Genomic DNA, 107,446 nt, shown 5'->3' on the forward strand with positions numbered 1-107,446 from the left:
CACACACGCAGGCTTTGTACATTCTTCACATTGCAAACCCATCAACAAAAGGAGGAAGATCTGAGGGGAATGAGTGGTTTTTGCGGGTTTAGAGGATGGAGAATTTCTCTACATAAACAAGAAGGTTTGGATTGGAAGTCTGCTAAAAAAAATGTTACAGCTGACCACAGGGTTGTAAATCCAGACTGGAAGGAGGAAAAGAGAAACACTGCAAGCGAGTGAAGTGTGTGTGGCTGCAACGTTTGTGGCTTAGATGAGAAACAAGCGCTGAGTGAAACCGAGAAGGGGGGTGGCGGGTGTGATTTGTTTGGTGCGCGGAGCCAATAGAAATCCCAGACCGCGGTAATATCCCGGTGCAGCGCCGCGCCGAGTCAGAGCTGAAGTCTCGCGCCCGTGCACATCTGCGAGCCGCAGCCCAGCGCGCCCCGCGGAGCCGGCTGCCCGCGGCCCCCAGCCCCGCGCGCCTCCGCATGCGCGTCCGCGGCACTCCGGCCCCCGAAGGCGGCAGAGGGAGAGCCAGCGCGCGGCCGGCAGTGGACTATATAGCTCAGAGGAGAGGGACCCGAGGAGGAGGCTTCCATCACGTCATTGCAGGTATGCAGCTTGTCACGACTAATGTGGCACAGACAAGGTTTCTGGTTTCTACGTTCGCCGGGCACTTAAAAGTAATGGACATCGTTGGTTCCACTGCCGGTCAGAGTAGAAAGCACTGAGTGAGTGGCTCGCTTGATTCACCCTGGATAATCAAAGCTGTTAACATGTGTTTGGGGGCCACAGGGTGTATTCACCTATCGAATTATCCGTGAGTGTAAAACAAGGACCTTCAAACTTGACCGTCATCTCTTCCTTTAAAATAACATCAGTACCTGCATGTTGCCATGCTGCCCACTTCTGTATCTCGGTGACCTCCGTTATAACTGTGACCTACAGCAACTCAAACACTATCTGATTGTTAGAAAGCAGGCTTTGAGCGTTCCCACCTACCTATCAGGTTAATAGCCTCCCCAGAGGAACAGGAACCAGAGCGGACCTGAGCATGGTTTTGATCTTTAAAGCGAATGGCCAACGTGGACTAAGCTCTTGAGTGAAATATCTCTGTATCGCTTTGCTGTGGTTGAAGAAGAAGAGAGAAGGGAGAAAGGGATTTCTCAGTGTAATGGTCAGTGACTCTTCTTGTGTACCTGATTTATTTTTACATCGTCTTATGAGTGGAAAATGCATTTGTATTCTGCACCCTCAGGCAGGATGAGTTTCAAGACCTCATATATTACTCCATGAAAAAGTCGTGAATTGGAAATGTATTATAAATGTGATACTTGTAAGGAAATGCCCATTTTTGGTTTGATTTTATTTGATACTAAATTCGGTAGACATCTGGCCATTTCTTTTCCATTTTTTCTTCATCTTATTTTGAGACATGAGTTTTGTTTAAAAAAAAAATCTATTCCCTGGGTTTTTACCATGTTTGATTTCAAAATTTGAAGATGGTTATATAACTTTTTTTTTCCCTGTTGATTACTTGTGATTAAATTAATATTGCTTAATGAGTTCAGTCTTGCCCTTCGAAAAGCCAATAGAGATTGAATGAAGCCTGAGTTAAAAGATTAGTCTTGCTTTGGGCGATCCTCAAATAACTGGTGTATAACTGCTCTGAATGCCTGGAAAACCAGCTTTTCCTGCAGTGAAGAACATATTCGGATTGAGGCTCTAGTTCAACAAGAGAATGTCACTGCAGCAGGTGCAAGAGCAATAGAATACCTTATCTTACTAGCACTGTTCTCTGTGGATTCTTGGTGGAACATATTCAAACCATCCGTTGGTAATTCGCAATCAATTCCCCATTCTGTCATGGCTGGTTTTCAGGGCACTCCTTATCCAAGACATGTGCCTGCCCAAGGTAGATAAGGAAGTTATAAGAAAGGTATTTGTTTTACATATCACAATGGAGAATTTACACTGACCCTTTTTTTTTTTTTTTATCAGATGAACATGTTCTTTTGTCATTAAGGAAAATGCATGCATGTAGTCATGAAAAATGTCCATATTTTTGCCCATTGCCAAGTTTGAATGATTTAACAGGGTATTTTTGAAATCATGTCAGAGAATATACATGGCAAATGAATATTTTATTTAGGAGAGAGCATTTTTATTTTATAGATGAATACTTTTCTCTTTTTACATCACAAAGGAAACTGACTGTAAAGAATTCACCTGTTTAAATAAATATAATTAATTGACCCAACTAAATTCTATTTACAGTTAAAAGTGTAGTCTTGTGTCACTATAAACATTTTCAATCTATAAATATAATATCTGAAATAAATTGAGGCCCATTTCCCTCTTGCCATTCAAACTCTAAAGCAACTTTGGTCATGTTGGTGGCGACAAAGTAAATTTGAGACTGAATGTATATACACACTTTGTCTGAACTAAGAGACACGATGGCTTTTTGAAGATAAATGTAAACAATGCTTTGATTACTCATTGTTTTGTGCTATCATTCTTCACTGAGAGAAGTAATCAAAAGTTCATTCCCTGTGCATTTTAGTATAGCCAGCCAGAGCTTTAGATGCCCGCAAGTTACCCGTTTGGTAAAGTTTAAACAAGGTACATGCCTTTAAATCTCTTTAGAGTAAACACCTCTTCCTTAGCCCTCTTCTTCTAAAGCAAAGGAGTGGAATTAGGCTTCCAGTCTGGGCGCCCGAGTTCCTATTGATATGGAGAGGCCTGGCCGGCCTAGGTCAAGGACAAACATTGAGAGGCTGCGCAGTCACAGGCACACAACAGATTAGACCAGCCATGTTTGTACCCCAGGGTCGCTATAGCAATCATGCCAGATTGTAAGCATTTTCTCAGTATCAGGGTCCTTTAAGTATTTAGGAGAAAGTAATGAATTATTGCAACCAAACGTGCCAAGTATTGGGCTTAAAACAAGTCACACAAAGGACCAGCCCAAATAAGACAAATTGTTTCGAAGGGGAAAACATGCAATTATAAATTCGGCCTCCGGTGCCATCTATTCCTGTGTTCACTTAGCTGTTTCTCTTCCTACGACAGAGTACTCCTTTATATGAATTGGACGTGCTGACTAAGAATGCATAGAATTACTCTTGATCACATGTCAGCCTGCAGTATGGTCCTCAAACCACTAATCTAAATACAGATATTTCCCATGGCCACCACTTTTAGTTGGGAAGATGTCGTTGGCCAGGACATCCATAGGACCCAGCTCATGTGGAACACTGATTTGCAGAGCAGAGCCCCACATGGCAGTAAGAGGACGAATAAGGAGAGGGTCAAAGCACTAGGGTATGAGAGAAGATGGCATAAAGATTGGCATCCTTAAATACGAATCCAAGAGTCAAAGCAATAATGAGTTTATGTCCTCAAATAAGCTTCAAGTATAAAATTTAGTGAGATTTTCTGAGTATTCTAAACAGTCTCATGTGTACACAGGTACCTTGCACACAGGTATGGGATGAAAATCGATACACTTGATGAGCTGTTAACACTCCTGTATACACAGGCCAGGAGAGGGCAGCATACAAACTCTGAAAAGTGTTGCCTCCTCTTGACCAGGGGGAGACTCCAATCTCCAAATAGCTGAACCTGTCTCCCTAATTGTCTGCACCTTCCTTCTTTTGGAAAGCAGAGTCTAGGGCCTTACTTAACAAGGGATACCACATTCAGAAAGGTTTGTTTCCACCTTTGCCTCCAGACTTGGTGCCGCCTGGCAAAATAAGGAAAGCAACATAGTTAAGAGAGAACTCAATTTCTCTTGCTTTGAATTAACTTCACTCTTTGAAGCTATTCAGTCTTTATCTTTGCTCTGCCCACAGGTGGGTGGGGAAAAGGGAAGTAGAATGCAGAGAATAAAAGATAAAAAAAGAATAAGGTTTCTTGAGGTGGTTCTCCAGGGGAAAGGCTTATGCGCTGCTTTAGCCATAAACCTAGCCTTTACATGAAGCATGTGTCAAAGGCAGGTTCAAGGCCACAAGAATACATTTTATGTGCTGGCAATCAATAGTGTGTCTAGAATCCTCGCGAATTTGGTTTCAAAACAGAAGGGCTGGAATAGCGTCTCTTAGTGTTCCAGAGTTTAAGACCATGTGCTAACAAATAAGAATTATGCATCCACCTCTTAGAATCTCAGAGATGGTCAAACCTAGTCCTTAGCACACCTGGTCCAGCCTTTTACAAACTCAAGGCTCATAAGCCTCGCACTGTTGTCTCTTTCACGGATCAGCCAAATCATGGGGGCAAAGTATAAATGTGCATAGGAGAGATAATCACTCTTAAAGTGGGAAGCCTGTAACTGGCAGTGGTAATTTCTGCACATTTCGTCTCAATTTAGCTAGGTCGGTGATTTTAGCTACAGGATACTTTTGTCTCTTTGCCCTCTTTAGTTCAAATGCCACACAACTTGCTGCTAAATATGAAGGCCCTAGGAAGCAGCTCAGGAGGGGGCTTTAAAACAAAGTCTGAGAGGCCCAGAAAAAAACATTCTCGGTGAAAAGCTGAGGTTCCTCCTGGGAGAAGAAGAGGCAGAAGGGACATTGGGCTGGGGACAGGCACAGGAGGGTGAGGGAAGCCATGACCTCTGTGTCAAGAAAGGATAATTCTGAGGCTAATTCAGGAAAGTGGATCCTGGGACCTTCAGGGGCTGCCCAGCAAGGCTCAATTTGTGTGTACGAATGAGGCCTTGGAGGCTCTGATCGCTGCTTCTCTCTGGTGCCACTCTACTCTGCTGGGAGGTATGGTGTCCTTGAATCAGAGAAAAAGGTTTTTTCAAGGACAAGGTAAAGATTTCTTGGTGTCTGGGAAGAAAGGGAGGTCACTGTGTGTCCTCCGCATTTGCAGTCAGATTAGCCTGTGTAGCACTCCCATGTACCGTCTGGAACTATGCAGTGCCCCAATGCTGAGAAAGCTTGGATGAAAGGGGAGGATTCATCCAGGGTCACCACAGAACCAAACACAATGCTTTAATAGTGGGGTGTTAGCAACAAGGGAGGAAGAGATAAATCCTAGAGGCTGAGAATCTCCACCGTGGCTTTTCAGTTATTGTATCGCTTCGAAGCTCCTTTCAGTCAGAGAAACTCTGGTTTCCATCTCTTTTTTTTTTAGATTACTTTGCAATAAAGGAATCCCATGGCTGAAGGAGAAATCTCTTTGAAGGTACTTACCTGTTTGAGAGGCAAAACAGGGTAAGTAAGATCATAGTGTTCTGGCAGATACAGGAACCCTCAGGAAAAGACATACTTGAGGGTATGTTACACTAAGAAAACATCTCTGAATTATGAATGCAAGGGAATTAGAAACAAAGGAAATACATGACTTAATGGAAAAATTCTCCTGAAATAGAGTTTTTGAAGGATATGATGCCAAGAGCACAAATATTCGCAAACATGACTTTCATGTTATGGATTAGTAGCAGTTCCAAACTAAAATTCTCCTCTCCTATAATTTATTTAAACAGCAAGAGAGCGGAAAAAGAGCCCACACTGCGCAGGCGAACACTTGACTAGCTCATGTGAAATGCTAAGCCAAGTTGACTTTGTCTAGTACAAATACTGTCTGCATTAAAAATCATTCCACCTGGTTCTATGACCATGATTCTAAAAGCTGGAGGAAGCTAATCTTATCACCTGTGGGAAACTTGCCACCTTCGCTCTGCTTTTATGCAATTACAACACAAACCCTGAGTAATGCGTTATATTTTCTAATTGCAGTAGCGGCATTTGGGGAAAGTTGATAAATGTGTGATATTGTACTTAGAGTTCATTTAAATCCAGCAGCTCTGCAATGAGATTTCATTGCCAACTGCTTTTTCTAGGAATCTAAGTTTCATCAAATTTTCAAGCTATCTTTAATTTGTCCTTATTAATCATTTTACAAGTTAAGATTCGGCTAACATTTCTTGAATGCTTAACACTTACCAGATTATACCAGACACGTTCCTGCATATTATGTGATTTAATCTTTACTACAACCTCGAGGATTTATCTTCTGCAAGTTTTATTGATTAAGGCGGTTGATGATAACCACAACATTTGATAGCTAAGAACGTGGTCATTATGCAAGCATTCATTCAACAAATAGCTCTTGAGCTTCTTGTTTGTATAGCAGTAACAACAGCAACAGTAATAAAATAGTATGGTTATTATCACCAGCATGACCCTTTATATTTCCACATACATTGTTGCATTTAATTCCTGTATAAGCCATTTACTCATACGGTTAAAAACAACAACAGCAAACTTCTTTCTATATCACCAACTCATCACTAAATGATTAAAATTACATATATGGAAATAATCTTGATTGACTGTGGCTTGATTTATATCTGTAGTCATAGGAGTGTCTCATTTGATAGACTATAAACAAATGAAAAATATTAATCCTCAAGCCTAGTATCTGAGAGAAAAATAGATAGGTGTCAATTTTAACACTTTTGCTAAGGATGTGCTCGTGTCTCAGGGCCACATCCTCTAGCCTGCAGAGAGCATGCCTCATTGTTCCTCATTAAATATTTGTAGCAATAGAAATGCTTCAGGGCTATATATCCAAGACTTCAACTTGACAAATAATATGGGAAAGGTACTTAAGGTATCTCACTTTTATGAATTCAGAGAATGTAAACTTTGGAGTAAACAGACAATAACATTACTTTGTTTTAGAGAACCAAATGGTATTAAGACTCTTTTGACCTAGAAGAGTGTTATCTGGTTATTATTAAAACTTACTAAGCTGGGAAGCTCAGGAGAACTGGGATTTCACCTGTTCCTGTTTTTCACACTGGAAGTATGGCCTTAGGGACAACCTACAATCTCTTGAGTTCACTCTTTAAAAGGAGAAAGTGGAAGTGGGTCATCATATTTCATTCCAGCTCTGAGCATCAGTTCTACATGCTTCCTTCTGTGACGATAGCTGACATTCCTTGAAGGATGATTGTTTGTTAAACAGTTTATAGGTATCGTATAATCTATACCAAAATCCTAGTATTCTTGTTATTATCCCCGTTTTACAGGTGAGATGACTAAGGTTTAGAGAGAGATTAAGAGCTTTCAAATTTAACACAGCCAAGCAAATTGCAGAACTGGGTTTCAAACCCCTGTCCTCCACCTTTCGCATAGTATGTTACACCTTCATTCACTTATTTATATTATGTGTGGAGAGGATACCATGTGGGAGGTGCTTCAAGGTTATATGGGATAATTGTGAAGAGCTCAAACAAGTGGGAAAGACAAAGAATATCCTAGTAATAATAATGGTGTTTACATAGTATTATAATACAGGATGCCTTGAAAGTCTATGGTATCATTTTGCCTTGTTAACAAAACCATTTGATTGACAATATAAGTCTACTGATTATTATCTTTTCTTTACATTATTTGGCTATTTCTTCCCCTCCAATAAATGATGGTTTTAGTCTCCCTTGTATAATTGTTTTTGTCATATGTTTACATCTTTCAATAAATTTTAGGTTCCCTTGTGGACAGAAGCCATTTCTTATTCATCTTTTTATTTCCCAGAGCAGAATTGGTGCTTAATTAATTGCACCTCTGTTGAGATCCAATTATATCTAGTTTATGGCTAGGATCAGAGACTCCTGCTTATTATCTGTTGAAAGGTGCAGTCTTCAAAAACCTGTAAATACACACATGTAGCATAGGCCAAAAAAATGACAAATCCAGTCATCTTGGGAAAAAACTTTTTCATTTTTTGCTTTGTGTTACTGATGCCTTGTGTTACACGTTTGTTTAAAATGATCATTTCAGTAAGAAAATCAACTGTCATTAAAAGTCAATTACTCCTCTTTTTAAAAAAGTATTGCTTTGACTTTAAAATGCTTAATAACCATTTTGACAGACTTTTCTCCTGTGAGAGACAACTTCATTATGAGAGGGTGCCAGTGCAAGTTTATCCTTCATCCCTTTGGGGTTTTGTGGGCTAGTTGTGACACACTGGGATACTTGCTGACTTTCTGGTCTCAGTGCTTTAATTAGGAATTAGCAAACTATCTCATACAGACAAAGTGATAAGGTTACTGAAGAATATGGAAACAATGTCAGTTTTTGAATTGGAGGGCTTAATTTAGGAGAAGCAGGAGAGTTCAAGAGGACTTATTTGCTCTCTGTGGTTGCAAGGAACAGTTTTTTAAAAATCTCTGTGAAAGAATTCTTTACTGTGGGGTAGTCTATGAGAACTCAGGGGAGTCTGTGAATTTGGGTGGAAAAAAAACTGCATCCTTGTTTCCACTACCCTGTGATTGTAATTTCCCATTTCTTTTAGTTATGAATGTGAGCAACAAACCACAGTAGTGTTAGCAGAACCATCACTTTGTCACCAATAGAGATCAGAGCTATTTTTTTTTAACGTTTATTTATTTTTGAGACAGAGAGAGACACAGCATGAACGGGGGAGGGGCAGAGAGAGAGGGAGACACAGAATCGGAAGCAGGCTCCAGGCTCTGAGCCATCAGCCCAGAGCCCGACGTGGGGCTCGAACTCACGGACCGCGAGATCGTGACCTGAGCTGAAGTCGGCCGCTTAACCAACTGAGCCACCCAGGCGCCCCCAGAGCTATTTTCATATCACATTACAGTTGATACAGATGTCTCAAAATATCACACATATCACTACTTCAAAATTATGGTAATTATTATACCTATTTCTAGATCTTATTATTAATAGGTTATAAAAAAGACCACATGAATCTATATCACACTTTGTTTTTAATATATGTTGTTATATTTTATTATATTACACACACACACAGTTTTCTATTAAGAGTATACATTTCTGAACTTAGAAACATTATCCTGAAAAGGAGATTCATCAGACCCAAAGGAAGTCCATGGGGGACAAAAATGTAAGACACCTCACTCTATAGGATGGTAAATTTGGCTTATTTGATGGCAGACTTTCTATCAGCTGAAGTTGCTTCAACTGGAATGAGCCACCCTGTGAGCCAAGGAAGCTTTGCTGGCAGGCGGCAGTGAGGGGGGCACTGGATTGAGTTCAGTTGAGGGGAGTCATACATCAGATATGGAGTTGGCCCTTGATGCTTCCACATAACACTGAGGCTACATGGTCAAGACCAAAAAACAAAGACGTTGCTTTATTCAATTTGGATTTGCAAGGGTTTGAGCCAACCAGCTTCTATAAAGAGAGAAGAGTCCTGAAAGTCATGTCTCATACCACATATCTTTGCGAGTGTTTCTAGGCTAGTCTCAAACATCAGGAAGGACTTGTTGGATGAGTGAATTGGATGGCTGAAGGCCACAGTTGCTGATCAGGTCTGGTGAGTGCCCTAAAGAGTCAGAGACTCTTTGCATGGCTTTCCCAGTCAGTCATAGATAGCTCTATGCTGCATTCTAACTGTCTTTTCATTTCTTTTCTCCTCTACTGTCCTGTGAGATATCTAAGGGGCCATGCATTTTCATCTTTACATCTCTAGTCCAAGATACTTAATGTTTGGCAAATGAATCGATGAATACCCCTGTAGAGGTCACTGTTGTTGCAGAACCAGTGGCCGCATTTTTAAAAAATAAATTAAGGAGGAACATATGAGAAAGGATACTTGTGATTTTACTCAATATAAGTATCATTGTGAGATTGGCTCATGGAGAACATAGTTCTGGACCACGAAGTACTCAAATAAGACCCAAAAAAGAATCCTGTATATGGCAGGATGAGCAACTTCCATTCAACTCAATGGAAGTGTTGATAGCAAATGGCTTTCAGGATGGCTGGAGCCTTGGTGGCTTCCGGTAACTTCTAGGGAGGTAAAGCATTTTTTATTGTTACAGACTTTGTTTGCGAAGGCAGTGCCTATGCTGAAAGGCAGATTCGGGAGGGGGACAAAGAAGGACATATCGAGCACATACTATGCATTTCAGGTATTTCAACATACAATATCTCATTGAATTTTTTATAAAAACTATTGAGATAAGTGCTATTGTCCACATTTTACTGACAAAGAACTGAAGCTTATTAAGCTTCAGTAAATTTCCTAACATTGTGAAGCCATCAGGGGGCTAAGTAAGCGTTAAATTAAGAACGCCAAATAAAATTCACTGCCTTTTCACTACAACAAAGCTCTTACATACTGCCTTTTTCTTCAATAATTTTAGCTGTATTGCCTCACACTGATGTAGGGTTCCTACTAAAGACTCACAGAGACAACAGTCTAGGTGGGTTGTGTTGGGTGGATAATCAAACACAGAGGGAGCATGCACTGGTAAGCATGAACTTTGGAATCAGATAAACCAGGCTCCATTCCTGTCTGAGTGGCACTATGACTTAGTAGCTACTTAGTAGCAGTATTCCTCATTTAAAATTCCATAGTGTTGTTTTAAGAATTATATAAGATAATATGTTCAACCCAGGCACAAAGATGTAACTCTTGTTTTTATGTATGTATGTATGTATGTATGTATGTATGTATGTATGTATTTAGCAGGCTTTTGGTATTAGTGCATTGGGGCAAAAAAGCAAAGGTTCTCAGAATGAGTACCTGTGAATGTTTACTAAAAGAACAACTCATTTCTGTGAATACTTTAGAATTGAGAGTTCAAATCCAATTTTATAAACTGAGATCAATGTTTGAGTCTTAATTTTATCTTTCAAATGTAATAATTTGTAGAAGAATTAAAGTTAATTAAAGAATTAAACATTAAATCCGAACCATTGATTCTTTGGACGATTATTTATGGATCCAGAGCTAGAAATGGCAGAATATCAGACGATGGACTATATTTTCAAGGAACTTATAGCTGATGGGGAAGATAGAACATATATTTCAATAATAAAAACACAAGATGAAAACTGGATATAATTGGTAAGGATGTGGGCAGATAAGGTGCCAGGGGGGTTGGAGGATTGAGATGTCACTTCCATTGAAGAATTTTTGATGCTTAAGGCCTGGGCAAATCATACCGTGCGCCGTTTTTCATGATTACCTTTCTGTTTTCTCCACCCTATGACCCGTGTTATGTATTAGTCTTCTAACTTCCAGTTTTAGAGATACAAAGAAACAATTCATTTGATCTTCTCATTTTACAGATAAGGAACTGATAGCTCAGAAAGTCATGTGATTTTTAAGACTGCTAACTGGGGGCCTCCGGGTGGCTCAATGGGTTAAGCGTCTGACTTCAGCTCAGGTCATGATCTCACAGTTTGTGGGTTTGAGCCCCACATTGGGCTCTGTGCTGACAACTCAGAGTCTGCTTTGGATTCTGTGTCTCCCTCTCTCTCTGCCCCTCTGTCTCTTGCACTTTCTCTCTCTTTCTCTCAAAAATAAATAAACCTTTTTCAAAAAAAAAATTTTTTTAAAAGACAGTTAACTAGCTTTTTGCAGAACTGGTAGTAGAACCCATGTTCCCTATCTCCCTGTCTATTCCTCTTTCTACTACACCGCGTTCCCCAGTGGACCTCCACCACTACGCTAAGCCTAAATCAACAGTACATGAAGTGCTGTAGGAGATTTCACAAAGGTCCAAGGTGCAGCCTTCAGGATGTGTGCCAAAGTGGGGGAGAAATCACTGTGCTTTGGGGACAGTAGAAGGATTTTGTATAAATGCAGTGGAGTTTGTTGTTGTTTAATTTGGATGAACTTTTCTCCTGCTCTCTGTAATACTAAATAATCCCAGAGCTTGAACTCTCCAAGGCTGAGGTCCATTGAAATAGTCCCAGTCATTTTTAGAAGTCCAACAGTGTCTTCAGTGCAAGTGATGAACAGATAGAAAATGGAATAAAGTAGTAGGAGGAGTAAAGTAGCCTTAAATTCTTCTTCTCAGGTCTCCAAGTGTCATAGTACATTTTGGCTTACTGAAATAATGGCAATGACTTTCCTTTCCTTCTGTTTGGATCAAGGATGGATCTTTCTTATGATATATGTAGTCAGGTTTTTCCTCATCCCCAACAACTAGTGTCTTCTCTGGTTCAAATGCCCTGGTTAGACTGGTTTGCTTGGTCATACTTAGAATTACTTTCACCAACAAATGCAACCTCTGGACAGGATTTGGGAAAAGAAAAGAGTTGGTGTCAGAGTCCATCCAGAACCTTCTCCCTCTTGTTTGTCAGAGGAAGGTCACTCTCAGGAGGAAAACATTCTGCTCTTCCTTAGCCAAGTCATGTTGGCACAGTGCTTTTTTTCCTTCCTCTTTCCTTTTATTTCTGGAACCAGACATGCACAACCAGACGTCCACCTGGGACAGATCCCCCGATAAATAGTGGGCACCTCCCTCCTTTACTCTCTATTGAATGAATGAATGAGGCTCAGCAGTCCTTACTGTGGTGCCCCCAGATTACCATGAGAGTTGGCAACAGATGGACTGTTCAATGTGGGAGAAGCATTATCCTTTGCAAAGTGAGGAAGATGTTTTACTCCAGGAGAGGAAGCAGCAGGAAACGGCATAGATGAAGCAGGGTCTGTTCAAGGCAGGAAAGCCATACTCCTTGGCTACTTCATTCATGTTTGCTTCCCTACTCCAGTTGAGTTTACATGCCATTGACCTCAAGTAATTGGGCTGTGGAAGATGAAACAGCTAACTCTTCATAAAATTTCTTTTTATCCATATTTGGAGCAAAAATTGTGAACTCTATTCTTGGGGTTGAATTAGACAGTATTGCTGATGACTGATGTCTGAATAGGCACCATATGGATTTGTACAAAGGGAAGAAAATAATCCTCAGTTGTAAAAATATCTTTGGTCTTCACGAGGGTGATATGCACCCACATGTTTCTGTCAGGTGGTTTTGCTATAAACGATTATTCTTGGACTAATAGGAAAATTTCCTTTTATAGTGATTGTACATTTTCCCAGATTATCAGTGTAGCATGCAAAATCCCACAACTTTGGAAACTCAAAAGATCAAAGGCAGAGAGGCCGTTGGAGTCTTTAGACTCACCACACACCAGAACAATAGTTTGGCTACCAGAAAGCCCTTTTAATGACAACAAGAAAGTGTACTCTCATAATGGCCACACTGCACTGTGAAAATTGATATGCATTCCTAATTCCTGAATTAGATATTCCTGTTGTTTCTCAATGGCAGTAAAATTCAGATTGTCTCCATATGATTAAAACATTGGCCAATTGAGGTTTGGAGCTGTTTAGTCAATAGTAACTGCTGTGGTGTTGAACTGATTTTCTGTTTCAAATGACAGCCAAGACTATCAAATAAACCCAAAAATATTTATTAGGGAGGCTTCTGAATATATAGACTGTGGCTCATGACACAGACTCAATAATCTCATTAAAGGAGGGGAAAAGACTTTTTCCATCTGTGTAAACCCCTTCAGTAGCTGGCCTGAAGGGTAGGTGCATTGAAGATGTTTTTAGGGTGCGTGAAAAAACGAGTAACTTCGAGCGTGTGGAGTTGAAAGTAAGGATCTATAACTGTTTAAATGTAGAAAAAGTCACAGGTAATATTAGCAAGTTGGCCATCAGTTTAGAACTTCTGCCCTGTTTCGCCAGGGTTCTGATTTACACACATACGATCAACACACATTATTGAGTGTTTACAGTGTGCCAGGCACGAGGAATATAAAAAAAGGACTAAGCCGTGCTCCGGGCCTCCTGCAGCACCCGGTCCAGCAGGGGAGACACACGCTAACCAGGTAACAGCAGCATTCAATAGGGAGGGCTACCTCTGAGCTAAGTGAAGTGGGAACGGGGCAAAAGGGGCAAATGTGAATCACTAGTTTTGCTTTGTAGAGACTAGGAAGCACACATTGTGCGGGAGGAGAGCGTGCGCCTGGTATGCTAAGCAGTTTACAACTCCCACACATCATCTGCTTAGCAGTTTCGTTTTTGTTGTTGCTCTGCTTTTGTGAGAGTACAATAGATGTGCTGTGCAACTTTTTCCTAGTTCTTTGAACTAAGAGTAAATGCAGACAGTCCGTGGCATCTAAAATGTCCTGCTGGTCTGCCTGCCCGTGGCTCAGGAGGCTCCCTCGGCACTCTGCTCTCGGAACGCTCTGGCTTCTGGGTTTTGCTGCACACCAGAGACAGCGGTCTCGTTACTGGCTTTTTCCGAAAGGATCGTAACCACGATCATAAAAAAGGATTATTGGAATCCCAGCAAGTCACATTCAGGTGTAGCTCTTCGGAAAAACATGATCCGAGGAAGGCAATGTGCCTCAGTAGAGTAGTAATGCTCCTTGTTTCTGGTTTCATATCTGGCGTTGGCTGGATTTTAGTTCATGACGAAGAATGGCACAGCAGGCTTGTAGTTTCCAGCCTTTATTTACTTGTCCACTGGCCAGAACGCAGGATGGAGAAAGTGAATATCAAAAGGTCAGATCCTTTTCTTTTTTTTCTTTTTTTCCCCCCTCTCCCCCAAGTACGCACAAGGAGATAACCAAATGTTTGTTTTTCTGTCAGAGCATAAGTTTGGGTACATCTACGTGACTAGAGGCAGCTGACCTGGAATCCTGTTTCATAACAGCGGCTTACCTGGAGTGCTCTAAACTGCTCTCCGCAGCCCAAGATGGCATTAAAGATAGATCCAGTCACCTTGTCATATCGGGTGGGTGCATGCAAATGACTGTGGTAAGTGGTGATGGGGGACAGAAAATAACAAGTGATCTGTATGTACTTTTGCATTTCCTTAGCTTCTCCCTGGAAAAACATAATGGATTTCAAACACTGACTAAGTTGCCCCTACATAAGAAATGTTATTATATAAAATGATTGATTAGATTCAGGGTTCTACCTTATGTTGAAATAAGGAAGATATCCATCTCTCAAACGAATTCAGAAATGCCAAAGATTTGATAATAATAATGACAAGAAAAATAATCTCTATCACCCATCGGGCCCGTCCATAGTAGAGCAATCTAATTATAACTGTTATTATAATAGCCACACCTCATTTAGGACTTACTATGTTTCAAGGACTGGAGTCAGTCTTTTTTACGTGCACTTAAGCCTTAATAACCATCCTGAGAAAAGCACTACTATCTCTGTGCTTCAGAAGCATGGGTGTCAAGTTATTTCCCCTTAAGCAAAAGTTAAGCCTTCTGTCTATCTACTTCCAAAGCTCTAACTCATAACCTTCAGCAAGATTACAACCTACACACGTATTATTAGGTGTTTTACAAAGACAATCCCATTTAATTTTCAAAGCAACCTTAGAGTCACGTCTTATTGTTATTCCTTTCACACAAATGAAGACCCAAAGCCACACTTCCAGTAGCAAGGAGCCAGAATTCAGACCCAACTCGGCCGAACTCCAAAGCCCATGCTTTCCATCCACTCAATATGCTGCCTCCAGACGTGTTCCAGGATGCTATCCTCATCCTCAGATTGCCTTTCCTCCCAGTGGGTTTTCTGGTGCCTGAAATTCCCTTAATAGGAAATAACACCTTCCATTCCATAATTTGGAAAGTGACTTGGAAAGAAAAACACTGCTGGGGTATTTGAAGATTGACCAAAGAACTCTGGATTGCCAAGGCCAGTATACAGGTGCACAGGGGGAGAGAGACACAGGAAACAGGGTACACAGGGAGGGGATGGGGGCCTAGTGCTGAGAGAGCAAAATAAGTTAAGAAAAGGAACCTGAGGATTAATGAGGAAGCAAGTACTGCACCATTTTCCTGAGGGCTAGGCCAGTGAATCACACTGCCTAGAATCAAAAAACAAACAAGCAAACACCCAGAAAGCTCTGAACTAAGTTTTTTCTTTAAATTTCATAGTAGTATTCCCTGAAAATATTATTCATAAGTAGATCTGAGGCCAAACATATATATAAGCGTATATACCCTTAACTTGGGTTTTTCTTTGGTCTTGCCCTTATATCTCATTATGGATTTATTATTAAATGCTCTCATGTTCTGCCCAGGTAGGGTGATGCCACTTCTAATTCTAAATGGCAGAAAGAGTTTCCCAGTCCAATATTCCTAGCTTCCTAGACTCATATCCTGTATTCACCCTATTTTATTTCCCCCCCAAAAAGGAAAATAATGACTCAATTTTCATCCATTTATTTTTATCATCTATTTATTGAATATTTCCTCTGTAGGAAGGACTTTAGCTCCAGAAAGCAACTGATTGACTGTTCCCCACAATGTCAAATGTAGTATGTGTTCTGTACATCAAGGAACTTAGTTTCTGGGAATAAAGCTGATGAGATGCCACTCAAAACTAGGTGACCATAAAATTTATTGTCCAAACCAGACATTTTTCAGAGGTTAAGTGGGTGCTGTTAATAAATATTCTGGGACAACAGGCAGAAGGCAGGCCATTACAGGCAAACAAGGGCATGGAAGAAGAGTGGTCTGGCCCCTCGGGGAGTGTAAGCCCTTCAGGAAAACACAGTCCTGGAAAATCACATGTGACACTGAAGGCAACCACATATATTCATTGACAAGTACTAAGAACCTCCTGTGTGCCAGGGTGGGGCTGGGCACTATTAAGAAATCACTATTGGGGCACCTGGGGGGCTCAGTCAGTTTAGCATCCGACTTCGGCTCAGGTCATGATCTTGCGATCCGGGAGTTTGAGCCCCGCGTCGGGCTGTGTGCTGACAGCTTGGAGCCCGGAGCCTGCTTCGGATTCTGTGTCTCCCTCTCTCTCTGCCCCTCCCCCGCTCATGCTCTGTCTTTCTCTCTGTCTCTGTCAAAAATAAATAAACATTAAACAAAATTAAAAAAAAAAAGAAATCACTGTTGACACTCACAATCTAGTGAAAAAAGATACATGCATGACTTATGTTAGTAATAGTAACAGTGCCAGCCAGCATTCCCTGAGAACTGTCCATATGACGCCCTCTCTGTTAATTGATTTTTTGTTCATTATCCCGTGTAATTCTCACTCAGTCCTATAAACTAAGTAGTATATTTATGCTGGCCTTTCAAACTGGGATACTGAGACTCAGCAAGGAGAACATGTCCAAGGTCTGTCAACATACAACCGGTGGAAACAGGTTACAAGCCTCGATGTGTGCATAGCCTCTGCTCATAGCCGCCATGCTTTTCTGCTTCCCAGTGGAGGACACTAAGACAGAGGTCATGGTGGACGTAGATGCCCAGTGATGGTGGAGCACAAAGAAGCCTCCCGTTGCCTGTGGTGCGTGTGGAGCATGCGGGGAGGGGAAGCATCACCAAGGAGGTAGCATTTGCGATGGGCCTTGAAGAAATCCTGGAATATCATCAGGGAGTAGAAGAGTGGGATGGGGACATTCCAGGCAAAGGGCCAGCCAGGGAAGCAAATTTCTCCCGTTCAGCATCATGGTGTAAGGGGCAGTGACAGGACCTGTGTCTTCAGAGTGCTTGTCTCTGTGGTGGAGAGCAGAAGGCCCAAAGTTGACAGCATTTTGAAGGTGCATAAGCATATGATTTTCGGCAGTTTTCTGTAAGTTCTGTCAGATCACTGTTAAGGCCAGAGATGGATGCAGAAGCTCGGTCCCCACTGCACCTCGAGCATTTCCTTTCACATGACAAAGTGACTCCAAGGATACTGCTGTCACTAGAAAGTAGTTTCTGTCACATCTCAGAATTGTGACAGACTCCATGTTACACAGTAAATCAAGGAATAAATCAAGAACAGAAAGACTTCGGAAAACCCTATCTGTCAGATGACATCAGGTGTTGGACTTCCACCCTATGTGAGTTTTGAAAGTAATCACAATGTACCACTCTAACTGCTATTTTTTTTAAGTTTAAATGTTTTGTTTTCCCTGATGGAAATATTTTCAAAATTGTTTATTTTCCTGCCCTATTAAACATAATGTACTAAAAGTGATAAAACCCTCCTTTGTAAAATCATTATCATCCTAGAGAACATCAATTGTGCCGTAGGCCCTCATGTTTTATTAAGCACACATTTATTTATATTAATTTAATAAGTATCTGTAGTGTGCTCGCTATGTGCCAGGTACTGTTCCAAATGCTTTATAACTAAGTCCTGTCATCTTTATGAGACTGAGACATTTCTCATCAGTATGCTGTGTACTGAATCACATAAGAACTCTATTCCTTTTCCTCCTTCCAATCTGTGGTTTCTTTTTCCTTACTTTCAACCATGGTGAATTTGTTTCATTAGCAACAGAAAGCCAAATAACAGAGCTTAGTAAAATTAAGTATTAAATAAAAGTACACAAGCTTGTGGAAGACGGTCTTCTAAAAAAATGGAGAAGATTTTGTGCATGAATTTTGCACCACGTATTTTTGCTATTCAGAGATCATTTTAACTTGGTTTCCGGTTCTTGACTGCATTCAAAGATGTGAGATAAATAATATTTACATATACGAGGAGCCACTTTAATCATACAGCTCCAGGAAATACAAACTTTTACCTTCTATTCGAGCCATGGATACTTACCTACAACATAACTTCGGGCAATTCATATACATATGTTCCTTGGGTTATTCTAACGTTGAAATGTTGAGAATGAGTTGTGTTATGTTCGTGGAGGTACAGCAAGAAATCATGTGCTTGAAGGGAAGAAATTCCACATGATAAACAAAGGTAGGGCTTCCCTTCAAATATCAAAACTGCCACTATTGTGATGATATCTCATTGTGCCCATTTATTGGCACGATAAAAATAATTATAAAACAAGTAGTTCCTTTCCACGTGAACTCAGTTTAGGAATAAACTGTGTCTGACAGTTCTGATTGCCTTTCACTCTAGAGATCATTGGGCGTGTTAATTAATGTTCTTTCATTCAGCCTCCAGGTGAAACTTAATTTTAGAAGTAGTCTTAAATCAGGCCTACCAACCTTTATACATTGATTCTTTAGTTTGATGCATTTTTTTACTCGAAAGCCAGGAAGAAGTGTCTCTCAGCTGTAGCCTCAGCTTTATGATTCTTCCAGTTGTAGCCTGGAGTAGAGGCTCCAATCACAGATTTTTATATCCTTGAAACAAGACTGTAAAATTTTATAGCCAATTGTAGGACCATGGTCTGAAAAACCTATTCAAACATTTCAAATATGAACTTCATCATACAGTGGAATTAAGAGTCATTTATTTTCTATCAAAAGCATCATAAACAGCTCCGTACCTCATAGTAAATCAGGAAACCAGATTGCCCGGGAAGGTACTGGGTCTACTAGTTTGGATGCTGGAGCTGTTTCAAAAGCTGCTGGATGACCTCCAAAGGCCCCCTCCACTTCAAAAAACTCCCTTTCTTTTCAGCAAGTCATGACTTATGACCAGGTCTTGGGCAACTCAATCGATGGCCATCTGCAAGAGAGCAATCCATTTCCAGATCATTAGGAAAATTACCAAGCCTAGCACTTAGTTGAAATAATGGCCAGAAAATGCTGGAGGTGGGAAATGTGGGGAAGAAGGAACAAATGTAGTGAAAGGAAATTCCACCTAGAAACGATGCATCAGCTAGCAAGGAAATCCAAAACTGTATGATATTCTACACACTTGAGCCAGTATGTTTCAGAGACCTTGATACAAACCTCCATAATCAGATGCTGAATAACTTATTTAGAGATATCTCAAAGCAGTGTAATGTCTTTCAGTTTTCTAACAATATTAATCCTACTTCATTCAATTTATTCATTCAACAATTTTTTTTTTTAGATTCTTGTATGTGTTAGTCACCCTGCCGAGCTCTGGGGATGCCCTGAAAGACCGTGACTATAGGATCCGTGCCCTCACGAGCCAATTACAGTGGCAGAGAGGGTACAACAAACAAATCATAAATAATTTTGTTAGTTTCTATGTAGAAAATTGCACAAATGTTACTTTAGATTGGGTGGGCAAGGGGATTTTCTTTGAAAAAATGTCAGTTAAGAAGAAGCCAGCGCAGAATTGGAGGAAGATGGTCAGAAGGTATAAACCTGTGGTACAAGACAAGTAAGCACCAGGATGTGACATGCACCACGGTGACGACAGCTGACACTGCTACAGGATGTATAGGAAAGTTGTGAAGAAAGTAGATCCTAAGACTTCTCATCACAGGGAAAAATGTCTCTTTTTTTTCTTTCTCTTTTTATTGTTTCTATATAGATGACGGATGCTCACTAAACTTACTGTGGTAACTACTTCACTATATATGTAGGTCACACCATTATGCTGTATACCTTAAATTTATGCAATGATCTATGTCAGTCATACCTCAATAAAACTTGGGGGGTGGGGGAAGGAAGCCAGTGGAGGCTGGAAGGAGGAGCAGTGTGGAATCCCTGGGCCAGAGATGACCAGAAGGAACTTCCAGGAACTTCTAGAAGCAAATGTGCTCAGAGCTAAGTGTACCAATGGCAGTGGCGCGATTTGAGGTGGAGAGCAGGCAAAGCCAGATACTATACAGTGTCAGAGTCATGGCAAAAGACTCTGATGTTATTCTGTGTGAACTTTATTCTATAGCAAAAAGATGACTGAGTACAACACAGTAGCATTTAATAAAAAAAAAAAACTGTGTCTTCAGATAAATATTCTTGAAATACACACTAAGTAAGACACTTCCTTGCTCACAGATCTGCTGCTCACCAAATAAAATGATACCCCCCAGGCACTAAGAGTAGAGTCCTTCGGCATGTAATGTTAAACACGTCTCTCCCATCTCTGACGATGTGCTCTGTGAACCCGTTACCCCACTCCACTTGACGTTCCCTGAACACATATTTCATTTTTCTTTGCTCATGCTGCTCTTTTCTCCTTGCCCCTCCCCACCCTGACATCCGCCTGTTGAAATCCTACCCATCCTTCCAAGTCCAGCTTAAAGGCCACCTGTTCCATCAAGCCTTCCCTGCTCCCTCTGCCAGAATTTATCTTTCCTTCCTCTGTCCTCCCAAAGGACTTTCCACCTCTCTTAGAGTGCTTACCGCACACTGCCTTGAACTATAACTATGCACATCACTGTCCCCCCTTGAGTCCAACCTACTAAGGTTCAGCTAAATGGCACTTAGGAGTTTATGACCCCATAGAGTGCATGGCAGAGACAGTTTACCCTTAGGTGACAAAGGAAGTGAGAGAGGTGCTGCAGACGTAACATAAAGAGGATGGGAAGCGGAGATTATGATCAGGAATAAAGCAAATAACTATGCTTTTAAAATACTCTGAATAGACTATACATTTCAAGGTTGAGACTTCATAAAAGATATTCAGGCAACAGATCCATCCCAAGCTAACCTCACTTTTGAAACACAACTGCTACTTAGTAAAGATACGATTGTCTAATAAGAAAACAGATCCTCTGGTAACTAGCTGCATGACCTTGTACAAAATATTCTTAACCTCAGAGTCTACAGTTTTTCAATATGAAAAATAAACGTGGCCTTCACTGCTTTGCTTTTCTGTGAATACATCAAATGCTATACGGATGTGCAGTGAGGAGAGTATTCCTGTCTGGTGACTGGGTGAATTCCTACATTACTTCTGCAACAACACAGAGGTGGTGCCTTCAGCACCCTCCTGGTGAAGAGACCATAACAGGTGTCTGAGTTTGGGTAATCCCAGAAGCAGACCCTGGGCCAAGGATTCAAGTGCAAGCAGTATATTGGGAAGTGCACAGACGTGACCAGGGAGAGCAAGGCAGTCAGTAAGGAGTGCATTTTAAACCAGCAACCATGGTGAGCAGTTGGCTCTGAATCCTGTGGGACAACACCGAAGTACAGTGCAAAATTCAACCTCAGAATTATCTTTGCCCAGAAGTGAAAGAGCTGAGATATTAATACATCTACATCTGTCAGTCAGTTACTGGTTGAGGGTTGCCCCAGGGAGACCATGGACTCCCAGGCACTGCCAGCTGCCTGTGCATGCAGGCACAGTGAGCTCGGTGTGGCGGTGTGATGGCAGTCTTCCATCAAAGAGGAAGGCGCTAGTTCCTGAGAACCAGGTTGGAGTGCACAGAAGTGGTAAGGAGACTGAGGGAACATGGTGGGGCTCTGGCAGGCTTTACTCTTGTGGCTTGCACATCAGGTCAAAGATTAGAGATTACACCACATAAGTGAGTTCCTAGTAAAGACCATATCTAACATAGGGTATTTTTTCATAATTAAAAAAAAAAAAAAAGAAAACCAAGCATTTGTGGTCTATCTGGACTAATGAGGATGCCATTCATTATAGTATATTTCAGTCTAATCTAAATTTAGCATTCATAACTTCCATGATATCTACACAGTGGAACACAATTCAGTGGGTAAGAATAATGTATGAAAGCTTATTTATTTACATGAAAAATGCTCATTAAAGTGACAACACAAGTTAAACATTTTTGGACATAAGCATATGTATATAAGTATGCATAAAAGTCTGGAAGGAAATATTTATACACAGTGTACATTTTAGCAGAGGTTATTTTTGGGTGGCAGTTTTCTCAGGGATTTTATTTTCCATTTATCTCTGCCTTTTTGTTTTTCTCTGACATATTGCTTAGAACAATTTGACTTTAGAATAGCAAAATTAATCATACCCAAGAGTAGGTCAAACAATCAGATTAGAGAGTAAAATCAATTTAATCCAGAAATATCTACAATATATGTCATATCTATTTCCAGAATTCTCCACTGACTGCTTTAATGACTGATATGTATTCAGCCCTTTTCTGCAGTCTCTGATTTTGTCCAATTTAATTCACTTTCAGTAGAAGAGTGGGTTGCATGGAACCCTGGAAGGATATTTTCAAACATGTTTCTTTGCCTGAAGCATCTTTACAGATTGAGTAAATCCCTGAAATCAACACTTTTGAACTTCATTCTTTAAAAGCCATCTTATTTATAGTGAGGTAAATGCTTTTTCAGCTCTCTTTGAAGGAAGCAACATATGAAGGTTGAAGGCTGCCTAACTCTGTATTTTCTGGGAAATCACCTTGAATGTGTAGGGTTTAGTTATTATTTTCCTTTGGGATTGGGGGCCTGGATTGTGGGTCTTTCCTGGGCCTTTCTCCCCAGGCCCCCCTCCTTCCTTACATGCCAGCCATTGGGCACTAGATATCTTTTATGCTAATAATCATAGCCCTGGACAATTTTCTGCACTTGGAGAACTCACTGAACATAGGGTATGATAAAGAGAGAGATAACTATGCTGTAAGGTTACTCGGCGAGAACTGTAAAGATCTACTTGTTCTTTACAGAGAAGGGAGTCAGCATCCATTTCTGCTAAGCAGCAATCAGGAGAAAGTCAAATTAGATTAATTACCTAGAATAAAAATGGACTTGTACTTTTGCTAGTAATGGATTCCTAGTCCAGAGAACTTTGCAAGTATTAATAGCATGCTAGTTCTTGGCACATGATAATCATTAGTGAGCAAGGAACTCTATCCTCCTGAGATGATTTAGCTTTGTCACTATGTAGTAATCTTTGTCTTAATGTTATGTTGAGGCAGGGAGAAATTTCCCTTCAATCTGCTTGTGAAGCATAACAGTTTCTAGGATAAGTCAGAGAGAAGGCTTCCTGCTCTAATTATGTGTGGGTTTTGTTTGTTTTTAATGTGGGTTCTGAATTAAATATAGTAAAATTCTTCTAAATTCTTTTCTTTGAGGACCCAAGTGGGAAAATTGTTCTGAGAAGGCGCTCAGTCAATGCAAATTCTTTTTAAAAGTGCAAGCTTCCTCCCTGCTAGTACTCTTAAATCAGTGTTCTTGAAACCCAGGATTAGCTTTATTCGTGGGTAGAGTATGTTGCCATGTATCCATTGCGAATTTTTGAGGGGTCTTTCACCAGCTAGGAGCTTTATTTCTTTTTCTTTAATCCCCAAACTGTTGTCTCTGTTAATTACATCCCCCCTGGGGAAAAGAATAGTGTTTAATCTATTTAATGCCAGTTTTTCATTCTGATTTTAACCCCTTAATCACAGCTGAGTTGCATGTGACAACAACAGTTAAGGGTGGAAAATTGCAGGCAGCCTTCACACTCTGCGTTGGCACAACCCTGAGAGTGAGCACCTCCCTAAATGTTGCACCCAGGCAATTCACCTGCTTTACCCTAGTCCCAGCCCTGTTATGTAGGTTATGCTTACATAGCATACAAAGAAACTGACCTGGATTATCTAATTTGATTCTCACTACTATCTCATGAAATCAAACAAATATGATAAGGAACCTAAATTTGTAGGTAAAGGTATTGCAGTTAATGGATACACTGGAGCCTACAGCTTCATTTTAATGCCACACTGTGTGTACTAAACCACACTCTTTTTTCCAAATGCAAAGGAAACTACAAAAATGGGAGGGTGGCAGCAATGACCAACTCTGCAGTACTCCTTGCACATTCTTGTTCAGGCACCAGGAAGGGAAGGAGATAGCCGTGTGTCTAGAAGATTCAGGTTCAAAACTAGATGTGATGCAGAATCAAATGGACAAAAACAGGATGAGGGAAGAAAGCAGGAAGAAGAGGATAGAAGAAGGTGATTTAGAAGTCTGAATTCATGTAGAGCATATTTTGGTCATCAGAGCAAAATTATAGAAGGCAATTCAAGCCCTGTTGTTTGAATGGAGCACTTGCCTCAAAAAAAGGCACTGGCTTCAGGCATATTTGGTGCAGCACCTGCAAGGAAAGTTCCTGGTATGAATGTTTGGTGAAATAGGAAAATTGGCAACTTCTTATTAGCTATTTGTCACATCTTTTTATTTTTCCTAAATGACATCTGTATTTTTTGTGGTTGGATACCTCTGATGTTTACACAGGCTTGAACATATTCTTATCCTCTTTTGCCCCTTTATCCTCCATGAAATTAATGCATATTATGCTGAATAAGCAACATTTTCTGCAATTAAGGATTATTTCCAAAGTGTCACATTCCAGAAATTGTATTTTCAGGTGGTAATTCAACGTAACTATAGATTATAAGACAATGTACAGGTAGATTCAAGGAAATATTTTTTTTAGGGTTTAGGCAAAGAAAAATCCTAAAATCCCATAAAGGGAGATTGTCATTATCACTAAAATAAAGTATGGTGAGGAGGAGAAATAAAATACAAAGAGGTCTTAGTAGAGCATATCTAAAGTGGAAAAAAAAATGTCAGCAATGGAATCCAGAAATCGTTTTCCAAGAAACAGATTTTCCTAGATTTTATTTACTCTTTGAATTCAAGAACAAATATATAGATAAGTTGAATCACTATGTTGTGCACCTGAAACTAATGTAACATTGTGTGTCAACTGTACTCAAAGAAAAAAAAATCTAAAGAGAAAAAAAAAAAGAAAGACAAAAGAAAAACATACAAATAATTGGTCCTTGGTTCAAAGAAGAGAAAAATAATATAACAGATTTCTTAATAAAGTTTTGTTCATATGAGACAATAAGAATCCAACCTTTTTAATTCTTGTAATGAATTATAGCAGTGGTTTTCAAAGTGTGGTTCTCTGACCAGCATCATCAGTATCACCTGAAAACTTGTTATAAAGGCAATTCTCACCTCCACCCAGACCTCCTGAATCAGAGATCTGGGGATAAAGCCCAGAAATCAGTGCTTTAATGAGCCTTCACATGATTCTGAAGTTTGAGGACCACTTTATTACAGAATCTCCTTACAGGTTCCAAATAGATCTCTATTGAAGAGTTTACTTGAATTATTAATATTAATGCTTTACTTTGGTGAACGACCATAATCAATTATATATTCATATTAGCTTATTTTGTAATTAATATCTTTTTAAAAATTAAAGGCAGAAATCTTTGTATTGAAAATTTGATGTCAGAACCCTTATTTAGTCAATAGCTATTTATATATGTAAATTAACAGGCATAGAAATGCTCAATTCGAAGTTTAATTCTTTATCTAGAAAATATTTCATGCCCAAAAATGCTTCTGGAAATCTAAAGCAGTACAATTGAGAAAGAGAATTCATTTTTAATAAAATATCAATTAATTATTATTTTATATACATATTATTTATTATATAATACATTAATATAATTATATAAATAATATGTAACACTTACATATATTTATGTTTATGTTTATATTGTTTATTTTCATTTATGTTATATTTATTATAATATCACTGTATATATTCACATTAGTGTAAAATATAATTATATAAATCACATATAATATATTATATATGTGTTATATATTACATTATTATAAGATGCATTACTTTTGTAAATAATAAAAATGTAAATTAAGTAAAATTATTAATTTTTATAACTTAGTTTAACTAAAATGTTCTTTGATTTAATATATTTTATTGACATTTTTATGAGGCTATAAAACTCTCTTTAAGCTTTTTGATAAGAGTAAATTTGATTTAAAATATTTGGACTTAATATTAGCTACAATCCATTCAGAATTTACTACATATAGGGTCCTCCTAGTCTTTATAGCAATTGTAAAAGATGAATACTATTAGCTGTATTTTGCATATGGTAACTGACAGCTAGAGGTTGAGTAACTGGCTTGAGATCAGAGGGCTACTGAAATCTCAGAGCTGTGTTAAAAACTCAGGCTGTCTGACTCCAAGTTCATGCTCCTTTTTTTTTTATGTTTATTTATTTATTTTGAGAAAGAGGGTACTAGCAGGGAAGGGGCAGAGAGAGAAGGAGAGAGAATCCCAAGCAGGCTCCATGCTGTCAGCATGGGGCCCAACGCAGGACTCAAACTCACAAACTATGATATCATGACCTGAGTCAAAATCGAGAGTCAGATGCTTAACCAACCAAATCACTCAGTTGTCCCAGAGTTCATGCTCTTAACTAGCTGGCTACCCCCTCCATTATTTCAGGTTTTTAAATGCAAATATTTATATAATATATACAATATCTTGAATATTTTACAACTAAATTTTGCATAGAAGATGAAGTATGTAGTAGTAATTAACAAGTTAAGACAAGTGTCTCCATAAACATTTTGTCAAAGAGAGTTATCAATTTTTTAAACAAGAACTATATATTGATTAAGCATGCCAACAAATGAAAATACTTGTTGATGATTAGTATGAAGAGAAAGCTTGTGAAAATTCAATTTTTATTTTCAATACGCTAAGAAGAGAAATTTAACAAAAGCCTAATTTATCTATTCATGTTCCACCCTTGCATACATATTACTGTGAACTATTTTAGCATTGACATGAACTTTTGATAATGTTTTACAGTTGCCCAAATTTCAAACATCTTGGAGAGAAACCTCCATTTTTAGAGACATACTGGCTTAGGTTTCTTTGAGTCTCATGAAGAGCAACAAGCATATATGGCTGACCCTAGCTACTCTCCTTTTATAGCTGCTCTCTGTACTGCCGCATGGAAGAGTATGGTCCCAAGGTAGGGACGGACTTAGAGGCAAAGTGTATCTTCTCCCAAGCACATCTTCCATCCTTGAAAGCCTACATTGTTCCTCGTGTCCTCTCTTTCTGAGAAATGCCCGTCTAGTTACTCGTCATTGGAGATCCTAACCACACTTCAAAGCCCAAATAATATGCCGTTATGCACTGCAACAAAACTTTCCATGTGATCCCAGACAAAATCCTTCAGAACTTTAGCATTTCATCCACTCCCATGGCATTCACACTATAGCTGCTCGTGTGGATGTCAACACCTTATGACACTGCGGTTACTCTGAGGGGGGAGAAAACATGTCTTCGACATCCTTGCATTCCTGTAACCTCTACTGCAGCATCTTGCACATGGGAAAAAGAATGCTTGCTCTGCATTAGAGTTTATTTTTAAGGTGCCTTCACCCCAGATACCACTTCATCCTCACATCTACCCTCTAAAGTAGGCATAATCATGATTCTCTTACAGTACATGATGAATCTGAGACTAATAGAAAGTATTTGGCTTAGTTGCACTCTGACTCTGTGCTCCTTCTAATGCACATCTGTCCTGAAATATTTGTTGAATGAACTGACAAATGTAAAAATAAATTAATCAATCCTGGGGTAGTTGGGATCCTCCTGTAAAGTTGATGTTACGGCCTTCCATTGCTTTCCCACAATCTGTAGACTTCTCTACAAATCTCTACGTTTCTCCACAGAGAGTAGTGGCAGAGAGAATTTGGTATGGATGTAATTGCTATGTGGAATCTGGCAGCTATGGCTTAGGGAATTCATCTCTCCTCCCTGAAGGTTTTCGAGAAATGCCCTCACAACAAGTGTCTGAACAGGAGGGAGAAGATCTTCTAGTCTCAAAAGTGCCAAATACCAGATGAATTCCTACCTGAGTGTGAAGATTGTTCCCTTTCAATCAATTTCCTTCTTATGAGACTCAATATATACTATTTATTGTATTCTGGATAAGTATCACTCCAGTAAACAATTGCCTACCATCCCTTCCAAATCATTTCAGTTGGGTATCTCAATGAGAACTGTAAACCAGGAGTCTAACCAGGGGAAGGAGGAAGCTGAGAGTAACAGCGAATGACAGCAGCACCCTGATTTCAGCTGATACTCAGCTCAAGCTTGTTCTCCATGCCCCGTTGTGTAAAGAAAGCCTGAGATATAAAATTCTCAAATAAGATTCACCAACTCCCTAATCTTGAGATTTTTTAAGAATGCAGATTTTCAATCTCTGCTCTAGGACTTCTGATTCATTAGTGTCTACCAAAGTCTTGTAATCTATGTTTTAACGTAATTCTAATAAAAGTGATTAGTAGATCACAATTTGGGAAACAAGGGAATATAATGTGCCCCTGTGAGTCCAGCATGTGGATTACTTGTGTGATCATTTTAACTTGCTGTTTCCTCCCAAGAGCCCTTCTTAGATGTTAATCTTATTAACCCTCATAAGCAGCCGTAAAGCTTGCCATGCATTTGGCTGAAACCCGTAAGAATTTATGGCGAAGCATCTGTTAAGAATTCCAATTTCATTTATTTTACCATCAGTGAATTTGAGATCTCAGAACCTGAGTGGAGGCAGGTTGGAAACAAATAAAAACAAAATAATTGGGAAATATGACATACAAACCAGAAGCATTGTTCAGAAGGCCTCTGTCAGGCTAAATAGTAGAGTAGCAAGTGCTTTTATACCCATTGTTTAGAAGAGCACACTGGAGAAAGAGAATTGCTTTGCCAAGGGTCATAGAGTGAGAAGCCAGAAAGAAAAGAATAAGCCAACACCCTACAGTCTTCAGACCACACACCTTCAGCTTCCTGCTCTTTGAATTTAATGCCACAGGTATACAAAGATTCATGACTTGCTCTCAAGAAATGATGGCCTCAAATTCTTGGATATTTTATTTTTAGAAAATAAGTTGTTTAGTCACCTCAATTATTCTAAAAAATGTAGATTTGCTTACATGGATTTGATTTGTACTTGATTAATATTCATTGTGAATTTTCCATAAACCTATAGCTAAAATCACAAAATATTTTATATAGAACATACACATAGGTAACCATAAGCTTATGATTTAGAAATTGCTAATATCATTAACCAGGTAATTTAATAATTTGTGAATTAATCAAACTATCTAAAAACTTGGCATTCAGACTAACATCCCAAACTATAATTTCTCAAAGAAATATGTTTCATGATGCTCTGGTTTTCAAGTTAGGACTAACACCCTATTTAAAAAAACATACGTGTAAATAAATAGTAGACCCACCTCTCATTATCATCCATGTATATAAACTTTATTTTTTAATGCTGTGTCCAAATGGTGGGAACCAAACATAAAAAAAGAAATTCCTTCAATACTCAAGAGTAGCACAACATATTTGTGTGTCGTTGTCGGAGAAAGTTATGTTTATAGTAGAGAAGAGGAATCTAAATTAGGAACACACTGAGTTTTCCTTTATTTCCAATTTTTTTCTTGTATGACACATGACAGAAGAAACATGTTTTTAATTTTAGAACTTCTCTTTGTTGAAATAAGTTGCGACAACATCACTTTTATAGCCGACTCAGTTCCATGTTAGTTTTCAGGAATGGAACTTCTATTTATTTTGATACTGACACTGCCAGGAATGTTTTTAAAACTCACTTAAAGAAGAGATCCTGGCTTTGCATGACTTTATAAAGGAAAATAAGAAAGACCCACTATAAGCCAAAGACGAATTTTGAAGCCTACTATAAATAGAGACAAAATAATTCATTTGGAAATTTTGTATAAATATTTCAAATATAAATCTGTTGATTTGTTTATTAGATGAGTACTGAGACTGAGCAAGGAAACCATGTAGCACTTTACTAAGAAATATACATCAGAAACAGAATAAAAAATATTGCCAAGTATTCTTACGTATTCTTTTCTGAAATATTGATTATGTGGTTATTTTAAAAATAAAATACTGGAAGCAAATGTAAAAAGAACTAGCAGAGCTCAATGAATCTCAGTTTATTGAGTGCAATATAGTTCCCATTGGGATACTTGAAATTTTTAGAAAAAAATGTTATAATTTCTGATATGTTCTTTATCACATCCAAATGCTTAGTTGTTTTTACTCTAAAGAGTTCAGTTTAAAATTTTTGAAAGCCTTCTGAATATTTTAATTAGAGTTGTATTCTTTAAGTTTCACCCCTCCCATTTCCACTACAGTACTAAGTCAACCAGGGATGCTTGGAAGCCTTTGGGACTATGGACTCGTGTGGTTTCACGGGTTCTTAAAAAATATTTTGTAACCAAACCAAACCAAAGCTATGATTCTCCAGAATTTGTGGCTTGCCTGATATCTGAACAGAAAATGTGGAAGGGTGGTGCTAGTAATGTGACCAGCTGTCACAAATGCTGCATTACATTCCCTAGAAGAAAGCAGGAAGCTCAGTCAAGAAAGGGAAGGCAGATCCATTTACAAGATTGGAAAAACACTACATTTGGGGGGGGGGAGGAGCTAAACCAAGGTGCAGAGAGAACATAGCCAATTCCATTGCTGGCCCCAGTAATTCAAAGTGAGTAATCTATGAATTCAGACTTCTAGTTCAGCTTTCATGCTTGCCTTTATGGATTAGCTGGTGTACATCATTGAGCTCATAGGTTTTCTTTCTTCATTGTCTGTTTTCTCCAGAGAATTCATTTCTATAAGATATGCGGTTGTTTGCCATGAGGAGTTGGAAGAAATGTTTTTAAAAGTTACTTCCATAGGACACATAGCAGTTTGATTAATTTTGCTTCTTACTTTGGGAAAATAGCCTTTCTTTCTTGGGTTTACCATTGATAATGCTCTATGATTTTACAGAAGTGATTTTGTTCTTTCCTCTTTTTTTCCCAGTATAGCATGTATCACCCAAACTCTGATATTGTTATTCATTCTCCTTCTGTATAATCTTTTTTTTTTTTAATGAACAATCTTGCTGTGATGGTACTTGGAATGAACAACATGTTAATAATATAAATGCAACAACACACTAAATGGAAGAGTTACCCTTTAGGAAAATTTCCTAAATGAAAAATGAAATGTTATTGAAAACTAAGTTTCAGTTAAGTAAATCTTAGGTTCATATTCTCTTCCACCATGTAATCTTAGATTTGTTCCCATTGGACTATGATCTTGTGGTCTTATTTTTTGTGAAAAAATTAGAATAACTCTCACCACACTTACCACAAAGAGTCTTCCAAAACTGTCCACCTCTTTGCCCTCTCCTTCCACATTCTCACCACCCCCATCTGCCCACCAATAGTTCCACTGTTCTACTTCACTGACTTCCAAGCTGGCTGTCTGGAGCAACTTTAACTTTACTAGTTCTACCTGCAAATATCTGATATTCCTCTTCTGTTCTGCAAGTAAGCATTTTCCCTTATTTTTAGCCATTGACATCTTCTGTCCTATCTCAGAGGAAAGCACCCCTTCCTCTTCCAAGGGCTTACTTTTGTGTACCAGAGCTCTTGCTTGCATGAAATAAATGCACAGGTGAGGTAACATCAGAAAAGCACCAGGACTATGTTAGAGAAGTTATTGTTTCATCCTTAGGCTATATAAAACTAGATTCTTCTCTGAGAAATTACTCCTTAGATGTTACCATTTTGCATTACCAGTTCCTTTTTTTTTTTTTTTTTGTCTTTTTAGGGTTGAATCCTGTCCAATAACAATAACAAAAAAAATGTAAAGATTCCTCTAACATGAGATAATTGGCTCTTAACTCATTCCTGTATCCCTGTCAAAGTTCAATCTCATCTCTGAGATTGTTAGCTCTGGATTTACTATCCCAGTCTGGAAAGAAACAAAGCTGGTTTCTCCAGAGCTGTTAGACTGCACAGCCACTTTAGGAAGTATTAGACCACAGTCCTCAACAGAAGGCCTGATGAGGCTTAATGTTGAATCCAGACTTCACCACTTATTGACTGTGTGACCTTGGAATATCAATCCCTGACCTTGTGCATTGAGGTAGAAATCCAGGGCTGGTACAAGGGCAAGACAAGAATACCTCTGGTACAACATTCAAGAGGGTGCCAAAAAACCTAAGTAATCAAGATAAATAATATTTTAATGCAATATTTTAAATAATCAAAATTAGTGCAAAAAAATCCATGATGAACAAAATATCAAAGTTTTAAATATAGATGGTGTCAGCAATGATACTGTGTGAAGTTATATATACTAATCTCAAACCACAAGGGATAAAAATCCAAATAATAGTGATCTTATCTTTATTAAAATTTTGATATTTTTACTCATCATGGATAGTTTTGCATGGACTTGGTGTTTGGCTTGGTTTTGGGTTTTCTTTTTAGCATCTTTTAAAAATGTTGTTTCTCAGGGCGCCTGGGTGGCTCAGTCGGTTGGGCGTCCGACTTCAGCTCAGGTCACGATCTCGCGGTCCACGATTTCGAGCCCCACGTCGGGCTCTGGGCTGGTGGCTCAGAGCCTGGAGCCTGCTTCTGATTCTGTGTCTCCCTCTCTCTCTGCCCCTCCCCCGTTCATGCTGTGTTTCTCTCTGTCTCAAAAATAAATAAACGTTAAAAAAAATTTTTTAAAAAATGTTGTTTATCTTAATTACTGAGTTTTTTTGCTCCTACTTAAATTTTGATTTGAGGGAAGCACCTTACTTGCTTCACCCTAGTCCCAGCTCTGCCCACATGTTAGCACTATTTTGATAGATTCACTTCCAAAGGCAGGTGACTAACTCTAATACAAGATTAAAGACTCTATGATTCAAATGAAAGATACATCATTTTATTTTGCCAGTAAAGCAAGTTGAGAATTAGTGTCAGCTGTGTTATCACAACAAAACTCCTTTTTCATATCATTTCCCTCCTTATACCTCATGTGTGGTGCCAGTCTAGACACTTGGGTAAAACAAATGCTTAATTTAATGATTATGCAACTAGTCACCCTATTTGACTGCTTGCCTGAAATAGTTAGGGTTTTCAGTCAACATTTTTGAATTGATGATATCCCATATAACCAATCCACCAAGAAAAACAGGGCCTTATCTATATGAAACAAGACTTATGGGAGATTACTTCAAAACTGTAAGAAAATTGATTTTTAACTCTCTATAATCATTAGTCAAAGACAAAGTCCACCTGGGGATAAAATAAACCAGATGTTGTCAATGTCTCTCCTTTGTTGACATAGGGATGTAACTTGTCAGCTGCTGGAGAAGACTTAACTCTTTAAGGTAATTTGAGTTAATGGTGGTGTGTCTAATTATATAGAAAAATAAGGTTTAGAAAAGTCATTCTATGTCTCATCTGTCAAGTACTTTCGTTATTGCTCCAGTGCTACTGATTCATTCTATTACCTTATAGACAGTTAAAGCAATGGGAACACACCAGTGCGATAAATTCAATTTCCTCATTAGCTACTGCTTGAAATTCTTCTACAAACTATGTGCAATGTAAAAGATTTGTCTGGATACACCAGAACACAAATATCTTTTTAAATAATAAAATAAAAGACTCCTAATAAATTTATTGGAATATTCCAGCTGTACTTAAAACTAGAGAAGACAAGAGAAAGGGAAGAATAAGCTTATTTATCATTACTTCGGCATCAATTACATCTTGGATCAAAAGGTGCCAAAATTCTCATGGGGCCCTGTGGGTGTAATTAGACTCCCTCTTGGAATCAGCCAATTCTCACTGGTGATGCTGACGTAGATGCCTGATTCTGGCAGTCAGAATGTCTCAGGAACTAGAGGATTGATGATGAACCCAGCACTTGCATTTGGCTTCATTATTTCCTCAGTGCTCAAACACAGTAATTCAAATTCTTCAATTAGAAAACTGAGAAGTAATTGGTAGTGGAACTTGAGGACCCATGTAGCACCCCTAAAAAGTTCATTGCATGGCAGAGACTACCATAAATACCAGATATGAAACTGACCTGAATCCTTCTCTAAAGATATGTCCTAATCGGGTATGTAACACTGGGAGGGGTCTTGGAAATCAGTCAATTCAAACAGCTCTCATTCTACAGGTGATAAAACTTCTTCAAGGCTACCCACCTTTTAGAATAGAATACAGATTTATGGAATTTGTTATCCAATGTTCCTTCTACTAGTCAGTTCTGCTTGCTCATAAGGATTGCCAGTTTTAAGTTGAATATAATTAGAATATCATGGAGTAGAATCAATGTTTTTCACAAAGTAGAAAAATACATTCACGTGAAATTTCAGTTTAAAAAATCTGGATGTTTCTTTTATAGACATACTAGTTCTTTTTTTTTTTTAGATGTACTGGTTCTATATCAAAATTAATGATAACATTTTAAAGGTGTTCCAAATGTTGAAATATTATATGAATGAAATTGGTAATACACAGATGTTTAACCTGGATAGGCCAGGTCTCTCCTATATGCACTGTTTCCTACTTAAATCATAAGATTCACTAATTGTATGCCCATAGGGTATGGGGCACTTGGCTCAGAACAGTAATGATTAATATCAAAAGAGCAAGGAATTTAACATAGAATTATATGCAGATGATTACATCTTGTACATTTTACTAATATACTCACTCAAAAACAACGTGGCACATGACCTACAAATACATGATTACTTAGGTTACCCGTCACTGTCATTTTTGGAATGACTTTATTGGTGGTAATAAATGAAGAAGTGAAACTACAAAACAGAATTATCAGTACTACATTGACTTTTCCAGGAAGACACTTTGAAAATCCCTGATAGAGAACGCAATTCCATCAGTAGAGTATTGCTGTCTAGACAATAAGTGTTTCAGGCATTTTATTAAAATGAGGCATATTTGCCCTCCCCCGTTCATGCTCTGTCTCTCTCTGTCCCAAAAATAAATAAAATACGTTGAAAAAAAAATTAAAAAAAAAAAAAAAAAGGGGCGCCTGGGTGGCGCAGTCGGTTAAGCGTCCGACTTCAGCCAGGTCACAATCTCGCGGTCCGTGAGTTCGAGCCCCGCGTCAGGCTCTGGGCTGATGGCTCGGAGCCTGGAGCCTGTTTCCGATTCTGTGTCTCCCTCTCTCTCTGCCCCTCCCCCGTTCATGCTCTGTCTCTCTCTGTCCCAAAAATAAATAAAATACGTTGAAAAAAAAAATTAAAAAAAAAATGAGGCATATTTGTCCTTTACTAGAGCTTCCTCAACTTTCTGCAACTTATTCACAAAACCTTCATATCCTAATTAATTTAGCTTTAAAAAGGTAGTATCAGAGACCTAACAACACTAAGCCCAGGGAAAGTATTTCAATGCCTATGAAAATCAAACAAGCAATTCCATCTGTACATCTGCAACTTGAAGCTTCTGAAGAATACAAGAGATTTCCAACCAAATTGTAAGAACATAATGGATCAGAAGTCCACACGACCACCGGGAAACCAGCAGGAAGCAAACAACAGCCAATACAGAATTAACACACATTTTCAATTTCATTTTTAGAAAGCTTTAGTAAGGTATAATTGTACAACAAACTATGCTTAGTTAAAATGTAGGATTTTGACATATATCACCACCATCAGGACAGTGAGCTAGCCATCACCCTCAGAAGCTTCCTCTAGCCCTTTGGAATCCCTCTACCACCCAGTGCATTTTCTAGAGTTTTGTATAAATGGAAACATTAAGTGTGTCTGGCTTTTAACTTGGGTGATTGTTTTGATATTCATCTATGTTGTTGTATGTATCCTTTTGTTCAATGTATCCTTATGTTCAGTCTTTTTTTCCTCTGTTTGGCTCTACCACAATTTGTTTATCCATTTACTTTGTTGATGTGCATTTGAGTTGTTATAAATACAGCTACTACAAACATTTTTGTGCAAGTCTAGATACAGAAATACTTTCTTTTCACTTGGTTAAAGCCTAGAAATGGAAAGATTGTATCAAATGGTAGGTGCAGGTTTAACTTTTTTATTTTAACTGCCAAACTGTCTTTTAAAGTGGATGTACCATTTTACATTTGCACCAACGGTGAAATAGTTCCAGTTGCTAACATTTGATATGGTCACCCTTTTTAGCATTTTAACAAGTATGCAGCAGTATTATTATGACCTTAATTTGCATTTCCCTAATGACTAATGATGTTGAGTATCTTTTCATGTGCTTATTTGCCATCTGTATATCTTCTTTTTTCTTTTTTCTTTTTTTTTTTTTAACATTTATTTATTTTTGAGACAGAGAGAGACAGAGCATGAACGGAGGAGGGTCAGAGAGAGAGGGAAACACAGAATCCGAAACAGGCTCCAGGCTCTGAGCTGTCAGCACAGAGCCCGACGCGGGGCTTGAACTCACCAACCGCGAGATCATGACCTGAGCTGAAGTCGGACGCTTAACCGACTGAGCCACCCAGGCGCCCCTGTATATCTTCTTTAATGAAGTGATGACTCAGTTCTTTTGCCCATGTATTAGTTTATTTCCTTATTAATGAATTTGGAGACGTTAGGATATACTGAGTCTGGATACAAGTCCCTTATCTGATGTCTGTTCTACAAATATTGTTTCCAAGTCTGTGGCTCTTGTCTTCACTTTTTAAATAACATCTTTCACAGTTTATTTTGAAGAGCAGACATTTTAAATTTTGATGATAAAATCCAATTTATCAGGCTTTTTAAAAAATACATTTTACCTTGGGTGCCATAGCTAAGAAATATTTGCCTGGCCTACAGTCACAAAGATTTCTTCTGTTTTCTTAAAGGAGTTTTTATTTTAAGTTTTACATTTATATCTATCACAAATAAATTTATCACAAATAAATTTATATCTATCACAAATTTGTGATTTTATATGTGATTTTATATCTATCACAAAATTTTTGCATACAGTGCAAAAGTATGGATCAAAGTCCACTTTTTCAAATATGGATATTTGGTTGCTTCAGCACCATTTGCTGAATAGTTTGTCCTTTCTCCACTGAATTACCTTTACATGCTTGTCAAAAATCATGTGTGGATACATGTGTGGATCTATTTCTGGACAATCTATTCTTTTTCTTTGATTAATTTGTCTATCTTGATGCTACACCACACTATCTTTTTTTTAAAGTTCATTTATTTATTTTGACAGAGAGAGAGAGAGAAGGAGGGAAGGCAGAGCAGAGAGAGAGAGGGAGAGAATCCCAAGCAAGCTACATGCTGTCAGCACAGAGCTCAATGCGGGGCTTGATCTCACAAACCGTGAGATCATGACCCAAGTTGAAATCAAGAGTGGGATGCTTAACCAACTGAGCCACTCAGGCACCCCTACACTATCTTGATTACAATAAATTCATAAAAGGTTTCAATGTCAGGAAGTGTTCACCTACAAATATTGTTCTTCTTTTTCAAAATTGTTTTGGCTATTCCAGGTTCTTTTCATTTTCATTTGAACTTTAGACTGAGCTCAGTATCTACAAAAAATAGCCTGTTTGGGTTTTTATTGAAATTGAATTAAATCAGTAGATCTACTTAAGCATAGTTATCATCCTAACAATATTGAGCATTTTAACCCATAGACAAGATGTCTCTCCATTTACTTAAGTCTGCTTTAGTTTATGTCAGCAATGTTCTGTGGTGTATAGTGTACCTTTTGTTAGTTTTATTCCTAAATATTTCATATTTTTGTTATTATTATGATATCACTTTTTAATTTCAATTTACAAATGTTTGTTCCCACTATATAAAAGTAAAATTGATTTTATATATTAACCTTGTATTCTGTAATCTTTCTAAGCTCATGTGTTAGTTCTAGTACCTTTTAATAGATTCCATCATATTTTCTACATAGACAGTTATGTCATTTGAGAATAAAGACAATGCTACTCCTTCCTTTCCATCTGGAACCTTCTCTAGCTTTCTTTTGATTAGTGTTAGCATGGTGTACCATTTTTCACCCATTTACTTTTAATCTACTTTCTTATTTATTTTAATCTAACTTCATATTTAAGGGTCTTTATTATAGATATAGCTGCTTTTTCATCCAATCTGACAATATCTTCCTTTAATGGATTGTTTAAACCATTTACACTTAATGCAATTATTGATATCGTTAGGTTTAAGTCCGTCATCTAACAATTTATTTTATATCTGTTCTCCTTTACTTCTTTTTTGCCTTCTTTTGAAATAAGAAATTTTTATGAATATATCTTACATAACTGCTTTGTTGGCTTATATCTATAATTCTTTGTTGTTATTTTAGTGCTTGCTGTAACATTTTCTTTTAATAGTTTAAAGATGTTCCACTGTCTTCTCGCTTGCATTCTTTCAGAAGTGAAATCTCTTCTATCCTTACCTTTGTTTCTTTGTACATATGTCTCTTTTATATTGCTGCTTTTGTAATTTTTGTATTTCCTCACTGTTTTTGAGCAATTCAATTATGATGGTCCTTGACATAATTTTCTCATATTTCTTTGCTTGGTGTTCACTGAAATTCTCAGGTCCGTTGATTTATAGTTTTCACCAAATTTGGGAAATTTAGGCTATTTTTTTCAAATATTTTTTTCTATTTCAGCCCCTCCTTTGGGGATTTCAACTGTACATATATTAGACCAAATGAAGTTATGCCTCAGTTCACTGATGCTCTTTTCATTTTTTAAGTTCTTTTTTTAAGGTGACTCGGACAACACAAGTTTGAACGGCACAGGTCCACTTATATAGGGTTTTTTTTTAATATATAATAAACACAATACACTACTGTAATGTATTTTCTCTTCTTAATGATTTCCTTAACAGCATTTTCTTTTCTCTAGCTATGCTATAAGAATATAGTATATGATACATATAACATACACAATGTGTTTTGATCAACTGCTCATGTTATTGGTAAAGCTTCTGGTCAGCAGTAGGCTATTAGTAAAGTTTTTGAGGATCCAGAAGTTATGTGTGGATTTTCGACTACACAAAGGGTCAGCACCTTTAATTCCTGTGTTGTTCAAGTGTCAACTCTAGTTTCTATTGCTGTGTCTTCAAGTTCATTAATCTTTTATTCGGCAATATATAATCTTGCATTAATCCTTACCCAGTGTATTTTTAATCTCAGATATTGTAGTTTCCATTTCTAGAAGTTGTTTGGGTCTTTTTATATTTTTTGTGTCTCAACTTTCTGAACATATAGCTATAATATAATAACCTTTTAGTATAATTCTTTGCTAATTTTATCGTTTGTGTCCATTCTTAGTTGGTTTCAATTAATTGCTTTTCCTCTTCATTGTGGTTTATAGTTTCCCAATTCTTTGCATTCCTGGTAATCTTGGATTGGATGCCAGACATTGTGAATTTTACCTTGTTGGGCACTGGATAATTCTATAATGCTTTAAAAATTCTTGGGTTTTGTTCTGGGAAGTGGTCAAGTTACATGGAAGCAGTTTGATCCTTTTGGATCTCTAATCCATTTAGATAATTCTTTTCCTGGCCCTGGGTAGTTTCTTCACATGAATTCTCTGATCAGTACTCAGCTGAACGCTATAAGAGGACCCACGAAAGACATCTGAAATTCTCTCCCTGTGCTGTTCTTTCCACTTATAGACTCTCTTTTGAGAACTCTAGCTACCTTGATCTCCCCAGACTTTCAGCTTTATCTCTTCAATTCAGGAGGTCTATAGGGCTCCACCTGTGCTCCCTCTCCCTGCAGTGCAACCTAGAAACTCTCAAAGCAGTAAGCTGGGGCAATCATAAGGTTCACCTTTCTTGTTCTCCATCTCTCAAGGATCAGTGTCTTTTGTTTCCTTGGGTTCATTGTCTTGAAAACCACAGTTTCAAATATTTTGTCTGTTTTATTTGGGTTGATTTTGGTTTTGGGGTTTGGTTGTTTGAGGCAGGAGCACAAATTCAGTCCCCTCTTTTCTAACTTGGCCAGAAACAGAGATCCTCAATTTAATTTGTAACCTGTTATAAAACAAATCTACATTTTCTTTTGGAGGATGTTGTGTTTTTATATTTCTCAGAATCTTTAACTAATACTTTAAAGTTTGACGCTGAAATATCAAAGTAAAAAATGTCCCCCAGTTTCAAAGAAAAACACAAAAGCTCAAAGATTAAATGATTTAGTGTCCATCTGTGGCTTTGATGCAAAACACTGCAAATAAAAAATCTAACATGAGCATTCAGAGTTAAATATGACTATTCCCTACACTGTCAAATAATTCAGTGACATTAAGTTTATGGAGGAAACAATAAATAGGAATAACTTCAGGTAACCAACAGGTAAACGTTAGGTATGTACTGCCTAAAACATTGCTTTAATCGATGACACTCACTGCAATTAGTAAAAACATAGTAAAAACATATTTTACATATGAATATGTAAAATATTCATATCTCAAACCTTTCTCAAAAGTAAATACACTATGGCATTAGAACATATAGAGGCTATGCATAACCCTGAATAGAACACTGTCCTGAACTAAATTTTTTAAAGTGTAATAAGGATTCCACAATCATACGTTTAACAACTGGAAATCTTCTATCCATACAGAATAAAATATTAACATAAGGCAAACACCAAGAGACATATAAAAGAAAGTCAAGGGAAGATCCAGGTTTCGTGGGGCTTAAAAATTAATTTGAGGAACCTCTTCAAGGAACAGAATCTAAAATTACAAATATATAGCTCTGACGAAAAGAAAGTCAATGCACTATTCCTAAAAGGCATCAATTACTGGAAGTTCATTCACCCGTGTACAGGAGTGACTGTGAACCACATAAATGCATCCTACCAAACCCAGAATGAATATATTTCCAACTCTGCTTGTCCTAGAGGTGAAAAGTGCAAAGTGGGCCCCTGGCCATGCCGGTATTACCTGACGAGGGAAAGTATGCAGAAGGGCAGGTTGAAATGGAAAGATTTTCAGTATTAACCAATTGCAGCTAATATACCTTACCTTTGCAAATGTTACAAAACCATCTGACCATGTGAGTATATTGCTGGCCTCTAGGGGACCCTGAGGTTACACTTCATTAGCTTTATCCTAGATTCAGCTCAGAGAAGGAAGGGTAAGAGACAAGGCAGTAGTACATACTGATAATAGGGCTTAAAACTGTCACACCTTCACCTCTCTCCAAAGTAGTTTTAGACAATTCAACTCTGGGTGCTCCTATGGATCTTCTTTTTATATATCCCTAAACACTGAAAGTTCAAAAGCCATTGGGAACGAGTCTGTCTTATTTTTTTATTTGGCCAGGAACATAAAGTGGAAGGAAGGTTAATGGGAAAAAGTGGGTAAGGGATGGGAAGGTGGGCGAGGCAAGGCCATCTAGGTAATGTGGTCCTGCCAACACAGACATTTGCAAGATGCTGTGGGATTCCAGGTTGCCCTGGTCATGCTAGCAGTTGCTATGGAGACTGCCTAAGTTACACATGGGTCCCCTTGACTAACATCCTGGGAAACTCAGACAAAAGGTAGCAATCCTATCCCATACTTGGATTAATAGCTGGGCACAGAACATTTTTTTCCATCCTCAGCTATTTTGTTCTTGTCTAAATCAATTTGTTATGCCATTATACGACAGAATGTATCCATACAGGGAATTTTGCTAACTTGCCTCTTACTCTTTAATGTACAGCAACAAACAGAAGTTCATCCTCCCTGAATTTAGCCCAAGGAGCATTGTGTTCTCCAGACACAGGACTTCATGCTTTTGGGCATATGCAGTGGGTGTGTAAAGAGATGTTAAATTCAAAACAAATATGTTTCTGCATACAGACACTACAAAGTCTGTAGTTCTACAAACGTCTATATAGGAAATTCTAAAGGGAAAGCCCTACGTCAGATATAAATAATTTCCTCTAGAGACATTGGAAATCCCGGGACATTCTCCAGGATCCTGTCTCTTGGTGTCTTTCCCACAGAGAAATATTAAACTCATGGCATGGATTACACCTACAGTGAAAGGCGAAACTGAACACCAAGGCAGCCCCTGGAGGATTAGGCTCTGCTTTCTGACACACCACCTGTTAGCGTAGGAATCGTAATCCCTCAGAGCACAAAATGGCTGTGTCTCAGAGGCAGGGCTGCTTCTAAAGGTTACGGCAGCTCTGTCGTTTTTCAATTTCAGTTATTTCATCAGACTGACGAGGTAAAATGATGTAGTAGAAGGGCATCCAGTGCCACAACCGTAGATCTGTTGAGCTGGCGTCACATAGTTCACCAAAGGAATGGGACCTTGGGACCATCTGTTGATGTTTACAATCGCTTTGCCCTTCTGAGTCAGCAACAAGCAGGCGATTGCATCACCTGCCTCTAAGCAACTACCATCACCCCAAATGCACACCTCATCCAAAAAAGTTTATGTTTTTTTCTTTTGGTAGGGCATCTTTCAACTAGCAAGAAGAAGCATAGTATTGCATTTAGTAGGCACAGAGTAGCTTATAATATATTTAATTAGTCAATATTTCATCAGGCTATTTTACATCTTATTAAAACAAGAAATCCTTTTATGGGATAGAGAGAAAAGAACATGGGTTCAGACTATAGTGCCCAACACTGAACCCACACTTAGACATTCTGTGACTTTGGTCAAGTTTCTTACTCTTTCTAAGTGTCAGTGACTTTTTCTCTAAATGAAGATAAAAATACCTATTTTGAAGACGTGGTGGGAGGGCTAAATAAGTGATATCCACGTATCTGACAAATAATAAATATACAATAAATATTTCCATTTCACAGTTTCTATGGTGGTTTTTTTTTTTAAGTGCTGCATTATTTTGTGAGATTGATGACCAAATCTCAGTTTTAAGCAAGTGTCTCAAGGAAATTTTTTCAGTAAAAACCTTGTATCAGGACACAAAAATGACTGATTCTGTGAAAATTTTATCTTACTATTATTGAAAGAGCTATTTTATGTAAAGTAATCTATTTATAGAACCAAAAGACTTTATTCTTTTTAACTGCATTCTTCTTTTCCACTCTTGCCTGGGCCTATTATGGTGGACAAATAAAATATAATTAAAATCAATTGGAAAACTGGAATCTACCAACTTTACTTGGTTTTGCTGTGTTCAAACTTACCACATACAACCCTTCAAGTCTTTTAACTCCCTTGTGGATAATCTTTCTCCCAAATAGCAACCCTTGCTTTCTGCATTCAGTTAACCTACAAGTATTTATTGAAGACCTATAATAAGCCTGTATCTTATGGAGTCTGCAACACTATGCAACACTATGGAGTCTGCAAGAAAAATAAATGATGACAGATTACATAATAATTATTGGTTCACAAGCCACTCATTGAACTTGTCTCCTTCCTTCTTGGGCTCATCTTGAAAGAGATGATTTCCACACTTCAAGAGCTTGATGTCTAGGGAGATAAGATTAATACCCATGAATCAATTAGCAAGAAATTGACTGCTTACTTATAAAATCTTAAGTCATGTGATCTAAACCTAACCTAAATCATTGGCCAGGGATGGCATATGTCACTAGGGTCAGGTGACCAGGAAATACATCATAAAAATGTTTGGATTTTAGCCAGATATGAAAGACCAGGGAAAACGTAGAGAAGTTAGGAAATAGTAGAAGGATATTGCCTGTAGGGGGACAGAACAATCAGCTCTTGGAAAGAAACCAAGTAATTTATTAGGGATCAGGGAAAAGAAACTATAAAGGCATTGGTTTCAGCTGGATGGAGACGTCTTGGATGCAAGGCTTGGCGTAATGCTGATTTGTTCTATAGGCCAATATAGTGCCAGTTGGGAAGCAGTAGGAGAGGTGGAGGATGAGTGGAGGCCAAGGTTTAAGGAAAATAGTAAGCACTAATATCATACAGAAGTTTAAATTTGTTATTTGAGGGTCTGCCTCTTGTCACATTCTCCCATGAATTTACTATTTTCCACATAAATGTTGCATTCAACTATCTTCATTCAAGTCATTATATTTTTGACCATATATTATAGAAACAAAGAAGAGTAAGGATTAATCACCACTTTCCAGGAGCATACTATTTAGCCCAGAATGAGTCCCTGAAACAGTTTCTGGCAGTCCAAAAGGTCATAATAATACTAAGACATTATTGGTCTTTTTAACTGTGTTGACATTGGCAATTATGGTACAAAAGCAGTGGCGGCTAAAACTTAAAGTGTCTCAGCACCAGTCAGGGCAGTGTCTCCAAACTGTATCATAGTCGTATTTGACCATGCAATCACAGAAAAAAAAAAAAAAAAGAACCTGCCAGTTTCAGTTTCACCTAAGGACATTCTCAACAGAGTGGTAAACATTCCTAATTTTATTAAATATCAACCCTTGAGTGAGATGTCTTTTTAATACTGTATGTGGCAAATGAGAAGCACACAAAAAACATTCTTGCTGCACACTGAAACACCACGACTGTTTCAAGGCAAAGCACTTGTGTGACTGAGTTGAACACCATCGAGTACCAACAAACATCAGGAAAACTAGGGTTACTCCAACATGTATATCTGGAAGAATTTAACAAAACGGAACAAAATGAGTCTGTCACTTCAAGGAGAGCAACTGACAGTATTTATTGCCAATGGAAAACTCCGACCTTCCAAGAAAATATTAGAAGTTTGGAAAATTTTATCTGCCACAGTAGTTTGACAGCTTGTCAAAGACTTTCTTGATGAGACTGGCAGTGATATAATGGCTGATTTCTTTCATATTGTATAAGTGTGTCAGCATTTTCAGGATCTTTGCATTTCAGGAAGCCAGTGCATGATGTTGATAAAATCCTGCTTGAATACAAGATCCATTTGAAGTGAATGGTAGACGGATGAGTTTTAATGTAACAGAGTTCAGGAAGTTAATTGATATCATTTTAAATTCCACATTTCAACTAACCCTTAGAAACAATTTTATGTCAGGTTTTGGTGTACTACCAAAGAACATTCACAATAAGTATCTAGAAAGGGTACATAATTACATATCTTTGTAAGGCCAGATTTCCTTCATGTACTTCAACACAACAGTTTGAATGTAGAAGCAGATTATGAAAATCCAGCTGTTTTCTGTTAAGCCAGATATTAAAGAGATTTACAAAAGATCTAAAAGAATGTTATTCTTCTCCCTATTGACAAATATACTTTTCATAAAACATATAGTGAATCTATTATAATTATTTGTAAATGAAAATTAATTAATAAGTTAATTTAAAAATTTCTAAGTTTTAATTGCTAATATGATTAATATGATAGATGCAACCCACAGAAACAAAAGCTCTTCATGATTCTCAATAATTTTTTTAAGAGTAAAAAAGGTTCTAAGGCCAAGTTCAAGAATTGCTGGAGTAGCCAGTTGTGGAGTGTCCAAGGAAGACTTTACCCACTTTTCAGTTGTTCCCTTATCTTTTCAATTAGTAGAAATCAGTGTAGAAAAAAAGAAAAAGAAATCAAAGTACTTCACTAATTATCAGAGTTTAAATTATAATTCAGGACTTGCTGAACTTCTTCGATCTGCTTTTACTAGTTATGTATTTTCTTTCCATAGTTACTATTTTATTCATTTATTGGAATGCTTTATATACTTTTAGGCTTTGTTTCTTCTTGAGTTTATTTTTTTAATTCATCAAAGTTGCATTCTCACAGTTTGGAGGCAAATTTTTCTACAAAGCTTAATTAAGAAATCAGAAACCCCTCAGATGCTAGTCCATCACCAAATTTTCAACTTTTGAAAGGCAATTATTTCCAATGTTAACAGCTAATCTTTTTGGTATTTACCTCTATTTCTGTATATAACTTGCTTATATGTTGAGATCTTAATTTTTCAGCCGTTAGCATCCGTGGAAGATGAGGATTGAGATTTGTCACCTCATGGCACCAAAACCATCACTGCCATCTCCCAAATACACACACGTGTTCCCTAATACACATCCTCCTAATACTAGAGATTTGGTTAGGTAAAATATTAACTCCATATACCGTTATAAATATGTAAACACAATTCACTGTGGAGCTATGCGGTGCACTATTGTTAATTTCCCTTTCCTGCATCTTTTATTTTCCCTGAGTTAATAATTGGTTGTTATTTTTATATTCTTTCTATTTATTGCTTCTCCAGCCACAAACTTTCCATAGTTGCATCATCTCCTGTTGATATTTTAATCACATTAGCTGTTCTCTGATTTTCATCTTATTGAGGTAGTGTTTGTGAGTGCCCTCTGACCTGGTCCAGTCCGGAAGCTGCTCTGGGGCCAGCTGCACAGCAGCCATCTTTGGGATCTCTCACACCAGCACAGCTCACCAAATAATGCATCTGTTTCTGAGCCCATGTCTTCCCCTTTATTATGTTTCTCCTTAATCTGGTGTGGCACAGTCTGGTAACTTCATCAAAAAAGACACATGGAAGATTGAATTTCCTACAATGTGCATGCTTGAAAATACATGTATTACTTTAATTGTCAATGAAGAAATAAAAATAGGTTTATTAATTTGAAAGAGAATTGCAGTTTGAAAATCATTTTGCCTCAGAATTTTGAAACCCTTGTTCCATTATGCTCTGTTTTTTAGTAGAGCTGTTGAGAAGTCCAATGTTATTTTCATCCTTGGTTATTTATGTAAAAACTATTCTTGTTTTTTGTTGGTTTTCCTTTCTGGAAGAATTTGGGATTTTCACCTTGCCTCACTTTTGAAAATTCTTAACAATGTATTTAGGTATGCAGTTTTCATTCATTATGATAGATAATGGTGGAGTCTTCTATTGCTTGAACATTTTCTTCAATTATTTTCTTGATAATTTCTTCCCTTCTACTCCTTCTGAAATTCCTTTTATTCAGATAAATCTTGGACAGGTCCTTTAATTTTTTTTAATCATCTCTATCCTGTTTTCCATTTTTTATTGTTTTGTTTTCAGTTTGTAAGGATTCCCTCAACTTTATCTCCCCATTTTATTACGTTTTTCTAATCTTTTGCATTATTATTATTATTATTATTATTAATTATTTTGCTGTAGAATTCCTTAGCTTCCAAGAGCTCTCTTTTATTCCCTGAAGAGTCCTTTCTTGGTGGTGTTTTCTTTTTTCCCAAAGGTTCCGTTGAGGATGTCTTCCTTGAGGATGTCAAGATTTTTTCTCCCCGAATAGTTCTTTCCTCTGAATCGTTTCTGCTCATTGGTTGGCTGATTTGGGGCTTTCCTCAGATGCCTACCACACATCCTCGCAGTTTTTGGTACAAATTTAAAACTGAACTAAAAAACTGATTGGCAGTGCAGTACTGCTGAGTAGACTTGGTAATAGTAAAATGTACTATGAGTGATCTATGTTAGTTCTTTATTTGGGGAGACCCCAAAGGCAATATCACTAGGCCTTTTCCATCGCACATTGGGTTAACAGATTTCCCTGGGAAGGCTCTTCCTATCCTGTCTAGGAGATGGCTGCCAGAGTTCTGGTTGCTGAGTTAGGAGGATGTCTGGAGACTTCCTGTTCCAACATTCCCTCAGTCACCCTCTTTTTAACAAGTGTCCTCACTTTATAGCTGTCTTTTAGTCCAGAGACCTTCTGCTTTGACCATCTCCAAAGAATGAATGTACATGTGTGTATTCAAAAAATAAACATATACATCACACTCTGGGGCAAGATGATCTCTTTCTACATAGAGCAGTAGAGGTGCTAAAGTCTGACTCTGTCCTAAACAGACCTTAAACCAACTTTCCTGTTTTTAGCCCCCAATTCACCCCTATTTGTGAGATTCCTTGTGTACTTAATTACTTTTTGACTGCTTCCCTGCTGGCTTAGGGTGTTTAGAGAATTACCAACCCCATCCTTCCAGCCTCCAACATTTTGTTGCTATTGTCTGTTCTCCTGTTTGGATTTGTATGCATTTTGATTTATATCTCTTTTTTAACCTAATACCTTCATCCTTTTCTTTAAATTTTTTTTAATGTTTATTTATTTTGGGGAGAGAGAAACAGAATGCAAGCAGGATAGGACAGAGAGAGAGGGAGACACAGAATCTGAAGCAGGCTCCAGACGCTGAGTTGTCAGCACAGAGCCCAACGCAGGACTCAAAACTCACAAACTGTGGGATCATGACCTGAGCCAAAATTGGACATTTAACCGACTGAGCCACCCAGGTGCTCATCCTTCATCCTTTTCTTAATATCCTGTCATTTAAGCAGTTTTTTGGGGGAGGCATTGGCAGTTTTTGTATGTGTTCAACTTGGTACCTTTAAATAAAAGCCTACTTTGATTTTTATTACTTATTGTTCAGCAAAATTTCCCAAACTTGTCAGAGATTTTATATGCCAGGATTTGCAGAGACTAAGAAAATTTTAAAGATTTTGTTAAATTTTGAACTAATTTATAACACTAACTGAAGATTTATTCATTTTCAAACATCAAACGTAACTTAAATGAATATAGTATGTAAAGCCGCATACAGATACTGGAATCTGATGACAGAGAAAGCTGTAGCTCATTAATAAATGGTGACTAAAGTCAGTCTCTCAGCATTTGCAACAAGTATTTATTGAATAAACACTTTTAGGATATGTTCTACTAGAAACTCATATAAACTGTAAAGAGATGTCACAAAGCTAATTTTTGTCCCACCTTGGAAAAATAAATTTGACAGAGAAAAGAAAACCCAAGGACTATTAAATCAAAGGTGACTAAAATGTCCTGGCAACTAAAATCTATCTATTCTGTGGGAATTATGAATTGACTGGAGGTTTTGCATCTGTTTCAAATAACATTATTCTCCAAGGATAGCTGGGGTGAGTAGTTAATGAATAACATGCTTTGAATATCTTCCCAGTACAAATATCTTAAACTCAAATCATTGAAGATCTATTTTATACTCATCTCTTGATCTGCCGATAAATTACTCCTAAAAAGATCATCTGCAACCAAAATAAGGGTGACATCAACATTCCCTGAGGTATAGACACTCAATCCTACTTTATGTACAGCTTTCTCTTCCATCCTCAGAGACGGTAGGAGGGCACACCAAATACTGTCACAGTGTCATTTTGCATCATTCATTTCTGCTTGATCTTGGTACTAATCCTCTTTATTTTAAATGATATTTGAGTTATACACCCCACTTTAGAAACCAACATGTACTCATTTTCACATTGACAATAATCATAGCTATTTCCTCCTTTTTTAAAACTTTATTCATTTTGAAAGAGAGAGAGAGAATGGGAGAGAGAGAATCCCAAGCAGGCTCTGCGTTGCTAGTGCCGATCGAGGAGAGGCTTGATCTCATGAATCACGAGATCATGAACTGAGCCTAAATCAAGAGTAGGGCACTTAACCAAGCCAACCAGGATCCCCAATCGTAGCTATTTCTAATGCTTTTTAGGCTATGTTTTACACAAATAAACTGTATCCAGTCCTTATAATAACTCGTTATTATAAATGTAGAACCAAAGCACAGTGAGGCCTGAACTTGGATACAGATTCTGCATTATTTAACATGACAAAATATGGCCTCCTAGTTATGTGGCCATAATTCTTAAATTATGATTGATTCCTTTTTTAAAATTTTGTAATTCTATTTTAGGGGTGCCTGCGTGGCTCAGTCAGTTAGTGACTGACTCTCGATTTCAGTTCAGGTCATGATGGCACAGTTTGTGGGATTGAGCCCCACATTGGGCTCTGCACTGACAGCACGGAAGGAAGTGAGAGGGAGGGGACAAGATATGCCAACTCCAACTGTAACAGGGGAAAACATGCTGTGGTTATGGGAATGAGATAAAACTGTGAAGAATAAAGGAAATGCAGTGCACAAACGATGAAACTTAAATCCCGATTCTGTTTTCTGTGACCATGTGAAATTTTTATAACAATTTAGTAATCACTGCTGCTCTGCTTATGCAAACGTGTTTGTCCCATGTCAACATTTACTCGTGGACATCAGTGCTTACTTAGACAGCTGTGGTTAGGAGATATCACTACTGCAACCAAATACTATCGGCTCTATGGGAAAAAAAAAATCTCATACTGTACCTATGTTCCTGGTGGTACCATTCTGGAATAGATTTAAGCACTCTGAACGAATGCAACATTTGTGTATTTACCAGCTTTTCTGTCTAGGATTCCTGGGCTGAAGTCTGAAAATTTTTAGCATTATACCAAAAGGACTATCAGAATTAAATAAGTACAACTCAGGAACTATGTAGTATCTGAAAATTATACACCAGGAAACATTTCAGCTTATTCAGTTCTAACTTTTCTTTTGAAACTAATTAGGGATTTCTAAAATCTGAACTTTAAGTTTAGGTGCTGAAAGCTTCCAAATTAAAAAACACACTTTCTCTAGAAATTATAGGCTAACATCCCTGATGAATATAGATGTAAAAATCACCCACAAAACATTAGCACACCAAATTTAACCATACATTAAAAGGATCATACACCACAATTAAGTGAGTTTTACTCCTGGGATGCAAAGATGTTTCACCATACACAAATTAATACATGTGATACACCACATTCACGAAATGAAGCATAAAAATCACATGATCATCTCAGCCTAAGGGTTGGTCAGCAGATGAATGAATGAAGAAAATATGGTATCTATGTACACAGTGGAATATTATTCAACCCTTAAAAAGAAGGAAATGCTGCTATTTGCAACAACCTGGATGAACCTAGAGGGCATTATGTTAAGTGAAATGAGCCAGGCAAAGACAAAAAAAGTCAAATCTGTAGAAAGAAGAGTAGAATGGTGGTTGCCAGGAGCTGGAGAGTGAGGGAAATGGAGAAGTTGGTAAAAGGATACAAGCTTTCTGTGATAAGGTCTGAAACTGAATGTATAGCATGGTGACTACAGCTGATAACGCTGTATTGTGTAATTGACATTTGCTGAGAGCGTAGAACTTAAGTATTCTCATTTTAAAAAAGAAAATGAAAAAAATAAAGAAGGTAAATAAAAAAAAATTTCTGCCTTCTATTTGTTCTTGATCATTCTTCTGAACCAGAAGAAAACAAATTAAATTTCTTAAAAATATTCTATGGAGCTATAGTTATTGTAAATAATGTAAAGACAAATAAGACCCTGTTTCTGTTCTCAAAAGAACCTAAAATCAAGTGAAAGAAAAATAAAGTGGAGAATGGCTAAAACATGTTTATAAATTATTATAACAAGAAGCATGAGATGATCTACTTCAAATGAGATGGACAGTGCAAGAGAATCGCTTATGTGACTGGAGAGGAAGCAATTATCTCTAATTTCCATGGGCTACTCAGGGCAAATACTTTGCTATCCTGGCATTATTGGTCATCTATAGATTGTGTGTCATGAATCTATGAGCCATATATGCTTTGTTCTTTTTAGTAGTTCCAGTACCTGGAACATAGAAGATGTTCAAAAAATATGTTTGAATTTGCCAATTCATTCGTTTTTTTATTAATCCATTCAGTCTTTTGTATCTTCCCCACTGAGTCATTAAATTCTCATTTTTTAACGTCAAAGAATTATTTTTTTTAATTTTTTCTAATATTTCTGAGACAGAGAGAGACAGAGCATGAGTGGGGTAAGGGCAGAGAGAGAAGGAGACACAGAATCTGAAGCAGGCTCCAGGCTCCGAACTGTCAGCACAGAGCCCAACGCAGGGCTGGAACTCACAGACAGCGAGATCATGACCTGAGCCAAAGTCGGACGCTCAACCGACTGAATCACCCAGGCATCCCAAGGAATTATTTTTAAAAATCTAAATGTGCTACCAAAAAGGACACACTTAGCAGAAGGGAATGATCTACCCCAAAGGGACCTGGGCAGATTCATTTTTATTTGGAAAAGGGAAGGGAAGATGGCAGCAGAATCAGATAGGCATTCATGAGTTGGTTTATTTTTTGTCTGTTTATCAAAAGTTTAAGCTCCAAGGATTACTGCAGGCTGCAACTCTAGTTGTCCAATAAATTATATTTTTTTGAAAGGAGGCTTTTAGATAGTGACTTCAAAGAGAAAACACCTAAAAGACAGCTTCCCTAATGTATAATTTTACTTTAGATTATTTCCATATTTATGCATTTATTTCTAACTCTAACTTATATGTCAAGTGTCTTTGAAGACTCATGTTAGAGCAAAAAAAATTTTTTTTCATTTTCTACCTTCCTCATTTTCAAAGTGAAAATCAAACGAACACATTACTTTTTTCTCAATTTAATTTGAATTGAAATAAATGAATTTTTAAACTTCCAACTCACAACTCCATTTTACTGTGTTATGTGGCTTTCCTGAATGTGTAGGCAGAGTTAAAGGCAGTGATGGTCCTCTGCTCAAGAAGTTATTTCTCACTAGTTGCAAAGAACATCTCTTTCCTTCTTGGGTTATAAGTAGTATTTGAGAAAGAGGTGCTGACTCTAGAAACTGTTCCAAAAAACCTGGAAAGTGATAGATCATAGGTCACTGCTTTCTTCCAGGATAAAGAAGAAAGAAATGATGCAAAAAGGAAGACAAGACATTAATGCATTTAGCATCCAAGTCTGGAGTTGATGATTCAAGCAACTCTAGAGGCTGGGGACTTTCTAGACTCATGGGACACTGGCAAGCCCCTCAACCAGGGATGATTGTTCACTCTTGGAGAAGAGTTCATCCACCTATACCTGGAATTTGTTTTTCTTCACTTTTTTTCTCTAGGTCAGTGTATTCTAAAGCAGATTCACATTGTCTGTAAATCTGTGGAGTATTTTCCATGGAATTTTAGGAGAGGAATTAAGAAAACCAAACTCTGTAAGAGTTCAGATGTTATCTGTTGAGGAACTAAATTCTACTTAGATTATTTATAGACCTGTGCACAGCATTTCTTTATACTTCTCCATATACATCTCATTTAATTGCTCTCAAAAGTATTCATTGTGTAGATAAACGGTGGCAAGCTTGAGACCTCATACTGCCTTAAACATGAAGTGTTAACTGTTTAAAGTGTGTGAGCTCCTTTATGATTGTTAATTGGGAACGTGTGCCTAATTAAATGTGGAGTCCTGTCAGATTGTGTCAATGTCCATATTTCGTGTTGAATTTAGGGGATTTTTACACATCTGACAGATTGGCCAGTATGTAGAGAGCCCTAGTGAAGACATCAAAAGAAAACCGTGTAATTTAACTCCTAGGGAATGGGGAAATGACAATAAAAATTGCATGTGCCATTTGCCCTGCGGCCATGAAAGCTGCCACATACCAACTGCAAGAGAATTGAAACCTAGTTTAGCCTTCCACCCTCTGGCTAGATTCTCCTTTTAGGCCATATCATGGTCAAGATGGAAAGTACCTTTACTTTTACAATGTATAAGCTTAAGATGTACAACGTAATGTTTTATATGCATACATTATAAACTAATTATCACAATCAGTTAACACTCATCACCTCATCTAGTTACAATTTTTTCTGTGTGATAAGAATTTTTAATATACACTTACTTAGAAACTATCAAATATACAACACATTATTATTAATTATAATCATCATGTTGCACATTATCTCCCCATAAGTTAATTATCTAATTAGCATAAATTTGTGCCTTTTGCCCATCTTTACAAAATTCTTCCACCCCCTCACCCCTCCACCCCTTCCACCTCCACCTCTGGCAACCACAAGTCTGACCTTTGCTTCTAATGAATATGGTCTTTTTAGATTCTACAAATAAGTGAGATCATATAGCATTTGTCCTCTGTCTGACTTATGTCACTTAACATTTGCCTTCAAGGCCCATCCACATTGTCACAAGTGACAAGATTTTGATTCAGGGGTCACGTTAGCTCAGTGGTCAGGATACAGACACTTCAAAGCCTCTGTGATTTCCCGTAGACTTCTAATATTCTTTGGCATCTCAGCATGCTGAAATCAGGTTGCCATATTCTATTTCCCATACAGAGTCTCTTGCAGAAATACCACTGAATTTCTTTCTTATAAGATGTTTTCCAGGTACCTAGACAAGAATGCAGTTGATAGAAGAGAAATGTTTAAAATGCGATTGAGAATCTTCAAATATATAGAAAGTGGTCACCAACTACTCTTAATATCCATGGCATACTACATAAGAGAAGAGCTTAATAATTAGGAAAAGGTGTTATCAGTTTACATAGGCATTTTTCAAGAACTTTAAAATATAACATCTTATAAGATTCATCCCTACATCAAAGTGGGCTAGAAGAACTTTATCATTCTTCATTTACAGCCAATGAATATGAGCTCAAGAAGGCTGGATCTTGCATCACACAGCTTGTAGACAGCAGATCCATGGCAAGACCAAATCTACTGATGCCTGTCCTGGGGCTCTTTATGCTCCACCAAAAACTGTTTTCCTATGCACAAATACATTTTTTTTTTTAAATAAAGCCTACTGCCAAAGAAGACATACAAATGGCAAGTAAGCATATGAAAAGATGCTCCACATGATATATCATCAAGGAAATGCAAATTAAAACAATGATAAGATACCACACACCTATAAGAATGGCCACAACCCAGAGCACTGATAACACCAAATGCTGGAGAGGATGTGGAGCAACAGGAATGCTCATTCACTGCTGGTGGGAGTGCAACATGGCACAGCCACCTTGGAAACAAGTTTAGCAGTTTCTTACAAAACTTAACATACTGTTACCTTATGATCCAGCAATCATACTCCTTGGTATTTACCCAAAGGAATTGAAAAGTTATACCTATACAAAAACCTGCACAAGGATGTTTATAGTGGCTTTATTCTTAATTGCCAAAACTTGGGAGCAATTAAGATGTCATTTAATAGATTAATGGATAAATAAACTGTGATATATCTAAACAATAGAGTATTTTTCAGCACTGGAAAGAAATGAGCTAGCAGACCATTAAAAGACATAGAGGAATCTTAATGCACATTATGAAGTGATAAAAGCCAAACTAAAAAGGCTACATACTATGTGGTTACAACTATATGACATTCTGAAAAACACAAAGCCATGAAGACAATTAAAAAGATCAGTGGTTGCCAACAAGGGGTGGGGGTGGGGGGATAATCAGGCAGAACACAGAGGATTTTTAGGGCACTGAAAATACTCTGTATGATATTATAATGATAAGAGACACATCATTATACATTTCTCCAAACCCACATGATTTACATCACCAAGAGTGAACCTTATGGTAAACTATGGACTTTGGGTGATTATGATATGTTCATGTTGGTTCATCTTTAGCTAAAAAAAAAAGGTACCATTCTGGTGAGTGATGTTAATAATGGGAGAGGCTATGAGTGTGTGGGGTCAGGTGGTATATGGAAAATCTTTCTACCTTCCTCTCAAAAATTTTGTCAACCTAAAACTTCTCTAAAAATATAAAAATCTCTTTTAAAACTATGAAGACTACGAAAAACTGAAATCACTTTCAAAGATAACTATTAGAAATTATTTTAGTTGAATACTTTAAATGTAGCTGATTCCTATAGGGAGAGAAATAAATTACCCTAGAATCCTAATGCTATTGCTGCAAGAAAAATCTATACTCTCTATGGAAAGTTATCCAATTAATAAATTATTTGGGTTAAGAGAAACTTCTAAGAGGCAGCATGATGCAATGGAAAGTTAGCTAACTAAACTGAAAGTTCTGGTGGATTGTCCTGGATTATTCAGTAAATAGGTGTGTAAACCTAGACATATCATGTTATTTTTGAAGTCACAGTTTTCCTGATATACAAAATTCATAAGGAATGGTGACATAATCTGTAGGATCCTTTCTGGCTCCAAGAACCTCTGATTTTCTAAATGATTCTTCCTCCTGTCTCCATTAATTCAACAAAGATTTGTCTTCAATAGCCTCAACTAGTCTGAACTCAGCATTCAAGGAGGGAAAAAGAAAGAGAACACACATCTGATTTCTAAGTGTTTTTTTCATTCTTATTTGTGCTTAAACTTTGCACCTCATTCAACTGTTCATTTAAAAAAATGTTTAATGACAAGGAGGCCCCAATACTCAATATATGTATTCGTCACTGAACTCAGATCTCAACACGAATCAACCAGATTTTTTTTCAAATGTCAGGGACTTAAGATCCACAGTCATTTCATTTCAAAGAACCAGTGTTCCATCTAGCTTTGAATCCTTGTGGATGAGATCCAAATGCAAAGTCCCTTCCAATGTTAAAGAAGACTCTGTGCTTGGATCAGCTCCACTGAAAGCATGGGGAAGATGAGAAACCAGCCCAATTCAGAATACAACAGAATAAATCAAATGGAAGAACATTTTGCAATATTTAGCTCATTATAGAACACTTTTAGTAGGTTCTTTAGGCCATGGAAGATTTTTTTTTTTCAAAATCAGTATTTTAAATTCTAATTTTCCATTCTAATTGATCTTCATGGTCTTGTCATACTATTTGCAATATGTCCAGATATATGAAAGACCTAATTTAAAGAATATAGTCTGGGAATGTTTGAAAATGCCCATTTATTGCATACGTCAGCACAATATCTGCTTTTGATCAATCAAAACATTGCAATTTGCAATGAAAACCATTTTAATTAGCATATAACAAAAGTATCATTAAAATCTTTTCAGACTGACCAAAAAGGAAATGCCATTATAAAGCTAGAAAATTAAAGATTAGAAACTGGGTGTTGACAATGTTTAAAAGAATTCTATTTTCATCTTTCATTTTAACAGAAAGCAATCCTTTCTAGCTTTTGAGTTAATGCCATTTTTGGCCTTATTCCATCTCCTCTTACTCCCCAACCCCCCACACCAAATCTCACTGGGGCCTTTAATTATGCTGCCCCCCACATCCTGAGTCACATCCACATTCACTCAGTCTTCTGAGCATTGCTGGAGAAAGCAAAAAATTGTGCCATGAGTTTAAAACTTACTCATTTATAAGCTCATTATAAGGTCTTCATGGTTTAAATTTGCCCCTAATCCTGTTTTACCTTGCCTCCAGAGTCTTTTCTCACAGTTCTATCCTTCTCAAGGGCTAACTTGTTTCCATAAATGGAACTCTACCTTTCTTTTTATTCCTTGCCACCTCTGCACAACTCAGAGCCACATCTTTTTCACAGGCTCAAAGCATATATTCATAGCTTGCCGGACCATTTTATCTCAGAGAAAGAGCTGCATCTCCTCTTTTACAAGACTAGTCCCCCTCTAGTCATTCTGTACTATAAATTCCCATATCCTCTTGAACTTTCTGCTGCTCTGATGCACAGTATTTCCTGTTCCGTCTTTAATCTTTTACTCCTTATTGATTCTTTACCTTGTAAATCTGCTCAGACCTCCTAACACATAGGCACACCCTAACTTCTTTTTTAACCCTATGGTGACTTCTCTCTTTCTAAATTTGACTCAGTAATTAACATATTACCTTCAAGCTCCTTCCATTTTCTATCTCTACTTCTTGCTTTACTTCTTAAGTCTGATCTGACTTTGGTTGCTACTTTGCCTGGGTCTTCTTTTTTTTCAACAGTTAACAGTGACCTTTTAAATACCAAAACCAAAGATCTTTCTTTCAGTCATTATTCTCCTGGATTACTCTTATCTTCTTCTAAAATTCCTTCCCTCCTTTAGTTTCTGTGATTCCACATGGGCCTAGTTCTTATTTTACTTTAGAAATTTTCTTTTAAATGAAATTCACTGGCTTCATTTTTCTTCATTCCCTCCCTGAACATGGACATTCATTTTGTATAACCTTTTTCCTTTTCTCTCAGGAATCTCAACTGAATATTTTCATGGCTTAAAGGGACACTTTTGTCAAATCCTCACTCTTGAACTCTTTATCTTTGCCTATCGATTAGACACCCCTTACTAAAAGTCCTACAATTACTTCAAACTCTCAATATCTTAAACTAGACTCATGTATTTTTTTTTTGGCAAAACTAGTTATTCTTTATAAGTTATTGGAAACACTATTTTCTTATCAACCGAAACCCAAAGCTTTTAAGTCTTGTACTAAAATAATACAATATAGACCATAGTATAAGAGCTTTAAGAGAACTGCTTACAAAGTTCTAAGGACTAGGATGGAGAAATTAAATCTGAGCAATTGGGAAAGATTTGGAAGTTTCAAAAGAAAGTCTTAGATATTTTATGAGATTAAATAACCTAAATCCTCTTTCTATGTTTTTTTATATAAACATAAAAAAATCCATATAAATTCTTCCCTTTTTAAAAAAGCAAATGTTTATCACTAAATCTTATTGTCTTTCTTTACAGTAACTTAACATTCCCTTCTCTTTCTCCTATCACATATTTGTGATTCTCAAATCTATTTACTCATTTATTCAATAACTTGTCAGTCAGCATTTAAGGTGCCATAACCTGACTTCTTGGTTTTTTTTAATATAATAAGTAGATGATTATAATTTTCTCCCAAAGACTTCCTGTTCCCAGAATTTTCCTTTAAGTGCCATGTTAATCCTCCAAAAACAACTCTTAATTCATTGACTATTTTGTTAAAGATCTTTTCAGTTATCAAAACCAATCTAAATTTCTTTGGTATCTAACATTCTTAGTCTAATGCACCACTCTGTCTTCTTAGAGACACCTTCCTAACCTTCTTTCACATAAAAATACTCCTCTCCCATCTCTCCTTTGTAACCATGCTAAATGCATTCCAGCTTCCAAGGCATTTCTTCACATTTTTTTTGCCAAGAATACCTTTCATCATTCCCTGCCCTTTATTTTTTATTTAAGAAAATTTTTTAATGTTTATTTATTTTTGACAGAGAGAGAGAGACAGAGCATGAGGGGGAGGGGCAGAGAGAGAGGGAGACACAGAATCTGAAGCAGGCTCCAGGCTCTGAGTTGTCAGCACAGTGCCCGACACGGGGCTTGAACTCACAGACCATGAGATCATGGCTTGAGCTGAGGTAGGATGTTCAACTCACTGAGCCACCCAGGTGCCCCAATCCCCTCCCCTTTAAATCCCTTTCTTCCTTTTAAGGTCAGGCCAATTTTCACCTCCTTCATTAGGGCATTTACAGGGACCTTACTGTTCAGTGTCTTCTCTCTTGTGAACTGTGGTGTCACTATTTCCTTCCTTCCATTGGCATTTTCTACATGATAACCTATGTTGCTATGCATTTTTTGACATTGTGCGTGTGCATTTTACTTTCCTAATTGTATTTATTATAAACCCACAAAGGACAAGTTGCTTCTTTGTGTTGCCAGCATCTAAAATGGTACTTTAAAATATTAAACAGACAAGGCAGGTGATTAATATTAATGAGCTGACAACTACTTCTTTCAATTAAATACAAATCTTATTTTATCTCTCATTTCCAAAAGATACCATGGACAGTGCCAACACATTGCAGTACATTTTACTAATTTCTGAGAAGCCTACCTTTGAAGCACAGATGCAAGGAGTATTGTTTGCAAGCTTCTCTGTAGTGCATACCTCCATTGAATTTAGTGAGTTATGTGCAGAACTCTGTGATAGGTACTGTGGGAGGGCAAGATAAATGTGATGAGACACATGCGCATGTCCCTACCTTTTGGCTCTGGCAGTGAGCGGTTTTGTGAGACATACATAAAGTGGACAAATTATGAAGTGACAAATTCTTCCTAGAGAAATTGGAAACAACTGTGAAGAGATGGGGATAAGTTGGGAGTAGTTAGTTAGTTTTGTTTTAAACATTATTTATGGGGCACCTACCTGGCTGGCTCAGCCAGTAGGGCATGCAACTCTTAATTTTTTTTTAATATTTATTTTATTTTTGAGACAGAGGGAGACAGAGCGCAAGGTGGGGAGGGGAAGAGAGAGAGGGAGACACAGAATCTGAAACAGACTCCAGGCGCTGAGCTGTCAGCACAGAGTCCGATGTGGGGCTCGAACCCAGGAACTGTGAGATCATGAACTGAGCCGAAGTCGGACGCTTAACCGACTGAGCCACCCAGGCGCCCCTATAGGACATGCAACTCGTGATCTCAGGGTTGTGAGTTCAAGCTCCATGTTGGGCATAGAGATTACTTAAAAATAAAATCTTAAAAATAAATAATAACATATATTTTGACTTAAGTGATAACTAATTAATAAGTATTACTTGGTTAATTAAGCAACTGTCATTGGTTTTTTTTTGTATAGTTTTATGCAAAACTGTCTTTTGATTGTATTGTATTTTAGTGATCTGTAATATTCAATCTAATTTTGTCTATGAAATGAATTGGTGTGGGTAATATAAAGTCTTGAATTTTGAGAATTGTAAAACTTTTCATGGGCCAGAAGGATGAGAAGATTTAGAGTGGTCTGATAGTTTAGTTCTTTACAACACATACACAAATCATACATAAAACAACATTAGCAATTAAGATAAGAAAAGGAAAAGAGTATAGCATTCAGTATGCCAAAATCACATATTTCAAACTACAAAGATTATAAAACAAAATAAAAGAGATGTGTGAAAGGGCATAGATGAACTTGAAAATGCTTAAAAACATAGGAGTGGAATCATTTTTCTAATAATAATAGAAACCACATAGCTGTGATTGATACAAAGAGTTTTTCAAGTCACAGTTGGGGCATTTTGAATATGTGAACCTTAGTTCTATTCTTGGTTCCATAGCAAAGGATATAATATGCTTTTAAAATTATAATAGTCTCATATATAGTTTTTCTCTTAAAATGTCAAATTTCAGAAATAGTGCTAAGCCTATGTATCAACCCTTTTAAAATGTAATTATTTACTTATTGCTAGGAAAGATCAATGTCAAGGTAGGTTTACTATTATAGCAAGTTACCTTTGATGACATATTTTGTGTTTATGTCAAATATTTTTTAAAGGTGTACTCTGTTCCTAAAACTAACATGAAATATTTGTGATAATTTCTAGACTAATTATCTGACACATTTTACTGAGCACTTTCTCTGTTTACTCTGCTGGGTTGTAGAGTCATCCTAACGTGAAGCAAGCTTGGCCCCAACCTTAGGTAATTCATAATCTGATGGGGAGATAAAATTACAGACAAATAAACATGATATAGTGATCTAGAAAATTCAGCCTAGGACATTTAAGGATGCTTCACAAAGGAATTGATGTTTTAATGAGATCTTGAGAATGTGCTGGAAAGAAAGTAGGAGGCTTCAAAAAGAAGGTGATTTTTTTTGTGGGATTTTATAGAGTTTGTATAAATGGAAGGAACTTTTTCTTCCAGTTGGTGGTGAAAAATTTTATAACAACCTCTAATTTACTAGGAAAAAATCTAGATAAAAATCTACCAGGCATAAAAAAAAATATGACACCTTTATCCCAAATCAGAAGCATTAGCAAAGTTTTATAGCAGATTTGCTTGGTGTTAATTTCTTATGCCAAAGCTTCTTATGATTCCAGTTCCATTAAAACTGAGGGAAAAAATCCAAAGAGTTATCCAGCATTATAGAAAAAACGGATCAGCTCCTAAGAAAGTAAAATGCTGAATCAGTTGCCATAGAGTGACAAGAGATAGCTCTAAATTCCATCGCATCTGGAAAGATGTGAGAGAGCAGCAAATTGTCAGTTTAATTCATGATTTCTCATGAATTAAATTTCTTGATACTATTGACATCAGGGACAAGATAATTCTTTCTTGTGGAGGATGGTCCTGAGCACCGTAGGATGTTTAGCATTATCCCTGGAGCCTATCCTTCTAGATTCCAGTAACACTCCACTCCGCAGTAGTGACAACCAAAAATGACTCCAAACATTGACAGACATCCCCTGGGGAGCAAAGTCACGTCTGGCTAAAAACCACCAATCTAATCAATATCTAATTATCACTCCTAGAAATGGGACACAGAGATTACTCTATAATAAATGTAATAAATTACTCTGTAATAACTTACTCTGGATAAATGAGTGACAAAGCCCGCAGCAGCACTGTTCACTTCCAAGTGTGTAGCTGCCCAGCCCAAATTACCTACGCCTATCCTAGAGCCAGTGACCCAAGACACATCTGGGACCTTCACAACAATGGTGCCCTCAGACTTAGAAAGAGAAACTCAAGCTATTTCCTTGTTCTGCTAGGAAAAACACAGCATCAGTTCTTCAATTTACACCTAGTTTGAGGATTTATCAGTATATTTAATCCAGAAAAATATCTTTACCATGCACAATTTACGAAGACGCAAAAACAAACCCCCGAAAACAAAAATAAAAATAAACACTGAATTTTTGGTCCACTGAGAGTTACTTTAACCTCACTCAAAAGTAGATCAATCAAGGGAAACATAATGGAGACACAAGACAGCAGTAAAATGAAACCCACCATCATATCCTAGGAAACCAATAAGTCTTTGCTTATGGCAAATGGAAATACATGTAATGTTCCCAACAGAGGAGAGGTGGGAAGTCAGTTAACCAGCAGGCCTTAAGAATTTGGCTAAAGAGAATGCCTCACAGGAAAGGAGTTTCTAGGGCTCCCAGCCAGGACTAATGTTCCCATGGCCTTGGCCTGTTGACAACCAAAGGGGCAGCTGCAGCCCAGGAAGAGCCAGCCTTGCCCTTTGGCCTTTCAGTTCACTGTGGCCATCTATGAGCACCTCTCGTGCTCTTCTTCCTAGCCTTAAAGCCATACAATCTGTAAATATCAGTATTTGTTTTCATCTCTAGCTTTTAAGGATGGTGAAAATGCAGCCTGAGTTACTTAAGCTGATCCAACCCCTTTATCTACGAAAAAAAGTTTTCAAAATGGCTTATAGCTGAGACATTAAATTTCTCTTAGTGTTCACCACAAGAATGAGCCAAAGAGAAGCCAGGTTATTCCACACAAACCCATTTACTTTCAGTCTGAAAAGACAAACCGGGAAAATGTCAAGAAAGCAGAACAAAACAGAATTTTCATTATTGCTGGTGAGGTAGGAATTGACACTCATCAGAGTGTCATTTTCCTGCTTAGTGACTGTTTTCTCTTATGAAACACCTTTCTTCTTTGGGTTTATATATTGTTTAATGTGTTTTCTGATGTAGTGATTCCAGTCTTCCTAGATCACAGACTCCCAGATCAATTTTAAATCAGCATGTGCTCTAGGAAACAGTCCATTCAAGGGCAAATCTTCTGGTTCTGTTCTATTTGTTTTCTTGGTTCTATTCATGTCTTTCTCTCCTCTTTACTTGGCAGGAATTGAAGGACTAACGATGTCCCTTTCACTCCCACCCCCACTCCTTTAGAAAAGGAGCTTTTCAATGCAATAAGTTAGTCTAGACAAAGAAAATTAAGGTAATTAGTAGAAAGCTTGCAAATGTGCTGTGTAGGAGGCCCTGTCATTACAGACCCTCACCCAGGCTCCTGTGGTTTGGTGTGTGTACAGAATAATAGTTCTGGGTTTCCTCTCTGTAGAGAGGACTCAAATAATTCTGGCTTTCAATTAGAGACATAACTGCAGTTTAGTCAGGGGCATGGAACAGGGTAGCTGACTACTATGCCAAGCTAATGTCATAAGACACGAAATCCCAGCACATAGCAAGAGACCCTGAGGCATCTGAGTTACCACAGCCCTCATACACAATAAGACACCAAGACTAGCAATTAGGATGCAGACAGAACAAATATTTACATTTTGAGAAAACAGAAGAGGAGGCATCAACAACAGCCTGAATCAAAAGCCACAAGATCTCAGATGTGGGTAAGCAAAGTGTCGCTGTCAGTGTGAAGCAGGAAAGCAGAACTGGTTTCCAGTATTTGCAATTCAGAAATCTAGATTACTGGAAAATTTACAATAACATTGCAGTTTAAAATCTCCACTTCATCCGTGTTACACAGAGTTTAACATGACAAGTCAATTGCCCTTTTCCTCCTTCTACCCTCCAAAGCCTACTGTTAGCTCCAAGTCATTTCTTCATCATGTGTGTATGGATTATGTGTTCCAGCGAGTCTCACTACATTATTTCAGGAGGCCTTTCAAAGTCCTGGAAGTATTCAAGCACATTTTAAAACTGTGCATCAATTCACAAATGTATTTTGTTAAAGAGCCTGATGTGAAAGAGCGACCAGAGAATGTGGTCTAATAGAAGAAAATTAGGCCTTTGGATGGGAGTCCAGGAAAGGAGAGCGGTGTTTGACTTTTCCCTTCTCTAGAAGTATTAGAGTTTTGTTTTTTTTTTTTCTAAGTACTTTTAGATGGTTCACTCATGCACGCTTATCTGGAGAGGGGGAAAGATTCTGGCTTATCAGGCACATAGAGAGGAGACCTATCACCAACAGGAAGACCCTAAGTCAGCCTTTGTTGTAACTGGAGTGAGGCATTTAGTTTTGACTAATTCTGGATTCACTGGCTATTATAAGAAACCCAGAGGGGGTGGTAAATAAGGATGGAAGGAATGGGTCCTGCCTAGTGAGGAAATGCAGCTCAGTGCACATGGCTTGGCTTTCACGTGGCAAATGATGCTAACTTTTCCCTTCCAAATGTCTCTAATTCTGAAATTCTATAAGCATGAGATGGTGTCTCAGCCCCTTTTGATCTACATCAGCCCATAATGGATGTCTGCCATGTGCTTGGCATCGGTACTTGGGAAAATGACTTTGCTGCCAATTATCTGATACTGTTATTTCATTTCTAAAATGTAATATCTAAAAATTGTTCATTTGAGAGATGTTTCAAAGCATTTTTAGCCAGTGTGCCAAGTTTCAGATTCATTTTGGGAGAGACACATACACATAGTATTTCACTGAATTTAATATTTTATAAATAGGCAATATTAATTGAGTATATGCTGGCAGCCAAACTTTGTTCTAAAAAGTTCTTACATGTCCTTAATACAGACGTGGATGGAAGGATAATTTGATGATTCCATACTCTTGTAAACCTTTTCCCAGGTTATTGAAGTTAAGGAAGCTACTTTATGTTATTTCTACTTAAATGGGTTGACATTGTTAGGGGAATAATAAATCAAGAAAGAGCTAAGAAAAACCATTCTCAAGATGATTTTTAAAATATCTCTTTTAATTAAGACAGTCAAGACATAGGCACAGACCTTGGCATTTGGGGACACACTAAAGCTTAACCCCTGGACATTTTAAGTTAGTACAGAGGTAATAGGAGTAATTAAATTTAAAGCCCCTGTGGCCAAGAAATTTTACTTTCTAGACAATCTTATTTGACTTTTTCCTCTCTCTATTGACTTTTGTTAGTTTTAAATTCTAATGTTTCAAATATATGAAATCTTTTGAGGTTTAATGTTTCTTTAGTTTTAATAAGGCAGAACTCGGTCTTTTTATTGGAGGAAATGGAGTCTTTCAATCATTTCAGGGCTCAATGTCTGACACAAAGTTCCATAGGACATTATGGAAGTTATTGCGTAAGTCATGTGTATTTTTCAGAATTTATATTATTGATTTTTTTTTCATTTTTATAATAAAATGCTACAAGTAGAGGTTATCGAACTCTTTCTGTTGTTTCCTTGGGCATAATTATCTCCCTTCTTAATTTCCTGCAGTGCTATTTCCTTCATTTACCATGTTTTTGTTAGCTTTCATCCCATGTTCACAGTCATGTCAACCCAGTAGACAGCTTCACAGAATGGAGAGGCTACCAGACATGAATCTCCTCACCTAGAGAACTTACTTCCATCCACAAGTCACCATTCTTTTCTCCCTACTTTCCATCTTAGAGAATGCAATGTCCAATCTTGCCCAGTCTTTTCTCTATTTCCTCTATTTTCACACTCCATTTTTTGCTCTCAATTTAAAATATATTGAAATAGCTTTCACTTAAAATTGAAATTTAAAAAAGAGTAAAGAAAGAAAGGAGGAAGGAAGGAAGGAAGGAAGGAACCAGAAGAGAAGAAGGGAGGGAGGAAGGAAGGTTGTAATTTCTAAGGTCTGTTCTAGTCCTATATTTATTTTCTCTCCCACAGCATAAACAAAACTGCTTTAACTAAGGTACCTACTTTGTTAGGAGTTAACCGGTCATTTCCATCCTATCTTCTCTAACATGGTGTGGCAGTATGCTTTGTTCAGCACTCAGCTCTTTGGTACTCTTGCCTTTCTTGGATTCTGCGTGATGCTTCTTCCAAACTTCTCCATCTCCTTTGAAGGAATTTTATCCTCTGCTCGTCCCAGATATCATTTTTCTCCAAGGTTCAATGTTTACCTATTTTAAACCTCACATCACTCCTGGAAGATCTTATTCTCATGCACATAACAGATGGCTTCCAGATCTACAACCCATGCTGGAACTTTGTGTTACACATGAAACCCATATTTTCAATATTTCATACTAGGAAAAAATTGCCATACCCCCTCCTGGATTGAGAAAATTGAATGGTTCAGGCACAAGCATCAACTTCTCACTCCTCTTTATACAAATGTACCAATTTACTCTTCCATCATTACATATTTTCCCTGAAGTCAAAGGCAAACTACCCATTGATCATTTCAAGGTCAGCACATCTACCTGTGCATTTGGCTGAATGCCCCTTCATTCTCATTTCATTACAGATCTTGTTCCAGGATTCATTATAGTCTCTTACTATATGATTTGGCTATGACTATTGTAATTTAAACCTCTTGCTTCCTTCTACTTTTTCCCTTTCTGCTTTGAAAATACATGTACTTATAATCTAGCAAAATAAATTAATGGAAAATAATAAACTACCTCCTTTGGAGCTGCCTTTCTTTTAACCACTCTAGTTGAGTGCTGATCTTTTGCCTTCTCTCTCTCTCTTTCTCTCTCTTATGTTTTAAAGTCATTTTTTTATTTAAGGAATTTCACATGTGATTTCTTCCACTGTCAAATACCTTAGTTCCTCAAAAATCTGAGTCATAATCTTCAAGGTAGCACTTTCATTTTTTTAATGTTTATTTTGAGAGAGAGAGAAAGAGAGAGAACGAGAGAGAGAGAGAGAGAGAGCATGAGCAGGGAAGGGGCAGAGAGAGAGGGAGAGAGAGAATCCCAAGCAGCTTCTGCACTCTAAGTGCAGAGCCTGGTGTGGGGCTTCAAATCATGAACTGTTAGATCATAACATGAGCCAAGAACAATAGTAGGATACTTAATTGATGAGCCACCCAGACACCTCAAGATAGCTCATTTAAAAAGAACTCTTCAGGGGCGCCTGGGTGGCTCAGTCGGTTAAGGATCTGACTTCGGCTCAGGTCATGATCTCTCAGCCTGTGAGTTCGAGCCCCGCGTCAGGCTCTGTGCTGACAGCTCAGAGCCTGGAGCCTGTTTCAGATTCTGTGTCTCCCTCTCTCTGGCCCTCCCCCGTTCATGCTCTGTCTCTCTCTGTCTCAAAAATAAATAAACGTTAAAAAAAATTTTTTTTAAATAAAAAGAACTCTTCAGGGGCACCTGGGTGACTTGGCTAAGCATCCAACTTCAGCTCAGGTCATGATCTCATAATTTGTGGGTTTGAGCCCCAAGTCAGGCTCTATGCTCACAACTCAGAGCCTGGAGCCTGTTTCAGATTCTATGTCTCCTTCTCTCTGCCCCTCCCCTGCTTGTGCTCTGTCTCTGTCTCTCAACAATAAATAAATGTTAAAAGGTTTCTTTTAAGAATTTTTACTCAATCCCCAGTCGTCATCATTAGCCCAAAATTCCTTTGGTTTGTTTGGGCTTCTTTGATCTCTGCTTGAATATGGATATACTTCAAAAATTCTCTATCTGCAATCTTTAAGATCCAATTTCTTCAAGCAATTTACTTTAGGGCCATAGAAGGCAAATTGTAGGAAATACATTGATTGCTATTTTGGCAAATCATCTAAGATACATTATTCCTTAATAGTTTCTAATATTGAAAAGTCTAGTTGCATCCAGTCTTTACTCATGAACCTAGCAAAAATTGTTACGGGTCTTATTGTCACTGCTTTGATGGAAACATAACCTGTGTCTCAGTGTAGCCACTTTTGCCTTCCCTTCTTAATCACTTTTCTTGAAAGACTAGTCTGTACTGGCAGCCAGGCTAGGCACCAGCCCTACCCACCCTTGCACCATGGATGTGGCCTCAAAACAACAAATGCATGTATGCATCTCACACAGGGATGACGCTTGAGCCCTAGCTCTAGTAGTCAGAGGGAATTGTGCTTTGAGCTCCACATGATATCTCTTACAAACGGCCACTCCTTCGAGACTGGGAAAGTGAGTTGATTTACCTAATACAGAGAGTCAGGCAAAGTGAGGAGACAGAGGAATACATTCCAAACAAAAGAAAAAAAGAACAGAAAAAGACATTAGTGAAATTGGAATAAGCAAACTATCTGATTGAGTTCAAAGCAATGGCCATAAAGATGCTCACTAAACTCACAAGAAGAATGGATGAATACAGTGAAACAGAAAATATAAGAAAGATCCAAACAGAAGTTACAGAGCTGAAGAATAAAACAACTGAATTGAAAAATATAGTAGAGGGGTTCAACAACAGACTGGAAAATCTGAAGATCAGATTAGTGACCTGGAAAAACAAAGTAATAGAATTCACCCAGGTAGAGACACAAAAGGAAAAAAGAGTTTTAAAAATGAAGATAACTTAAAGGACTCTCTCGGACAACATCAAGTGGAATGACATTGGCATTATAGGGGTCCCAGAAAGAGAAAAGAAAGAGGAAAAAGCCAGAAAACTTACTTGAAGAAATAATGGCTGAAAAATTCCCTAATTCTGGAAAAGAAACAGACATACAGATCCAGGAAGCACAGAAAGTCTCATATAAAATGAACCCAAAGAGAGTCACACCAAGACACATTATAATTAAAAAGGTAAAAGTTAAAGATAAAGAGAGAATCTTAAAATCAGCAAGAGAAAAACAGCATAATACACAGAAGAAAAACCCTACAAGGCTAACAGTAGATTTCTCAGCAGAAATCTTTCTTTGCAAGACAGAGTGGCACAACATATGTAAAGTCCTGAAAGGAAAAAAAAAGTGCAACTAAGACTTCTACCCAGTAAGATTATCATTCATTATTGCAGGAAAGATTGAGTTTTTTTAGATAATCAAAAGCTAAGATAGTTCATGAACACTACATTGTCCTTATAAGAAATATTATAGGAACCTCTCTAAACTGAAATGACACTAATTAATAACAGAAAACATACAAAAGTAAAAATCTCACTGAAAAAGGTAAATGCATAGTAACGGTATGCACTTTTAAAGCAACTAGTTTAATCTTCATAGTAAAATAGTGAGAATCGTAAAAATAATTAAAAATGAAATAATTATTTAAAAGATGCATAAAATAAGAAAATTTGAAGTGTGACAACAAAAAGGCAAAACATGGATTCATCTATCAATAGACACTTGGGTTCCTTCCATATCTTGGTCATTGTAAATAATACTGCAATAAACATAGAGGTGCATATATTTTTTTAATTAGTGTTTTTATTTTCTTTAGTTAAATACCCAGTAGTGGAATTACTGGATCAGATGGTAATTCCATTTTTAATTTTTTGAGGAACTTCCATACTTTTTTCCACAGTGATTGTACAAATTTGCATTTCCATCAGCAGTGCAGGAGGGCTCCTGGTGGAATTTAAGAAACAAACAAACAAACAAAAAGAGGCAAACAACAACAAACAGACTGTTAAATACAGAGAACAAACATGGTTACCAGAGGAGAGGCAGGTGGAGGATGGGTACAATAGATAAGGAGGATTAAGAGTACACTTAATGAGCACCAACAAGTGTACAGAATTATTGAATCATTATATGGTACCCCTGAAACTAATGTAATACCGTATGTTAATTATACTTGAATTAAAAGATATAAAAATAAAAAATGCAAAATATTCAGGGAGAAAAAGAAATAAAGTGAATCAACATCAGAAAGGAAGGAGTTAAACTGTCACTATTTGCAGATGACAAATATAGAACCCAGAAGACTCCACCAAAAAACTGTTAGAACTAATAAATGAATTCAACAAAGTAACAGCATGCATAATCAACATACAGAAATCTGTGGCTTTCCATACACTAATAAACTGTCAGAAAGAGAAATTAAGGAAATAATTTCATTTAAAATTGCACCAAAAAGAATAAAATTCCTAGGAATAGATTTAATCAAAGAAGAGAAAGATCTGAAAATTATGACACTGATGAAAGGAATTGAAGAAGACATAAATAAATGGAAATATATTCTATGCTCAGGGACTGGAAGAATTAATATTATTAAAATTGTCCATAGTACCCAAAGCAATCTATAGATTTAATGCAATCTCTATCAAAATTCCAATGACATTTTTCAAAGAAGTAGAGCAAACAATTCCAAAATTTTTATGGAACCACAAAAGATCTTGAGGAGTCAAAGAAATCTTCAGAAAGGATAACAGACCTGGGGGTATCATGCTTCCTGATTTCAAACGATACTACAAAGCTATGGTAATCAAAACAGCATGATATTGGCATAAAAAAAGACACACATATCAGTGGAATAAAAATGAGAGCCCAGAGTTAAATCCACACATATATGGACAATTAATTTATGACAAAGGAACCCAGAACATCCAAAGTACAGTCTCTCAATAAAAGGTGATGGTGAAAGTGTGCAACCACATGCAAAAGAATGAAACCAGACCACTATCTTACAATATACACAAAAATTAACTCAAAATGTATTAAAGACTTGAATGTAAAACCTGAAACTGTAAAATTCCTAGAAGAAAATATAGGTAGTAATCTTTATATTGGTCTCAGCAATACTTTTATGGATATGACTACAAAGGCAAGGGATCATGCTTCCTCAAGCAAAGCAAACAAGGAGGATTGCATTAAACTAAAAAGCTTCTGCGCAGAAAGAAACCATTGTCAAAACAAAAGGAGACCTATTAAATGGGAAAAGTGTTTTGCAAATCATATACCTGAGAAGGGATCAATTCCAAAATACATGAACAATTCATACCAGTCAACAACAATAAAACACCCAATTAAAAATGAGCAAAAGATCTGAATAGACAGTTATTTTTCCAAAGACATACAGATGGCCATCAAGCACATGAAAAGATGCTCAGCACCACTAATTATGGAAATACCAAAATCAAAACCACGATGATATATCACCCCATAGCTGTTAGAACGGCTATATCAAAAGACAAGAAATAACAAGTATTGGAGAGGATATGGAGAAAAGGGAAACCTACACATCGTTGGTGAGAATGTAAATTGGTTAAGCCACTACGGAAAACAGTATGAAGATTCCTCAGAAAATTAAGAATAAAACTACCATATGACACAGCTATTTCACTTCTGGGTGTATTCCAAAGAATACAAAAATGCTAATTCAAAAAGATACATGCATTCCAATATTTATTGCAGCATTATTACAATGGCCAAGAAATGGAAAAATGGAAACAACCTTAAATAGCCATTGATGGATGAATGAATGATATAGATGTCACACACACACACACACACACACACACACACACACACACACACTGGAATATTACACAGTCACTAAAAAGAATGAAATCTTGTCATTTACAATATTGATGTACCTTGAAGATATGCTAAATTAAATATGTTAGTTGGAGAAAAACAAATACTGTATAGTCTTACTCATATGTAGAATCTAAAAAACAAATAAAACCAAACTTATGGATACAGAAAATAGATTGGTGGTTACCAGAAGGGAAGCGGGGTGGGGAATGGGTTAAACGGGTGAAGGGGTCAATTGTATGGTGATGAATGGTAGCTGGATTTTAAGACTGAACACTTGGTAGTGCATACAAATATTGGATAATAATATTTGACACCTGAAACTTCTATAATGTTATATACCAATTTTACCTAAAACGAAGAGCAAATAGTCTGCACTGTGCTGCCAAGTTCTCACATCCTTGTCAGTTTTCAGCCTTATGCAATTTGGTCACTGTGACACCTGCCACAGTAAAATTGCTCTGACAAATATCATTCATACCTTGCGTATCTCCAAATTCAAAGGATTCACTTGAATCCTTATCTTATTCCTCCTGGCCACAGCTAACATGGTATATCACTGCCTATTTCTTGATATTATCTTTCTGTTGGTTTATATGAAAGCCTTGGCTGAACTTTGCTTTCTATCTTTTTACCCAAAATTTGCTGTACAAATAATGCTTTTTCACATTTGTTCTTTAGACGTTGTCATTCTTGGCTCTTTGTTCTTTTTATGATCTCTTCTTTTTATAATCATCCCTCTTTACAAATTCAAAGAAGTGTTGTGGCTAAGAAAACAAACAAAACACTGGTTTTGAAGACAGAGACAAACCTGAGTTTGTAAGTGTCAGCTCTTACACTTAATTTCACTAACAGCATAACCCTGGATAAGTTACATTATCTTATCCATATTTCTCATCTCTATAAAAAGGATTCATATCCAGATGTTTACTTCCAAACTGTTATCAGGGTATTAATGGGGTAATGTATGCATCAATATAAAGTATACACTACTCAATTCCTGTACATAGTGATTAAAATTATAGTTTTATTAATATTATTTCCATTATAATAATTTTTAACTAATATCTATGCCTAATACACATTTGACACTGTTATTTGTTTATAATCTGTCCTCTTCTCAAATATATACGACCCAAGGTAAGCACACCATGTCTTATTTGGTATGTGGTAGGAACATTTACCTACCTGAATGAAACTTCACAGGCAACTCAAAAATATCATGTTCCAGACTAAACTGTGTGTCTCTTCAAGTCTTTCCTCCTTCTGCTGACTAGTTGCCTAAGAATAGAGCCAGCTACCATCCATTTTGTCAGCCAAACCAGAAATTTGGAGACACGGCCACTAGTATCTCCTTCTCTTCTACTTCCAATATCTGTTCCATCACCAAAATCCTTTCCATCCTGCTTCCCCGCCTCCACACATCACTCATATTCAACTGCTTCTCTATATTCCACCAGTTGAATCCTTTGAGTTTTGGGTGGGGGCTGCATATTGTGAAACGTTTTAAAATCTTCTTCCTACCTCTAGACACCCTCCATCCTACTCATGCCTTATCGCTGCTTCTGAAGAGACTTCCCTATTACATAAATATATTTAAAATTCTAGAGGGACTCTCTAATGTTTTCAGGATGGAGTTCCATACAGTCATAGAGTTTTATGGAGTCATCTCCCAGTATTTATCATACACACAGTGCCTCTCTATAACTGTGTATGATAAATACAGTTTTCAGAAAACGTGATACCCTCACAAACCCTTGAACTCATCTGTTCTCTTTGCCTGGAATGCCTTTCCCTTTCCTAGCCTTTTCAGCTAGCACATTTCTATTGGTTCTTAAAGTGCCAATTCAGATATCCCTCCACTTCTTGTTCTCTGAAGAACTGATTTTTATTTCCCTGATCTCTACTTTCAGGTACCATGCACACCTGTCTCATATATCTCATAGTACCTACTACATTTTATTTTAAACACAACCTTTCTTGCCCAACTCCTTAACAAAACTAGAACTCTTCCTACATAGGTTTAATGCTGTAGTCACCCCTGTATTGTAATATCAATCATAATGCCTATGGTATATAAGCACTCGAATGCTGCTGGTTGAATGAATGAATGCACCAATACAAATAAAGTTCAGAAAAGTTAAAAAGCTTGAAAAGTATGAGGGAACCAGTGTACAATTCAAAGCAGAATTCTAGGGGCAGTAAACTGCATTGGTTGTGAGCGTGACTTTAGAGGATAAAGAACCTGGGTTTGAATTCCACTTTGGCTAGTCACTAGCTATCTATTTTTGATAGGTACTTCAACTCTCAAAGCATTATTCCTTACCTGTAAAGTGGTAACAGTGAGGTTCTTGCACGGATCAATTCATGTAACTTCTATGATATGGTTATTACAGTACCTGACATAGATTCGCCCTTAATAAATGTCATTTACATTTTTATTACTTGTGTCTGGCAATTTGCTTTAAATTGTACTTTTTAATTTATTAGTCCTTTAATTAAAATTTGTTGTAAGAATGAAAATAAATTGTATAACTCTGGTTTATTTTGGAAAATTTTCTTTAAGTTCAAGACTCATAGATGTTTGGGATGGAAGGGACGATAAAGACCATTTAGCTCAAAACCCTCATTTTTTATAACAGGAAATAGGGGCTAAAAAAGATGAAGAACTAATAGATCACATGGCTTGTTAGAGGCTAGTTAGTGAAGATCCAGGACTAGAACCAAAGCATATATCAATGCCTATTATTCCCAGTTGTTTGGATTGATGAAATTTGTGACTATTAGATCTGAAGAACAATGAGAGCACCTTAAGATTCTTGAGTCAATGTCAGGGAGGAGAAAAATGTCAAAAGGGTGGAAAAGTGACTGGCCTTGCTGCATAACCACACACCAACTATACTATTCTGTTTCTTTATTTCCTTTGTTTGGGAGGGTTTTTTTTTTTCCAAAGAAAGGAAAAAGAGTTCTGTGGAAAATTATGAAATACTATTATATACAAGTCTGATTAAAACTCCAGTGACTATAAACCATGAGTTGAGATGGACACATTCCCCAGGGCTGGCACGCAGATCTGATCATGTTTAATCTCACCACTTCTGTCCAGCTCTAACTATGTTGCCTTCCCCTATTAACTTATCTCCCAGAAAAATCAAAATTTTAATTATACCATCAATTTGTTTGAGGTACTCCAGAAGGGTAGGGTAAAGAAAGAAAATCTCTATAAATGGAGGTTGAGAGAACATACAAGAAAAATATCAGTTTGTGCCAGAAAGAGAAAAAAAAATTGCTAAATAGCTGAGACTATTTCTTCCTCTTGTGGGAATCTAAACGGGAGCTTCTAAATGAGTCTTCCTTGGTTAAGCAAGTTTCTTAATCCCACAAACTTCTTGGGAATAAGTTCAGTTATCCAAATTATTTGTCAACAAATCTGATTGAGAACTCAATAGAATAAAATAAAGCCCTTAATAGCACAGGCTTCTACCTGTCTGTCTGCATTTCAAAGTTTACAGGATTGTCTATTTTTCTTCTGAAATTTCTTTAAAGCAGCAAAAGTTAGCTCTAGGAACAACTGTCTCTCCATCCAGCTTATTGGTTCACTGTGTACTATTGTTCACAAGCATTTGGTTGTTAGATAAAATGAATGATTCCCTCAAAGTGTGAGGTCCAATTTTTATAATTTATATGCAAGGAAAAATATGAGAGACATAACATTCAACTTGGAGTCCTTTATACATACATGTCCACTGCAGAAAGACTCTCTGGCTTTTTGGTAATAGCTGCTCTCCATAGAGCTTATCATTTCATTGCCTGGTATACATTGATCTTTTCATTTTTTAAAAGAGTGATTTCATTTAGTATTGTTCCATGTCAGAATGGTTAGTGATGATAACATTATTTAAAACTATGTGTAAAGTTCCCCTTGAATTGTGTGTTTTTTTATGCACTACAATTTCAAAATACCTTTCTTTTCATGGAAGCCACATGTGATCCTTTTGATCCTTACACTCTAAAGGAGTCATATATTTTAGAAAGGAATGTTGAGAGCTGGGCGTATAGGAAGTATCTGGAGAATAGCTTGGTTTTTCGTGTGAACCAAAGATTATCAGAGAATTTAGAGCAGGAAAAACTTTTAGAAATCATCTTGTCTGGAAGGTCCCAAAGTATGTCCCTAGCTTGTAACACTAGTCCGGTGAGATACTTCTCCAAAGTTTCCATTGTCTGAGAAGTCAGGAAATACTTCACACTATAACTCTCTTTTAGAGACTCACATATCACATTAGTCACATTTAAGTCTTTCAGCAAAGGAGGCTGTATAGCCATGTTAACCCTAGTCTCCATAATTCATTTGGTCACAGAACTCTATTATTCCATGGAATGAACATTCTGAGATTCATGTTTTAGGAAACATTGAACTACTCCCTTTTCTTAAGAAACTTGGGGCCCAATCACGTTGTCAGTGGTCAGTTATTATCTAAAACCAGAATCTTGGAACTGAAACATTAACTAGCATTTAGAGATAACCTATGTTCTAAGATTACTTTATCAAAGTCCTTGGGTAGTAAATGTAAGGACTTGCTTTGTGTTTGCTTATTAATAAAATACATTGTTTTCATCTAAGCAGCAACGGTATGGTCAGTGTCTTAGTGTCTGTGGAAATGAACCTGAGAAAGCCCAGCCTAAGGGGGATCAATAGTACACTGACCTCATTTGGGAAGTACATCACCAAAGCATCTACTCTCCAGGAGCTTAGGGAAATTTATACAACTCATATGCTCACTGCACTTCCATTTTTCTAAGTCATTAAATATATTCGGGACTTTTTGACAATCCTGGAATTTAGTGAATAAAACAGAGCTGTGAGCAGACTTAAGTTGTTTCTATTTTTTTGTTTTCCTTTGCTTTTTATTTATCTGATATATTCATTACTAACCATTTTGAATAATAGATATATCAGGTAGATATTTACACTAGCTTGCTTTAGGGTAGAAGCCCCGTGGGTTAGGCTGCTGGGAAGTCGTGTCAAGATGAGGCATGAGATCAGCAATTTGGGAGGATATGCCATTTTGCTAAATGAGCTGTCACTTTCCTGTGTTCATTCTGGTTCTGACTTTCTATGCCTTGTTGTCATTTCCTAAATTCTTTGACGTAAGCATGCTGTCACAAGCTTAACAAACTGTAAGAAAACCAAAGTCATAGGCAATTTTTAAGGAGAAGTCTATCCAGTGGCTCAAATGAGTCAATCAAAAAGGCACAATATAAATGACCATGCCATCTCCGGGACACGACTTTGTAAGAACCCATCCCTTTTGACTTCCCTCACCTCACAAGAAAGTCCTGCAGAAAAATGTCTTCCCCAACACCCTCACATACCTACTGAACTAAGGCTAAAAGTTTCTTGTCATCTTGAGTGGTCAGATAATAAAGGAAACTGAATCCAAACAGTTTTGGTCCTATTTCACCTTAGGGCAACTCTGGCTGCTGATATAGGGATTCATCAAATGCTCCCTTTAAAAAATCCCCAAGAGCCCTCTCACTGGGGTGTAAGAATCAGAGATGTAAAACAATTCAAGTTAAATGATTCTCCTTGATGTGGCTTTGGCAAAACTTGATGCTAAATCTAAAGCTCTACTTGGATATAAAGAGCTGTTCTAAGGCTAGAAAGTCATAAAACCCCAGCAGGCAGGCTGTTTATCATTTCCCTGGCAAGTCCCTGGGTAATGTTGGAACTGAGGAGCCAGAACACTTGGACATGCATGGAGGGGGCCTGTGAGATGTGTTTTCAAGTCAGACTTGTCTAAGGAACTCACTGAACATGTTGAGAATGGGTTTAGTACTAATTATTTATTTAATTAACTTTATGTAGTTGTTTTGTGGTTCTAGGTTGGTTTTTTTTTTGTTTTTTTTTTTGTTGTTGTTGTTGTTTTCTGTAAAGAAAACAATTCTTATCATTTCCAAAATATTTCTTTTTCAATCCAGATACAGCTTTCTCCTTACGGCCAATTATGTTTCTGAAATTTTAGGAATTGGAGGTAGATGAATAAAGAAAGAGTGAGTAGCCAGTGAGAATCATGGTTATTTGGGACTTAGAATTTACCAATTGAACATTGTTGAGCACCTACTTCCCTAAATTCACATAGTAGATCCAATATCAGAAATTTCAAAATCCCGTAGGAAATCTCATTATTTAAAAGGCAATTGTATCGTTCTGAGTAAAATTTAATATTCAAATAAATTTTTAAATAGAGTTCCAACTTCTAGGAGCCTCTGCTTCCCCAAATATAACAGAGGAGTAAGGAGCCTACTATGCCTCTAAAGGTCCCTGGAGGGACTAAATAAGATGTGTGTTCGTTACCCGGAACATACAATCAAGGATTCTATTGTAAGTGCATTTTTTAAATACCTATTTTTTTTGTATCTGTCTGAAAGTTATTTTTGGGCATTTCCACATGAACCCACTTTCTATAACTTCATATTCCTCTGCTAAGAAAGCAGAATCAGTCATGGGTGATTTCTATAATCTTACATATTGCATGATGGGATAAGCAAAGACAGAATTCAGACACTAGTGGATTTGCTTTTGTCTCCACATCTTAGTGGCTATGTGATCTTGGACAAGTAATTAAGGCCTTACTCTGTGTATCTATGAGGTTGGGAAAACAGTATCACATGTGATCTTGGACAAGTAATTAAGGCCTTACTCTGTGTATCTATGAGGTTGGGAAAACAATATCACCTGCATTAAGGATGAGAGATTATAAATATTTATTCCACCTGTACAATAAGCACTAACTAAATGACAGTTTGGTGCAGCTAGAGTCCTTCTCCTCTTCCTTTTCTGCCACACCTTACTCCTTTTTCTTTCACCTTCTAAATGGCTTTCCCAAACCCACCAACACACATATTCAAAACACTTCCTACTGTCAACAGCAGAAATGGCATTATAAAATATTTTTATTTTCTTTCTAGTTCTATTGGGTTGTCATAAACAAGGTATTTTCTGTAAAATCTGAGTATACCCTAAGAAGTTGGTCCAAAACCAAAAACACTAAAATTAATTCTAATGTTCTTTAATGATTTAAAACCGCTGCAATTATCTTTATTTTAAAGACTCTTAGTGACACCTATAAATGGCTTCAAGTTACAAATAGAGAGTGATCTATGAAGATAAACAACTGTACATATTGTTAAACCTATCAAGATAAAATTTCCCTTTCTTTAATAAAAATTAATGCCATTTCGTATATGGGCTCCTGAGACAGTGGTAGAAAATGCCAACAGACTTTGAACAAGATTAATCAACATGCCGTGGATACCAATGAATGTATTGAAGAAGTACCCTCTCCCCAGAGTTGACTTAATTCGGGCTTCCGGTTCACCAGCTCGCTTTCTGTTTCCCTTCCTTGACTTCTCAAACTGTCTTGTCAGTAGTCTGGGCTTTGAGGATCGCTGTTAGTGAGTACTGCTTAGCTAGTGGAACATCAGCTAATAGGGTTAAAAGGTAACAAGATAACTGACCCCATCCTAGGGGCTCAAGTTTCTCTCCAGCCAGTTGCACTTAGGCCATCTCTTCATAGGCCCAGAAAAACAGTTTAGAAATGCAATTTTTAACCTGGCAACATTAACTTTTTGTGCCGTGTGTCAATATTAAGAGACTTTCATTATAGTCCAGTTTTTTGGAAGCAATGAAAGAAGTGTGCATCTGCCCAATAGATGCTCTTAAAGACACGTTCATATAAGCATGGAAATTTGGAATTGCCAAAAAGATGGACGGGGGTCAGAAAGTGCCTGGTAGATCAGTAATAGAATATTTAAATCAAAGTACTTCTTGGGAGGGAGCCAAGTTAGAGAAGAAGGCCAAAGTAACCTGATCCAGGCCATGGCACGGATGATAGCCTGAGCAGCTGCACCCAGGGCCTTTCGGACTGCTTGCCTGGATGGCCAAGCAAGCCAGGGAGAACACGGGTTTAAATGCTTGCTGGATTAATGCTAGAGGCACAGAGGAGATTGAGTTGCTTTGATTTCTACAGAAACCAGCATATTAAAATCATGTGCTGGTTATACAAAGGGCCTTAATTTTGATAAATGCATCACCCCAAACGACCCAGCCAATGTATTTATCGTGATGACATAATTATAAAATATGATTCCCAATGTCTCATGGATGGTTTGCCCACCACCCAGATCGTGCACAGCATCCAGATCATGTTATAAAGGTCTGGTAGACCAAATAATGTCTTCTCAAGGGTGTGTACAACCTAATTTCTGGAACCTGTGACTATCTTACCTCACGTGGCAAAGGAGCTTTGCAGTGGTAATTAAGTTAATGATCTTGAGATGGGGAGATGATCTAGGTGGGCCCAAAATAAACACAAGGGTACTTAGAGGAGAACCCTTCCAGATTGGGTCAGAAGGATATGTGAGTACAAAACAATAGTCAAAGAGATGCAACCTTGCTGGCTTTCAAGATGGAGAAAGGGAACCATGAGCCAATGAACGTGGGCAGCCTCTGGAACCTGGAAAGGGCAGGAAGTGGATTCCTTCCTAGAGCCTCCCGAAAGGAACATATCCCCGTAGACACCTTTATTTCAGTCTACTGAATTCCATGTCTACAGAAGCGTAAGATAATAAATCTGTGTTGATTTAAGGCATCAAGTGTGTGGTAATTTGCTATGACAGTAGAAAATGAATACAGGAGGATTACAGGTTCCAGGGCAGGATCCTCCCCCTGTCCTTTCAGTCTCAAAAATTCCCCTGTAGCTCCAGGGTCACAGCCAGGAGAGCCTTAAGAAACATACTTGGGGCTTGCTGTTCATCTCTCCAAAGGAGGTACTTCGGAGAGAAGACAAGGAGCCATAGTCCTACCTACAACACTGCCTCTAAAAGGAGACTCAGCACCAGGGTACAGCTAAGTAATCTTGAGCCAAGAAATCATGACATTTCCTACTAAGTGTGTAATTGGAGAGGACATGGGGATATAGGAAGAAGCTTGTACAGAATCTGATGTTACAGGGAGAAGGGAGAGTAGGGGAATGAGCATCAGTCATTTAGCACCTACACCCTCTAGGCGCTTCACATGCCTTATAACATTTAATTCGGCTGAGGTTATGAGAAAGTGAAGACAACTAAGACTCAGAGCAGTTGTGTGAATTGCCCAAGGTTCTATAGAGTCTCTCCACAACAGGAACACAAGGTCAGAACCAGGTGTGCCTGGTCCAAAAGCCACGGACTCTCCACAGTCCTGAGCTGCTCCTGGTGTGGCTGTTAACGCCCAATGCTTCAACATCATTATCCTGAGGTCACTTGAGGCTTGTTCTAAAGGGGCTGAGGCCCTGCTGATATGTCTGTTTTGGTCTTGGAACTAGTTCAGAAAATTATGGTAGGAAAAAAGGGTACAAAAGAAAGGGCATCAAAAAGGAAATGTATTTCAACCTAGTATGTTTTGTTTGTTTGTTTGTTTTGTGATACTTGGGAACATCTTCTCTATACCTAGGTTATTAAAAAACACTTCTCTGGCTTCTTCTGATTCTTTACTCATTTAGTTAAATCTTTGATCCATGAGAATTTATACTGGTATAATGTAAGCTATTGACTCAACTTTATATTTCACACATGACTTTTCAGTGGTCCCAACACCATTTATTGCATAGCCTATTAATTCCTCACTTATTCAAAATACCAACATAATCACTTTCTAAATATCCATATGTATCTGAGTCTTTTTCCAAACCCTATATTCTGCCCTATAAGCCAATCAAAAAACAAAGAACTGGATAAAAAAAAATATTGCAATACATATCACAAAGAATGTATGTAAAGGATTTCTAAAAGTCAGTTACAATAAGTGAAGGATATGAACAGACATTCATAAAAGGGGATATATAAATAGATCTTCAAATAAATGAAAAGCTACTTAATCTCTCTCCTAATGTGGGAATGACAGTTAAAAGCACATTGGAACACCACTTTTTAACCTATGACATTGGCAAAAATCTAAATGTTAATAACACACTATGTTCGCAAAACAATCTCGTCACCAAGAATGTAAGTTGATTGGCCTCTAAAAGGGGCTGTTTAGAAATACCTATCAAAATTAAAAACACACATAACCTTTGACCCAGCAATTTATATTAAAGGTGAAATTACATATATTGAAATAATCCATGTGTGAAACTTTTCACTGGCATCCCGAATATATATGCACCCTGCATATAACGTTTCACTGGCACCTTTTTTTATATAAAAAAAATCTAAAGGAATATCAATAAGTTACTAGTTCAATAAATTCTCATAATGCATTTAATGAATTATGGTGTGGATCTCCCAAATAGTGAGACCTCTCTTTATGGAGAGTTACTGTTATAGAGGTTTTTTTAGGTATATTGTTAAATGTCTCCCCAAAGAACACTTGGGACTATCTGGGGGACATTTTTTGGTGTTGTGTCTGTGAGGGAGGGAAGGGCTGCAACTGGTATCCAGTGGGTAGAAGCCAAGGATGCTACTAAACATCCTACAATATACAGGATAACTTCCCCCCGCACAGAGTTATCCAGTCTAAAATGTCAATAGCGCCAAGAAGGAGAAATCCTGCTCTAGAATAACGATCAGAAACCGATGATATTATATGCCTATTAGGCTAAGAGAGGGACGGCAGAAACTCTCCACTCTGTTCCATTTTATTACATGCTTGTATACGTACTATTTATTTTAAAATAGTCATTGTTAAAAAAAAAAGTCATTGTTGGATCTCCAAAAAAAAATCTGTAGGGGGTGTGAAAAAGTTTTTGATTTTACTCATTTGGTGTTTTGTTCTTGAGTCCTCTTGTCCCTTGGAAAGTTTCAAGGACATATGTATTGATTGTTTCAACATAGATGGAATGTTCACTCCTGGAAAGGTACTTCAAACAATAGAGTAAAACAGGAGAATGAAGTTACAGTGTATTGTATCTGGCCAAACAGGCTTTGGTCTTAGCAAACACCAGAGAAAATTGTAACCTAAATTACTAGAAGTTACAAATGTGTAAGTCAATGTTTTCTCAGGGGCAAGGACAAACATTCCTATACAAGGGAACTGATAGGGCAGAGGTGCCTTTTGATTAGAACTCCTGACAATGGTGCCTTTAGAGGTTAAAGGACCTATAACATTTTCTCTGGAATCATTTCATAAATCTACCGTAAATTTTCATTAGTAGTCATTCCCGCTCCATGTCACTGCTAGATACTGACAGAAAGGTGTTAAAGTTGTATTTCCCATTAAAACTCTACCTTCCCATTTTAATTACTACTGTTCCAAAACTGCTTTATCAAAGTAAAGCATTCAACAGAGCCTTGAATGTGTCAGAAGCCAAATTCACTGTGATCAAGGTAAGACTCTGCCCAGAGTATTATTTATGGCTTTCCTTGACAAAGATGTTGCACAAGTCTGTGCTTTATGTTTACTTTTTATTTTAGTTTCAACACTTTCTCAATATCTCCCTCCCCACCTCAGGATTTTCTGTGACATTTCAATTATTGTTTTAGGATTAAAATTATATTTAAAAACACATATCACACACAAATATATATATCACTTATATGAACAACCCAAGGTATAATAAATATTACCAGTCTTATCAGTTTGTTTTCTGTATTTATGAGTCTATTTCTGGTTTTGTTGGTTTATTTGTTCAGAAGGGGTTAAGAGTTACAAACTTCCAGCTATACAATAAAGAAATCACAAAGATGAAAAGTATAGCCAATAATATTGGGATATAGGGGATATAGTCAATAATATTGTAAATATCTTTACATGGTGAAGATATGACTATACTTATTGTGGTGAGAATTTCATAATGTATAGAATTGTTGAATCAATAGTTGTACACCTGAAACTAAAATAATACTATATGCCAACTAAACTTCAATTTAAAAAATCCAGTCCTCCACTTTTATTTGTAGGAAACCTGATTGAATTGCAATATATATACTTCCTTAAGGATATACCTTCTATCCTTAAGGATAGAAAGAGTTGGCCATTGTAAGCATAATATGAGAGATCTAAAGAAAACTCTCCATTGTGAATAGATAATATTCTAACAGATGTCATTAATACATGATATCCTGTCATTTGTGCTTCCTTTGGGATGCTTCCTGTCTTTTTCTGTTTCATATTTAAAATATATAGAAATAAGAAATCCTAAGCAAAAGCATACTAATGACATTTATAAACTGCTTCCATCACTCACAAGACAGAGTCAGGAAAATATGAAGCCTTTGTAACTCAGAGCAGAGAAACCAGAAGAGACTAAGGGACTCAAAGACAGAACTTAGTGGGATCATAAACAAAGTTTACCCAAACTACAGTTATATTAGGAGTCTATTTTGGTACTTTATTCTACTTTTCCTGCTTTCCAAAAAAACATGAAAGACAGGATGCTGAAGCAGATTGTTGATTCTAAGCTAAATTGAAAAAAAAAAAAACCTCTTTTGTTCACTAATACAAAATATTATACAAAAAAACTTTTAAAAGAAATATATATGTGAAAAAATAATTCCTCCTCTCAATGAATTTAAAATCTAGATGGAAAAACAAAACAAACCACTTTCATGAAAGTGTTTTGTTTTCCATCTAAATATCCATCCATGAAATATCTGCTTCATGGCTGTACCTCGAAGCAGCTAATCTGCAAGCAGAGTGTGCATTTCACTCTGTCCCAGAGTCTCACCCAAGTGTCAACTGCTTTTGAAAACAAAGTCAAAAGCAAGGTAGGTATTCTGCAGCTTGGATTCCTGTGTCTGAAGAATGAACAAGAAGACCACTAGGACCCATTCCAGTTTTAAGACATGACACCTATACTCAAAGACTTTACGAGCAAATTAGGGAAACTGAACAAAAGGAAAATGCAGAAATGGTGACGAGATGAGTTGCACCCCCCCTCCAAAAAAAGAGAGTAGGAGAACCATGATCTTGGGATATACACAAAAAATGTTTTCAGAAGTAGGTGAGTTCGAGCGGCTTTTACAAATTAGAAAGCAACTTCTGACAACCTGTGGATGACCTTTTCATAAAACATTTTTAAGTCTTTTTCATTTTGCTTTAAATTTATTTTATGGGAAATTGGAAAAACTTCGATTATATCATCAAAAACAAGAAGCGTGCCTTTCTGTTTCCAGAACGTACTAGACAAACACTAGGATTAACTTTAGGAGACCAAGAGAAATTGAAAGGTAAAGGAAGAAAGACCAAATGTGGTTTCACTTTTTTTTAAGTGTCAAGTGAATACTATATACGCTAATACCCAGCTTATCTTGACCTAAAGTCCAAAAATAATGAAACTTAGTATGATTGGTTGGTTTACCAATGAGAACAAAGAAATTTTATTTTTGGAAATGGTGATCATAAAAGCTAGGTCCTATTATGAGGAAAAATAAGAAAGTGAGAAAATAAAGATGACAACTAAAATGAAAAGTAAAGAAAATAAAAAATGAAGAATCTAGAAGAGAGACATAATAGAAGAATCCATCCAGATAGTGACACAAGCAAAAAGCTATTATTTTGGTCAGGGAGAGAAAAAAATACCAATTACAATTATAGCCCCAACCTAAGAGCATTGAGTGTATGAGCAAATGACTTTATTCACATCACTAACTTTTGTTTTTCACATACTCCTAATATGTGAAATGTACATTTGGAAAACTTAAGGGGTGGTCCTTCAATTTCCAAAAATATCTGCTTTTTAAAAGAATGCATTGCAAGAGTCTTTCATGTAGTGATGAACTTTTAGCTTTAATACATTTAAAATGAATCAATTTCTAAAATGTGGTTTCGACCAAGACAATTATCTCTTGAAGCTGACAACCAGTTCTCTTCCTTCCCCAAACTCAGGAAACTTGAAAAAGCAAAACACCATCAACACCACCACTTTATTGCACTCCGAAAACCCACAACAACACTGGTCTTTAGAAGTAACTGACATTCTATCAAGAAATAAATTAATCAGGGGGGCACCTGGGTGGCTCAGTCAGTTGGGTGTCTGACTTTGGCTCAGGTCATGATCTCATAGTTGGTGAGTTCAAGCCCCGCATTGGGCTCTGTGCTGACCGCTCAGAACCTGGAGCCTGCTTCGGATCCTGTGTCTTTCCCCCCTTCTCTCTTTGTCCTTCCCCCACTTGTGCTCTCTCTCTCTCTCTCTCTCTCTCTCAAAAATAAATAAATAAATAAATAAATGTTAAAAAAAGGTAAATTAATCAAGAAATAAAAACATGCTGTCCTAACATAAAGACAGTCTCTACTTTGAGAGTTTTTATTTTCCAATTACCGTCCAGTAATGCTGTGCAATCCATGCAATTTTTTTTTTTTTAATCCAAAGCCTCTTTTGACCAAAAGCACAAATTTGGGGCAGGATCAGAGTGAAATATGTTGCTACACAGAAGGATGTTTCTCTTCATGAAGCGGATGTTTCTGAATGTGATATACTTCTTTGGTCAAAACATAATTTTTGAACAGAGCTAGTTCTTATAAATTCATCTAGTTAGCAATCTAGAAACTCTTACACTTCAATAGTTGACTTTGACCTTCAGACATGGGAAGAATTAATAGCTAAAAAGTGAAAAAAAGGAAAGGACACATTTCTCTCTACATAACATAGACCTTTCAGAATTGTTGCCGAACCTTTAGAGAAAAAGCAAGTACATCTAGCAAAATTATTGACATTTTTCACCATGAGTTAATTAGCCATGTCTCTTTGATGGCTGAATTTGACAGGTGATAATACTTCAAAACTGCAGTTTTCATTTCTTCAAGAGTATCTCTCTATTCCCTTGCCTTCCAAGAATGTATAGTTCTTTGAAAAGCACAAGTAAGTCAACTACAGCCTGAATTAACTGGGAAAAACTGACATCTTTAGATATGTGAAAAACAACTCTTTGGCTTATGTGAAAGGAGTTTAACAGGCATGTTTTGCAGGAATGATGATATTTTGTTCTCAACACTGTGAAAGGGAATAGAAAAAACATTGATGACAAAACCTGCTGTTTCATAAGGTATCACCTTCACTGTCTTGGCATCTCTGAAGTATCTTTGAATGATGCTACATAGGATTTGGGTTTTTTAAGGTACGGGTTTATGTAGTGGGTCTATGTCACAGGACTCTTATTTTCTGCTGGCACTAGGTATACTCCTAGCTATAATGTGGTATTTCAGGATTTAAATTGCTTTCAACAAATTCATAATTAAAAATAAATCAAAGAATTTATCTTGAAGAAACAGTTGCCATCCAGTGTTAACCAAGGGCACACAAATGGGCCCCAGCAGATTATAAATGTGCTGGAATAATCCCCTTGGAAATAGAGGGCAGCCAGGAGAGGCCTGGAGCAGACAGTTCCTGAATTCTCTGCCTCTAAGTGTGAACACTCAGAGAAAATTAAAAATATGGGTCTCCTTATACAAAATTTACTAAGAATTTCAAAATAGCACAATAATTTCCTTCCATTTTTAATATCATTTTGTGTTTTTTTATATCTAAATGATAGAATTAGAAGGACACGTTGTTAAACTATACATAGGTAAAGGAAATTTTCATTTTTTAGTAATTGTGGTATATTTGGAAAGAGCAAGGAACATTTTGTCAGACATAAATTTGAACCCTGGCTCTTAATAATGATGGAGTTTCAGTTTCCTTAGCTGATCATAGATGAACAAACTGTGGTACAAAGAGAGTTCAAAACTTGCTCAAGATTTTACCAATGGAAAGTGTTGGAAATGGCATTGCAACCCAGACAGCTTGGTTCCAGGACAACCATATCACTGCTTAACCATCATCTTCCCATATATGTTGCATAACTGGGTCATATTGGACACTTGATCATCATAAGAACAAAAATAAAACCCACAATTCAGGCCCAGATTTAAGGCTCAGTCACTATACGATGACTCTTTTATACCTACAGTTTTCTAGGTCTCTGACATTCAAACCTTGAAACTTTTGCATTTTTGGAAAATAATATAAACCAATTGTTTTTATTTTTATTGCTTAAATCTAGACATATGATTCCTAGAAGCAATTCAAGAAATAAATAAAATAAATAGATCAATCAATAAGCAAATCAAACAAATTAATCAACAAATCTTTTGAGACACAGTAGATAGTACTATATCTAATTGAAATCCTTATGAAAAATATTTTCTGCCAAGACGACCCCAAATGTATTTTTTCAGTTTCTTCATAGATGCTCTTCTGATGCCACCGTTTTAAAAAATAAAAACAAAAATCAAGTCCAATGAAATCCCTAAGGAAGATAAGTAAACTTAGGGAACAACAGTATAAAAATAAAATCACCACTATCCACTTAATGCCTCATTTTGATAATGAGAAAACGGACTAGATTTTCGTTATCAAACATATTGATTTATTATACAATTGCTGATAATTGTGAATTTGCAGATTTGACCTGGGAATACTTTGTAGCTCCCAAAGAATTGCTATTAAGAGTCAGGGTTGGAGAGAACTCAACGACCTTGATTCTAAAGCAAACTTCTCAGAAGTCCATGGAGCACACTGGGGGCAGCAGTGGGGAGACTGCATGGGAGGTCTACCATAAAGGCTTAGATCTTTCTCATTAGAAGAAAGATCCATGATTTCAGTGACTGAGATCTAGAAACCTTTAGGAGCCAGAAGAGTCATCACCTAGTAATTTAGCATCAACTCTGTGGTTTAGTGGTGGTCTTTTTCATGTTTAAGAGGGGGAATTGTTCAAACAATATAGTTGGTTTGAAATACATCCAGGACCAATGCAAACACCAAGTGGGCTGCCCAGAAACCACACATTGTTTCCTTCAGACAAAAGATAATGATGCACTAATGAGTTTTACCCTTTATTGCCCTCTCTGGAACACAGCCTCAGGAAGAAAACCCACAAAACAAAATTGTTAGTCCCAAAATTTACAATATTATGCAATGACCCCTATCCCTTTTTCTTTAAGTGCTAGTAGTTGTGTTGTTAAGTATTTGTGTTGTTTAACTCATAAATCCCAACCTCGTATAATCTCAAAAGTGCCCTCCCAGAGAGAGAAAGGAAATGAGTAAATGAGGAAAAATAATAAAAGCCTTGCTGATATAGAGTACCTCCAAGGGACTTAAAGCGCTTCTGAGATATTATCTTATACTAATGTCTTTTGACCTTATCAAAGGGGAGGTAACAAAAATTAATACTTTAAATTATTCAGGGGGAAAGTGAGGCAAAAAGACATTGGACTAATAGGTCCATTTAATAAAAAGCATTTAATAAATAATCAAAACTGTGAGTGAAGAAAAATTTAAAATTCAGTTGGTTGGACCTGAAGATTTATAGGATAAGTTGGAGCCATTCGTTGTTGTTTCAGTGAAGAACAAGCTTAATGGCATCACTGCACACGCATACTCTGAAACAATCCATAACCTTTCCATAACCTCATAATCTGCCCCCCCTCCCCATTCCAACTGCCATCTCCTTCCTATGTGCTCATGCACAGCAAAATTCCAAAAAGTGTTGTCTATAGCCACTGTTCCTACTTCCTCATCTCTCATTTTCTCCTCATCCCTGTGTAATGTGGCCTCCTTTTAAAGCATCTCCACTGAAATAGCTCTTGTTCAGTTGACAGTGGCCTCCATGTTGTCAAATCCATGGACCATTTGTTGTTGTTGTTGTTTTTCTTTTCACCTACTTGATTTCAGTAGCATTCCAAAGAGTTAACCACTCCCTCTTGAAACATCTTCTTCTCTTGGCTTATGTGACATTTACTCCTCATTTACTTTATTCACCTCTGGCTGCTCCATTTCAATCTTTTTTGCTGGTTTCTCCTTCTCTGCATACCTCTGTAAGGCGGGAAGGCCCCAGAGCCGTTCTTAGCACTCACTCTTCTCTGGTGTCTGCCTAAATATGCTTATCTGTGTGCCTGGCTTTAAACACCATCTCCCCTTCACTGTCACATCTCACCTTTAGACTCATTAACAACTTAACTGATCCTTTCCATTTGGTTGTCTACTAGACGTCTCACTTCACATGGCCAAAATCAAATCCTTGATTTCTGACCTAAAACCAGTTTTCCCTTAGTCTTTTTTATTTCAAGAAATTTGCTTCACTCTCAAATCTAGCCAAATATATGTTGTGTTGTTCCCATTCTCAAAACATGTCTCAAAACCATTTCCTTCTGTTTTTCTCTACCACCATTATTTCTCATCTAGATTATCCCAGTAGCCCCCCATATGGTCTCCAAATTGCTTTCTTACTCATGTACTCTCCTGTCTTCACAGAGCAGTTTTTAAGGCATGAAATTATAGCATACCACTTTGCTACTTTAAACCCTGTACTGGCTTCTCACTGAACATACAATAAAGTCCAAACATTCATTGTAGTCCAAAAGATCATACATGATCTGGTCCCACTTGCCTCTTCCCCATGTCTCGATACTGTCCCCAGCTCACTAATCACTAGCCACACTGGCATTTCTCTTGCAAGAGCATGACAAGCTGTCCTCACCCCAGGCTGTTCCCATGCTAGCTCTTCCCTCTTTCCAGAAATCAGAGTATCATTCCTTCTTGGGGTCAGGTTGTATGGCCTCCTCAGACAGGCCTTCCTTAACCACTCGATCTAAGGACACCACAGCCAAACCATTTTTCTCCCATCATTCTGGTGTTCATTCTTCATAGGACCTCCTGCTATCTGAAACTTAGTTTTCTGTCACTTACTGTGTCACTGGGCACTTACCTGTGCACCTTCACTAAATGTAACTTCCAGGAAAAGTGGAACTATGAAATAACAAATGAACTATGAATTTTTAGATGCGCACTTTAGTGAGTATTTTACGAAGTATTTCAGATGAAAACTTTATATGGAATGATTAAGACACTTTATTTTTTTACATTCTTTTCACGTTTATTCACTTTTTGAAAGAGTGAGTGGGGGAGGGGCAGGGAGAGAGGGAGACACAGAATCTGAAGCAGGCTCCGGGCTCTGAACTGACAGCACAGAGCCCGACGCGGGGCTCGAACTCACAGACCGTGAGATCATGACCTGAGCCGAAGTCAGACGCTTAACCGACTGAGCCACCCAAGCACCCCAAGACACTTTATATACAGTACTTGCATTGCTTTTTAAATCAGTGTGTCAGGTAAGAAATGTAGTGCCATTAGTAAGGAGCAAAGTAATTGCAATTGTTAGAAATTCTTATTATTAAAGCCATCTACCTATAAGTTTCGTAATAGAAAGCTTATGTACAAAAAAACCAGAATCATCAGTAAGGCTTGTTAAAAGGTGGATTATTGGACCCCAAAACATCCCATCTCCTCCCCCAGAGTTTCTGAATCAATAGATCTGGGGGATGGAAGTGAGGGACAAGTTCTAGAACATCCCCAGGTGATATAAATGTTGCTAATCAGGGAACCGCATTTTATGAAACTCTGATCAAAATGTATCTGTAATTAATTGTGAAAAGAGGAAAAGGGCCCTAAGGAAGAAAATAGGAAATTTTATCCATAATTTCCAGAATGCTTCTACTAACCTATTATTGAGTTACCCAGAGAAATCATTTTTAAAATATTTTACATTTATTTTAATATAAAAGGATATTGTCCCATTTGATGTCAAGACTCCTCCTTTTATTTTTTATTATTTTTTAGTTTTAGTTTTGAGAGAGAAAGAGCGAGAGAACATGAGCAGGGGAGAAGAAGAGAGAGGGAGAGAGAGACTCTTAAGCAGGCTCCATGCAGAGCCTGCCACAGGACTCGATCGCATAGCCCTGGGATCATGACCTCAGCTGAAATCTAGTCAGATGCTCAACTAAGCCACCCAGGCACCCCAAGACCCCTCCTTTTATTACTAGATATTTACTGAGCACACATATAGACACTTCATACTGATACTCTGTTCACATGTTTCCTTTATTCTTCACCAGCAAAGTCTTCTCCTATATTTATTTGAAGAGAACCTCCCCCAAATAATGTTTGCTTCTCACTGTTCTCCTGTGTAGGATCTTCAAAAATTTCTATTATATTTAAAAATCTTTGACATGGTAAATTGAGAAGATAGTAAGTCTATCAAAGGTCATTCCTTCTATCAAAGGCCATTCCTCTGCTTCTGCTCAGCCCCTGTCACTTCTGTGGGCTCTTTCACTGGTCAGGAGTTCTGAACTATTGGTTTCCACACTCATTCTTATCAAGGCCTGCAGCAGCTACCTCAACCATCTGTCCCTGGACCAAGACACTTGATTTCCTAAATAAATGCTCAAACCCGTTAAATTTTAGAGTCCAGAGATCTCTGTGTGATACTCCAAAATTCACATACACAGGGTAAATACTTATAGCAGTAATACTTATAAAGTTGAAAATGGGACACAATCTAAACGGAAGAATAATTAAGTACACTGAACACATATCTATTAGAAAATTCTATAGTCATTGAAATTTATTTGTATTTCTCTTTAATGTTTTCTGAATTATCCAAATTTTCTAGAAGTATAAAACAGAATTTTTGCCACCATATGAAAATATTATTTTAAAGACAAAAACATTGTTTAAAAAGAAAAGCAAATTAACGTGGGTTATACATAATGCTATTTTTCAACCAAGGCAGACATCTCTTTTATAATGTCCTTGAAGGGCAATCATGGAACTTTTATTTACGTATGTTCTCAGAGATAAAGTATTTAATGTGCTATAAACCTCTTCATGTACTTTTTTTTTTAAATGGTTGATTTTTACTGATTTAGATTTTAACTATAAATGGAATTTGTTGAAGACATTGTTTATTTTAATTTCTCTGCTATTTTTTTTAAATTAGGACAAAATTCACGTACTATAAAATTAACCATTTTAAAATGCACAAGTCGATGACATTTTAGTACATTCACGAAGTTGTGCCACCACAAGCTCAATCTAGTTTCAAAACATTTTCGTTACCCCGAAAAGAAATCTTGTTCCCATGAATTAATAGTCCCCCATTCCCCGTGCCACGTCCAGCCTCTGGAAACCTCCAATCTGTGCTCTGTCTCTGTGGATTTATGTATTCTGGACACCAGTTCACTTTTTAAAGAGCAGCCAGGAGCCCTCTAAATAGTGATGGTAGCTCGTAGGGATTCCTCTCCCTTAACACCCACCACTGCCATCGCCAATACCTCTGCCAAATACCTATGGTTTTCTAAATATTAAATGTACAGGTTTCCTTATGTGGCCCTTTTTACCATAGTTGATACCTGCTATGGATTCTCTTTAGCTTTTTAAGCTCCCACTCCATGTGTGTTACCTGAAAGGGACCCAAGCTTCATGGAAAAGTAGAAGAGAAGGGCAGGCAGGTCATGAGAATCAAATGAGTTGGTTCCTTTGCAGGCCTCTGCATGCATGTGAAAGCCAACATCCACCACATCTGAATTGCACTGGCCGGTCCCTGGTTCAGACCCTCTCACCTGGGCCCCGTGCAGGGATTTCTCCCAACATTAAGATCCATGGAGCTGCAGAGGCCACAGTACACAGGCGTGAGAGAAAGGCATCCTAAATGGAAACATACAGCACAATACTTGCAAATCGTCTCCCTCACATCTTCCTGTCACAAACCATTAAAGAAATCCTCTATTCTAAACATGGGGAAATTGCTCACAGAATGAAGAGATGTTAGATCTGAATTTCAATTAACTTTAACACTGATTGCTCCATATCACTGGATTAGTCTCTAGTCCTTATTAATGAAGATATAATTAACGAAGTTTGCCCTGGGCAATGGACCAGAACCTAGATAATTATATTTTAGACAAATAACTTAGGCTGTGTTTTTCAGAATATGGAATGCTTATTACAAATGCTATTTCTCAGATTCCAGCCCAAATCTTGAGAATCAGAACTCCTTCAGTATGAGGTCCTGGGATCTGCATTTTTAACAAGTTCCCAAGTGTGTCTCATTTATAGTGAAGTCTGAGGACCACTTATTAAAGAAAGAGAGTCCTATATTGAATCTGTATTGAATGCAAATAGTAGATATTGTTAATAGAACTTGCTCTATAGAAATATGTGCCAATACTTGTGTTTGGAAACAATACACTAGAAAAGATTCGATAAGCTTGACGTAAGGTATAACTGGCTTTATTTGACGTTAACGAGAAACATTCTCTAGAATTACTTCAAAAGTTGAGTAGAAGTCTTTTTATTTACATTATTTATAATTAGGGTGATCCAAGAAAAGATCTAAACAGAGAGTTATAAAAAGCAGAATGGACACCAAACATATCATGAGCACATGTGCACTCAGTAAATATTTGCTGCCTGAATGGTACACTTAAAGTTACTCTATTTCCTAAATAAAAGGCAAAGGACTGATTCCTAATCTCTCAGGCTTTCTTCTTTCTCAAATATCAGTTGTATTATGACTGTTTGAATATTAGCAATTATGACATCTGTAATTTCTCTAAAATATTACATATTTGTTCATTTAGTCAATAAATATTTATTGGTCATTTTCTATATGCCAGGACCCATGCTGAGTTCCAGAGATATGGTAGTGATCAAAACAGACTTGATATATATTCTGATGGAGTCTTCCATTGAAGAGGACTAGCAGCTTAGGTGTTTGGGGAGAAGATTATCTGAACATCAAGGAAACCTTAGGAAAAGTACCAGGAACCTCAATCACAGGCATCAGCTTGGCACTTGCCTCATTTTGTTCAGCTTTTCAGGTGATATTGGTTGGGTTGCTGATGTGGTTCAGAAAGTAATTTCTGTCTTTCCCAGTTGGTCCTTTTACTCCATTTGGAGTACACTGTTAAATATTTGGACGGTTAGATGAATTACTGCTTACCAACAACATTTCAATGTACAGAAACCAGAATCTATTACCTATTATCCTCACTGCAATCTTGCTCCCACCCTATCAAGTCTCTAAAACCCCTCCAGCCAAGACTGATGAAACATCGATCCAGTGAACACTTCTCAATCTTCTCTCATCTGACTTCTTAAAGCCTAGCTCTACCCTTCCTCTGCCTCCTTTGTAGGTTTCCTCTCCTCAGTGTCTGGAAAAGCTTATACCCCAGAGTTCCACCTGCAGCCCACTTCACGTCTTGCTCTACCCCTGAGCAAATGACATCATTTTTCCTTGAATTCATATGTCTTTCTAGTTTTCCCCATAGAATTTATCCTGTTATAACACGCTTTATGTTTAAAAGTCTTTTCTTTTCACATTGTCCTTCTTTTTCTGTGACCAAAAGGTATATATGCAAATTTTAATTCTCTTGTTGTAAGCTTTAAGTATTTAAATATTTCCTGCTGATTGTTTACTCATTAGAGTATAGAATAGTATTTGATCAAAATAGCATAATAAGTCACAAATTAGTAAACAAATTATTAAATACAAAAAGGTAAATTTTAATTATTTACCTCTGTTAAAAAGATGCCCCATACATGGAGACTTACTACTGTTATTTATAATTTCATGAATAAATACTAGTTATTGCCAGGAAGAAACAAGATTCAGCAAATCAGCAGAAAATTTCTACCATATAGTGTGTGTGTGTGTATGTATGTGTATGGTTATATTATGTGTACAATTTATGCTAAAGAAATATGTTCACAAGAAAAGGTTGTAATAGAAATGTGTTTTCTAATAACAATGTCTCAATTTCTTAAAACCTTTCAAACTTATTTACATGTAAAATACCATTTCAGCAAAAAATTATTTTTGGTGACAGATCACCCAACAATTTAGGTCTTCCTTCAGGGTTGATTTAAAGCAAATTATTGAAAACAATCTGACATGGAAAAGGATCTATGAAAATGACTTTTACTTTTTAGTGAGAGTACCAATATTTAGAATTGTCTTTTCACTTTGTACCCTGGAATCTTTGTTATACCCCAAGCAATACAACACAGTAGAAGCAGGGTGGATGAAAGCTGTCATTTCCTTTTGTCACGTGGGGGAAGGGACACTGATAGAGGCAGGAAGCAGCAGACTTGCCTGTCCCATTGCAGACACCTTCAGTGTAAAGACAACTTCTAGGGCAGATCTCTGAGAAGAGAAGGAACAAATGGAGGTTGAGAATTTGAAAATTGCTTCCTTCAAAGCCACCCTTGAACACATACCTCTTGGAAAGACTTTCTGTAACCCCCAGGACTGTACTTCTGCCAGTTGGAAGATGAGAGATGCCAAAAACATTAGGTCAGTGGCAGAAAATACAAAAAGAAGTGGGCAACAGCTTGAAATAAAAAGAGAATAAGGACCCAAAAAAATATAACTACTGAAATGTAAGCAACAGTTTATTAGATTGTAAAAAAAAAAATTATTCTACTTTAAAAAGTTATGTTGACTTCTGATTTTGATAGCCTAATATGCATTAAATCATCATGATTAGAGTCTTGCATAAAAAGGATCATTACTACTGAAAAGTTAACCCAGTTTCAAGTTCTTCTTTATAGTTTTTGAAAATAGGGGCACCTTGGGGCACCTGGGTGGCTCAGTCGGTTAAGCATCTGACTTCGGCTCAGGTAATGATCTTGTAGTTCTTGAGTTTGAGCCCCACGTCAGGTTCCATGCTGACAGCTCAGAGCCCGGAGCCTGCTTCAGATTCTGTGTCTCCCTCTCTCTCTGCCCCTCCCAAACTTGTTCTTTGTATTTGTCTCACTCTCTCTCAAAAAATGAATAAACATTAAACATTTTTTAAAAAGTAAGGACACGTCGGTGGCTCAGTTGGTTGAACATCCAACTCTTGATTTGGGCTCAGGTCCTGATCCCATGGATGGTGAGACTGAGTACCACGTCGAGCTCTAAGCTGACAGTGTGGAACCTGCTTGGAATTCTCTCTCTCCCTCTGTGTCTCTGCACCCCCCACCCTTTCTCTCTTTTTCAAAATAAATACACCAAAAAAAATCAAAATAAAAACATTCACATCTATACCAGTGTAGCTAAAACCTACAAAAGCATTCAATCTTTCATTCATTCATACATAAATAGGCATTTAAAACTATTCTGCAGACCCACCACAAGTCAGTATGGAAACAAAGATTAAATATCTTATCTTCCAATAACGTACACTCTAGTGAGGGAAAGTGTGCAGCAAATAGCCATCCAGTGCCCTGTGGTTGTAATGAGACAGGTATGATGGTGGCAGAAATGAAGAATACAGGAAACACAGATGGTGTCACAAAGGAAGTGGCATTTGAATGAAACTTAAATGCCCAGTGGTGGTCAGAGAAACAAAAGAAATAACTGTGCAAATGTTTGCAGGTGGAAAACAGCCTTGCATGTGGTAGGACACAGAGTTTTGTGTGTTTCAAGCATAAGGCCATATTGTGAGGGGATAATGTGATAAGACTGGAGGAGACAGAGATCACAGAAGTTGTATACACTGTGCCAAAGACTTTGAATTTGCACATGATGGGAAATCTGAAAAGGGTTTAACTGAAAGGGATAGACAGATCTTCATGTTAGGATGTTCATTCTGATAGGATTCTGGAAGGTATATGTGAGTGTGAAGGCAGGAGGCCAGTGAGGAGACTGGTGTAATATTCAGGTGATGAGCACCCAGACCAAGGTGGTAACAGCAAGGTTTAGCAGTGAGGCAAGAAAGACAATAAGGTCTTATTAATGGATTTAATATGGGAGAAGATAGGATACTCTCCATACCCAAATAAAAGTGATTTAAATACTAAAGAGTTTATTAACTAACAACATCGAAGTCCAGATAAGCAGCTCTAGGGATAATTAATTCAATGGCTTTCCAACATAATCAAGAATCCAGCAGCTTTCCATTTTGTGCTTTATATGGCAAAGGTTTGACGTTCACCCCATGCTGTATCTTCATGGTGGCTGCCGAAGCATCGGTTATCAGATCCTTGTGTCACCACAACCCAGACCAGAATAAGTTCTTCCAGCATGTCTCTTTTTCCTGGGGAGTAAAACTCTTTCCCAGGGGGTTGTTTCTCACATTTTGTTACTCATTGACTTAGACCTATCAACTCTGTGCTCCATGGTATGTGGCAGCGTCCATGAAGAACCTGGGCTCCAGCACCTGAACAGCATCGTGCCTCTGGCTCTCAGGCGGTAAATCAACGAGAGCCTGCCCTAACTCTCATCTCTCTGGCCTGGCTGAAAGGATAAGTGCTGTGCTCTTCACTGAGATAGTAACTTTGCGAAGAGATGAGTGAGAAAATAGGATGAGATTTGGAACACATAAAATTTGAGGTGCCTACAGAGCATCCAGGGAATATTTGGTGGAGTCTGGGAATCATAAGCAGATAGCAGCTGGTGGCTGAAATGGGCACAGATGAAACTCTTAGTAGGAATGTGAGGAAAGAGAAAACAGGAAAAACCCTTGGGGAACACTAACCTCTAAGAGGAAGCCAGAGAGAGAAAAATCAGTAAAACACATCAAAAGACTAAAGAGAAAGAATAAAAAGACTCTTGTCGTGAATTCCAGAGGAAGTGAGCAGGGGGTACACAGTTTCGTGAGGCTTCGGTATATGCTATGTCCCACTGTTATGCACTGTCACACTACAAGTGAAGCAAAGTAGCTAGAATTAGAGAGTGAACAAGAAAAGCTGATGGGGTGCTTGGGCAACATGCTTTTTATTTTGCTCAAAGCATTTTGGACAGGCCACTCTGTTTTTATGTGTACGCTGATGGAAAATCTTTACTCTGCTGTCGAAGACGTGGAAGCCTGTTGTTCTAGAAGCTCATCCTGAACACACAAGGCTGTCCCACAAGGGCTTGAGGAGTGCAGAATTACTGAAGTATGACGGATTCCTTGAACCACAGCCTAAAATCTTCATCTGAAAATGATAATAATAATAATAACAACTATGATGATGATGATGATGACGATGAAGGTTCTGCTTAACGGCTGCAGAGAATAATGTCACTGGCTATAAAATCTTTAATAGATTGCTCATAATTTCTTCCTTCCTTTCAAATAAAACTCATGGTCCTTTTCGTTCAGAGAGTTCTTGGACTATGACTGGATCTCAGTTCCACATTCCTCATAACAGAAACATGGAACGGGGGGTGGCAAGTGCCATTAACACCATTTTACAGGGGAGAACCCAGAGAAGCTTAGGAGTGAGTCACATAAGGTCATGAGATGGGCAGCCTCAGGCCCAGAAACCATGTTCTCACTCCCATCCCCAAGTGACTCTGCTCTAGAGAAAAGCAACCATGTGTGGATAAGCTTACAGCTTTCAAAGAGCTTTCCCATCCGTTTTCTTATTTAACTTAATGCTTTGCTGCCATGTTGCCTCAGTGTTACATTTCCCAGACTGAGTTCATCCCAACAATTTTTTCAAAGATTAAGAACCCTGATCACAAATTCCTAAATGATACACTTGCTATCCAGAAGTCAAAGTAAGTAATGATAGTATCATTTCTTCTTTGGTTGAAAACCTTTTTTAAAAACATAATATAATTTCTCCAGATGAAATTAAACTTCTCCTGGAACAAAATGATAGTCAGTGTTCCATTCAGGCACTTTCACTTGGAAAAGTAAATGATCCATTTGGATTTGAAACTTTTTCTTTTTAAGATTTTTTAATCTTTATTTATTTTTGAGAGAGAAAGTGACAGAGCGTAAGTGAGGGAGGGGCAGAGATAGAGAGAGACACAGAATCTGAAGAAGGCTCCAGGCTCTGAGCTGTCAGCACAGAACCCGATGCAGGACTCGAACTCACGGACTGTTGAGCCAAAGTCTGACGCTTAACTGACAAAGCCACCCAGGTGCCCCTGGATTTCAAACTTCTGAGTCATGTGGGTTTCCCTGATCATTCTGCTTTGAAATCCTAAGCCACTTCCTATTCTTCTCATGACAGTTCAGGTTTATTTGACAATAAGTTTCATATTAAAAAAATAAAAATAAATAAAAAATAAAAATTCAAAAGAAGATTTATAGTTACTACTTCTTATTTTTCCTTTCCTAAAATTTTAATTTTCCTCCTTTACTTAGAACAAGTTGCAATCACTCCCTTTCAGTGTACAACTAGAGTATTTGAGCTCGGTGATCAACTCCCTTATGGTTGGAAGAATGCAGCTTAAAATAATAATAAGACATCATTTCAAATTTTTCAGATAGGCAAAAGGAAATAAATCGTTAGCACCAGGTGTTAGCAAGTCTGTGTAGGAGCAGGGACTCACATATTACTCAGGGGAGAGAATACTAGTATCAGCACTTGAAAAGTAACTTAGCAAAACTTAGTCAAGCTCAAGTTGTACACATCCCATGACCCAGGATCTCCACTTCTCAGTGTCTCCTCTAGAAAAACTGTGACAGGTGGGCACAAATAAATACACACAAAACTGTTCAGTGCAGCATTGTTGGTCATACTGACAAAAGAGAAGCAACCTCATTGTCCTTCAATAAGGTGAATTTATCAATGTTATTTAAGATTCAGCAGTGGAGGTGAATAGAGTCCTCCTAAAAACGTCTACCTGTGTAAAATCTCAAACACCTATTGTTGAATTTAAAAGTTGCTCAGAAATTTTTAAAAATTAAAATAAAATAAAGTTGCTCAAGAAGAGTATAGCTATATATATGTGAAGTACATATATATATATATATACTTGATATGTGAAGGTCAAACGTGCACAAAAACATGCCCTCATACACAAAACATAACCCGTAAACATATTACTAGGAATGCTATAACCAACTTTAGGATGCTGGTCATTTCAATGAGTGTAGAAGGATAGGAGGACAACACTTCGGTATCACCCATATTGCTTTATTTCTTTCAAAATTGAAAGCGATAGCAAAATAAAGATGGGAAATATTAATATTGTTTTAACCTTGGTGGTGGGTAGAGAGAGTTTATTATATGTTCTGGCTTGCCCTATGTTTGAAATATTTCATAGTTAGAAATTTTAAAATTCGGAGCTACTTTTCTAGCAAAAGAGAGCAAAGATAAAAAGAAAGCAATGGCTGAACTGGGAGAGAAAACGTTTGGAACAGGATTTGGCAAAACTTTTCTGTGAAAGGCCAGGCAGTAAATATTTTGGACTGGTGGGCTCTTCCATCTCTGTTCCCACTGCTCACTCTGTTCTTGTGACACAAAAGCAGCCATAAAGAACATGCAGCTAATAGGCATGGGTGTATTCAACGTGACCTTGTTTACAAAAACAGACCTCAGGTTGGGGTAGGCCCACGGGCCATAGTGAGCGGCAGATTACGGTGGCTGAAAGCAAGTGGTTTTAGCAGACAAGCGGTCTAGGCTAGGAGGAGGAGGCCTGAGCCAAGGAATATCCACCACCAGTTGGAGAGCTCAAGCACAGCCTCCCAGCCCAAGAATCCATGTCGAGATGAAGTACATTTGGCTAGTAACACTCACAAAGATAATCTCTAAATGCTAACCCTGTTGGGGGTTTTGTTTGGAGTTTCCTGTTTGATTTGGATTCTGTTTTCACTTGGGCCATGGGAGCAACTTTGTCTCAGATGTGTGCGCTGATATTCAGCCTTGGGTGCTTCCCTTCAACCTTCCAAGGATATCCTAGAATTCTCAGGTCACAGAAAACGTTCGGGCCGCATCCTACCTTCCACTAATGCACAGCTCTGTACTGTCTTGACTCGACCTCTAAAACTCAAGAAGGTCACTCTGGGAGTGAGTTAATCAGCTTAACTGAACCCTTGGCCTCTGGTCACTTACATACACCTTTTGGCAGGGAGGATTCAGCACTGCCACGGCCTTTCCTAGAAATTAGGAAGCATTATTGCTCAAGCTCCTATTGTAGAACCCCTGGACACTTCTAGGAAAGGTTGACAGAAGGGGCCAGTTGTTCTTTAGCTGCCTACATACTACCCTGGTCTGTGTAGCCCCTGTTCTGATATCAACAAAGGCCAGGCCCGGGGGGTGTTACTTAAGAAGAAAGTGCTTCTGGGACGCCTGGGTGACTCAGTCGGTTAAATGTCCAACTTCAGCTCAAGTCATGATCTTGAGGTTTGTGAGTTCGAGCCCAGCGTCGGGCTCTGTGCTGACAGCTCAGAGCCTGAAGCCTGCTTCAGATTCTGTGTGTCTCCATCTCTCGGCCCCTCCCCTGCTCATACTCTGTGTCTCTCTGCCTCTCAATAATAAATAAACGTTAAAAAAATATTTTTAAAAAGTAAAAATAAAAAAAAGAAGAAGAAAGTGCTTTTGCTATCTCTCTCTCCCCACAGCCTACTTTGACCAACCCCGCTGCTTAGCATATCAACATTTATGGTCCTGGCACCCCTTGCAAATTTATAACTTTGTCAGGCCACAAGGATGGTTAATAAAACAAACAAGATTTATTTACGAGTTTCTTCTGAGACAAGCCAAAACACAAGATGTGAGGGTAAGATGAAAGATGTTCGATGCAAACAACGAAATGCAAATTGTATGCATTTCTCTGAGTAGCAAAGTGCTCCAAGGCAAAGCTGGACTCTGCAGTGCTAAATTCAGGTCCTGGTGGGGCCACCGACATGTGTGTGCAAGTGTGTGTGAGACAGTGAACTGAAGAAAGAGGCATGCCTGTTCTCTCCTGAGGAACCCCACACACTTCAGGGCCACTGTAGTATCTGCCATGAGCAAAACCTGGCTCAGAGCCTTTAGTGTGCCCTTGAACCCTTGAAGTGAAGAGGATACAGCCTAACAGTCGCTGCGGCAAATACCTCTTGCCTACTTACCTGTCCTGACACTGAGATTCCAGATCCTTGACAACCTTCCGGTTGCTATGTGTGAAGGAGTATAAAGATATGAGATGGAGGAAAGGAAAGAGAGGAGCTTGGGCTGATCCCAGTCACCTAGCTATCATCAGCCTCTTTTCTTGGTCTTGAGAATGGGAGATTTGCTTTTCTTCTTAGGTTCTTATGAGGCATAACTTCTAAGGGTGATTGCCAGATGTTTTGAAAATGTTTCCAAGTGTTCAAAGAATGCATGTTGTTAGTCATCACATCTAATACTGTGACTCTAAGGGGTTTTGCCCCAAATTGATCAGAACATGTTTTAGTTCTGTTCTCCCTGACAACAGCTAGGACCTGTTGAGTGAAAGCATGCATTTTTTTAGCCTATCAGAGATGCATGTGAAGCTGTTCCTGGAACTAGGTATGGAGGACCAGGGTGACTCTGTAAATCTTTCCTGGCTGGGACTTACAAACTTTTGGTTGTGTTTACTCAGAATGTTAATAATTTTGGAAGTTATTAAAATGGAACCAACATACTTTCTTTTTAAGAGACTATTGAGATCACAAATCATTCTGCAAATATAATAAGCTGTGTAAGTTGAATGAGTCCAATACTCAATTGCTTGCCATGAGTCTGCTAGAAGCATGGCCATTTTAATATGACAATTCGTGCTGGAACTAAGGAGGCATGAGGAAAGTCCTTTAAAAATTCGGCCTCATAATTTCAGTAATTGCATTGCACAAAATGTTTTTACAAAAAAAGAAAATCTTTCCCTTTTTCCCCGGTCTGCTCTAAGTGTTTTTACTTCCCTTGCCTCTTGTCATTACATTTATCTACCTCTGCACTCTTGTCAGTGTCACTGCCTGGGAGAACGTTATTTGGAATTTAAGCCACCCATTTACCTGTTACTTCCTGGGCATCTCCTGCTCCCTCTCCAGGAGGAACTGATGCTCTTTCCTTGTGCCCCTACGCCCTGGGGGCACTGGTGCCAATGGAAATCACCCAAAGCATTTTTTTTAAAATACAGATCTCAAACTCCACCTCAACTCTACTGATTCAGAATGTTTTGGGGTGGAGGTGAGGAATCTACATTCTAAAGCATCCCGGTGATTCAGATGTTCTCCGTCCCAGGATCACCACCATGGAAACCTACGCCATTGTGTCTCTAAAACTATAGCACCGTCAACTGCATGCCTTTCTCTAACTTCTAAATTGCAAGCTCAGGGGCGCCTGGGTGGCTCAGTCGGTTAAGCGTCTGACTTCAGCTCAGGTCACGATCTTGCGGTCCGTGAATTTGAGCCCCGCATCGGGATCTGGGCTGATGGCTCAGAGCCTGGAGCCTGCTTCCGATTCTGTGTCTCCCTCTCTCTCTGCCCCTCCCCCGTTCAAGCTCTGTCTCTCTCTGTCTCAAAAATAAATAAACGTTAAAAAAAATGTAAAAAAAAGAAATTGCAAGCTCATTGAAGGCAATGAAATGCATGGCATTCATGGTTCCTTCAGCACATATTTATTGAGTACCTATAATGTACCAGGCATTGTTCTGAATGCAAGACATAATAATGGAAAATAGGCGGTCCTTCCTTCTTGGACCTTAAATCGAGTTGGAAAAGTCAGACAATGCAAAAATCAGTAAGATTATTCAATTCTATAGGATGCTAAGTGCCACGGAGAAAACCAAGGCAGGGAAGAAGGAGACAATGAATGCCAGGGTTATGGTGAAGTTACCTATTAAGGCCTCACTGGGGAGGCGATAATTGAGCAAAGACTTGAAGACTGTAGAAGAAGGCCATGCAGATATCTGGGAGAAAGGAAAACATAAGGTTTTAGAGCAGAAAAAATGCCACATATGTTCTGGAAACAGAAAGGTGGCGAGTGTTGCTGGAGCAGAATGAGCAAGGGGGACAGTGTAGGTGACGAGGCCCGTGAGGTAACGATGGGGACAGCAGATCTTGTCAGGGCTCATCTGACACTGGAAGAATTTTAGCTTTGTCTCTGTGGGAGGTGCTGGAATTCACAAGGCTTATTAAAGTTTATTCCAGAATAAATACTCAACAAAACTTGATGAATGAAGGAATTCTCTGCTAGACGATTTGCAAAAGCCTCTTGTGGCTTACACTTAGACTAATAACAATGACAGAAAGAAATATTTTAGCATAGATATTTTAACACCAATATTTTTAACAATGAGATAGGTATACTCACCTGGAGCTAGCATGCCTGGAGCCAGGATTCAAATACTTCACATACTGGCCATGTGATCTTGATAAGTTGTGAAGCCTCTCAATGCCTCAGTTTCGTCATCTATAAAATGGGAGAAATAATAATAGCTATTTCGTAGAATTTTGATGATTAAATATGCTTATACATGAAAGGAAAATGTAAGAGCAATGTTTTTTTTTAATGTTTATTTATTTTTGAGGGAGAGGCAGAGAGAGCCCACAAGAGCAGAGGAGGGGTAGAGAGCAAAGGAGACGGGAACCGAAGTGGACTGTCCTCTGTGCTGACAGTGGAAAGCGCAATGCGGGGCTCCAACTCACGAACCCTGAGATCATGACCTGAGCCACCTAGGCGCCCTAAGAGTGATAGGTTTTGAGCACCAATAAATACGAACTATTATTATTAGCAGAAATATATTTAAGACATTGATAATACTTCAGAGAGTTAATATACTTACTATAAATTTTAGCCATGATGTTTATGCCTGTTATGTAATTAATATACACTCTACAACTATATAATTTTTATGTACATATAACTACATGCCATTTTGTACATGTTAAAAGGGTGTACGTGTTAAAGGGATGAGAGTCTCGGGGCGCCTGGGTGGCTCAGTCGGTTGGGCGTCCGACTTCAGCTCAGGTCACGACCTCGCGGTCCGTGAGTTCGAGCCCCGCGTCGGGCTCTGGGCTGATGGCTCGGAGCCTGGAGCCTGCTTCCGATTCTGTGTCTCCCTCTCTCTCTGCCCCTCCCCCGTTCATGCTCTGTCTCTCTCTGTCTCAAAAAGAAAAAAAAAAAAAAAAAGTTAAAAAAAGAAAGGATGAGAGTCTCATGCAGTTCTACAAATGCTAAAATACCCAGCGAGGCAATGAACACATGTGACTATGATGGTGAGGATGACAAGGGTAAAGAAGGAACTACAGGTGTCAGGATGTAAGAATCATCTCTACTGAGAGGCACTGCTGTCCCTTGAGGGTATTAATGTAAACATTACAATGGAAACTGCGAATTAAACTTCAGAGACATCAGTTTGCTTTCTACAAAACATGTTTCAAAGGAAGTTTTCTTCCAGCTCCCATCCCTGCACACTTGTGTCACCAGGCCCTAATATGCAGACGGGAGATACAATCTCTTGCATTGTCTAAGGCAGTTTTAATACAGCCTTCGTTTCTTAATTCACAACTGGGAAGTGGTTTCCACTATAAGAAACTAACTCGTGGCTCGCTTGAATTAACGTGGCTATCTTCGTGCAGATGTTAAATGTGATTTTTTATTCATAGCAATTAACAGAGGTGTAAATACTGCTTTTCCTAATCTGTGGTCATTCCTAAGTTTAGTACTCATTATTTATTTATTTATTTAATATTAATTTTGGGGAGAGCACAAGCTGGAGAGGGGCAGAAAGATGGGGACACGGGATCCCAAGCAGGCTCCAGGCTCTGAACTGTCAGCACAAAGCCGGAAGGGGGCTTGAACTCACGAACTGTGAGCGCATGACCTGAGAGGAAGACTGACGCTTAACCGACTGAGACACCCAGGCGCCTCCCCGGCCCCCCCCCCCCCCCAGTACTCATTGTTAAGAAACTTGTGGAACCATACCCACCTTTCCTTTCCTTTTTGTTAATTTTCTTGATCATATATCCATGTCTAGCGGTTACTTTCGGTGGCTCTGGAGGCAGATGCCTGGCTCGAAATCCTGGGACATTCTTAGTCATTGTGTGGCGTTGGGCAAATTACTCAATGTCTACGGGCCTCAATTTCCTCCATTACAAAGTAGGGCTAATATATGCCACCTCCCATCTACTGTTTTGAGAATCAAATGAGGTAGACGCGTGATGCGCATAGGGTAGCACTGCGCAAGTACTAAGTGAAAATGCAGTGACATTTATTGACTATCACCGGCACTCCAGCAAACTGGCTTGGGCTATTTTTGACAACATTTGCTTTTTAATTCTTCTGTAGTTGTCCAACGTGTGTTCGTGTTCTAACTGTCCTGGCAGTGTCTCAACCCCCGTCTTGCCTGCGGGGCAGTATTTAGGACAGCGTCCTTGCACTCTCCCCTCCAGCGGCCCCACCTGACTGCAGCCCTTCTTAATGAAACCACGAAGACCGGCTGCCCGCCTGCACCCGCCACAGACGCCCCCTCTAACTCTTCTCTCGTTGCAGGATGTTCTGGAAGCTCTCCCTGTCCTTGTGCCTGGTGGCCGTGCTGGTGAAGGCGGCGGAGGCCCGGAAGAACCGGCCGGCGGGCGCCATCCCCTCGCCCTACAAGGACGGCAGCAGCAACCACTCGGAGAGATGGCAGCACCAGATCAAGGAGGTGTTGGCCTCCAGCCAGGAGGCCCTGGTGGTCACCGAGCGCAAGTACCTCAAGAGTGACTGGTGCAAGACGCAGCCGCTGCGGCAGACGGTGAGCGAGGAGGGCTGCCGCAGCCGCACGATCCTCAACCGCTTCTGCTACGGCCAGTGCAACTCCTTCTACATCCCGCGCCACGTCCGCAAGGAGGAGGAGTCCTTCCAGTCGTGCGCCTTCTGCAAGCCCCAGCGCGTCACCTCGGTCCTGGTGGAGCTCGAATGTCCCGGGCTGGACCCTCCCTTCCGACTCAAAAAGATCCAGAAGGTGAAGCAGTGCCGGTGCATGTCGGTGAACCTGAGCGACTCGGACAAGCAGTGAGCACCTGCGGCGGGACGCAGCTCGCCCCGCGCGCCAGTTGGCTGGGCCGCCGCCGCCTGCGTCCCCGTCCTCTGAGCCCACGCACGCGCTGCCCGGTGGCCCCTTCCGCAGCAAGCACGTTTCCTGGGGCCCACGGCGCCCTCGTCACACGCGCGGGCCACAAGCGGAGCTTCGCTGCGATGTGTTCCTGACCGACCGCGGGCCTCTCCTATGCGTCCCAAACGGGTTGCGTTTCAAGGCCCGAGGGACGTGGCTGGAAACCCACCAGCCACCAGTCAGCGGCCGGAGAGGGCCTTTCCCGGGCTGCCCTGCCAATCCGGCATTGATGTTTCCACCATGTGGAAAAGCGAATCTTTCCCTGGCCTCACCCTACACTCCAGCTCCCCCTTCCCAGGAAGTGAAGGATGCGGCCCTCACGCCTCTCCCGCTGGGCCAGGGCCCTCCAGCTGAGAGGTTCCCTTGGGAAGGGAGGGCTGCCCTCGCGCTGCTGTGATGCGGTTCTGGACAATGTCCGGACACAGGGAGGTTCTTCTAAAAGCCCAATACTGAGAAGACGACTTGAGCCACTGGGATCATGAAATGGGCTTC

The 107,446-nt window shown here is 38.0% G+C and overlaps 1 protein-coding gene across 4 annotated transcripts; it reads left to right on the forward strand.

Moving 5' to 3' along the window:
• The first annotated feature begins 505 nt into the window (after positions 1-505).
• On the forward strand, positions 506-106,860 carry GREM2 (gremlin 2, DAN family BMP antagonist). Of its 4 annotated transcripts, none has more exons than XM_007076991.3 (3): positions 506-594; positions 5,125-5,204; positions 106,351-106,860. In XM_007076991.3, exons 2-3 carry the CDS (start codon positions 5,149-5,151, stop codon positions 106,856-106,858), a joined length of 564 nt encoding a protein of 187 aa, XP_007077053.1. In that variant the 5' UTR covers positions 506-594; positions 5,125-5,148; the 3' UTR covers positions 106,859-106,860. The 4 variants fall into 4 exon arrangements, with proteins under 4 accessions (XP_007077053.1, XP_042832092.1, XP_042832090.1 ...); XM_042976156.1 differs by lacking the exon at positions 506-594 and adding an exon at positions 1,128-1,159; XM_042976158.1 differs by lacking the exon at positions 5,125-5,204 and having other exon boundaries at positions 534-594.
• The last annotated feature ends 586 nt before the right edge of the window (positions 106,861-107,446 follow it).

The sequence above is a fragment of the Panthera tigris genome, chromosome F3 (assembly GCF_018350195.1).
Source record: "Panthera tigris isolate Pti1 chromosome F3, P.tigris_Pti1_mat1.1, whole genome shotgun sequence".
In the NCBI taxonomy this organism is placed as follows: Eukaryota; Metazoa; Chordata; class Mammalia; order Carnivora; family Felidae; genus Panthera; species Panthera tigris.

Coding starts and splice junctions, on each gene's coding strand:
- GREM2 (XM_007076991.3), top strand. CDS start 5,149: ATGGCTGAAGGAGAAATCTCTTTGAAGGTACTTACCTGTTTGAGAGGC. Junction 5,205..106,350: donor TGTTTGAGAGGCAAAACAGG/GTAAGTAAGATC, acceptor CTCTCGTTGCAG/GATGTTCTGGAAGCTCTCCC.